Source organism: Artemia franciscana, unplaced genomic scaffold (assembly GCF_032884065.1).
Source record: "Artemia franciscana unplaced genomic scaffold, ASM3288406v1 Scaffold_898, whole genome shotgun sequence".
Lineage (NCBI taxonomy): Eukaryota > Metazoa > Arthropoda > Branchiopoda > Anostraca > Artemiidae > Artemia > Artemia franciscana.
The window spans coordinates 323,900-449,202 of record NW_027068936.1 but is presented as its reverse complement, the minus strand read 5'-3'; the positions used below and the strand labels follow the sequence as shown (position 1 = coordinate 449,202).

General features: G+C 34.9%; 4 protein-coding genes across 14 annotated transcripts in view; 2 read left to right on the top strand and 2 right to left on the bottom strand.

The window, feature by feature from the left end:
- Window positions 1-5,549: 5,549 nt before the first annotated feature.
- On the bottom strand, window positions 5,550-78,286 carry LOC136043739 (nuclear receptor subfamily 2 group C member 1-A-like; the record flags this gene model as incomplete). Its single annotated transcript, XM_065728661.1, is given in 7 exon segments — window positions 5,550-5,744; window positions 8,648-8,842; window positions 11,748-11,942; window positions 24,749-24,955; window positions 30,239-30,420; window positions 57,311-57,527; window positions 78,165-78,286. Coding segments are annotated over 5 exon segments (958 nt in total), but the record flags the coding sequence as incomplete, so codon positions are not given.
- A 4,815-nt stretch (window positions 78,287-83,101) lies between these two features.
- LOC136043740 (uncharacterized) lies at window positions 83,102-103,420 on the top strand. Of its 4 annotated transcripts, none has more exons than XR_010621698.1 (3): window positions 83,102-83,547; window positions 90,911-91,925; window positions 102,735-103,420. XR_010621698.1 is itself a non-coding variant. In XM_065728662.1 (2 exons), the coding sequence occupies exon 1, from the start codon at window positions 93,696-93,698 to the stop codon at window positions 94,698-94,700; it is 1,005 nt and encodes a 334-aa protein (XP_065584734.1). In that variant the 5' UTR covers window positions 93,637-93,695; the 3' UTR covers window positions 94,701-95,570; window positions 102,735-103,420. The 4 variants fall into 4 exon arrangements, 1 of the variants encoding a protein (XP_065584734.1); XR_010621700.1 differs by lacking the exon at window positions 83,102-83,547 and adding an exon at window positions 83,665-83,747; XR_010621699.1 differs by lacking the exon at window positions 83,102-83,547 and adding an exon at window positions 86,838-86,917.
- A 2,628-nt stretch (window positions 103,421-106,048) lies between these two features.
- LOC136043738 (orphan steroid hormone receptor 2-like) overlaps window positions 106,049-125,303 on the bottom strand; it is a 302,790-nt gene continuing 283,535 nt past the window's right edge. For all 8 annotated transcript variants that reach the window (XM_065728658.1, XM_065728656.1, XM_065728659.1 and 5 more), the window contains one exon: window positions 106,049-110,187. In XM_065728658.1, the coding sequence (XP_065584730.1) occupies window positions 110,099-110,187 (89 nt within the window). In that variant the 3' untranslated portion in view covers window positions 106,049-110,098. The remainder of the gene's footprint in view (window positions 110,188-125,303) is intronic.
- LOC136043737 (orphan steroid hormone receptor 2-like) overlaps window positions 122,695-125,303 on the top strand; it is a 97,265-nt gene continuing 94,656 nt past the window's right edge. The window contains exon 1 of the mRNA XM_065728647.1: window positions 122,695-122,819. The gene's annotated coding sequence lies outside the window, so the exon portion shown is untranslated. The remainder of the gene's footprint in view (window positions 122,820-125,303) is intronic.

Here is a 125,303-nt window from a genome sequence, read left to right as displayed (position 1 = left end):
AAAAAATATGATGAGAACAAATTTACAGGAACTTCGAAAGAGCTTGGAATCCTTAGAAACGGCTGCGGATCAAAATAAAAGCAAACTCTTACAATCTTAACCGGAAACCCTTGAGCAAAAGTTTTCAGCCCTCCATCTCAAAAATAGAAGAAAGACCCATCTTTGTGTACTTAGCACTAAAATGCAGATACATCCCTTGAATTTTTGGCAACCATTTTTTTATAAAGATGCATCCTTATTTAGCTTTTTAGAGGTTTGTACTTCATACTAGTGTCTAGTTTCAATCAGTCCTGTGCAAACATGCACAGAAGGTAAAGGAGGCAGGGTGAATCTATCGAAAACAAGGTTCGTCCAGAGAACTTGAATATTCTGCGCGAGGTTTTTGCAGAGAAATCGACAAACCAAAAAATTATTTTCGATATTTCAGGCACCCTAGCCTCTTTCGATGGACATTTTACAGGTTACACTTTTTCATAGATGGTTATTTTTCTCGAGGTGTCGACAAGAAAAAAAAAAATTGAACGTAAACAGCCCCAATTGAAGGGTTGGTAGCTTCGTTCACATTTGATTCAAATTTGGAGTAAATAATTTATGGTAACGAACTGAAAGTAAAGAGTGACAGCTCTTAACAAAAAGCGAAATTCATAAACGCGAAATACTACTACTACTAACAATTCACCGCTGCACCAAGCCGCTTGAGGCCAACACATCCAACGCACGCTCCTTCTCCATCCTAATTTCTTTAAAGCCTCCCTCTTTATACCCTCCCAGAAAGTTTTATTTTCCATTAAATCTTTCTCTACGTCATCCTCCCACCGTAACCGCGGACGACCTGCTTTCCGTTTAGCCCTAGACGGTTGGCCTAAAAGTACAATCTTCGGCAATCAAGGCAATTCGGCTGCGAAATCCTTCATTCGCAGAGCGTGCCCTAGCCATCTCAATTTTTCTCTCGTTATTGCCCCAGAAAGCGGGATTAAACCGCACTTTTCGCAATGCCTACTGTTTGAAATACGGTCAGTCGGACGGGTAGGCCTACCCAAAACAATCCATAGGCAATTTCTGAAATAGTGACTGCAATAGATACAACAACAGAGGCTTCTTTTTACGTTGATGAACATTCATCAATTGTACACTTATTCATCAAAAAATATTTCTACAATTTTAGAAAAAGAAATTGAACACGGCCAAAAGAGGCATGACCTTAGAAAAACTGATCAATAAGCTGCAACATATATGAGAACAATAAAGTTACTATTTACAAAAATGAAACTTTTGTACGAAATTTTTTTCATTGATGCGTGTACTTTTTCCCCAGAAAATACCGTATCGAACCACTTGTTAGTTATTAGGAGAGGGTTTTTGAAGGGAAATCTACAGTTCTAGTGTTTATCTCAGTTTTACTGAGCTAATACTTAAGGTTATAATTTTTTTTTTTGGGGGGGGGGCTCACCCCCCCCCCCCCAATCCTAATTTCTTTTGAATTTCTGGCCACTTCTTATCAACACTATCAAATAAAATCAATTTGTTTTCAATTATTGAAACCATCCAGGATTTTTTCTTATTACCCTCTCCCACCCCAGCCCCTTCGGTAAAAAGCGTCTGTGGTATATGCCTCTTCCAGTCTTCCATAGATTGTTGATCTATACGAAAAAATTACATCTACAAGCATTCAATTGACATTGGCTTCTTTTTTTTTTATAAAATTAGTTTTAACTTCAAATAACTAGTCGAAAGAACTAAATTAAAAACAGAATTTAGTTTGAATTTTAACAACTAAATACCTTTGATATTTTTATGAAATCTTTCTAGTAACTAAAAATTTATGTTATGAGATTTTAGTAAAAAATAAACAAAAAAAGATTACTAATTCAGTTTCTCAGAACTGTCACTGAAAACTCATCAGGGAAAAAGGTTTGCAATCCCAATATCTACTCTACTAGCTAATAAATAATCATTTCAATAAAATAAGCTCAGTAATTTACTATATTCTTTTAATACTGATTTTGGAAAAAAATTGAAAAGAGAAGTTTCTCAAAGAAAAGTAAATACCCACATTAAAGCCCAGACCGAGCAGAAATAAGGTCGTATAATAATTCAAACTTAAGACAAACAGAAATTACTGTCAAATGACAAATGAAGCCAAAAAAGAACAGAAACTAAGATAAATAATCACAGCAAACACAGAGATAACAGATACTGCTGTAGATGAATAAATGAATTTAAAACGAACAAATATGGAAATGAATAATAAAGCAAACTTAAAATGAATAGATATTGCCACAAACAAGAGTGAGGTGACCGTTTCGTAAACCTTCAAAAACTCAACGTCATTTTCTCTTTGCTGAAAATAAGTTGTAATTCGAGCAGCGTGTTTCTTTATATCATACCAACAATAGCCCAACGGAAAAATCACAAAGCTAATAAAAGTTCGAAAGAGTTATGCTATTCCCCCCTTAAACCCTCTAAACAGCCTGAGTGTGATCTGTGTTTTATTGAAAATTATATGTATTTTTAGTAGTTCAGTTATGTTTGTCAAAACATCAATAACACTACAATAACAAAAAAAAAAGCGAATCACCGCAAGGAATATGGAAAACACTAATGAAAGCAGAATATAGCCTCTAGGAGGTTTTGGGGGAAGTGGAACCACTCCTGTTTGTGGTAATAGCTGCTCATTTTGTATGACTTCCCAATAAACTGTTATATTTTTTATATAGCTCATCTGTTTTTTTTTTTTTTTTTTTTTTTTTTACTATTTTCAGATTTAAACCACTACCAGAAATAGAAAAATGAGTATATATGTAATATTACTAAAACTGACAGCTCACTGCAGCATCATACTACCCAAGGCTAAAATAACTGCACGCTCCCCCCCCCCCCCTGGGTAAAAACGCTTACCCCCAAAGGGTAAAAATTATCAAAAATTTAATTATCAAAGGGGACTAGGTATCATCGAGGTGTCGAGAATTTTTGATTTGACTGTGATCAAAGAGAATTTGAAATTTGACTAAACGGACGGTGAAATTTGGTTCCCTTTTGTCGGTGAGTTTGTAAATCGAAGGGGATGACGGGACAGGGAACTCCCAAAGTGGCCAAATTACAAAAATGTTCATACCAATTAACTGATTTTTAGAGTTTTCGAGCAGGTATACTGGAAAATTTTGAGGAACTGCCCTTTCCTGATCTCAAATAGAATATTCTGCTCTGTTTAACCGAATCAAAACAAAATTCACAGTTTCTGATGATCTAAGTTTCATTAAAGATAAACATTTCTATTTCTGGCACAAACTGGAAGAAGCTAAATAGTTTTTCTGAGGTTTCCAGGAAAGTAGGTATCAGCTTTCACTTTTTTGACGTTTATTCGGATCTTTTATCCAAGCTCTATAATCTATGGCAAGATCACCATATCAACTCAAACTAGAAAATCAAACTAGTTTGGTCATACAGACTAAGAAGTTTATAGAGGACGAAATACAGCCATTCTTTAAGGTACTGCATCACGTAAAAAAAAAAAAAAAAAAAAAAAAAAAAAAAAAAAAAAAAAAAAAAAAAAAAAAAAAAAAAAATCCGAGTGAAAGTTCTCTGTCCTTGGGTAGCGCCATTTTAAGGCAGCCAATTCACCGATGTAATATGACAATTTCAAAACAGCAAAAATATGCCGAATATCATTCAGGTGATAAATACAATATCAGAATACCTAATAAATACTTTTTTACAATCATTTTATGGTTTCAATACGTTTTTACCCTCCAATAATTCCTAAGCGTCTAAAATGGTGATGCCAATAACAGCACTGTAATGAGAATTTTTACGGAACCATTGCGTAAAACTTCAACTATATGTCGAGAAAAAAGTTATTACAATTATGGTTTTCTATTATTTAGACACAAAACGCCTTCAGCGGTCATGACACCCTTATCCCGCAATATTTACCCTCGACAGTCACGACTTTAAAGTTATAAATAGGGTCACTCACAGAACCATTCCTAGGGTTGGCAGTGCCTGAAAAAAAAATAATCATAGCGCCCCCGTTCCCACTCAAATATAAGCAAAAAAATCGAATTAGTGTAAAAATTTAATCAAAGTGAGAATTCTCAAGGCCAAGCAACCCCCCCCCCCATGGCAGCCAAGTCAGCTGCCCCAGTTGTCCCTCCCTTCTTAAAAACTTAAAATACACTGCTCTGTGACAAAACTCACGTTGAGACCCATTAAACATTAAAATAATGGGTATGATTAAACATTAAGTTTAATCATACCCATCAAAGAAAATTTGCCTCATTATCGAAATAAGGAGAAAACCCCCCTAAAAGCTTAAAAATCTTCATTCAAATCGCACCATCAGATTCAGCGTATCAGAAAACCCAACTGTAGACGTTTCAAGTTTTTATCTGAAATGCGTAATTTTATATTATTTTTTTTTGCCAGAAGAAAAATCACTGATGCGTTTTTTTTTTTTTTTTTTTTTTTTTTAGGGGTGACCGCATCGACCCAGTAGTCCTGGAAGACCAAGAGATGGCTCGTTAGAACGGAAATAAAAGGTCCGAGGGCCTTTTTTAAGTGACCAAAAAATTGGAGGGCAACTAAGCCCCCTCCTACGCCCCTTTTTTTCAAAATCACCCGATAAAGACTTTAAGATAGCCACTTGGTTTAGCATAGTTGAAAGGCCGAATAACTGTGATTCCAGAAATATTATGACCTCCCCCCCCCACAGCCCCTAGGGAAAGGTCTTTAAATTAAAAAAATTGTCCATAATTTGCGTACAGTAATCGTTTTTGGGAAGTATGCACACATTTTTTGGGTGGGGAGGGGGATAATTTTATGCTAATGGGATTTTTGGCGGGGATAATTTTTCATGGAGAGGGAAGTTCCCAGGGTATGAATTTTTCAGAGGGAATTTCTCAGAATTCCTATACGAAATTCATCTTATGTATTGCTTTCTCTTTGCCGATTTAATTTTAAGCATGGAGATGTTAAGGGTAATTATCTGGGGTAGATTTTCATCAGGATTGAATTGTCTAAAACAATCAAAAATTAAATAAAAAAAAAACAATTTTTTTTTCAACTGAAATTAAGGAACAACATTAAACTTAAAACGAACAGAAATCATTACGTTTATGAGGGGGATTGCTATTCCTCAACACCTCGCTCTTTACGCTAAAGTTCAAATCCTGTCCCAATTCTTAAATAGCGACTCCTGAAACACTATGTTCGTTTATTTAGAACAATAAGAAGCTTTTTTAAAAGTACTAAAAAACATTAGCATTAAGAGGGAGGTGTTGAGGAAGAGGAACCCCTCTCATAAACGGGACAATTTCTGTTCTTTTTAAGCGATGTTGCTCCTAACTTTCAGTTGGGAAAAAAAAATTATTTATTTATTTTTGTTTATAAATGGATTAAAGTGCGAACATATTAATTAAAAAAATAACAAATTTTTTTTTATTACTTGTTGCACTAAGTTTGAATAGTTATTCCGTTACTGTTTTACAGATCGAAAGGATCTTTTATCAGTGTTTGAACTTACCATTAGCCTATATGGTATGTGTACGAACCTGTGATCTGGTGAGTGTCATTCATCAAAGCACCCCCACCTGTCAAATCAGTTCTTACGAAAAGACTAGTGCCATTGGCGTTCAACGCTGACACGAATCGACTCATTTCTGTTGGGTTCTCCATTGCATTAATATTTTTCACATCTTTAGGGAGAATACTGTTATTGTTATGAGGCTTGCGCTCGGATTGTACAGCTGAAAAAAAGGTAATGATCAAGGTTGTGTTAACCAAATGGTTTTTATATGTTGCAGCCAAGGGGACCCAAGTTTGAGGTGTCTACCCATACTTTTCAAACACAATGCAACTTTCCAATACTTATACTTGCTTGCAACCCATTTTACCCAACTTTCCAATACAATACTTGCAACCCATATTTTTCAAACATAATACAACTTTCTTCAATATGGATCAAAATATTTTCAAGCTGTTGCTGCCCAATAACTGAAGTTCCATTCACAATGAGATTTTACTGTGGTTTTGTCGTGATTTTATTTTTGTTATTTCCTAGCATCCCGATTTCATCTTATTCCTAGAAAGTGTTAGGGGCACTTTGGTTTTGTCGTGATTTTATTTTTGTTATTTCCTAGCATCCCGATTTCATCTTATTCCTAGAAAGTGGTAGGGGTCTAACCTCTGCGGTTTTTCCCGAAAATGCGGACCTTAAGCCAGATTGATGAATATGACTGCACTTTAGAAAGTTTCGTAAAACTCTTGCCTGGGGCCAAAAAGCATGGTTTTTGCTTGTCCTTGAGCCAGAGCCTAAAGTGTTTGAAGTGAATTGGAGTTTTATAGGGTATGTCAGAGAGACCTATCTGAAGTTATGCAGTCAAGCTTTCGCTTCGTCAAACTATGTTTCTGCTTTCGAGTGGAAAGCTCCGTTCTAGCAGGCAAGCAGGCAGGCACCAGTTTCAAATTGAAGATGGACTCAAATCTATAAGTGTTAAATATATGCAGCAGTTACCCGGCCCCACAGCCAATATATCTTCTTTGAGCGATAAATAGAAAAATTTACAGAAAAAAGAGGCATTTTTCCACGGGTCCGAAAGTGCTGCCATCTATTGTTTCTACCCATTTCTATTCGTGATTTCACCTGAGTTTATCATCCGGTTTTTCGCACCTGAGATTGCGGTAGAGAAATGGTATTAGATGTGCCTCTTAAAATATAGAAGTTCTCTTTATTTCTAAAGAAATTAGAGTTTATCCTTTGCTGCTTTCTAAGTGATGACGTTAGAAACTTGGCCTACGGCAAAAAAGTCAACTTTTGAAAAAAGATAGATAGATTTTCTTTCGACGGCAGTCGAAAGCTCTTGATGAGCTGATCAAAATATATGTCATTCATTTTTTGGTAGAAAATTCTTTATGAGATATGCCAGTTTGAAAGTTTAAAGGGGTTGACAACTTCAGTAGTAAGGTACACACTGTAACCAAAAATAGGCCAATACCAATTGTGAGACATGAATTGGAATTTTAAGGAACAGTCGGCAATTAGCTCATTGTCATCTTCGGTAATGAGGGGCTCGCTACTTTTGCTAGTTGGTGTACCTATTATTTGTTTACGGTGTATTTGATGGTAAGACCAATTTGGTTCCAGATGTAAAACATACAGGGGACTTGTAAGTAATAATTGGCTGTTAGGCTACAACCATCTTCAGCGGTTAGGGGTTTACAACTTTTGCTAGTTGCATTGAGGGGTTTGCAACTTTTGCGAGTTGGTGTACCTAGTATTTATTTTAACAAAACTCAAAACTCAAGTTGAGACCCATTAGACATTAAAATAATGGGTATGATTAAACATTAAGTTTAATCATACCCATCAAAGAAAATTTGCCTCATTATCGAAATAAGGAGAAAACCCCCCTAAAAGCTTAAAAATCTTCATTCAAATCGAACCATCAGATTCAGCGTATCAGAAAACCCAACTGTAGACGTTTCAAGTTTTTATCTGAAATGCGTAATTTTATATTTTTTTTTTTGCCAGAAGAAAAATCACTGGTGCGTTTTTTGTTTTTTTTTTAGGGGTGACCGCATCGACCCAGTGGTCCTGGAAGACCAAGAGATGGCTCGTTAGAACGGAAATAAAAGGTCCTAGTGCCTTTTTTAAGTGACCAAAAAATTGGAGGGCAACTAAGCCCCCTCCTACGCCCCTTTTTTTCAAAATCAGCCGATAAAAACTTTAAGATAGCCACTTTGTTTAGCATAGTTGAAAGGCCGAATAACTGTGATTCCAGAAATATTATGACCTCCCCCCCCCCCCACAGCCCCTAGGGAAAGATCTTTAAATTAAAAAATTGTCCATAATTTGCGTACAGTATTTGTTTTTGGGAAGTATGCTCACATTTTTTGGGTGGGGAGGGGGATAATTTTATGCTAATGGGATTTTTGGCGGGGATAATTTTTCATGGAGAGGGAAGTTCCCAGGGTGTGAATTTTTCAGAGGGAATTTCTCAGAATTCCTATACGAAATTCATCTTATGTGTTGCTTTCTCTTTGCCGATTTAATTTTAAGCATGGAGATGTTAAGGGTAATTATCCGGGGTAGATTTTCATCAGAATTGAATTGTCTAAAACAATCAAAAATTAAATAAAAAAAAAAAAAATTTCAACTGAAATTAAGGAACAACATTAAACTTATAACGAACAGAAATCATTACGTTTATGAGGGGGATTGCTATTCCTCAACACCTCGCTCTTTACGCTAAAGTTCAAATCCTGTCCCAATTCTTAATGAGCGGCTCCTGAAACACTATGTTCGTTTATTTAGAAGAATAAGAATAAGAAGCTTTTTTAAAAGTACTAAAAAACATTAGCACTAAGAGGGAGGTGTTGAGGAAGAGGAACCCCTCTCATAAACGGGACAATTTCTGTTCTTTTTAAGCGATGTTGCTCCTAACTTTCAGTTGGGAAAAAAATTTTTATTTATTTATTTTTGTTTATAAATGGATTAAAGTGCGAACATATTAATTAAAAAAATAACAACATTTTTTTTATTACTTGTTGCACTAAGTTTGAATAGTTATTCCGTTACTGTTTTACAGATCGAAAGGATCTTTTATCAGTGTTTGAACTTACCATTAGCCTATATGGTATGTGTACGCACCTGTGATCTGGTGAGTGTCATTCATCAAAGCACCCCCACCTGTCAAATCAGTTCTTACGAAAAGACTAGTGCCATTGGCGTTCAACGCTGACACGAATCGACTCATTTCTGTTGGGTTCTCCATTGCATTAATATTTTTCACATCTTTAGGGAGAATACTGTTATTGTTATGAGGCTTACGCTCGGATTGTACAGCTGAAAAAAAAGGTAATGATCAAGGTTGTGTTAACCAATTGGTTTTTATATGTTGCAGCCAATAGGACCCAAGTTTGAGGTGTCTACCCATGCTTTTCAAACATAATGCAACTTTTCAATACTTATACTTGTTTGCAACCCATTTTCCCCAACTTTCCAATACAATACTTGCAACCCATATTTTTCAAACATAATACAACTTTCTTCAATATGGATCAAAATATTTTCAAGCTGTTGCTGCCCAATAACTAAAGTTCCATTCACAATGAGATTTTACTGTGGTTTTGTCGTGATTTTATTTTTGTTATTTCCTAGCATCCCGATTTCATCTTATTCCTAGAAAGTGGTAGGGGCACTTTGGTTTTGTCGTGATTTTATTTTTGTTATTTCCTAGCATCCCGATTTCATCTTATTCCTAGAAAGTGGTAGGGGTCTAACCTCTGCGGTTTTTCCAGAAAACGTGGATCTTAAGCCGGATTGATGAATATGACTGCATTTTAGAAAGTTTCGTAAAACTCTTGCCTGGGGCCAAAAAGCATGGTTTTTGTTTGTCCTTGAGCCAGAGCCTAAAGTGTTTGAAGTGAATTTGAGTTTTATAGCGTATGTCAGAGAGAGCTATCTGAAGTTATGCAGTCAAGCTTTCGCTTCGTCAAACTATGTTTCTGCTTTCGAGTGGAAAGCTCCGTTCTAGCAGGCAAGCAGGCAGGCACCAGTTTCAAATTGAAGATGGACTCAAATCTATATGTGTTAAATATATGCAGCAGTTACCCGGCCCCACAGCCAATATATCTTCTTTGAGCGATAAATAGAAAAATTTACAGAAAAAAGAGGCATTTTTCCACGGGTCCGAAAGTGCTGCCATCTATTGTTTCTACCCATTTCTATTCGTGATTTCACCTGAGTTTATCATCCGGTTTTTCGCACCTGAGATTGCGGTAGAGAAATGGTATTAGATGTGCCTCTTAAAATATAGAAGTTCTCTTTATTTCTAAAGAAATTAGAGTTTATCCTTTGCTGCTTTCTAAGTGATGACGTTAGAAACTTGGCCTACGGCAAAAAAGTCAACTTTTGAAAAAAGATAGATAGATTTTCTTTCGACGGCAGTCGAAAGCTCTTGATGAGCTGATCAAAATATATGTCATTCATTTTTTGGTAGAAAATTCTTTATGAGATATGCCAGTTTGAAAGTTTAAAGGGGTTGACAACTTCAGTAGTAAGGTACACACTGTAACCAAAAATAGGCCGATACCAATTGTGAGACATGTATTGGAATTTTAAGGAACAGTCGGCAATTAGCTCATTGTCATCTTCAGTAATGAGGGGCTCGCTACTTTTGCTAGTTGGTGTACCTATTATTTGTTTACGGTGTATTTGATGGTAAGACCAATTTGGTTCCAGATGTAAAACATACAGGGGACTTGTAAGTAATAATTGGCTGTTAGGCTACAACCATCTTCAGCGGTTAGGGGTTTACAACTTTTGCTAGTTGCATTGAGGGGTTTGCAACTTTTGCGAGTCGGTGTACCTAGTATTTATTTTAACAAAACTCAAAACTCAAGTTGAGACCCATTAGACATTAAAATAATGGGTATGATTAAACATTAAGTTTAATCATACCCATCAAAGAAAATTTGCCTCATTATCGAAATAAGGAGAAAACCCCCCTAAAAGCTTAAAAATCTTCATTCAAATCGCACCATCAGATTCAGCGTATCAGAAAACCCAACTGTAGACGTTTCAAGTTTTTATCTGAAATGCGTAATTTTATATTTTTTTTTTTGCCAGAAGAAAAATCACTGGTGCGTTTTTTTTTGTTTTTTTTTTAGGGGTGACCGCATCGACCCAGTGGTCCTGGAAGACCAAGAGATGGCTCGTTAGAACGGAAATAAAAGGTCCTAGTGCCTTTTTTAAGTGACCAAAAAATTGGAGGGCAACTAAGCCCCCTCCTACGCCCCTTTTTTTCAAAATCACCCGATAAAAACTTTAAGATAGCCACTTTGTTTAGCATAGTTGAAAGGCCGAATAACTGTGATTCCAGAAATATTATGACCTCCCCCCCCACAGCCCCTAGGGAAAGGTCTTTAAATTAAAAAATTTGTCCATAATTTGCGTACAGTATTCGTTTTTGGGAAGTATGCTCACATTTTTTGGGTGGGGAGGGGGATAATTTTATGCTAATGGGATTTTTGGCGGGGATAATTTTTCATGGAGAGGGAAGTACCCAGGGTGTGAATTTTTCAGAGGGAATTTCTCAGAATTCCTATACGAAATTCATCTTATGTGTTGCTTTCTCTTTGGCAATTTAATTTTAAGCATGGAGATGTTAAGGGTAATTATCCGGGGTAGATTTTCATCAGGATTGAATTGTCTAAAACAATCAAAAATTAAATAAAAAAAAAAAAAAATTTCAACTGAAATTAAGGAACAACATTAAACTTATAACAAACAGAAATCATTACGTTTATGAGGGGGATTGCTATTCCTCAACACCTCGCTCTTTACGCTAAAGTTCAAATCCTGTCCCAATTCTTAATGAGCGGCTCCTGAAACACTATGTTCGTTTATTTAGAAGAATAAGAATAAGAAGCTTTTTTAAAAGTACTAAAAAACATTAGCACTAAGAGGGAGGTGTTGAGGAAGAGGAACCCCTCTCATAAACGGGACAATTTCTGTTCTTTTTAAGCGATGTTGCTCCTAACTTTCAGTTGGGAAAAAATTTTTTATTTATTTATTTTTGTTTATAAATGGATTAAAGTGCGAACATATTAATTAAAAAAATAACAACATTTTTTTTATTACTTGTTGCACTAAGTTTGAATAGTTATTCCGTTACTGTTTTACAGATCGAAAGGATCTTTTATCAGTGTTTGAACTTACCATTAGCCTATATGGTATGTGTACGCACCTGTGATCTGGTGAGTGTCATTCATCAAAGCACCCCCACCTGTCAAATCAGTTCTTACGAAAAGACTAGTGCCATTGGCGTTCAACGCTGACACGAATCGACTCATTTCTGTTGGGTTCTCCATTGCATTAATATTTTTCACATCTTTAGGGAGAATACTGTTATTGTTATGAGGCTTACGCTCGGATTGTACAGCTGAAAAAAAAAGGTAATGATCAAGGTTGTGTTAACCAATTGGTTTTTATATGTTGCAGCCAATAGGACCCAAGCTTGAGGTGTCTACCCATGCTTTTCAAACATAATGCAACTTTTCAATACTTATACTTGTTTGCAACCCATTTTCCCCAACTTTCCAATACAATACTTGCAACCCATATTTTTCAAACATAATACAACTTTCTTCAATATGGATCAAAATATTTTCAAGCTGTTGCTGCCCAATAACTAAAGTTCCATTCACAATGAGATTTTACTGAGGTTTTGTCGTGATTTTATTTTTGTTATTTCCTAGCATCCCGATTTCATCTTATTCCTAGAAAGTGGTAGGGGCACTTTGGTTTTGTCGTGATTTTATTTTTGTTATTTCCTAGCATCCCGATTTCATCTTATTCCTAGAAAGTGGTAGGGGTCTAACCTCTGCGGTTTTTCCCGAAAACGCGGATCTTAAGCCGGATTGATGAATATGACTGCATTTTAGAAAGTTTCGTAAAACTCTTGCCTGGGGCCAAAAAGCATGGTTTTTGTTTGTCCTTGAGCCAGAGCCTAAAGTGTTTGAAGTGAATTGGAGTTTTATAGCGTATGTCAGAGAGAACTATCTGAAGTTATGCAGTCAAGCTTTCGCTTCGTCAAACTATGTTTCTGCTTTCGAGTAGAAAGCTCCGTTCTAGCAGGCAAGCAGGCAGGCACCAGTTTCAAATTGAAGATGGACTCAAATCTATATGTGTTAAATATATGCAGCAGTTACCCGGCCCCACAGCCAATATATCTTCTTTGAGCGATAAATAGAAAAATTTACAGAAAAAAGAGGCATTTTTCCACGGGTCCAAAAGTGCTGCCATCTATTGTTTCTACCCATTTCTATTCGTGATTTCACCTGAGTTTATCATCCGGTTTTTCGCACCTGAGATTGCGGTAGAGAAATGGTATTAGATGTGCCTCTTAAAATATAGAAGTTCTCTTTATTTCTAAAGAAATTAGAGTTTATCCTTTGCTGCTTTCTAAGTGATGACGTTAGAAACTTGGCCTACGGCAAAAAAGTCAACTTTTGAAAAAAAATAGATAGATTTTTTTTTCGACGGCAGTCGAAAGCTCTTGATGAGCTGATCAAAATATATGTCATTTATTTTTTGGTAGAAAATTCTTTATGAGATATGCCAGTTTGAAAGTTTAAAGGGGTTGACAACTTCAGTAGTAAGGTACACACTGAAACCAAAAATAGGCCGATACCAATTGTGAGACATGTATTGGAATTTTAAGGAACAGTCGGCAATTAGCTCATTGTCATCTTCAGTAATGAGGGGATCGCTACTTTTGCTAGTTGGTGTACCTATTATTTGTTTACGGTGTATTTGATGGTAAGACCAATTTGGTTCCAGATGTAAAACATACAGGGAACTTGTAAGTAATAATTGGCTGTCAGGCTACAACCATCTTCAGCGGTTAGGGGTTTACAACTTTTGCTAGTTGCATTGAGGGGTTTGCAACTTTTGCGAGTTGGTGTACCTAGTATTTATTTTAAGATCCTTACAGATTAACAACCATTTTATACAAAGGGCTTGAATCTGAGATCCCTAAAAATTGTGCTATCATTTTGAGAACATTTTTCTTCAAACATTTCATCTCTATTTACAGGGATAAGGGACCTGAAGCGGGGGGTTCCTTACATCGGGTCCTGAATACGGGGTTTATTATATTTTTACTTTATCATTTAAAAAAAGAGATCCTCAAAATAAGAAGAACCCAAATTTCCGTGTTCCGTGTGAGGATTTCCGGCACATTTTTAGAACAATGGAGGCACAACATACCCCCAATACTCGAGGGTTTCCAACTCTTTTTTTTAGAAGGTGGGGGTACGGGCCTTTTTTTGTGAACACCCTGTAATTAGAAAGGATTCAGAAATATGAAACTTATTTACTTTGAATGAAATTTGCCTAATAATGATCTTAAAACTTTCGATATCGTAGGCTGCTCATTCTCGGCATTTTGTGCCAAGCTATAACTATTTTTAATTGCCGCTTCTGTGCAAGAACAACAGAGTAAAAAGAATGATTTCACATTGATGTCAAATCATTCAATGACATTCAATCACTCATGATGTCAATGACATTGGTGCCATTATTCTTAATTTATGAAAAATAAATAGAACTTGAAGAACTTGAACTTGAATATAATAAATTTTTTGCTTTAATTCAATATACTTATATTCATTAATAGTTATTACCTATTAGTGTAAATAAAAATCATTAAGTGAGACACTTTATTTACAATGTGATGATATCCTCATTAATGCTAATAAAATTTTAATTAGAAAATAGTTAACAAAATCTTCTTTAAAATATATAAGCTTTTAGATTCTTTTATAACGGTAAAATTTATACCTGGGAGGTATACGGGCCCTTTTTATATAGTGCAAAACATAATATAGAACAGTAAGCGGTTTAAGAACTTTGATAAGATTATCACCAAGTTCTCTCTTAAATGTTTTATTTGGCAGGAATATTTGATTTACAGCAAACATCACTGAATTATAAGATCTTAGTAGCGTGGTAATACGGGACCCAGAGATCGAATCACGCTGCAGGAATGCACTGCAGGGCCGACGCAGGGACCTTAGTAGTCAAGAAGCGTCGTTAATTCTAAAATAATAATAATAATTATAAGATCTTAGCACGTTAATGAAGCAAAAACGATAATATGAGCAGAAAAGAGTTCGATCTTAGAAATTAGACGAAGCAAAAACAAAGTTATTGTACATCTGTGTTAAATTGATTTTTATTTGGAATTCTGACATATTAATAGTAATGCGCATATTTAGAAGATTTGAACTTATTTAAGCTAGGGAAACACAAAAATTAGCAAATTATACACATATTTTAAAGAAAAACATTGTGATTTAGAGGAGTGAGGAAAAACCTGATGCCCCTTCCTCCAACCATCAGAATATGTAACTGGTATATATAAAACTGTTCTCATATGCAGCCATTTAGTTGCAAAGCTTTCACTAAATAAAAATACAAGGAAAAAGAAGCATGCAATAGTAACATAGATACAAATATGCTTAAAATATAAAAATATGTTAAATATATCTAAATCCATATCTTTTTGCATAAGTTATTAGCAAATGGCCTCTTGATGATAATCAGGCATTAACATGCGCGTAGAACGAAGTCGTGTTTAAGGGTTGAGATCCAGATCAGAAGGTTACTTTTTTTCTTGGCATTAAACTTTACCCAAAATTATCATAGTATGGATAGGATAGCCCGAGGAATAGAGGCAGAATATAACCTCTGTGTCCTCCCTGAATACTACAGTGGACATCATCAACTAAATAATAAAAAAAGAATTGAAATTACTTATTTTATCCCCTTTTTTTGGCCGAAAACACGTTGAAGATATTAAATTTATAATATAAGGACATACTACTACAAAAAAAAACTAAAACTTATGTTAAGACACACTGTTTTAAAGGTTTACGGGGGGTATTCCAGGAGTCAGTATGTTGACAGACTATAAGTAGTGGAAGTTGTTCTCCGGCAAATAGCTTGGGTTTTTGTTTATTGATTCCTTAGCAATTTCCACCAGAACATTTTCTAATTTCTCACTAGCGGCTCCTTAATGTATGCTATGGTGTCGTAAATAGTGTACGAAGTGTATGTATTTACGCGCGCTCTATGTATTTACGTCCACTGGACTATTGGAGTGTAAAACTAGACCTCCGTTGCCTGTGCAATGGGAAGTGTTGCAGCAACTGTGCCCTGTTCCTTAGGGCACAGTTGCGGAGCAACAGTCTCCATTATGTCCTTCAAAGGACAGTTTTCTAATGCGGCTTCAATTGTTATCTTGAATCATCTTTGATATGGTTTTATTTCGAGCTCCTACTAAGCTGAGTTTGGTAAAATGTTTTTCTGGTCCAGAAATAAACGAGAATAACACAGTTGACAATTCTGAATATTTATAGGATGGATAATTACAATTTCAAGATAAACCAGAATTTCTTTAAATAATTGAAACTAGAAATCAAATTTAACTTTTAGAATTTGTCCTGTACAGCAGAATAATACGATATAAATTAAACCACAGTTTGCACTACATATCATCTTTTTTCTTTATATGATCCCGGCGTACGCGCCCCATCTTTTCTATGATGATAGGTTTTCACAGTTTTTGCAAAAGATAATCTAAACGTTTCTAGTTGTCTAGCTGTCTCACAATCAACTAAGATTGCTTCGTTTCAAACTTGTTTGAACCAATTTTGTGATTTGAAAATCCCTGCGAAAGGAAGAAGCTGATTGGTTCCTATGACTCAGAATGACGCAGTACATGAGTCACCGTATTTCGAATTCTAAAATAACAAGGCACCTTGCGTGTTGCCAAGCGCCAATTTATCTGTCGGTATAACTATCTACGCATAGCATAATTGCAAACTACTTGGCAACAAACATCAGAAGATATTTTTCTGTGAAAAATTCATAATGAAGGAGTATGTAGTAAAAAGGACTCCTAATATTTCAGTAACAGCTTACTATTCTTGAGTCTTTCCAATAAGAAGTTTATTCTGCCGTTTTCACCGAACCTCGATTTACTGGCTAAAAGCTTCATATATGGCCATGACATCAAAAATCACACTTAATTCAATTCATTAGAGTTATAACGGTAACTACTAAAATACCGCGGTTCAACTAATGTCGATATCATATAACTGGACCCCCCTCCGCCCACAGAGATAAGGTCAAGTTTGGACTCCAAAAGGATAACTAGGCCCGTCAGACTTACTTTCTATGAAGTTTGATTGAGATCCGACAACTCGTACTGGTACTTCTGGAGTGTATTGGAAATGATACGCGATAAAAAAACGGTTTTTATTTTTTATCTGGAAAACTATTAGGAATTTTTACTCACTTTCTGAGGAACTTTTAAATCCATTTCACGTTTCCCGTCTCTCAGAAAAATTTCAAATTTTTAAATTGCTCCGAGGACATGACAACACTTCTAAATAGAAAACCTACAGAAGGAATTTTATATCCGGAAAACTATTGCAAGTTCCAGTCTTATGGGATCGAGATCTGTCGAACCGCGTTGGAAAAAAAAGAAGGAATTTTATTTCGGAGAAACTATTGTAAGCTCCAGTTGTTGGGAGATCGAGACCTGTCGAACCGCGTTGGAAAAAAATTCTAGCTGGTCAAGAACAAAAGTTACCTCTAGAACGTCGAAACTTCGGAAATTATTTCTTAGAGAACGAAGCAACTTGGTATATAGAACACTTCACTTCTTCTTGCATACTTTTCATAGCACTACTCGATAAAAATATAAGAAACATCAAAATCGAAAATTTGAGAAAATTCCAAAAAAATCGGAACGAGATGGACTTTTCCGGAATTATTTCTGGGAAATCTGTAAGAGCTACGGAATTTTGTGCTCCGGTTCTCGAAGAGACAAATGAAAGTTCTACATGAGTTCAGCATAACTGTATTTCTAACAAGTTTATTTCCGAAGCTAACGTCGTCTTAATTTGACGCCAAACATCGAACGCAGAGTTTCTAAGAAAAAAACGGTTTTATTTTTTTTATGGAAAACTGTTAGAAATTTTAGGAACTTCTCTGGAACTTTTTTACTCTGTTTCACGTTTCCCTTCCCTCTGAAAAATCTCAAATTTTTAACTCTTACCACTTCGGAGCTACAGGTCGCTGATCACGGTGAAAAAAAAAAACTACGAAAGCAGTAGTGTTGCTCCGCAACACAATTATATTCAGAGCTTGCAATTGTAATTTAAGTTTGCCAATAGAGTTTTTAATATTATTTTTTATTACCTCGAACTGTTTATGGTTTAAACAGTGGGTAACCGCAAGTGTTTTATGTACCAATCGCCCTTCAAGCATTTAAACAGAGTAAATAAAACGAAACGAACATACAATTCCATGCAAATATAACTCAAATGAGCACTACAACATCAATTGGGGGATGGATACATCTACCCCCTAGATTTCCAACCCTTAGCATTGAAAAATACTTTTGGTATTTCCACTGAAAAATTAGAAAATTGCAGATTTTTCATTGAAAAATTACGCTTCTCGCGTAAATTGCAAGAAGCTTAAGTCAGCCCCCATCATATATGAGATCATTTTACTTACTTTAAAGTACTAAAGTTGCTCTTCAATTAAAAAAAAAAAATAATTTCACATTTGTTTCAAATATCATACTAAGAGTAACCCTGAACATTTGAAGGGCTACCACCTCCCTCATCCCTTACCCTTTTTAAACTAAAGTTGTGCTTCCGTAGAAAGGTACAGATATAAGTAGAAATAAAGGTTTATTTTGGGCGTATTTGCTTTAAACAATACAAAAAGATTTTTCTAAACACAAGCGGGCCTGTCAAGGATGGAAGGGATATTGGTGTATCTGTCTCCTAGATTTTTCTTCCCCGTCCCCCCAGGTTTTGAAAATTACCTATTTTTTAATATTCATTGAAAATGGTCCTTTATTGGCATTTTCAAGGGAAATTGAAAAAGAACAAAATTACCCCCTAAATTTTCACAAACTTATTTAGCCCCCCCCCCCCCCCACACACACACACATTTTTCCGAATTGACATCATTTAATTGTCATGAAAGAAGTTTTTTTTTACCACATTGTTCTTGTACCAGAGTATTCACTCTTGAAGCATTTAGGTAAAAAAAAAAAAAAAAAAAAAAAAAAAAAAAAAAATTAGCGTAAAGACGAGGAAGACGAAGTCAATCCCATATAGTATATTAGATAATTTTGGTTAGTTTCAAAAACTAACATGGCTCTTTACTTTTATTCGACAATACTTTTTTCCAGTTTATTTTTCGATTTTAGAATCATATTCAAAGAAACCCTGAAGAGGAGTTCTAGCTTTTTAAACTAGCGTTAATTTTTTTGCAAAAAAAATGTGCTTTAGAAGTAACAACTCATTTAGACGTATTTGTTTTACATAAACCAAGATGAGTAAGTCTGCCAACCCCATCAAAACATGTTTACGCTGAAGTTCAGCGTTTTATCAAAATGGTTCGATATTTAAAAGCTATTGTTTCCGTTAAAAAAAACTCCACAAAATGAGGGGGGTATATCACCCCCGTTAGCATCTATAACTTGTGCTTAGTCGAGATATTTTCTTTATAGGAAGACTTGTTCTTCCCTCCTCCATATTTATCTATTGGTCCTCTCAGGTAAAAATTTGTGCTTATATGCATTCTTATGGGCTTTACGTCTCCTCAGCCAGAAGAGCTCCCGTTAGTAGTTCGTATGTAGTTCTCCATTACTTTAAAGAGCTGTTAGGGCAGTAGACTCCCAGCTCACGTACTGATCTAAAGGACCTATAAGGGAAATTAGAAGAATTTGGCCAAACAACCACTCTGTGGGGCATAGGGCGTCACAAGTTTATCATAACTGTTCATTTTGCAAGCGATGGATATATTTACGAACAAATTTACCACAGCACGGCAATGTGACCTTTGAAGTGGGGAGGTTATATAAATATTTTTACGACCGTTCCGAGCCAATTGGTTTGACCAAAATTTTTCCTAGTTGGTATTTGAGTTCTATTCAGAACAAAAGTGTTGTTTTGTGGAATGAAATGACACTCATTGGTTGTGGCACAATTTCAGTGTTTAAAAAGACCCTAGAACTTTAAATTTTGTCCGAATGAGCCCTCTCCGGATATTCTAGGAACCATTGAGCAAAACAGATTAGGTATATGAACAATATAGAATATTATTAGAATTATTAAATAAATCTTGACATTTCACTAGGACAGGCGCAAGCCCAAAGCAGTGGCGTCAATTTGGGAGCCATTTGCTCTTCTGGACATTTTCTCCCTCTAAATTTTGAAGAAGTCCAATGCATTCTGTCACCCGTCTCTTGATTTTGTGGTTATGAAACTGGCTTTTACAGATCTATTGATCAAAATTCTGGCGTGTCTTCTGAATAATTAACAAGTATCGCGACTCTTCCCTTCTTTTACACTGGGTATAATTTTTGAAAAAAAAAACTTCCATGCGTTTTTTAAACATAAGTTATTTGTTTTCGTTTTAAAATACCCCATTAAGGTATATGTTCCCTCTGCGAGTGTTTGATATTCTATTTTTCTGCAGTCTAAGCAGTCGAATTAACGTTAAGTTACAACTAAAATTTGGTTATTACTTGTTAAGACCTTTTCCAGGGGGGGGGGATTTGAGCCCCACCCCGAAATGTTTGAACAACTTGTAAAAACGTAACAAAATGAATTTAGATAACGCAAGTTTTGATTATTCTCTTAGAAATAGAAAGCTAATTCTGGCTCCGTGAATGAATCTGTAACTAATAAATCCAGGATAGTATCTTGTCCTTTCGGTACAAATTACAGTTGTAGGCTTGATGTAAAATCGTGTGTCTCACCTCACAGGGAACCTTAAATTATAATTTCAGCAATGAATTATAAATACTTCCTTTTTTGTCATATCTAATAGTTTCAGGAGAATTCAGGGTCATATCCAAGTCTCTTAATTTAAGAGACTTGAATAATTAATAAAATTAATTGAATAATTGAATAATTAATTGAATAATTAATTGAATAATTAATTAAATTTGATTATTGAATAATTAATTAAATTTGCTTATCATATTCGAGAAAGCAAAGTCTATTTGCAAGTCGGCTTGGGTGTTAGTCTGGGCATCATCTGCAAATTCAACAAACTTGACAAGTCCTGACAAAATTGCATGTCCTCCAATTTGACACTCCTGTTAATATTTGCCCTGTCAAATATTGCGCAAAAGTTAGTGTACCGTTAATTCGATACCGCTTGCTAAATTCTATAAAGTCATATTATGCAAAACTTATATGTGTCCCAGCAGATATAAACAGCAAAGGATTAGATAACGTAAAATATGCAAATATACGAGTGTTTTAAACTGTTTATATTCTAAAATACTTATGTTTATAGCCTTGGTAAACAAATAATCTATCATTTCGGCAGTGGGAATGCAAAAGGCGTTATGTAATATATCAGACAAAAACGAGTTATATATCGATTCGGCACTTGTCGGTTATTGGAAACATTCAAGAATTACGCTTAGGTTACATCTCAGAAAACCGGTTTCATAGCTACAAAAGCAAGTAATGGATGACACAATACATTGCACTTGTACAATTTCGGCTATATATTTGCACATTAGGGCTTGGGATGGGGGGGGGGGGTTAGGTTACGCTAGGTTTGGTTTCCATAACTTGTTTCTAAAGTATTATGTTATCATCAAGTTATGTTATCAAACCGTTCGTGGTAACGAACTGTAAGGGGTGACCCGGCTCAATAGTAAACGAAACTCTAATTTTGCTCTTTACGCTATTTTTCTCCTCAACGCCCCGCTCTTTACGCTAAGGTTTCTTACCGTTTTAAAAAGTAGAGTTAAGAGAAAGAGCCAAACTTTAGCGTAAAGAGCGGGTTGTTGAGGAGGAAAAGCCCCTTTCATATACGGAGTAATTTCTGTTCGTTTTAAGTTTTAATGTTACTCCTTACTTTCATTAAAAAAAAAAAACTTGTTTTTTTATTTAATACATAAAAAGAACAAGATTTTTATACTGATTTTAAATATTAATCTTACCCATTAAAAATTACGAGTCTGAGAAAATTTTCCCTTATTTTCGAAAAAAGAAGGAAACACCCCCTAAAAGTCATATAATCTTAATGAAAATCTCACCATCAGATTCAGCGCATCCAAGAACCCTATTATACAGGTTTCAAGTTCTTATACGCAAAGATGTGGAATTTTGTATTTTTTTCTTGCCAGAAAAAGATCACGGATGTGTGTTTATTTGCTGTTTTTTGTTGTTTTTTTTCTCCTAGGGTGATCGTAACGACCCACTGGTCCTGGACTGTTGCAAGAGGGCTCATTCGAACGGAAATTAAAAGTTCTAGTGTCCTTTTTAAGTGACAAAAATAACTGGAGGGTAACTAGGGCCCCTTCCACGCCCATTTTTTCCCAAAGTCACCGGATTAAAGTTTTGAGATATCAATTTTGTCCAGCATAGTCAAAAATCTAATAACTATGCCTTTGAGGGCGACTTATTCCAACACAGCCAATGGGGGATGGGCTTGGAGTTATGAATTTTGCCCATCGTTTACATATAGTACTGGTTATTGGGAAGTATACATACGTTTTTCACGGGGGATTTTTCTAGTGGGGTCGGGTGGAGGGGGTTGTGCAGGAAGATCTTTCCACGGAGGAATTTCTCATAGAGGAAGATAATTTCCCATGAAGGGGGGGGGGAGATCTTAAAAGATCTCCCCCTTTAAAGAATCGGAACAAAATTCGAACTACAAAAACAAGCTACAAAAACGAGTAGTGGATGATACAACGAATTGGACTTGTATAATTTCGGCTGTATATTTGCACATTGGTACTGGGGTAAGGGGTTAGGTTACGTTAGGTTTGGTTAGGTTTCCATAATTTTGTTTCTAAAGTACTATATTATCATCAAGTTCTGTTATCAAACCGTTCGTGGTAACGAACTGTAAGGGATGACCCGGATCAATAGTAACCGAAACCTCTAAAAAACAGAATTTTTATACCAATACATACATCAAAAGAATAAAAAAATTTATGCTGACTTTATACATTAGTCTTACCCAACAAAAGTTAAAAGTCTGAGAAAATTTGTCTTATTTTCGAAAAAAGAAAGAAACATCCCCTAAAAAACATATAATCTTAATGAAAACCTCACCATTAAATTCAGCGTATCAGAGAACCATATGTAAAAGTTTCCAGCTCTTATATGCAAAGATGTGGATTTTTTTTTTGCCAGAAAAAAGATCACGGATGCGTGTTTATTTTATTTTTATTTTTTCTCCAAGGATGATCGCATCGACCAACTAGTCCTAGACTGTTGCAAGAGGCTCATTCGAACAGAAATTAAAAGTTCTATTGTCCTTTTTAAGTGATAAAAAAAATTGAGGACAACTAGGCCCCCTTCCACGCTCATTTTTTCCCAAAGTCACCGGATCAAAGTTTTGAGATATCCATTTTGTTCAGCATAGCCAACAAATCTAATAACTATGCCTTTGAGGACGACTTATTCCCCCACAGCCCCCCCGGGGAAGGACACTCGAGTTATGAACTTTGCCTATTGCTTACACAAAGTAATGGTTATCGGAAAGTATACATACGCTTTCACCGGGAACTTTTCTGGGGGGGAGGGGGGAGGGGTTTACGTGGGAGGACCTTTCCACGGAGGAATTTTTCATAGGGGAAGATAATTTTCCATGAAGGGGGGAGGGGAGATTTCCCAGCATTATTTAAAAAACAGTCAGAAATTAAAGAAAAACAAGTTTTTTTCAACTGAAAGTAATGAGTAACATTAAAACATAAAACGACCGAAAATTATTACGTATGTGAGAGGGTTCATCTTTTCGTCAATACCTCACTCTTTACACTAAAGTATTTTTAGTACTTTTAAAAGAGCTATTTACTCTCATCGAACGGCCTTTGTGATTCAGGGGTCATTCTTAAAGAATTGGAACAAATTTCAAACTTTAGCGTAAAGAGCGAGGTATTGACAAGAGGGCTAACCCATATACGTAATAATTTCTGTTCATTTTAAGTTTTAATGTTGCTCCTTACTTTCAGTTAAACGAACTTATTTTTTTTCACTAGGATTTAACTAACTTTACTTTTTGGGTTTCTTTCCAATAACCGATGAGTACCATCGATGCTACTACAATCAGGTTCACTCGATAGATTGGTTTACTCAGTGCATGTATCCCACTTCGATCTCGATATACTCCCAATTTTATTGTCCGCTCAAAACGTGTTATAACCTAACTTCGACTAGTTTTGCAGACTAAAAGCGTTGAGACTAAAAAAAAAAATAGCTGCAACCTAGTAAAGAGCAAGCCACAGCCCATTGTAACCAAAAGTTGAAAAAGGCATTTTGAGAAAAACCGCCTAATGAGAAAAAATTGTCATTGGCACTGGTTCAGGAATGGTATTTATCTTAGTTACGTCTTAAAAGTTTATTACGAAAAATTCTATGACGTGGTCGAAAAAGCCTGATATCCACAAGCAATAGCACCAGATCGAAATGGAAAGTGTACCATTGGAACCAATACGGTAAATATCTTGGATAGGAGAATTGCAGTCCTTTATCTTAACCAACAAGGAAAATCCCTTTTTTGCACTGGCAGGGGTGATGTGTCTCCTTTTTTCTACCAGGGCTAGCGGGCTACCAGAATAACATGGACAGATTCTTAATGGCTCGTTTAAAAGCTATTGTTCATATCCACGCCCTTTTTATAAATTATACTATCTGTAAGAGGCACATGGCACTAACAATGGCAATATTGGTGCCATTTCTCAAGTGGTGGGGCTAGTGGGCTATCAGAACACAGTAGAGAGATATTAAACATCTCATATAAAAGCCATTGCTCGTATCTACATGATTTCTATAAATTCCAACATCTGTAAGTGTCACATGGCTCTAAAAATGGCACTTATGGTGTCATGGCTAAGTTTGAAAAACTGGGGCTAGTGGGTAACCAAAACACCGTAGAGAGATGTTTCATGGCTATTGCTAAAAGCCATGGCTTACATACAGGTGCTTTTATCAACTATACCATCTGTAAGTGCCATTTGGGACTAAAACGGTACTTTTGGTGTCATTTCTCCAGTAAAAAGGTGAAAAGGCTAAGTAATTCTAATTAAGTAATTTGGTCATAACTTAAACTAAAATAAAGCAGAAAAACGTTAGTGAAAGCAACTGCAACTTAAAAATGGTGCAAAAAACGTTCACAAACCACCGAGCAGAAGGGTGAGGTCCTTACAGCCGCTTCTCATCCCCATCGCTAAACATTTTTGAAGACGGCAGTATTGACATCTATTTCTATGGTGTTTGTTTATTTCACACTTTCTTTTTCCCCAGCAAACGTAGGCAAGACTTTTCCTGATGCTTCGCTTGAAAAACCCTTTACAACCTTCGCAACTTATTGCTCCGTAGTGACGACCTAAAAACACAGAATAGCAAATTTTAGAATTTATCATAAATCAACTTTAAAAAACAGTAAAATTATTTGTCATAAATAGTCTATTAATCTCAATAAGCAATAATTTACTAATTTGAAAGGCTTATAGTTTCAAAATAAAGATTTACAACAGTCCTGAGGTGGCCCTGTGGGTTTGACCTTAGCTTGGTAATGAGGGACCCAGAGATCAAATCATGCTGCAGTAATGTACTGCAGGGCCAACGCAGGGACCTTAGTACTCAAGAAGCGCCGTTAATCTGATTACTACTTACTTAAAGATATGTAACAATAACCAAAGAAAAGACTGCCAGACCACAGATATAAAGAGAGAAAAAAACGCACAGAAGGTATGAACAAGAAACATAACTTTACTACAAACAACGTGGTTGACAATGACACTGCAGAGGATAAGATAAACAAACTTGGCAGAGGACGTCCATGTGATTTGCTGTATTCGACTGAAAACTAATTACAATGTAACATATACTCTATGTGTAACTACATATGTTTTATCGAATTTCTAGGAAATAGAAGGATTTTTAAAGGAAAATTTAAAAATGCGCTGTTTTTACTCAGCAATCCCTTGAACTCAATGGGATTTGAGGGGGACAAAATACCCCTCCTATTAGGGGTAATTTTACTCTTTTGAGTTTCAACGCCGTGGTTTACTTGTTGTTGTAAAAACTTGATTGTCTTAAATATGTACATAAAGGAGCATAAGCTACGATGATTTACTTGCTCTTATTTTTTTTTAATGGGACATTTCTGTTGACGATACTTTATAAGCGTTAAAATGCATTTAAACGCTTTTCTGAAACGTTTTAGGGTTTTTTGCAACCCCTCCCCCCAAAAAAACAAAAAAAAGTCCCTGGGGATTAACACGAATTTGTTTCTACCTCCACCTTCTCATTGTCTCTTTCTTCGAACTAAATATGTATCAAACAGTTCAAGGTAACGAACTGTAAGTAAGGAGCGACCCGGTAACCGAAACTCTAAAAAACAGAATCGTGATACAGATAGACATATCAAGAGAATCGCATTTTTATGCTGATCTTAAATATATTCAATAAAAAAAACTAGTTCTTTTAACTGAAAGTAAGGAGCAATATTAAAACCTAAAACGAACAGAAATTACTCCGTATATGAAATGGGTTGTCCTCTCCGCAATCCCTCGCTCTTTACGCTAAAGTTTTTAATTGTTTTAAAAAGTAGAATTGTGGCAAAGAGTCAAACTTTAGCGTAAAGAGCGAGGGATTGCGGAGGGGACAACCCATTTCATATACGGAGTGATTTCTGTTCGTTTTAAGTTTTAATATCGCTCCTTACTTTCAGTTAGAAGAAACTAGTTTTTTAATTTAATTTTTGAATGTTTTTGAATTAATGCATTTTTGATTTTGGCTCTCAGCACATAAATTATTAAAATGAAATTTGCATATTAATTCTTTTTTTGGCTAAATGGATTTCTCTTAGTTTTGATCAGACGATTTTGAGAAATAAAGGGTGGGGAAGGAGGCCTAGTTGCCCTCTAATTTTTCGGTTACTTAAAAAGGCAACTAGATCTTTTTATTTTTAACAAACGTTTTTATTATTAAAAAATAAACGTAACTTAAGAATTAAGTTACGTAGCAAACTTCTATATTCTTATATTTTTTATTATGTGTATGAGGGGGTTTGTCCGCTCGTTAATACCTCGCTCTTTGCACTAAATCTTAAGTTTTGTCCCAATTCTTTAAGAATGACCCCTGAATCAGAAAGGCCGTAGAATAAATAGTTGAAATTACGAAAAATACTTTAGCATAAAGAGCAAGGTATTTATCTCCTCCTAAATACCTCGCTCTTTATGCTAAAGTATTTTTAGAATCCCTCATATGCGTAATAATCTCTGTTTGTTTTAAAGTTTTAATGCTACTTCTAACTTTCAGTTGAAAAAACTTTTTGATGTTTATTTTATAGTAGTGCTAGATAATACTGCGCTCCCTTCATTGAAATTCTCTTCCCCCATGACATATTCCTCCAAGAAAATATCCTCCCACATAGCCCTCTCCCCAAAATCCCACCCCCAAACCAAAAAAATCCCCCTGAAAACGTACGTACACTTCCAAATAACCATTACTGTATGTAAACACTGGTCGAAGTTTGTAACTTGCAGCCCCACGCTATGGGGGAGTGAGTAATCTTAAAGACATAGTCATAATGGTTTTCGACTATGAGGAACAAAATGGCTGTCTCAAAATTTTGATCCGTTGACTTTGGGAAAAAATGAACGTGGGAGGGGGCCTAGGTGCCCTCCAATTTTTTTGGTCACTTAAAAAGGGCACTAGAACTTTTCATTTCCGTTGGAATGAGCCCTCTTCGAACACTCTAGAACCGTCTATATTCGTCTATATTATTCGTTCTTCATTTTAGGTATGCTAATTCATCTATTCGATTACGTTAAGGAGATACACGTTTCAGTATGTCCGGAATTCAGCAATGGGGGAGGGGGTCTACCACCATATCTTTTTAACCCTTACCTTTTTTCGTTGCTGTCACGTATTATTCCGTCGTGTTTTTTTTTTTTTTTTTTTTTTTTCACTAATTTATCTCACAATGCAAATGCTGATAATTTGCTGTCAATTCGATGTTCCAAAGTTAGCCTAATTCGATCGTGTCAGCTACCATAAATTTATATACTAAAAAACTTAAACATTTGGCTTCAATACAATTTACCAATCTCAGTTGGGGTTTCTACTTAGCTAAGTTGGTTCCGGTCGCACTGGCTCTGCACAATTCTACGAACAAAGTAAGAGCAGGTTATGCTAAAATTGCCCCGAATTGCGGCCAATATTGCCGTCAGGCCTCAACTAAACTTCGGTCAATGACTTGGGACCATTTGATTATTTTTCTATCAGATTTGCATCCCATTGTTAATATTTTACCAGTGCCGTGTTCATGATTCTGTTCGGGGGGGGGGGGCTACACAAGAAACTTTAAAAACACATCATTTGTTTTAGTTATTTTTGTCAAGTTTTTACGAGTCGGAAAAATTTTAGGGGGAGGGTGTATAAACCCTTCCCTGAATACGGCCGTAAATTTTTACTATTCAATCTTTCTTTTTAGGTACAATAAATTAGTGAATTTATGGAGGATTTGTGGAGATGTAGAAACCAAATAATCGTTCCTGAGTTTGGTGCTGCTGACAATTTTTATGTCTTATAAAAAACTGGATTCAAGTCTAATAAGAGACTCCTTTACGGCTCGATTCTTGTCTTGCTCGATTCTATTGATGTTATTTTTTCTACAATGTTCTATCTTTGTATTCTTCAGTATATATATATATATATATATATATATATATATATATATATATATATATATATATTTATATATATATATATATATATATATATATATATATATATATATATATATATATATATATATATATATATATATATTGTTGTTATGAATAATTATTACTCTCATAAAAATGTGACTAGCAAAAGAAAAAACACCTTGCTATATCCATTACCTCCAGGACTTTAATGTATTAAATAAAAAAAAAACGGTTTTTTTTTAACTGGAAGTAAGGAGCGACATTAAAACTTAAAACGAACAGAAATTACTCCGTATATGAAAGGGGCTGTCCCCTCCTCAACGTCCCGCTCTTTATGCTAAAATTCAACTCTTTCTCTCAACTCTACTTTTTAAAACAGTAAAAAACTTTAGCGTAAAGAGCGGGGCATTGAGGAGGGAACAGCCCCTTTCATATACAGAGTAATTTCTGCTCGTTTTAAGTTTTAATGTTAACTTGATGGAACTTATATATTTAGAATCAGCATTAAAATACATTCTTTTGATGCAACTATTGTTATAAAAATCCAGTTTTTTAGAGTTTCGGTTACTATTGAGCCGGATCACTCCTTACGACAGTTCGTTACCACGAACTGTTTGTAAGTAGTATTGTAGACAGGGTAAACGAGCCCTCTAGAAACAGGAAAAAAACACTTTCATAACGATCGGCTTGAAACTTTAAAAACTATGGCGTGAACATCCTAACTTGGACGCACTAATAGTTACACCAAAAACAGAATATGGGGAGGTGCTTTTCTTTGAATGGTAGATGTGTCTGTACTGAAAGATCGAAGTCAGGATGGCTTTAACCCCTTAAAAGACAGAAAATTATACAGATTTGTAATCCATAAATTTTTTATATCTCTAGACACTCAATCCCGAATTCTAATGTAAAAATATTACTATAAAATTACTTAAAAAAAACTATGGCTTTGACAATTTAACCTAATTATTCAAATTTTACCTAAATTAAAAAAAAATATCCATAATAATTAAACAACAAGGACAATAATATATTTGCACAAAAGCCATCGATAACCGTGGCAAAACGAACAAAACAACAGCCAACAGCACTTAATATCGAATACTGATCGAAGTTCGATCCATCATCAGACTCATTTCCAAAGCTCTTATCCAATTACTTTTATCAATGGAACATGCCCCCAAAAAATATTTCCTTAATTCAACCCATTCTTTACAATTTCCAAAAAATGTCTTTTTGTCAAATGCTCCTCCACATTAGGCAAAATTAAGGATAACTTCGCAGCCTAGCCTAACCCATATAGTTCCTTCTTTCCCTAAGTTGAAATTCATCAAATCTCATACTTGGCAAATACCCCTTAGACCTGCCTTGAAATTAATCCCAACAACTCTTACAACAAAGGTTTTGTCAGTTTCATAAAAGAATAATAAAAATATGTCAATTAAAAAATGAAAAAAAAATAATTTTGAAGACGTTCCTAAGAAATTATTTTTTCCAAGAAAACAAAGAGCGATACTGAAAACTAAAATTAGCAGAAAAAAGAAACATAATAAGTCTAACTTCAAATGAACTAAAATAATTATGAATGAATGAATAACAGCTAAGTCGAATAGAAATTAAGACAGATAATTAAGCCAAACTCAAAACGAACAGAAATTACAACAAATAAGAAGCGGCATACTATTTATCGCTCTTTAATTTTCTTATAAAAAAATAACTTCCATGAAAAATTATTTTTCAAATTAGTCTTTTTAAAAGAGGTAGTGACAGCATTAATATCATTAACGCCTATAAGATTTCATAACACAAATCGCTCCAAAAGATTTCATAAAATCAACTCTTGCCGGATCATAAAAAGCTTGAAATCTGATCAAAGAATTTGGCTATATTCAGACATTTTTTACATATCTTAACACATAAAAAACTGAATTAATGGTAAAAGTACTGACCTGAGGCTCTGTCACCACAGACAACACATTTCTCTGGACTCGTTGTTATAGTTAGCCCCGACCCCACCCTCTGAGGTCCAAAAACAGCGCCAATCGGCGCTGTTTTTCGGCACAGCGAAAATCGGTTTGCATTATATCCATTATTATAATTTCGTAGATCCATCATATGTGCAGATTACAGGCTAAAAGAACAATGTTTGTAAAAAAAAATACTGCATTAAACAAACCATGAAATGTAGACAAATCTAAGGAAAATATAAGACAGTATGAGCAATATTTTGAAAATTCTTAAATTTTTGTGCTTTGAACATTTCACTATAAAAACTGATATAACATTGCAAAAACGACAATTAACAGCAAATAAAGAGCGAGCTTTGCTATAAAAGAAAGAAGTTGGACACCAAATTTATATTAAAAGAAATTTCAATTGAAGCAGACCTGAAATACGAAAAATATTTTTTGCTTAACTCCCAACCCAGATTTTTGCACTAAATTCGAAAATACCATCAGGTGATTTTTGCATAGCTCTATACTTTCTTTTTTCCTACAACAGGATTAAAAGAAAACTAAATTTTATTTTTAGTTTAGTTCTACCTATATTTTCAATAGAAGTAGAAGCCTACTGAAGCACTCTATTGCGGAAAAAATTGGTTACTGCTGAGTATGTGCACCTTCAAGATTGATTGAATGAGCTTTTTTTTAAATTTAGCAATAATCTTATATTTTGTTTAATCTATTTAACTGATTATTAAGAAAATCGGTTTGTTATTCGGGGTCACGGTTTAAAATATTATGCTTATGTTTGGTAGTAAATAAGTTTAACTCGGTTAAATTTTAGAGCCAGATGAAATAAGAGAAGATAACAAGGGTCAATCATATTAAACAGCCACCATCGGCGTAATATAAAAACAGGGGGGGGGGACAACTTACCCAAAACCAAATTGATAGAAAATTCAAGCTAAAATCATATTTAAAATAAAATTTGAAAGTCGGAGAGGCATCCTTACCTCGCAAAAGGTTCAGAAAACAATGATAAAAAAGGTTATTGATTCGAACTATTTTAATTGGTTTAATTGATATTTGTTTTTTTATTGGATTAATTTGATATTTGCTCCTTTAGCAGCCAGTCTTTTGACCAAAAAAAAGAAATTATTTTTAAGCTTATGTTATTATGATGTCTTCTCATGCAATTTTTTGTAGTTTGATCTAGTACGCCGCAAGTGACCTTTGGACCGTCTATTGTACATACATGATCTAGCAAATATCAACAATTAACCAGATTCAAGGTAAGTGCCATACAGGTTGTTATATTTAAATTTCCATTTCTTCTCTTGTTAACTAACTTACATGATTATTTTATTTGACCTCATATAATATTATTTTTTATAATAATTTACAATATTTGACCTGGGATCTTTCCTCTATCATCGGATGAAGACAGAAGTATGACATATTCAAATTGGGTGACAGGGGCCGTGAGTAGGGATTTAAAGAAAACCTAATTGGAAAGTAAAGAGTGTAGCTTCAATCAGATGGAGGCAAGAGGCATGCACAGCTGCCAGCATCAGGCGGCTTGGAGCTGCGACGAGTTGTTGGTAGTAGTATTAGTAGACCTGTGATACAATTATGTATACTGGTTTCTTTCAAATTTCATGTCATATTGAACCATAGATTTTAACACATATTAATTCACTATCATTTGTATATCATAACTTAACTCATTTGATCAGAGACGAATTACATATGTCTAAATTGAATATATGCTTTGACCTGAAATAGACCGTGTCAATTTTATATATGTCAAATTCCATTTCTGTCAAATTTTATTTGACAGATTTTTATTAGTAGATCTGCGATAGAGTTATGTTTATTGGTTTGTTTTCAATTTTATGCCATAGTAAACCATAAATTTTAACACATTAATTGACTATCATATTTATGTCATAAATTAATTCATTTGATTAGAGATGAATTACATATGCCTAAATTAAATACATGCTTGTACCTGAAATAGCCTGTATCATTTCAAATGCATCAATTTCATATATGTAAAATTTCATTTCTGTCAAATTTCAACTTTCGTTTTAGAAATAGTGCAATAATCACACACGATGGGTTTTTAGTAGCAGCGTTAATACATCTGTGATAGAATTACGTTTATTAGTTTGTTTTAAATTTCATGTCATATTATACCATACATTTTAACAAACATCATGTCAATAATTAAATATCATTTTTGTGTCGTAAAGTAATTCATTTGATCAGAGATAAATTACATATGCCTTAATTAAATATACATCCAATTTGTCAATTTTATATATGTCAAATTCCATTTCTGCAAAGTTTCATTTTTTATTATAGAAATACTAGAATAATCAGAAATGATGGGTTTTTATTAGCAGTATTAGTACATCTGCGATGGAATTATGTTTATTGGTTTGTTTTAAACTTTATGCCGTATCGATTTTAACAAACATGATGTCATTAATCGGATATAATTTTTACGACGTAACTTAATCCATTTGAATAGATTCATTTGATCAGAGATAAATTACATATGCCTAATTTAAATATATACTTTGACCTAAAATACACCTATCATTTAAGATACATCTAATTTATCAATTTTGCATATGTCAAATATCATTTTTGTCAAATTTTGAATTTTAGAAATACTGCAATAATCACAACATAAATATTAATAGTAGCAACCATTCTTATGCTCTCCATTAAAGATTTTTGGGACATATCAGCCACACACCTTCCTTCATGAACTCCGCCTTTGCTATGATCTGAATACATGCCAACAATGCTAAGCAGCAACAGAAGTTTTGGTAACTTACCAAACTGTGGACTGTGATGTGTCCCATTTCTGAACTAAATTTTCGATACTGTTTAATATTTATGCTGTGGCAATAATTGACAAGGATAGGAGGAGATAGGAGGCAATTCAAATCGTCATCATCTTTGAACAGATTACCATATGAAGTGTTTAATTTTTAAAATGTAGAATATGGGCATAATATTTTAGTTTAGAAGGCCAGATATAGACATTGATGTCAAAGTGCTGCTACTACACTGCAGCACAAAGCCACCTGAGGCCAAAATAGCTACGTACGCTCCTTCTCCATCCCAATATAATCAAATTCTTCACCTTTACACCCTCCCAAGGAGTTTCAATTTCTCTTAAATCTTCCCTTACAACAGTGATATCTTGATACGCTAATTAATACACTGTATTGTTAGAAAAGGTTAAAATCGCCAAAAACTGGATAGTAGGATACTTTTCAGTGTTGACATATATTTTTCAGGTTAAAATAACTGAGACGGCTTTAAAACAGCCCACAAAAACCAAAAACAACTCCCCCTTTCTGCAGTTACGCCCTTTTTTATACCATAACAAAAATGTTCCCAATCGTCTACCTATGTGAGGTTAAACATTTGATAATAAACAAAACAAAGCGGTAAGAATAGTACTTACTGTTTGGTAAAGTATCTGCCATAACATCACTTAAATTTCAAACTTTCCTCATCAAAAGTCTTGGCCATATTAGTATCTATTAGAAATAACCAATCACCATCATAGGTCAAACACAACTGATTTGAAAAAGGGAAAAGGTTAGCGAATACAAATCAGCCATATAATCCTTAACTTTATTGAAAATGAATTCCCGTGTGGTTTCCCAAATTTCCTACAATAAGCCGGATCGAGGTAGCATTATATTAACCTTCTCCATTGAGATCAACAGTTATTGCAAAAACAATGTCAACATTGGGGTCAAATAATTTAAAAATAAAATTCTTGAAATAGCAGCCCAGGCAAATGCATAGGTGCAGAGGGTTCAGGCCGTAAAATTTCGACATTTTAAAGATTATTAGAATAAGTCCTTTTTAGTTCTTTGCTTTTTTGTGAACAGGTTTTACTATAGTGTGAATCGGGCAATAGGCTCACAAATCGTAAAATATTACTTGTGTCGTTTTATCAAACAGTTTCTGGCAACGAGCTTGAATCTAACCTTTTGCTGCTTCTCAAGAAGAATCCAGTCCCAGTCTATGCAAATGAAATAAAACAACGCAGGATAGCAAATACAGACACGCAAAAAGAATAATATTAAAAAAATGAAAACCAGTCTTAAAAATTCCCCCTTTCGTGGACTTAATGCCCGAGTCTTACTATAATTAAATAAAAAAAGTTGTTCCAACTTGAAAATAAGGAGCAACATTAAAACTTAAAATGAACAGAAATTATTACGTATATAAGGGGGTTACTCCTCCACACTACATCGCTCTTTACGCTAAAGTTTTTTAGTACTTAAAAAAAATTGTTCTAATTAAACGAGCATAGTGTGTTCCAAGAGTCGTTCTCAAAGGACTGGGACAAAATTCAAACTTTAGCCTAAAGAGCGAGGTGCTGTGGAGGAGTAACCCCCTCAAATATGTAATGGTTTCTGTTCGTTTTAAGTTTTAATGTTGCTCCTTACTTTCAGTTGCAAAAACTTGTTTTTATTTTATTTCTGATCGTTTTTTTTATAATGCCAGGAAATATTGCCACTCCTTCACAAAGAAATCCATCCTCCCCTAGGCTCTATTCTCTAAACAATTCAATCCTGGTGAAAATTTACCCTGGACAATTACCCTTAATATCTCCACGCTAAGAATTGAGATGCAAAAGAGAAAGCAAGACATGAGAAGAATTCCGTATATGAGTTCTGAGAAATTGCCCCACTGCAAAATTTTCACTGAAAAATTTACCCCTGGAAACTGCCCTCCCTATGGAAAATTATCCCCGAGGAACGTCTCAAAGGCAACTCCCCCGGAAATTTTATGCATACTTCCCAACAACAAATACAATACGTAAACAAAAGGCAAATTTTGTAACTTAAAGACATATCCTCAGTGGTTGTTGGAGGGTCATGATATTCCCAAAGGCATAGTTATTCGGCCTTTTAACTATAACGGAGAAAATAGCTATCTCAAAATGTTGATCGGATGATTTTGGGGAAAAAAGGGCTTGGAGGGGGCCTAGTTGCCTTCCAATTTTTTTGGCAACTTAAAATGGACACTAGAACTTTTAATTCACGTTCGAATGAGCCTTCTCACTATGGTAGGACCACTTGGTCGATACGATCACCCCTGGGGGAAAAACAACAAATAAACACGCATCCGTGATGTTTCTTCTGGCAGAAAATACAAAATTTCACAGTTTTTCAGATAGGCACTTGGAATTTCTACAGAAGGGTTATCTGATACGCTGAATCTGATGGTGTGATTTTCATTAAGATTACAACTTTTATGGGGTGTTTCCCCCTTTTTTCTAAAATCAGGCAAATTTTCTCAGGAAAAAACCCCAATTCTTCTGATATATCTATTGGTATCAAAATTCCGTTTTTAAGTTTCAGTTACTATTGAGCTGGTTCGCTCCTTACTTACAGTTCTTTACCACGAACTGTTTGATACATATTTAGTTCGAAGAAAGAGACAAGGAGAAGGTGGTGGTAGAAGCAAATTTATAGTAATCCCCAGGGACTTTTCTAATATCAGGCAAATTTTCTCAGGCTCGTTACCTTTGATGAGTAAGATTAATATATATATGAAACCAGCAAAACCCCAATTCTTCTGATATATCTATTGGTATCAAAATTCCGTTTTTTTAGAGTTTCACTTAGTATTGAGCTGGTTCACTCCTTACATACAGTTCTTTACTTTTTAATGTTTCAAACATTTAAAATGTTTAAATGTTTCAAAAACGCTATAAAGCAGAAAATTTAACTGCTGAGAATTTCGTTTGAAAAGTCGGTATCAAAACTGGTTTGCTCTCTAGTTTTCCATTGATACCTTCGAATATTTTCCCTTGTCAGATTCCTCGTACAAGTAGGAAAACTCATATTCCAAGGTCAGGTATAGAGTAGGACCTTAGCCTATGGCTTCCTGGCCTTCCCTCATTCTCACTGCATTCTTACCATAAATTTGCAGAAAAATCGAAGCGAAATCGTTCGAAGCTGACCTTTTGTTGTCTCTCACGTAAAGTACAGAGTCGTTTCAAGAGTAGTTCTAAAGAAAAATTGAGACAAGAAGTCCAAAGTCGAAGTCCAGAGTCGTTTCAAGAGTTTCAAGAGCAAGAGGGCTCACTATAACGGAAATTAAAAGTTCTAGTACCCCTTTTAAGCGAGTTTTAAGTAGTTCTAAAGAAAAATTGAGACAAGAAGTCAAAACTTTCAAAATCACATCAAAATCACCATCTAAATCACACCATCACATTCAGCGTTTCAAAGAACCCTATAGTAGAAGTTTCAAGCTCCAATCTACAAAAATGTGGAATTTCGTGTTTTTTGCCATAAGACCGATCACGGGTGTGTGTTTACTTGTTTGTTTGTTTTTTCCATGGGTGATAATATCGACCCAGTGGCGCTAGAATGTTGCAAGAGGGCTCATTATAACGGAAATTAAAAGTTCTAGTACCCTTTTTAAGCGACCAAAAAAATGGAGGGCACCTAGGCCCCCTCCCACGCTCATTTTCTTCCCAAAGTTAACAGATCAAAATTTTGAGATATAAATTTTGTTCAGCATAGTCAAATAACTTAGTAACAATGTCTTTGGGGACAACTTACTCCATCACAGTCCAAGGAGGAGGGGCTGCAAGTTACAAAATTTGACCAGTGTTTACGCATAGTAATGGTTATTGGGAAGTGTACAGACGTTTTCAGGGGAATTTTTTTGATTGGAAAGGAGGGTTGAGAGGAGGGGTTACGTGGGAGGATAATTCCATGGAGGAATTTGTCATGGGAGAAGATAACTTCTATGAAGGGGGTGCAGGATATTCTAGCACTATTTCAAACAAAACAAAAATGAAAAAAAAATATGGAAAAGTTTTTTCAACCGAAAGTAGGGAGGGGTATTAAAACTTAAAAACAAACAGAAATTATTACGCATATGTGGGGTTCATCTCCTCCTAAATACCTCACTCTTTACGCTAAAGTATTTTTAGTAATTTTAACTATTAGTTCTACGATCTTTATGATTCAGGGGTCATTCTTAAAGAATTGGGACACAATTTAAGCTTCAATGTAAAGAGCGAGGTATTAAAGAGGGGGAAAACCCCCTCATATACGCAATAAAAATATGCAAATATAGAAGTTTGTTACGTAAGTTATTAATATATCGTTTAATATATAGTTATTAGTAATATCGTTACGTAAGCTAATTTAAAGTTATGTATATCATTTACTAATAAAAACATTCGCAACAAATTAAAAGTTCTAGTTGCCTTCTTAAGCAACCAAAAGATCAGAGGACAACTAGGCCTCCTCCCACACCCTTTATTTCTCAAAATCTTCCTACCAAAACTAAGAGAAAGCCATTTAGCTAAAAAAAATTAATATGCAAATTTGGCTTTAATTATTTATGTGTGGACAGCTAAAATAAAAAATGTATAAATTCAAAATGTTCAGAAATTAAATGAAAAAAAAAACAAGTTTTTTAACTGAAAGTAAGGAGCGACTTTAAAACTTAAAACGTAAAGCGTAAAGAGTGGGCCGTTGAGGAGGGAAAACCCCTTTTTCCCTACGGAGTAATTTCTGTTCGTTTTAAGTTTTAGTGTCACTCCTTACTTTCAGTTAAAAAACTTGTTTTTTTTTTCATTTAACAGCATAAAGAGCGAGGGATTCAAACGGGGGCTTGTTTTAATTTTTCAATGCTGCTCCTTGCTTTCAGTAGAAAAAAGCAATTATTTTCATTTTTTGTCGCTTTTCAAATAATACAGTGAAATCCCCTCCCGTTAAGGAACTCCCCATAAACCTCTTCAGAAAAAGATCCCCATAGCAAATTCTTCCTGTGTAAAAATCCTCCCTCGGACAGCTTCCTCCGAAAAAGTTCCTCCAGACATCTCCCCCTTAAAAATTATCCTTTCATTTGAAAAATAACTTGTTTTCTATCTAATTTCTGATTGTCTTTCAAATTATGCCGGGTCCCCCCCTCCCGCCAGGCGAAATTTTCGCCAGAAATCTCCTCCAGTGGAAAGTTTCGCCTGCAAAAATTCCCCCATAAAATATCTCTGCTTCGGAAAAATATCACCGCTCACGAAAAATACCCCAGACTATTCCCTTTCCGCTGAAATTCCCCCCCCCCCCGACGATCCCGTCGGAAGGTTCTCTCCACATGCAAAATTGAGTAGGCAAAGAGAAATCAAAACAAATAAAGATAATTTTGTATACAAATTCTGAAAAAATCCCCCGTGTAGAGCTACACCTGGAAGATTCCACTCCCCCCCCCTCAAAACTTCTTTCCATGGAAAATTTTCCCCTTGGAAAATCCCCCTGGAGATAAATCAGTTTATTTCCAAAAACCAAATATTATGTATATACATGAAGGCAAACTGCACAGCTTATATCCCTTTCCGCAGGGGCTGTGGAGAGGGTGCATTGCAAATCACCCCCCTAGGTATAGTTAGTGGGCCTTTTAACTATGTCGACAAAAATGGCTATCTCAGGATTTTGATCATAAGTATCTGGAGGAAAAGGGACATGAGAGGGGGGGGGTAGATGCCTCAGAATCTTTCTGACCACTTGAAAAGAACATTGGAATACATTACAGAAAAAGAACACTAGAATACATTCATTCAAGCGTTCAAAAGAACGCTTGAATGAATCTTCTCCTGATCTTCAAGGACTATTGGTTCGTTGCGATAACACTTGTAAAAAAAACACGCATCTCTTTCTTCTAGCAAAGAACACAAAATTCTGTTTTTTTTTTTTTTTTTTTTTTTTTTTTTTTTTGTAGGTTGGAGCTTGAAACCTCTACAGTGGGATTCTTTGATATGCTGAATCTGATGGTAGGATTTTCATCAGAATTCCTCGACCTTTTAGACATTTTGCCCTCTTTTTGAAAATTCGGCAAATTTCCTCGGACTCGTATAGGTAGCATTAAACTTAATGAATTTAATAAACATGGAATAAAAAAACAAAAAAAACAATTCTTTTGGTGTATTAATTTTCATCGAATTTCTTTTTTTTTAGGATTTCCGTTAAAATTGGGCTTAATCGTTCCAAGCTTAGAGTTCGTTGCTACGAACTGTTTGATAAAACGACACAAGATAACTTGATAAACGGGTCTTGAAAAATTTCCCTTTTGGAGCAAATAATATTTTACGATTTATGAGCCTTTTGCCCGACCCACATTATAGTAAAACCTGTACAAAAAAAAAGCAAAGATTCATTAATAATCCCTGGTCTTTGTCAATGTTGTAACGTTATGCTATAGAAGTTTGAAAAGGACAACGAAGAATTTCGTTTGAAAAGCACATATTAATACTGGTTTCCTCTCAAGTCTTTCTATTGACACTTTCACGTCTTTTTCTTTGTCAGATTAATCGTACAAGTAGGAAAAATTATTTTCCAAGCACAAAGTAGGACCTCCTTTAAGGGGGCCCTACTACTCAGGCTCCCAAGGCTCGAGATACCGCATTACTTATTATCTCATATCCTCAAGTTACTCTTTCTTTTCTTTTCTGGTAATTTTTCAATTTTAAGCAACCTTAAAAAAAAATTCGGAGTGAGAAGGAGTGTGATTCCAGTGTGATTCGGAGTGTGATTCCAAAATTTTCTGAAGCTTTTCACGCTTACGAACATAACTGGAAGTTCAAGTGTTCTATGGCCACTACCTACCATTTAGGAGAAATTTCTTCACTTGTTTATTTACTTCTCTAAGGGTAGTATTTTACTGTTTAGTACCGTGGAGTTCAACCCGTTAATAAATTACATTACAGAGTTTAAATACATGACTCAAGGTTGCTACCGTATGATTTCGACCAACTCTTAATCAACAGAACAGGAGTTACGGTTGATTAACAGACCACGCGGAATTTCAGCTTGAAAAAATGATGAATGATTTAAAGAAATGATGTAAACGAAAACGTGAGTAACCGTAAAAATTTGCCTAACCAGTTTTTTTCCATTTTATTGTTTTTTCCAAATACATGCACAGTAATAACAAGTTATAGACAAAAAAAAAATCTTCGTTCTGTTTAATTTTTGTCACTATTGTACACCTATTTAAAGTCCCATCTCTGAGGTGGGTAATCGATCGAACCCAATAGATCAATAGATGTGGCAAGCGGTTGAGATAGAAAGAGGCAAGAGACTAGCGGCTTATCATGAATTTTTGTGTGTTTGGTGTCATTTATTAAGTTTTAAAACCTAACAAGCCGTCGCTGTGACGCCAAAAGGTTGCCCCTGATATTTTCAAACTACTGAGACACAGAGGCAGCTTTTAGGGGGGGGGGCATAGAAAGTAGTAGCCCTGAGCGCAGACATTTTACGGGCACAAAATTTCAAATAGGTAATCTAACGGTTAAAAGTTTTTATTTTAAAAATTGTATTTTCATTAAAATAAAGTAGAAGGCACAGTTGACAGTAAGTATAAGCAAACTGAATCCAAAATTTTCACTCTCCCATAATCACCATTTCTTGAAAATAAAAGGAAGTAGACCGAACTTAATTAATTTTAAATATTTTTCGTGATATTTTTTGCTTAAATTTTGTTAATAAATAAAAATTTCGTTAATAGATAAAAAAATTTTTTGTATTGAGCGTACAAACTTTTGGGAGACGGGAAGGGGACGCTAATCAAGATTTTACACGGGCGCAGGAGAAGCAAGAACTGTCACTGCTGAGAACCGCTTGTTATTTTAGAAATTTTATCTTTATTAAAACAAAGTAGAGGGCGCAGTTGACAGTAAGTATAAGCAAACTGAATCCAAAATTCCCACTCTTCCATATCCTCATTACCATTCCTTGAAAATAAAAGGAAGTAGACCGAACTTAATTAATTTTAAATGTTTTTCGAGATATTTTTGCTTAAACTTTGATAATAAGAAAATTTTTTTAATAGATAAAAAATTTGTTGAGATTGTGAGCCAATAAATTTTTGGGAAACGGGGAGAGGATACTAATCAAGATTTTACCCCGGGCGCAAGAGAGGCAAGAACCGTCACTGCTGAGATAATTGCCAAAAGCTGCTTGCTAAGCTATTCTGCTAAGCACATCCTTTGGCCTTTACAGTAGAAAAACAGAGTTTAGTATTTTATCCTTTGGCCAATGAATTAATGACTGACTTTACATTTTGCAAATTAATAAAAAAAAGAAGGTCGAAGCTATTAAAACATACAAGTACGCATGATGGGGGAAGGGGGCATTTTGGATTCGCGCCTCCCAGATACCTCATGAATTTACGATTTCTTTCCTCAAATCTAAAATCTTCAAAATAATTTGCCTGTTTTGAGGATAAATTATAAAACCCTGTATAACATGGCTAATGTGGCATCGACAAGGTAATATAATCGTAGCTTTTTCGACATCGTATTTGGAGCTCATAGGATAAAAAAAATACAATTTGTATTAGAAAAAAAAAACTGTTCATCACAATATTGAGAACAAATTGGGGATTATTTCGCTGAACATAGGACATATTCGCACTTAACTAGTCCCTTCTTAAATGCACGTCGACACATAACGAAGCTGCCAAAACGGCTTAAAAATTAACATTTATAAATCATACAGGTTTGTTAGTGCGCGCTGTATCTTTTTAATTATTGACCTGCAAAAGGTTTCCTTATTAAATTTATCACTATAGGGTGTGGGAACTGCTTTAAAGGGTATTGCGCAACATATGTTACGTAGTGCTTGTTTTTTCCTGCAGTATTTGTAGTTGCATGCACTGTTCTTTGAAGTTTGAATATATATATATATATATATATATATATATATATATATATATATATATATATATATATATATATATATATATATATATATATATATATAAGTTTTCTATGTATGGTTTCCGGCTAGGTTGATTCAAATTGTGTTTTTTTTTTTTTTTTTATTAATCCGTCACTATTTTCGAGGGGTGTCAGGCAAGAGCGTATCCAGGACTTTTTTAGGGGGGGGGGTCATTTTTACAAATCGCATCGACAATTTTCTTATATGCATTGCAGTTACTTTTTTAGGAGTCGCACAAAATTTCGGGGAGACCCAGTAGCCCTCCTCCCCCAAATACGGCCTTGGCGTTAAGCAATTTTTCAGAAATTTGTTTTTTGTCATAAAATTTCACCATTGTTGTTAATCGAAATAATAATTATCATCAATAATAATTATCATAACAATTTTTTAAACATTTTTTAAATTATCGGTTACTATGGGCTAGAGCGTGTTTCTTACTAGGTTACGCAGGGGGGGGACAACCATGATACACGGATGGTAGAATACCCCGCGTCCTTTGTCATTCACTTCGGTCTCTGAGCTTGACTATTCTTAATGAATGTTCTTAGTAACATAGTATACAAGTGCATAAGCGCATACATTTTAATAAATTGGAGAATATTCTTATGCGCATTTAAAAATGGACTGTCAAATTTCACTACTTAAGATTTCCCATGGTTCGCTCTTAACTAAGCTGCAGCTATTGCTAGGACCATGGTATCTGGAATTTTTTTTAGCAATCTTTATTCTTAGAGAATAGGCTAGCCTTACCTTACATAATTGGTAAGCGTGTGTAACTCAAAGTCAACCTCTAATATAAAAACAATTACATGATGTTATACGAAGGGTACCTGAAGGGTATGTTTATAGATAGTGCTTTTACACAGTCAGTGGTTGCAACTCTTCACTGAAAAATACACGTTTTTTGTTTTGTCTTTTTAGCCCATGATGCCTGATTCCGCCACGCTCCGCCACGCGTGGTAGCCTACAGTTCGTTCAAGCTTTGCACAATTCCACCAATAGGGAAATCCTTGGAACCGTCTTATGAAGCTCGAGGGGATGTTCACTTTTCAACACCTGGTGTCCATCTCAAGGCACCACATGTATCACGCTGCTCCACCACGCGTGGCACAGTTCGCCCGAGATTTGCACAAATCCAATAATAATGAAATCCTTGGAACAATCTTCTGAAGCTCAAGGGAATATCCTCTTTTTACCACCTGGTGTTCATCTCAGGGCACTCCATGTGTCACGCTTTACACCAAGCGTGGCAGAGTTCAGCCTAGCTTTGCAAAATTCCACCAATAGTGAAATCCTTGGAACCATCCCGTGCAGATCCATGGGATGTTCGATTTTTCCCCCCGGTGTCCATCTCAGGGCACCACATGTGTCATGCTTTTCCTCTAAGCGTGGTACAGTTCAGCGAAACTTTGCACAATTCCTCAGATAGTGAAATCCTTGGAACCATCTTGTGAAGCTCGAGAGGATGTTCACTTTTTACCATATGGTGTCCATCTCAGGGTACCCCACTTGTCACACTTTTCCCCCAAGCGTGGCACAATTCAGCCTAGCTTTGCACAATTCCACCAATAGTGAAATCCTTGGAACCATCCCGTGAAGATCCAGGGGATATTCGATTTTCACCCCCGGTGTCCATCTCAGGGCACCACATGTGTCATGCTGTTCCTCTAAGCGTGGTACAGTTCAGCAAAGCTTTGCACAATTGCCTATTTGCCTCAAATAGTGAAATCCTTGGAATCATCTTGCGAGTCTCGAGGGAATGTTCACTCTTCACCATCTGATGTCCATTTCAGGTCAACACATGCGTCATGCTATTCCCCCAAGCAAGCCACAATTCGGCAAAACTTCGCACAATTCCACCAATAGTGAAATACTTGGAATCATCTTGTAAAGCTTAAAAGGCATAATCGCTTATTTTCAGCTCTCTGTAAAACTTAAAAGTGGATTTAAAAAAAGAAGGAGAATAAAAACTAAATCAGAGAGGTAAAGAACTTCATGGGAGCAGAAATTCTCAAGGACTTTTCATATTGAAAAAGAAAGTCTTTATGTTACGTTTAATGTTAAGGTTATTACATTTTATTTTACAGTTCTTACGTTCAACTCCCTTTATTTCGAAACTATTCCCTTGACATTGGAACGTTATTCTGTCATACATTTTTTACAAGGGAAAAATTTTCTCCATTTAATTTTTGAAAATTTATTTAGTTCTGCTAAGTTTTTCTTTGAAAGCAGGGTCCTTTTAGCTATACAAATATCCATTTTTGTCGGCATATTCAATTATTTTTTTCAGCGAAAAGATTATTTTTTTTCTTGTAAACGTAAGAAGTTGAAATTTATCCAAGTTCCTCCGGTAAGGCTCTTGTATTTCGTTCTGTCTCACGCTTACATTTACGTAAGGTTTTACGCACGCAGGGTCATTAAGCCTTGCAGAACTTAGTGTGAAGAAGAGGGAGTAAGGACAAAACGGAATGTGAAGTGATCTTTATATCGACTGGGGTAGTTTGGTGGCAAGCTCTATACGTTTCAAACCGACATAACTAAGCCATAAACAAATATGAGGATACAATTTCTACCCATAGATACAGATACAACGCAAACCGGAAATAATATCATCGGGCAGCGCACCTACCTTTTTGCACGTAGTTAGAAAAAATGTAACACAGACAAAACTTTTGCGAAAACCGCAGTGAGTCTGTTGGAAACAAGCAGCTTAGCACAATAACAATAAGAAATAATATATATGAACAATCGGCAGACTACAGAATTTACAAGCCTTTTCACAGAGGCTGCGAGGGCCATGTCATCCCTAGAGGCATAGTTATTGAACCCTTCAACTACGCTGAACCGTGAACCAAACGGTTATCTCAAAACTTCAAATGGAGAAGAGCGTGGGGGGCCAGTCACCCTCTAGTCTTTTTGATCGCATAAAAATGGCACTAGAACTTTTAACTTCCGTTCGGACGAGCCCCTTCCCGATTTTTTAGGACCCTTGTTCGATAAGATCCCCCTGTAGCATAAAGCCAATTCTTTTGTTGGGTTAATTGTTGCCAAAATTTCTTCTTTTTTTTTGTTAGGGTTCCAATTACAATCGGGTCGAGTTGCTCCCGACTTTCGGCTCATTAGCAAGCACTGTTTGATTAATTAGGATTCGTTGGTCCCTGATTTTGCTCAACGCAAGAATGTACGCAGAAACGGGTTGCTGGATTCATCACGATAAGCGTCTAGTTTTCCCAGTTTTCCATATCTTTTATATGATTTACCTTTTTTCCATTCCCACCTTCTGTCTGAACCCTGCTTATATACCATGCCCAGCTTTGAATAAAGTTTCACAGTCCAATAATAGAGATAAGGATTCAGAGCTACGTATACAGGGTACTATTTTTTCATAACATAACTTCTTGGGTGGGGGGTTGAATGAAACAAAAACCTGCAACTTACAAGAGAAATACAATAGACTAAATCTAAAAAAAATCTAGATAATCAGGAGAGCAATCCTCCCACTAGTCTTCTTAAAATTCCTACTCCCCACTCCTTGCAGTTTGGGCAAAGGATTACAAGTGTAGCCACATTAGCAACACAGCGTCATGAGAACTTGAAGCCAAACTCGTAAAAGAGCGAAATATTTTCAACGGGTACGGGACACAAACACTGTTATATGATAAGCAAACATTTTTTTTTGTAGAAGTCATACATAAGTTTAAACTGGACCCATAAAAGGTACAATACTTTTAACATTAGGAGGTACAGTTAAAGCCAACTCTTTTATTATTTATTGCTTGAGTTAATGATGTATTGGATTGCAGTCCACAGGGTATTCATAGATCTGTGCTGATGCGAGTAATTTTTTTTACCAAGGTCCCTAATCTACAACCAGGGGCAGGCATATATCAAGAAGAGCTTTCAAGGATCTGCATATAGTGTACTAGAAATGGTATGGTTATTGACAGCAATAATTTATAGGATGCTTTCTAATGTCATTGAACTTTCCCGACACTTTCCTTAATAGAGATGAAAAATTATCACTGTTTACTGTATTCTCTAAAACTGAAGGTTCTTTCATGCACACAGCAAAAATTATTTTGGCAGCGTCCTAGTATAAAATAACAGTATTTAAGATTTTTTTAAATTAAGTTGCGAAACATTGTAAAAAAGATTGGGAAAGGTCTAGCTACAAATAAAATTCGCATCAAGAAAAGCCGTTCAATAAAATGCTAAAAGAAATTGAATTTAACAAAGTGAGCCAACTTGAAAATTACAAGAATCGCTGTGCTAGATTTTACAAGAAGTATTTTTAAAGTGTCCGACAAAATTTCCCAGTTCCACACCGCATCTTCCTCTGAATTGCTAGGTTAACTTTGTTGCATGCAAACAATTTGTAATTGATTCATAGGTGACAATTGTCATTCATTCTTCTAGGCCCAAACTATTTTAGTATTTCAGTTGACACTAAGGCTGCTAGTTCTAAACTGCACTTGCAGCTGAAGGGGCCTTAGTGAAATTAGAATCAGCTGATAGTTTAAGTGCAAAATGTCAAATATCTAAATAATGGTACCCCATCTGAGTCAGTTAAACAAGAGCTAAGTGCTCATACGGCACTTGTGACGAGGTTGGAAGAGCCAAAAGCTCATGTGGCATGACCTCAAGCAGAATTCTAAGAATCAATAGACTGATTTGTTAGGAGAAATGGTGAGCGAGGAAGGGGGACTTAGTTGCCCTCCAATAATTTTCGACTATTAAAAATGACACTCGCCCTTTCAATTTCCAATTGAATGGGCTGTTTTCGAAGTTTCTACGACATTAAATGACCATCTCAAGATACATATCAGATGCATTTCGGGAAAACATGAGGCGTGTTTGGGGTATAACCATCCTCTGATCACTTTGAATTTTAAAAAGGGCACTAGAACTTTTGATTACCAATCCTATGAGCTCCATCCGCAATACGATAAGTTTATAAGATCACCCTTTCTATATATATATATATATATATATATATATATATATATATATATATATATATATATATATATATATATATATATATATATATATATATATATATATATATATATATATATATATATATATATATATACTAGCTGTTGGGGTGGCGCTTCGCGCCACCCCAACACCTAGTTGGTGGGGGCGCTTCGCGCCCCCCCCAAGCCCCCCCGCGCGCGTAAGTCGTTACGCGCCATAATAGTTACGCGCCATTGTAGTTGTGTCCCTATGTCCCACCTGTGAATATAGATAGATATATATATATGGTTTTAACTACGTAAAACTTGCGAATATACAACATTCTTTGCTGTCCCATTGTCTTTGCATATAAATAGATTGTCAGGTTTACCGACTCTTGAACATGCAACATATAATGGTCCATGGGAAAACAATCTGTATTCAGATCTATACCTCATGATTCTAATGATTGCCCTTGAGCTTTGTTGATGGTGATTGCTAATCGACCATTCCCTGTCCCGGTGTCCCGGTCGTCATTTACATCCCCCTGTTTCCCCCGGTGTCCCCGTTGTAGTTGTGTCCCTGTGTCCCGGTCGTCATTTATATTCCCTGTGTCCCGGGTCCCGGTCGTCATTTGTATCCCGGTGTCCCGGTCTGTATATACATTCGTTTTTTAGTTTTGTTTTTCTCCTTTATTTTTTTCCTTTTTTTTTCTTTTTTAGCTTATTTAGATTTTTAGATTTTTTAGTTTTTTTATTAGTTTTTAGTTTTTTTTTCTTTTTAGTTTTTTTGTCCCGGTCGTCATTTATATCCCCCTGTTTCCCCCGGTGTCCCCGTTGTAGTTGTGTCCCTGTGTCCCGGTCGTCATTTATATTCCCTGTGTCCCGGTCGTCATTTGTATCCCGGTGTACCGGAGTTGTGTCCCTGTGTCCCGGTCGTCATTTATATTCCCTGTGTCCCGGGTCCCGGTCGTCATTTGTTTAGTTTTTTACCTTTTTTTAGTTTTTTTAGTTTTTTAGCTTTTTTACTTTTTTTATTAGTTTTTAGTTTTTTTTGTAGTTTTTGCCTTTTTTTAGTTTTTTCAGTTTTTTTTTTAGTTTTTTATTGGTTTTTACCTTTATAGTTTTTTTAGTTTTTTAGCTTTTTTATTTTTTTTATTAGTTTTTAGTTTTTTTTGTAGTTTTTGCCTTTTTTTAGTTTTTTCAGTTTTGACGTCACCTGATCCAGTTTTTTCAGGTGACGTCACCTGACACATCCATCCACACATCCATCCACACATCCACAGACAGACAACTTATTTTTATATATATAGATATATATATAAATATATATATATATATATATATATATATATATATATATATATATATATATATATATATATATATATATATATATATATATATATATATATATATATATATATATATATATATATATATATATATATATATATATATATATATATATATATATATATATATATATATATATATATATATATATATATATATATATATATATGAATTATATGTTCCTAGGACATAACTTACAACCCTTGCCAACTCTGGGGAGGTTGTCATCCTAAGACATAATTTCCGGACCTTTCAATTACGGTGAATAAAAAGGTCATCGAAAAATTTTGATTGGATGGGTTTAGGGAAATGGTGGTTGTGGGAGGGGGATTAGTTGCCCTCCAATCACTTTCGACTATTGAAAAGGGGCTCTTGCCCTTTGAATTTCCAATCGAATGAGCTCTTTTCGAAGTTTCTAAACAATAAATGACTATCTCAAATTTTTTATTAGATGTATTTCGGGAAAATATGAGGCGTGGGGGAGGGGGTATCTACCCTCCGATCACTCTGAATCTTAAAAAGAGGACTAGAACTTCTGATTACCAATCCAATGAGCCCCCTCCGAAGTTTCTACGATCACCATGTCTATGCATACCTTATATGCCGCAAGGGCATAACTAACAACCCTTGCCCTGAGGGATGTAGGAGGGTTGTCATCCTCAAAGATATAACTTCCGGACCTTCAACTACGTTGAACGAAATGGCTTTCTCAAAATTTTGATTGGATGTAATTGAGGAAACGGTGTTCGTGGGAGGGGGTTTAGTTGCCCTCCAATCACTTTCGACTATTAAAAAGAGCACTAGCCCTTTCAATTTCCAATTGAATGAGCTCTTTACGAAGTTTCTACGAGAACAAATGGCCATTTCAAAATTTCTATCAGATTCATTTCCGGAAAATACGAGGTGTGGGGAGTATCCACCCTCTGATCACACTGAATCTTAAAAAGGACACTAGAAAATCTGATTTCCAATCCAATGAACCCATTCCAGATTTTTTACGATCACCCTTTTTATATAAACCTTAAATGACCCCAGGGCATAACTTAAAACACTTGCCATGAGGACTGTGAGGGGGGGGTGTCATCTTCAAATACATATTTCTGGACCTTTCAACTACGTTGAACAAAATGGCTATCTTAAAATTTTGATTGAATGTGTTGGGTGAAATGGTGAGGGTGGGAGGGGGATTAACTGCCCTCCAATCATTTTCGACTATTTTTCGACTAATTTCCAATCGAATGAGCCCTTTTCAAAGTCCCTCGATACAAAGTGCCCTGACCTAAGAACAAAAAAAAAGAGAAATATTACATTGTGCCCACATCGCTCTTTACTTAGGCAGCACTATTGCGCTGCCTATGATTTCAAAAATGTAAAAGTTTATTAAAAGCTAAGATCCTTACAAAAGAGAGGTTTCAAGCTCATCTGAACAAAAATGTCAAATTGTATAATTGTTTTTTTTTTTGCCAGAATAAAAGATCACGGATTTTTGTTGTTTTTTTTTTTTTCAGGGGTGATTGCGTTGAATCAATGATTTTATTAGATTGGGATAGAACTCATTAGAACGGAAATTAAAAGTTTTTGTGAAACTAAGGAAAATTTTCTACGGAACTCTAAATTTTCCTACACCCATCTACCTATGCCACTGAATATGGTAACTAAGGTTGTATTAATATATTTGTCACTAGTTTATTTAGCATAATTTTAGGGGAGGATGGATAATTGTCCTCTAAGATCAGTAACAATGACCCCTACAAACTGCTAAAAGTTGTTAAAAGCTTTCTAGAAACTGTCAAAAACTTTCTACAACAACAAAAAAGAAACAAACATAATTAAGGTGGCTTGAAACCAAGAGGTGGCTGCTAACTAATTAAGGTGGCTCGAAACCAAGAGGTGGCTGTTACCTAATTGAGGTGGCTGTTTGTACAACAAAAAACAGAAACAGACCCAATTAAGGTGGCTCTAAACCAGGAGTTGGTTGTTACTTTATTAAGGTGGCTGTTTCTAAAACAAGAAAAAAGAAACAAACCTAATTAAGTGGCTCTTAATGACTAGTTGCAATTCTGGGCATCAAAATATCTTTTAGAATTGCTTTCTGGGCAGGAAATTTGAAACAGATAAAAATTTTAGTTAAAAATTTGTTGGAAAAAAACAGAAAATATTTTATTAATTAAGTAACAGAATATCTGTTATAAAAAAAAACAAATAAAAATAGATGAAAATTTTCAATTAGCCACATGTTAAATAATATCTTCCAAATTTAAAAAAGAAAAGAAAATACGATCAAATGTCAGTTTACTAGTATGTCCTAGAAAATTGGCTACTATTATCATAAAAGCACATTGTCCTATCTTACTGATTTTGCAGGAGACCGACAAAAAAAAAAAAAAAAAAAAAAAAAAAAAAAAAAAAAAAAAAAAAAAAAAAAAAAAAAGAAAAAAAAAAGTGCGTTCCAAACGTCAATTATCATTAATTATTTACTTGTTATTACCATCATCCTAAAATGGCTTGAACCTGCAAACATTTTTGGTGCGTTGACGCGCACCCAAAGGTTCCTTATCATTATCAAGACTTAGATTGTTATAATCACTTAGAACTTTTTATTCATTCACTGGTGGCAAAAAAAGCGTGCATTCCGACTGCACCAATTGATTATAGACGAAGCTTGATGAAACTCAACATAATAACGTCCAGCAAAAATGACGTATTTCCTTTTTATTACACCCTGATGCTTCGACCTATTAAGAAATTAAATAAAAAAACAAGTTTTTTTTAACTGCAAGTAGGCATAAGGAGCAACATTAAAACTTAAAACGAACAAAAATTATTCCGTATATAAAAGGGGTTATCCCCTTTTCGACACCTCGCTCTTTACGCTAAAGTGTGACTCTTTCTCACAACTTTACTTTTTAAAACAATAAAAAACTTTAGCGTAAAGAGCGAGGTGTTGTGGAGGGGGACAACCCCTTTCATATACAGAATTAATTCTGTTCGTTATAAAGTTTTAATGTCACTCCTTACTTTCAGTTAAAAAATACTTTTTTCGGTTAATTTCTGAATGTTTTTGAATTAATGCATGTTTTGACTTTGGCTCACCGCACATGAATCATTAAAACGAAATTGGCACGTTAATTTTTTTGTTTGCTAAATGCTGTAAATACTGTAAATGCTGCTGTAAATACTACGGTTTTGATAAAAAGAAAGGGGTGGGGGCGGATACCTAGTTGCCCTCCAATTTTTGGTTACCTAAAAAGGCAACTACAACTGTTATTCTTTTTTTCACGAACGTTTTTATTAGTAGTAAATATGCGTAACTTACGAATCAGCTTACGTAACGAACTTCTATATTTTTATTACGTATATGAGGGGGTTAGCCCCCTCGTCAATACCTCTCTCTTTACGCTAAAGCTTGAATTTTGTCCCATTTCAAAAAGAACGACCCCTGAATCACAAAGGCCGTAGAATGAACAGTTGAAATTACTAAAAATACTTTAGTGTAAAGAGCAAGGTATTGTGGAGGAGACAGACCCCCCCATGTACGTAATTATTTCTGTTCGTTTTAGGTTTTAATGCTGCTCCTTACTTCTAGCTAAAAATCTTTTTTTAATCTTTTTTCTCATTGCTTTTTATAAATAGTTCTAGAATAATCATGGAAATTCTCTTCCCTCGTGATACATTCCTCCATAGAATGATGCTCCCACGTAAATTTAGGAAAAATGAGCGTGAGTGAGAGGAGACCTAGGTGCCCTCCAATTTTTTTGTCACTCAAAGAGGACTTTTAATTTCCGTTGTAATGAGCCCTCTCGCGACATTCTAGGATTACTGGTTCGATACAATCACCCCTCGAAAAAACGAATAAACACAGCTTGAAACTTCTATAGTAGGGTTATCTGGTATACTGAGTCTGATGGTGTGGTTTTCGTTAAGACTCTATGAATTTTGCGGGGTGTTTTCCCCCTATTTTCTAAATAAGGCAAATTTTCTGAGGCTCTTAACTTTTGATGGGTAAGACTAAACTTGATGAAACCTATATATTTAAAATCAGCACAGAAATACCATCCTTTTGATGTAACTCTTGGTATAAAATTCAATTTTTTAGAGTTTCGGTTACAATTGAGCCGGGTCGCTCCTTACTACAGTTTGTTACCACGAACTGTTTGATGCTATAATTACAGTCAAGTGAACTGAGGAACATGTCGTAGGAGACGTGAATACCGTTTATAACGAGAAATTGTCACTTACGTCACGGAGAAGCTCAATCTCACGACCCATTACGGCTCTAGCTTCCTTAGCTTGCGACATTTTTAATAACTCTGAAGGAGATGAAAAATGAGTTTTAGAAACATCTTTAGCGCTTTGAGGACGGACGAGGAGAATAATATTTACAAATGCAAAATGTTAAATTCAGGACCGTATCCTGGGAGGAGGGTTTCAGAGTTTGACCCCCCACACAAAATTGTTGTCCCATTTTATAGACATAACAAAAATGCATACACACAAGTTTTTGATGCATTTGTAAGTTTTATTTTGTAAACTCCTCCTCCACTGAACAAAAATACTTGATACCCTTTTGGACAAGAATAGAAATCCCTAAATATTATAAAAGGAAAGAAAACAAAATAGTTCCTTTTCTTTTACAGCACATAAAATTATGTGAGGTAGTCTTTGAACTATGGATATTAGGACATTTTGCTCCTATTTAGGTTGATCTTCTCTACTTTTTGAGAAATAAATTCACCTAGCCAGTCCTATTACTACTGTTCATATTTTGCAAATCTTTTGAAGCGATAACCAAATCTCAACATGTGAAATTCCCCGAATAGATAAAAAATTTCGTCAACGAAACTCAAGTAGAAGCTCAGCTAATGAGGCAACAAATGGAACAAATAAGAAGTTTTGCAGTTCTTGGGAGCGGGACCGTATCTAAGATCTTTGTCAGGAGGGGGGAGGGTTGTTACAAAAGGATTTTTTCGGGGAGAGGGGGGTACCTAAAAGAATCATAAGAATTTGTTTAAATTCATTTTTGTTGCGTTTTTACGATTCGGACAAACATGTCGGGAGGGGGGATAAAACCCCCCTACCCCTCTAGATACGACCTTGAACGTGTTCCATAGGTTAAGGTTCAATTAGCATATGAACGAGGCCTATTACGGATTTTAGCCATTATATAACAAAAATTAGGGGGTACTTGCGCAGGGGTTTCTAGCATCATATTCTATATTTCTGATAACTTATCTCTTCCCTCAATACGTCAGTATGGTATTGCTCTTAAATAGGGGAAATAGAGGATTTAAAAATTTTATAGATGATACTAGGCAAAAATTTACGAATAAAATTTTAAATATAAAAAAGTTAAAATCACAAGCTTTCAAAATAATAAACTTGAAAACTAAAAAGAACTTTCCTTCAAAAAACTTTATAATATTCCCCGCATAAAATCTTGATTGTACTCCTATGCTTAAAGAAAATATTGAAACGATAGGTCTTTATATTTGTTCTACCTTTTTTCAGACTCTTTTTTGAATTTGGTTCCCACTACTACCAAAAACTGCAGACGGAGGTATCCTTCATTAGAAAATGAATTCAGGATTTTTCCACCTAACACTTCATATTATTCTGTTTGAACCTTGAGTAACATAATCCCTGATGTCTTCTTCCCCTTCCCCCTCGTCTTAACTGGCTATAATAGCAAACTATTCTATGAATTAGATCTCTCATGATATATTTTCAAGCCATATAAACTGCTCTTTAAAGGTACAAAAGAAACTTAAACAACGCACCAAATTCTTAGTAAAAACGCATCAAAATTGTTACAGAGGTCACTATTTTTGAAAAATGCTTTTCCTCTCCCAGATCCCTTAATATCTTTCATAAATCATCAGCTGACTGAAATTAGAGGTTATCTTCAAAGGAAAGCTACCCATCCCTAACCTGTTTGGGGCCGTAGGTTTTAGATCCCCTTTTGCTGACTTTTCAGCAAGAATCCTAGCAAAAAATAAATTCTCAGCAAAAAAAAGCAATTTTCTTTTTTTGAATTTGGTGCCCACTACTACCAAAAACTGCAGACGGAGGTATTCTTCATTAGAAAATGATTTCAGGGTTTTTTCCCCTAAGAATTCATATTATTCTGTTTTAATCTTGACTAACATAATCCATGATATCGTCTTCCCCTTCCCCTCGTCCTTACTTGTCATGATAGCAAACTATTCTATGAGTTAGATCTCTCAGAGTATATTTTCAAGCCATGTAAACTGCTCTTTCAAGGTACATATATAGAGTTGGGTTGAATACCTTGGTGCCTTGTTCTCAAATAATCAAACGCTAATTATTCAAGAACTCACGCAGATATATTTGGTGGCATACGTATAAGATGACCCAACCAGAGTAGAGTACCCATATGTTTACAATATTATACCCTTGATTATAACGAAAATTCATTACCTTTTTTACTTGGCAAATTAGTAAGGGATGGAGACCTACCAAACTCGTAAACTGGTAAGGGATGGCTAACTGGTAAACTGGTAAGGAATGGCTAACTGGCAAACTGGTAAGGAATGGCTAACAGGCAAACTGGTAAGGGATGGATAACTGGCAAACTAATAAGAGATGGAAGCAATAAGTTTATAGACTGAACTAAAGATTAAACAACGGGAGAACCAAAAACTTCAGAGAAGCTAAGGAAAAGAACATGGGTCTCTGTCAGAACTCAGATGCTCCTAACCTCTCCACTAGAGGACGAAAAATTTAGTAAAGTACGACATTTATAATATTCTGGTGAAATATTATATATCTGGCAAAAACTTGCTTCTTTCATAAATGTACCCCCCCCAGGAAAAATTTTGGAGACTTACTGGCTCCTTAAAAAAACCTCAAACAACTGGCTGTGAAGAATTTGATGGTGAGCAGCTATAGCTCAGTCGCCAGATGTGCCAGCTAAGTTCGCAGGAGGCTGATGGTTCAACTTCCACCAATGACAGATATTAAAAAGTTACATTATTACTTTAATTACTAGCAGTAGAATTATGATGAGGATGGCAGTTGTGATATGGAGATGGAGACAGTAGAATTAACAGATATCGTGTATGACTACCTTATTCTTGGCTACACAAAAGAATGAAGAATCAAACTCAAACCAAAAATATCAATCAAGAATTAGATTTCTAATTTATACGAGTGCTCACCTAATATTCTACAACCATTTGTAGATGTTGTTGGAGATGTTTTGTCATCTCCAACACTTGCGATAGCACAGTAGAAGGTTTTAATTATTCTAATTTTTTTATCATGAGGGTTCGTTCGCCACATTACTAATAAAATATAAATCCGCTCAACTGCCAGTGGTACCAGTTTGGGAGGGGGGCATTCACCCCTCTTTGATCTTGCCTTCCCCCCCCCCCCCTCACGTGTTGAAAAATAATGTTATTTTTTATATTTCAATTAAAAATACACTTTTTTGTATTCTCATAGAAAAGAAATGACCAAAAAAAAATCCCCCTTTAGATTTTAAAACATATATTTTGCCTAGATAACTTTGAAGACCACACTGCCTTTCCATGACGAAAGTAAAACAGTTCAAAATAGGGATGATACCTTTTTATTGACAGTGAAATATAAAATTATTTAACTGGATATTTCGAACACATATACAGTGTTCATCATCAGCAGTAAAACTAAAAGACATGAATAAAAATAAACAGAATTTATACCTAATAAACCAATTACATATAGTTTATTGCTCTTATTTTTTTCAATGCAACAGCCGAGGCAAATCTCCTTGACCTTTTCGGTTCCGGTTCATTAGATTTAACTGACGTATTACGTGGACAGAGGTCATAGCTCTTAGGTGAAGTGATATTTACTTTATTTGACCTCAGTAAATTATCATAAATTGAGTTCAATCCAAATTCACCTGTATCTCTGTTTATGGAATTATTCTTGAATAGAATTTTTTTAATTTCGATTGTTTCCCTGAAAGTATGCTTTAAACCTTGGTCCCTAGAAATCAAAGAAATATTTTCAAACAAAATAAAATGATTTGGAAAATTAAAGATATGCTCCGCGAGGGCCGACGTGAAATCTTCAGGTTTGGTATTTTGCTTTAAAGACGATGAAATGGAATTATGATGTTGTAGCAATCTCGTTCTTAAATTCTGGTTAGTACGTCCCACATAAGAGCTTCCACAAGTACATGGAATTTTATAAACCCCACTTTGTTGCTCTACGAAAGTCCGATCCTTTCCAGAATTTAAAAAACTTACCAAAGTATTACTACCTCTTAAAGCTACCTTTAAACCATTAATTGTAAAAATCTTTTAAGTTTTTCAGTCAAACCTGGAACATATGGTAGAGAACAAAAGATATCTTTCTTTTCTGTTGTTTCCAGAATATCGTCAGAACATTCTAGAAATTTTTTCCTTCTTTCCGAAAAAGTCTGGTCAACTAACCAACCCGGATAATGGTTACTTATTAAAATGTCTTTTAGCAATAATAATTCCTCCTCAATGAATTTTGGAGAACAAATTCTAAAAATGCGGTCAGTTAAAGATATGATTAAACCAATTTTTACTTGGCGGGCATGACCGGAGAAAAATGACAAAAATCTGTTATTGTTAAACTTTTCCTGGAAAATATTATATCAAAAAAGGTGAGTGCAAGTGATTTTTGTTTTATTCAACAAACAGCAAGAAATCATTTCAATAATGACTTTCACCTTTCCAGAGAAAGATTACTTAAAAAGTTTTCAAAATTATATGAAAATAAAGCCGTAATACCTTCGTCAACTCTTGGACCAGGTGTAATTAATTTTTCATCAAGGACCTTAACGTCCTTTAGAAGGGGGATTTTAAAAAAAATCCCCCTTAAGATTTTAAAACATATATTTTGCCCTACCTACTCCATCCCCAACATTGACATCAATTGACACCACTGTCTCATTTCACTTGTAATATACGAATTACTTACTAATTTACGAATTTTATTAATTTTACCTTGTAGGCATACCAGAGAAAAAATAGGCATAGTCAGATTTCCATATCTGGTGTTTCAATGTGTGATACTCATCACTTAGATAACGATTTGTTCTTCGCAATGTATCGAAGTGCATTCTTTGACGATAATCAAGGTTAAACCAAGTTTCTTCTTCATGGAGTCGTCCAAACAAAATAGCAGACTGGTCCGTAGTGTCTACCACATCTGCACCCAAAACTGAAAGAAGAGAATACCTAAAAATTTGTATATATGATAAGGATCTATAACTAATAGCAACACCTCACTGCAGCACTAAGGCACCTGAGACCAACACAGTTGGATACACTCTTCCTCCATCCCTCACTCTATTAATTCTTCCCTTCGAATCAGCTTAGGCATACAGAAAGGATCTGAAAAAAGGAGTCTTACTTTCTGTATCCCTAGTAGAAGCAAAAACCCAAATGTGATAATAAACCTCTGATAAATTTCTTCAGTGGCATCCATCAGGATTAAGGAGGAATGTTCGTCCCTCCTCCAGGATTAAGGAGGAATGTCCAGGGGGAGGAATGGGGCAACTAATTTCACTATCTGGCTGGTCATTTTAGCAACTTTTTGAGCTGACCAAATTGAGCAATCTCAGTCATTATAGCTGAGCAGTATATATATAAAAATATATCCTAAGATATGGGGAGCTTCAAGTCGACTGAGGATATGCAGGTTACCCCCTTTCCTCCTCCTCAATATCATCAATAAAAGCTAAAGTTTTTAATTGTTTTAAAAATTAGAATTGTGGCAAAGAGTCAAACTTTAGCGTAAAGAGCGTGGGATTGCGGAGGGGAAAACCCGTTTCATATACGGAGTAATTTCTGTTCGTTTTAAGTTTTAATGTCGCTCCTTACTTTCAGTTAAAAAAAACTATTTTTTTTTAATTTAATTTCTGAACGTTTTTGAATTAATGCATGTTAGATTTTGGCTCTCCGCACATAAATTATTAAAATGAAATTCGCATACTAATTCTCTTTTTGGCTAAATGGCTTTTGAGAAATAAGCAGTGGGGAAGGAGGCGTAGTTGCCCTCCAATTTTTCGGTTACTTAAAAAGGCAACTAGAACTTTTAATTTTTAACGAACGTTTTTATTAATAAAAAATATACGTAACTTAAGAATTAACTTACGTAAAAAACTTTTATATTCTTATATTTTTATTATGTATATGAGGGGGTTTTTCCCCTTGTTAATACCTCGCTCTTTATACTAAATCTTAAGTTTTGTCCCAATTCTTTAAGAATGACCCCTGAATCAGAAAGGCCGTAGAATTAATAGTTGAAATTACTAGAAATACTTTAGCATAAAGAGCGATGTATTTATCTCCTCCTAAATACCTCGCTCTTTATGCTAAAATATTTTTAGAACCCCTCATATGCTTAATAGTCTCTGTTCGTTTTAAGTTTTAATGCTACTCCTTACTTCCAATTGAAAAAACTTTTTCATGTTTATTAATAAAAAATTGTTGTTTTTTATAGTAATGCTAGAAAATCATGCGCCCTTTTCATTGAGTTTCTCTTCCCCCATGACATATTCCTCCAAGGAAAGATACTCCCACAGAGCTCCCTCCCCTCAACCTAACCCCTCAAACCATAAGAATCCCCCTGAAAACATCTGTACACTTACCAATAACCATTATTATATGTAAACACTGGTCAAAGTTTGTAACTTGCATCCCCTCCCCCAGGGACTGTGGGGGAGTAAGTCATCACCAAAGACATAGTTATTATGGTTTTCGACTATGTGGAACAAAATGGCTATCTCAAAATTTTGATTTGTTGATTTTTGGAAAAAAATGAGCGTGGGAGGGGGCGTAGGTGCTCTCCAGTTTTTTTGGTCACTTAAAAAGGGCACTAGAACTTTTCATTTCCATTAGAATGAGCCCTCTTCCGACATACTAGGACCATTTGGTCGATACGATGACCCCTGTGAAAAAGAAAGAAAGAAAAAAAAAAAATAAACACGCACCCGTGATCTGTCTTCTGGCAAAAAATACGAAATTCCACATTTTTGTAGATAGGAGCTTGGAATTTTTGCTATGGGGTTCTCTTATACGCTGAATGCGATGGTGTGATTTTCGTTAAGATTCTATGACTTTTAGGGGGTTTTCCCCCCTATTTTCCAAAATAAGGTAAATTTTCTCAGGCTCGTAACTTTTTGATGACAAAGATTAAATTTAATGAAACTTATATATTTAAAATCAGCATGAAAATCCGATTCTTTTGATGTATCTTTTAGCATCAAAATTCCGATTTTTAGAGTTTCGTTTACTATTGAGCCGGGTCGCTCCTTACTACAATTTGTTACCACGAACTGTTTGACACCTTGATCCAAGTTTCTGCCAATAAAAAATGGTTACCTTCAAACAGTCATAAATACTTATTTTTATCGACAATAAAAATGCATTAATCCACTTTGCCAAACTGATGGATGATTAGACAGCCCACTACAAATATCTATATATATAAAAATAAGTTGACTGTGCGTGTGTGTGTGTCGAGTGACGTCATGTTTGTGTGTCGACTGACGTCATGTTTGTCAACTGACGTCATTATAAGGATTGAGCTGTATGCGTCATGAAGTTGTTTGTCGACTGACGTCATGTTTGTCAACTGATGAAATTACATACCGGGACACCAGGACACAAATGACGACCGGGACACAGGGAATATAAATGACAACCGGGAACTCAAAGAGAAATTAGACTGGGACACCCGGACACAAATCACGACCGGGACACAGGGAATATAAATGACGACCGGGACACAGGGACACAACTACAACGGGGACGCCGGGGGCACAGGCGGGATATATAAATGACGACCGGGACACAGGGATTGTTCGAATAGAAATTACAGACCGGCACACAAATGACGACCGGGACACAGGGAATATAAATGACGACCGGGACACTCAAAGAGAAATTACAAACTGGGACACCGGGACACCGGGATTATAAATGACGACCGGGACACAGGGACACATCATTAGAATAATGAGGTATAGATCTGAATACGGATTGTTTTTCCCAAGGACAATTATATGTTGCATGTTCAAGAGGCAGTAAACCTGACAATCTATTTATATGCACAGACAATGGGACAGCGAAGAATGTTGTAGATTCGCATGTTTTACGTAGTTAAAAACATATATATATATATATATATATATATATATATATATATATATATATATATATATATATATATATATATATATATATATATATATATATATATATATATATATATATATATATATATATATACATATATATATATATATATATATATATATATATATATATATATATATATATATATATATCTATATATATATATATATATATATATATATATATATATATATATATATATATATATATATATATATATATATGTATATATATATATATATATATATATATATATATATCTATATATATATATATATATATATATATATATATATATATATATATATATATATATATATATATATATATATATATATATATATATGTATATATATATATATATATATATATATATATATATATATATATATATCTATTCACAGGTGGGACACAACTACAATGGCGCGCTTCGCGCCACCCCAACAGCTAGTTGGGAATATAAATGACGACCGGGACACTCAAAGAGAAAGCGACCGGGACACAAGGAATGTTCGATTAGCAATCACCATCAACAAAGCACTGGGACACAAATGAAGACCGGGACACTGGGAATATAAATGACGACTAGGACACTCAAAGAGAAATTACAGATCGGGACACCGGGACACAAATGACGACCGGGACAAAAATGACGACTGGGACACCGGGAATATAAATGACGACCGCGATACTCAAAGAGAAATTACAGACTAGGACACCGGGACACAAATGACGACCGGGAAACAGGGAAACAACTACAACGGGGACGCCGGGGGCACAAGGGGATATATAAATGATGACGGGGACACAGAGAATGTTCGGTTAGCAATCACCATCAATAGAGCTCAAGGGCAATCATTAGAATAATGAGGTATAGATCTGAATACAGATTGTTTTTCCCATGGACAATTATATCTTGCATGTTCAAGAGTCGGTAAACCTGACAATCTATTTATTTGCACAGACAATGGGACAGCCATATATATATATATATATATATATATATATATATATATATATATATATATATATATATATATATATATATATATATATATATAATATATATATATATATATATATATATATATATATATATATATATATCTATATATATATATATATATATATATATATATATATATATATATATATATATATATATATATATATATATTCACAGGTGGGACACAGGGACACAACACAATGGCGCGTAACGACTTACGCGCGTGGGGGGGCTTGGGGGGCGCAGCGCCCCCATCAACACGCCACCCCAACACCAAACGGTCCCACCAAACGGTCCAAGCGGGGTGGCCAAGTGCAAGAAAAGACTGCCCAACCAACATCCTAGCATACTGGAACTTGCAGCATGAACTCTCCTTCGAAAAAGGCATCCTACTCAAAGGAGAAAGGCTGATCATCCCCAAGAATATGCAGGCAGCTACACTGCAGCAGTTACACGCAGCCCATCTCGGAATCGAGAAAACAAAACAACGAGCCAGAATGCTGGTATATTGGCCAGGACTCAACGCCGATGTCGAGCGGCACATAACGATGTGCCAAACATGTGCCAACAACATGTCAGGCAATTCAAAGGAACCGATGATTAACCACAACATCGAGACGCTGCCGTGGCAAAAGGTTGCGACCGATCTCTTCAAATGGAAAAGCGCCAGTTTCTTGGTAACCGTCGACTATCACAGCCATTTTTTCGAAATCGACAAGCTTCCGACGACCTCATCCAGTGCAGTCATCACGAAACTCAAGGCCCATTTCGCCCGACACGGTATACCGTCTAAGCTAATGTCAGACAACGGACCTCAGTTCACATCGAGAGAATTCGCCGATTTTGCTAAGACGTGGGGAATCTCACTAACCACGTCCAGCCCAGGATACCCGAAATCCAACGGACTGGTCGAGAAGGCGGTACAAATCTCAAAAAACATCATGACGAAAGCGACAGAAAACGGAGAAGACCCCTTCCTGGGTATACTAGAGTATAGGAATACACCAGTCGACGGGTTCGCGTCACCAGCCCAGCTCCTAGTGTCACGTCAGCTAAGATCCATTCTGCCGTGCACCTCACAACACCTCAAGAAGAAAGTCATTCCGACCACACAGTTCACCCAACAAAGAACTGAAATGCAGAAACGCCAAAAGCTGTATCATGACAAATCAGCTAGATCACTGAAACAACTCACCCCTGGAGACGCGGTTTACGTACAGAAGACACCCGACGGACCATGGAGTCAGGCTGTTGTGCTATCCCATGCAGGAAAGCCACAATCCTACCGGGTGCGTACCAACAAAGGTTCCGTGCTAAGGAGAAACCGTAAACATCTCACAGCCCGTCCACATCAAAGCCAGCAAGGTTTGAGCCGAGTCAGTGAGACAAGCAATGAAGCAGCACCACCAACAACAGAAACGGCTATTGAGTCACCACCCTCAGCTTCACAGCCAGACCTGTTCATGTCCCCATTACCACTGCAGGACGGTCAGCAGGCCAGCCCAAGCCCCAACCAGACGGCCACCATATCTCAGCCCCAGGGTACCAGAAAAACACCATTGCAGCTACGCACGCGCTATGGTCAAACAGTAAGAAGACCCCTGAAGCTAAACCTGTAAAAGGAGTGAAGTGAAAAGAAGTATGAAAAGCTGCAGCCTTAACGCGGCCAAAGACTCAGTGAAGTGGACCAAGCCAAGACTTTAGTGGACCACCCTTGAAGTTAAAGTGTTTTGGAAGTTTAGTATGTTGTTTTTTATTATGAGAAGGAAGATGTAGTATTTTTATATTACATAAAAGTATGAAAAGCTACAGCCTTAACGCGGCCAAAGACTCAGTGAAGTGGACCAAGCCAAGACTTTAGTGGACCACCCTTGAAGTTAAATTTTTATGAAAGTTTAGTGTGTTGTTTTTTATTATGAGAAGGAAGATGTAGTATTTTTATATTATGTTGTATGGAAATTTCATGTTATGTTTTTTGTAGGTAGCCTGGGTCAATAAACCTATTCAATAGACGACATTACATAAGGTATGTCTATTTCTTAGATCTCATATGTGAGTTAATTCAAAAAATTACTAGACTTTCTATAGAAAATCCAACTCCACTTTATTTTGCTAGAAATGTAATTAAATCTAATGCCATTGGAGAAAATAACTTTAAAGTAAAAGATTTAAGAATTGAATTGTGAATTTCCAACTTTTTTTTTTTTAGCCTGAGATCCATCTAAAAAAGATAGAAAAGGTAAAAAAAAAAAAACAGGGCACCTTTAGAGATTCAAAAAGAATGCCCCTGATTATTCTATTTGGAAAGAGCATTAAAGAGGCAGCAGGTAGGGCCTAATATTTATATTAACAGACTATTCATGTAGTTATGAAATAAACTTACCTCTATAGTCAGAATTAAATCCTGAATACAAATTAAACATGCATTTGCATTAGAAATGAACTTTACTACTACTCCTATATATATATATATATATATATATATATATATATATATATATATATATATATATATATATATATATATATATATATATATATATATATATATATATTCCAATCCAGGTTATATATTTGCATAGGCCTCTTAGGGGGGAGGGGGGATTTCAAACTTACTATTATAGCCAAAATTGTATCTTGAATCCAGTTTTGGTCAATGTTGATATTACCTTAACAATTATTTAGGGTCACAAAACTATTGTTAATAGATGCATTCTGACTTTTGGAACATCTTTTCTCTCTTGCAAAACTACCACAAACTCACCATTATGGAGTTATTCCAGCCCAAATATTCTTGTATTTACACATATAGAATTGCTATCATTTGCATTTTTGTTGATTGGATATTTGAAATCGCAAATCTGTAATAGTTTAGAAACAAATTTGGGCTATATATTTGCACATTAGGGGGGTGGGGGTAAAGCATAGCATATATTAAATATGTAAACTAACCATTGCTGTATATAATATATGCTATGCTTTACCCCCCCCCCCCCCTAATGTGCAAATATATGATAACTCTACAATGAGTTTGCAGTAGTTTTGTAAGAGAGCAAAGATGTTCAAAAAGTCAAAATGCATCTATTAATAATAGTTTCATGACCCAAAACAATTGTTCAGGTAATATCAACATTAACCCCAGTTTTTTGGCCCCCTGAAGTTTGTTTCTTAGCCACCTAAATATTCCATTAGTATAGACATTCCTCTTATGTACACTAGTAAGGTTCTGATTTGTTCACTCTTTTCCTGGAAAAATTACACAAAACAAGGAATTATTTACCATAAGAACTTTATTACTATAATGTTGTCTTTAGAGGAGCCTGTAAACAAGAATAGCCAAGGCCATTATTTCTGACCTGTTGTAGCCTATATACAATACCCTAGACTGATAAAAGGCCTAGCCAAACTACAAGCCAATTATGCTGGCCTAAGTTTAACAATGTTAGTGGTCAACTATTAATCAAAAATATAATTACCAGTTCCTCCTGAAGCTGACTGCTTTATACATGGATCAAAAGTTTTTGGGAAAAAATCAAGACATTTTAAAAAAGTTTTTAGTTCTGTCTTCTGAATTATCTGCATTATCCATACTAAAATAATTTAAATTTTTCCGCTCGAAGGCACAGCGTTGTCTCTAATATTGATTTTAAAAAATTTCAACAAAACAAATTTTTGAAAGACAAGTAAAGATTTCCATTAAACCAAAAACCAATAAATAATTAGAATCTAAAACGAACAGAAATTAAAATAAATAATCTATACAAAATCAAACCTAGCCGAAATTAATATGAGTAGGGCTCACAATAAACTTCTATGCCCGAAGATAATTGGCACTTTACTGAAAAAATAATATGCATTGTCAGTTTAGCTTACACATGACGAAATTTAATCCTTAAAATCTTAGTAATCTTTTATTTATTAAAGTTATAAAAGTGAAAACATTATAAATTTTTTTAGTATAGCGCAAATTCGATTCCATACCTTTAGGTACAATTGTTAAGGTAATTAAAGCAGTGGTATTCGTACTAAACTTATTAGTTTTTAGTTTTTTTTGTAGTTTTTGCCTTTTTTAGTTTTTTCAGTTTTTTTTAGTTTTTAGATTTTCACCTTTTTTAGCCTAACCAGGTTTTGAACCTGGGACCTTCATTCTCCGTTCTGACACCCTCTCTCACCGAGTGACTACTCCAGCATGTTCATTTTGGTGTTTTAAATGGTATATTATTAACCAAATTAATGTGTTTTACAATATACTAAGCATCGTCATAACAAAAATGACGACAACTAATTTCATGACGTCAGCCGACACAGAAACATGACGTCACCTGACAACTAATTTCATGACGTCAGCCGACACAGAAACATGACGTCACCTGATCCACAGATCCACAGACAGACAACTTATTTTTATATATATAGATATATATATATCTATATATATAAAAATAAGTTGTCTGTGTGTGGATCTGTGGATGGATCAGGTGACGTCATGGAAAAAATTAAAAAAAGGCAAAAACTACAAAAAAACTAAAAACTAATAAAAAAAATAAAAAGGCTAAAAAACTAAAAAAACTAAAAAAAACTAAAAAAAGGTAAAAAACTAAAAAAAACTAAAAAAAACTAAAAAAAAGGAAAAAACTGAAAAATGGAAGAGAAAAAGAAAACTAATAACTAATAAAATTAAGAATAAAAATTAAAAAAAAAATAAAAAAGATAAAAACTAAAAAAAAAGTAAAAAGAAAAAACGAAAAAAAACTAAAAAAGCTAAAAAAAAAAGGTAAAAACCAAAAAAAAACTAAAAAGAAAAAAAAAGAAAAAAACTAAAAAAAATTTTCATCTAAAAAACTAAAAAAAACTAAAAAAGGTAAGAACTAAAAAAGAAAAAATAAATGACGACACTCAAAGAGAAAGCGACCGGGACAAAAGGAATGTTCGATTAGCAATCAACAAAGCACCGGGACACGGAGTATAAATGACGACCAGGACATAAGTAAAAAAAAAAACTAAAAAAACTAAAAAGAAGGTAAAAACTACAAAAAAACTAAAAAGAAAAAAAAACCTAAAAACTAATAAAAAACTAAAAAATCTAAAAATCTAAATAAACTAAAAAAGAAAAAAAAGAAAAAAGGAAAAAAATAAAGGAGAAAAACAAAACTAAAAAACGAATGTATATACAGACCGGGACACCGGGATACAAATGACGACCGGGACACAGGGAATATAAATGACCATACATAAGCCATAATGATCAGGACATAAGTAAAAAATATAAATGACGACCGGGACACAGGGACACAACTACAACGGGGACGCCGGGGGGCACAGGGGGATATAAATGACGACCGGGACACCGGGACAGGGAATGGTCGATTAGCAATCACCATCAACAAAGCTCAAGGGCAATCATTAGAATCATGAGGTATAGATCTGAATACGGATTGTTTTCCCATGGACCATTATATGTTGCATGTTCAAGAGTCGGTAAACCTGACAATCTATTTATATGCACAGACAATGGGACAGCAAAGAATGTTGTATATTCGCAAGTTTTACGTAGTTAAAAACATATATATAATATATCTATCTATATTCACAGGTGGGACATAGGGACACAAGTACAATGGCGCGTAACTAATATGGCGCGTAACGACTTACGCGCGCGGGGGGGCTTGGGGGGGGGGGGCGCGAAGCGCCCCCACCAACCAGGTATGACGACACTCAAAGAGAAAGCGACCGGGACAAAAGGAATGTTCGATTAGCAATCAACAAAGCACCGGGACACAGGGAGTATAAATGACGACCAGGACATAAGTAAAAAAAAAACTAAAAAAACTAAAAAGAAGGTAAAAACTATAAAAAAACTAAAAAGAAAAAAAAAACTAAAACTAATAAAAAAACTAAAAATCTAAAAATCTAAATAAACTAAAAAAGAAAAAAAAGAAAAAAGGAAAAAAATAAGGAAAAAGGAAAAATAGTACAATGGCGCGTAACTAATATGGCGCGTAACGACTTACGCGCGCGGGGGGGCTTGGGGGGGGGCGCGAAGCGCCACCCCAACAGCTAGTATATATATATATATATATATATATATATATATATATATATATATATATATGTGCAATTGATCATCTTCTTTATCATTTCCTAAAGTTCCAAATCAATATACTAAGTCATTCCTGAATTACGTCCTTTTTACAAACCATATACAAAAAACTTGTTTTTGTTTAGTTAAACACTATCCTCAACATCAAACAGTTCGTGGTAAAAAAAAAAAAAAAAACTGTAGTAAGGAGCAAACCGGCTCAATAGTAACCAAAACTCTGAAAAAGGAATTTTGATGCTAATAGTTTCACCAAAAGAATTGCATTTTAATGCTGATTTTAAATATATAAGTTTAATAAAGTTTAGTCTTACCCATGAAAAGTTACGAGCCCGAGAAAATTTGCCTTATTTAAAAAAATAGGGGAAAACAACCCCTAAAAGTCATAGAATCTTAACGAAAATCACACCATTGTGATTTTCTTGACTACTTTCTTGACTACACATCATTGCTTGACTACTTGATCCTCTTTATATGCTTTATATAGGATATACTTTTACTGAATTTACCAACTTAATTCTATTTCAATCTAACTAAAGGTGTTTTACATTACGTAAAGAATTTAAAGCATTAAAAAGTTTACATGTAATTGTCTTAGTTTATAGCTTACAGTCTTTCTTGCCTCCATAGACACATAGGACATTGAAAATGATTACCATATCTAGTCTTATCACCGTCTTGTTACCATATCCCCAATGGGGTAGCCGGAATGTTGTAGGAATGGAGTGGTTTGACTCTCATACACAAAAGCAAGATGTTTCCAGGACGAACATTCCTCCTTAATCCTGATGGATGCCACTGAAGAAATTTATCAGGGGTTTATTAAAATAATGTCTGTAAGGCATGGCCTCAGTTTTGACATCAACATTGTCAGATAAAATTTATGAGAGACTAGCTTACCTGTCGTGCGTTACTGCGATTTTTTCACGATGGGATGTTACCAGTCAAATGCTGCAATCTTAAAAGAAAAGAAATTAAGCGAAAACCCCCACAAGGAAAATTCTTCCCTACGAGAACTCCCCCTTTGCAGAGAGTCCCCTGCATAAATAACGATAATATTTTTAATTTAAAGGTTTTGGAAATTCCTCCTGCAGACAATTCTTTCACCAAAAATTCCTCCCAACAGAAAACTCCTCCTTCATGGAAAATCCCCCCTGGAAATCTTTTCCCACACATAAGACATCAACTTTTAAATCTGAAACAATTTGAAAAATTATGTTAAGATTACTAGTTTACATATTAGGCATTGTAAAATAGATCGACAAAAAATGTATGAAATACTTACAAGCACATGGTGTGGCAACTGTGAAATCAACATTCAACTCGACTTTTTCAAAAATTTCTGAATCAGAAATAAATTTGAACTTTGTCCTAGGATTAAGATAATCTTTCATTTCTGACACCAAAAGGTATACAATTACAAACCAGCATAAAATGGATACTAGAAAGAAAAAAGAGCCTTAGATCAAAATTTATGTTTTCAGCAATATGGAACTATTTTAGATATGTTTTTTTACCCAAACTTTCAGATTATCCTTCATTTTAAAACTGTGAAATATTTGCATACAGAGATAGGTGTGAACTATTCTCCATCACAGATTGCTTTCAAGGGCTCCCCTCCCAGAAAAAATGGTGCCCTAAAAAAGCACATTTTCTGTGTTTCGACACTATTTCTGTAGGGTAGTAGTACCAAGGACACCCTGCTCCAAGACCCAGACTTTATTACAAATACACTATTCGTTGAATTTTGGAGAAAAAGAGCAAAAGTCTTAAAATACCTTTTAACTTGCTAGATCGATGTAATAAAAAAAAATCAACAGTAGAAAATACAATAGCCTCTATTTGTGAAAACTAATTACCATAATTGGAATTTACAATTGGCTTACAATATTATAAAGCATTTAAAATTTCTGGCTTAAAGCTATACACTCTAAGAACAGAGCCAGAATGAAAGCAAGCATTACAAGAGTACAGATAAAGGATGCCAGAGAACTTGAGCTGGTCTTCAGGACAACTAATAACACCATCTAGCATATCCTAGTAAAGTCTTAAGATGCCTATAATGGTATTTTTTCTTTACTCTGACTATAGGCTTAACTAGGGGAGCGAGGCCAGTAGTGCTCTACCTCCCCCCCCCAAAAAAAGCTCATTGCCTATCCCCTCTAGACAATGGGACAGCGAAGAATGTTGTATATTCGCATGTTTTACGTAGTTAAAAATATATATATATATATATATATATATATATATATATATATATATATATATATATATATATATATATATATATATATATATATATATATATATATATATATATATATATATATATATATATATATATATCTATATCTATTCACATGTGGGACACAACTACAATGGCGCGTAACTAATATGGCACGTAACGACTTACGTGCGCGGGGGGGGGGGGGCTTAGGGAAGCGCGAAGCGCCCCACCAACTAGGTGTTGGGGGTGCTGACGGACGAGTGTCCCGGACGACCGGGACACTCAAAGAGAAAGCGACCGGGACATAAGGAATGTTCGATTAGCAATCACCATCAACAAAGCACCGGGACACAAATGAAGACCGGGACACAGAGAATATAAATGATGACTAGGACACTCAAAGAGAAAATACAGATCGGGACGCCGGGACACAAATGACGACCGGGACAAAAATGACGACCGGGACACCGGGAATATAAATGACGACCGCGACACTCAAAGAGAAATTTACAGACTAGGACACCGGGACACAAATGACGACCGGGACACAGGGAAACAACTACAACAGGGACGCCGGGGGCACAGGGGGATATATAAATGATGACGGGGACACAGGGAATGTTCGATTAGCAATCACCATCAACAAAGCTCAAGGGCAATCATTAGAATAATGAGGTATAGATCTGAATACAGATTGTTTTTCCTATGGACAATTATATGTTGCATGTTCAATAGTCGGTAAACCTGACAATCTATTTATTTGCATAGACAATGGGACAGCCAAGAATGTTGTATATTCGCAAGTTTTACGTAGTTAAATATATATATATATATATATATATATATATATATATATATATATATATATATATATATATATATATATATATATATATATATATATACTAGCTGTTGGGGTGGCGCTTCGCGCCCCCCCAAGCCCCCCCGCGCGCGTAAGTCGTTACGCGCCATATTAGTTACGCGCCATTGTAGTTGTGTCCCTGTGTCCCACCTGTGAATATAGATAGATTTATATATGTGTTTCAAACTACGTAAAAATTGCGAATATACAACATTCTTGGCTTTCCCATTGTCTGTCCATATACAAAGCCGTATGTACTAATAATGACGTCATATGCAAACGCTCTTTTTACAAACAAACAAACATGCATTCACACAACTCGTTTTTATATAGATAGATAGATAGATAGATACAATACAAATTAACTATGTAAAACTTGTGAATATACAACAGTCTTCGCTGTCCCATTGTCTGTGCGTATAAATAGATTGTCAGGTTTACCGACCCTCAAAGATGCAACATACAATTGTACATTGGTAAAGCAATCTGTATTAAGATCTATACCGCATTTTTCTAGTGATTGCCCTTGAGCTTTGTTGATGGTGGTTGCAAATGCTAATCGAATTGGGAATTGCAATCTTTTAAATTGAAAAAGCAGATCCGTTGGAATCATGGGAATGCGAGGAATAAGAACAGCCTCACCCTCATAAGGCCCTGTCAAGATTGTGGCCTCTATTAGGTTTTCCATTGTTTTTTTTACGGCAAGTCGCGTGCCATTGCAAAGCTTTGGTGGGTTGATATTTCTTAAAAGTATTATTGGTACGCCTATTTTTAGTTGTAGCACGTGTGGTGGAAACCCTGAAGGATCTATGGAATTTAAAAATTCAGATGGATAATTAACCGCTTCATTTGGTTCCAAAATACAAATTAACTGCGTAAAACTTGCGAATATACAACATTCTTCGCTGTCCAATTGTCGCTGAATATAAATAGATTGTCAGGTTTACCGACCCTCGAACATGCAACGTACAATTGTCCATGGGAAAAACAATCAGTATTAAGATCAATACCACATTTTTCTAATGATTGACCTTGAGCTTTGTTAATGGTGATTGCAAATGCTAATCGAATTGGGAATTGGAATCTTTTAAATTGAAAAGGCAGATCCGTTGGAATCATGGGAATGCGAGGAATAAGAACAGCCTCACCCTCAAAAGGCCCTGTCAAGATTGTGGCCTCTATTAGGTTTTCCATTGTTTTTTTTACGGCAAGTCGAGTGCCATTGCAAAGCTTTGGTGGGTTTATATTTCTTAAAAGTATTATTGGTATGCCTATTTTTAGTTGTAGCACGTGTGGTGGAAACCCTGAAAGATTTATGGAATTTAAAAATTCAGATGGATAATTAACCGCTTCATTTGGTTCCAAAACTGTGTCGACTGACTTGTAAAGGACTGCCTGGTCTTGAATCTTGGTCAAAACAATATTGTTGATTTCGTGGACGTCTATATTTTTGGGTGCGAGAATCGCTCTGTCACTTAGCCATTTATTATGTTTATAATTTTTTAGAATATTCGGAAATACTTTTTCAATCAATTCATTTTTGGACGTCACTAAATTACAGAAATCAGCAGGTAGTTGTATACGTCCTGAAATTGAGTCTACTGGGAGCTTTCCGTTTCCCATTGCCAGCAATTGATCTGAAAATGTTTGACCAGAGTCATCGTTTTGCAATCGGACACGCATATTTGTAGTTAATTTTAATGTTTTTACGTGTGCCCATAAATTAGAATTTTTCAGGCAAGCATTCATTTCGTCTGCAGGAGTTGATCTAGGTATTATAGGTAATGTTTGCCTGAAATCTCCCGCAAGCAATATTAAGGTGCTGCCAAAGGGTTTCGACTTCCCTCGCAAATCTTTCAAGCATTGATCCAGAGCCTCGAGCGATTTTTTGTGTGCCATTGTGCACTCATCCCAAATAATAAGTTTGCATTGCTGCAATACTTTACCCATCCCAGATGATTTGGAAATATTGCACGTGGGAGTTTCTGTAGAATGCAAGTTCAGAGGCAATTTCAAAGCGGAATGAGCAGTTCTTCCACCAGGCAGCAATGTTGCGGCTATTCCGGACGACGCAATTGCCAACGCTATATCATTTTTTGATCGAATTGATGCCAGAATCAGTTTTATCACAAACGTTTTACCAGTACCTCCTGGCGCATCCAAAAAGAAAATTTCTCCAACGTTGTTATCAACACAATGCATTATCGTATCATAAATGTCTTTTTGTTCTGACGTTAACTTGGAAATGTTATTTTGTACATACGACAATAGATCACTCGTACTGTAACTTTGTTCACGATCCAATTCTACACATGTCGAAACAGCAGCGATACGGTTAGGTGAATGCGCGTAACTAATATGGCACGTAAGGACTTACGCGCGTGGGGGGGGGGGGGGGGGCTTGGGGGGGCAGCGCCCCCACCACTTAGGTGTTGGAGTGGCGGAAAGCGCCACCCCAACAGCTAGTTCACAATGTTTTTTTAGAATAGGGTAAATATGATCTTCCTGTCAATTGATTAGTGTTTGCCATAGAATATTAAAGAAGAACAGAGTTGCACTGTTGAAAATATAGAGTTTACTGTTTTGATACCATGTGTTCCACAGATGGCCCAGGAAAAACTAAGTTCTAAGTAAACAAGTTCTCATTGGTTGTTACAACAGCCAGTCAAATGGTTCTTTGATTGGAAATTGGTTCCAATTCTTTAAGAATGACCCCTGAATCACAGAGGTTATTTAATTAGAATAAATACCTGTTTTGAAATTACTAAAAATACTTTAGCATAAAGAGTGAGGGGATTGAGGAGGGGACAAGCCCCCTCATATACATAATAATTTGTGTTTGTTTTCAATTCTAACGTTTTTTTCCTTATTTTCAGTTCAAAAAACTTTTTTTTTAATTTATCGTTTGTTTTATTAAATAATGCTGGAAAATCCAGTGTCCCCTTCATGGAAATTCTCTTCCCCCAAAATATATTCCTCCATGGAAAGTTCCTCTCGAAAGTAAAACAGTTTAAAATAGGGATGAAACATTTTAATTGACAGTGAACAGATATAAAATTATTTAACTGGAAATTTTGAACACATACACAGTGTTCATCATCAGCAGTAAAACAGATCCTCTCACATAACTGCTAACAACTAACTGCTTTGAAGAGACCTAGAACAGAACTTACCAACACTCTTAAAGGCAGAATAGTGTACTTACCTATTGATGTGTAAGACCATGCAGACATTAAACCCAAAAAACTACTAAACATTGACAGTTTTGTAATTCTTGTTAATGGTCAACCAACTTACAATAAGAATGTATGGACAGCATTAATTGATTTGAGAAAAGTGCATGAAGCACTACTATGGCTAAAAGAGAACAACAGTCTTTATAGGACAATAGGTGCATACCTATTATATTCCTTAGATGATCTAAATGAGATCCTTGAAACTTGTTTGGCTGAAAGAGCAGTCAGTATTGATATGTCACCTGAAATATCAGATGGTGCTATTCTTGAGAAACTGACAAATAGTACAAAATTTGAATTGGTTGTTCATTTTTCTCTACACCCACTTAATATAGCAGTTCCTAAGGACTTTACAGACGATTTTAAGAATAAAAAAGATCTTGATATTAATCAATTTCAACTTAGGAAGCTAAGAGGTGAAAGCAAGGACCTATTTCAGGAAAATATTGATCTTAAAGTCTTTCCTAACCTTTTCCAAATAGTAAAATGGCATACATGACATAGCAAGAACTTTTCAAATGAGGAATGCCGAATATATAAAGTGCAGGGTTCTTAACAGACACTCGAAGTTTTGGATTGATAATCGATACCTATTTCATAACTTTCAAGTGCAAGGGCTTTCCTTGATGTGCAATAGTGTCAGTTCATAACTTGCAGCCCTCCCCCCAGGGACTGTGAGGGATAAAGGTGTCCTCAAAGACATAGTTATTAGGTTTTTTGACTATGCTGAACAGAATCGTTACATCAAAATTTTGATCTGGTAACTTTAGGAAAAAAATGAGCGTGGGAGGGGGCCTAGTTGCCCTAAAATTTTATTGGTCACTTAAAAAGGGAATTACAGCTTTTAATTTCCATTAAAATGAGCCCTCTTGCGATATTCTAGGATTACTGGGTTGATATGATCACACCTGGAAAAAGAAAAAACACACACACACATTTGGGATCTTTCTTCTAGCAAATAATACAAAATTCCACATTTTTGCAGATAGAAGCTTGAAACACCTACAGTTGGGTTCTCTGATATGCTGAATCTGATGGTGTAATCTTCCTTAATATTCTATGACTTTTGGGGGGTGTTTCTCCCTTTTTTTGAAAATAAGGCCAATTTTTGCAGGCTTGTAACTTTTGATGGGCAAGATTACACTTGATCTAAATAAAACTTATAAATAAAGCTTATTTAGTTTCTAGGGAGTGAATCCTTACTCAATCTAATCTGTAAAAAATTGTTCATTTATATAGGCTTGGTTTTTTGTTTGTTTGATTCAGTGTTTCTTCTCCTTTATTAATGTTTACTTCAAAAAGTTAGTTGTTTTTAGCACTGAGAATGGCTTCATGGAGTTCATTGCCAAAACTTATATTTTTGCCTTTTTGCTTTTTCTACAGGCTGAAAATCACCCTTTTTTCTATTTCTATTTTTTTTATTTTATTGTTTGTTTGTTTTTGTAAAAAAAAATACACATTAGTTTCCTTCTACAAAAATGATGGGAAAGAAACAAAAAGAGCCATGTTTATATATATATATATATCTATATATATAAAAATAAGTTGTCTGTCTGTGGATGTGTGGATGGATGTGTGGATGGATGTGTCAGGTGACGTCACCTGAAAAAACTGGATTAGGTGACGTCAAAACTGAAAAAACTAAAAAAAGGCAAAAACTACAAAAAAAACTAAAAACTAATAAAAAAAATAAAAAAGCTAAAAAACTAAAAAAACTATAAAGGTAAAAACCAATAAAAAACTAAAAAAAAAACTGAAAAAACTAAAAAAAGGCAAAAACTACAAAAAAAAACTAAAAACTAATAAAAAAAGTAAAAAAGCTAAAAAACTAAAAAAACTAAAAAAACTAAAAAAAGGTAAAAAACTAAAAAAAATAAAAAATAAAAAAAAACTAAAAAAAAGGAAAAAACTGAAAAATAAGCTAAAATAAAGGTAAAAACCAATAAAAAACTAAAAAAAAAAGGAAAAAACTAATAAATGACGACACTCAAAGAGAAAGCGACCAGGACAAAAAACTAAAAAAAAAGGCAAAAACTACAAAAAAACTAAAAACTAATAAAAAAAATAAAAAAGCTAAAAAACTAAAAAAACTAAAAAAAGGTAAAAAACTAAAAAAACTAAAAACTAAAAAAAAACTAAAAAAGGTAAAAACTAAAAGAACTAAAAAAGAAAAAAATAAATGACGACACTCAAAGAGAAAGCGACCAGGACAAAAGGAATGTTCGATTAGCAATCAACAAAGCACCGGGACACAGGGAGTATAAATGACGACCAGGACACAAGTAAAAAAAAAATTAACAAAACTAAAAAGAAGGTAAAAACTACAAAAAAACTAAAAAGAAAAAAAAACTAAAAACTAATAAAAAAACTAAAAAATCTAAAAATCTAAATAAACTAAAAAAGAAAAAAAAAGGAAAAAAATAAAGGAGAAAAACAAAACTAAAAAACGAATGTATATACAGACCGGTACACCGGGATACAAATGACGACCGGGACACAGGGAATATAAATAACGACCGGGACACAGGGACACAACTACAACGGGGACACCGGGGGAAACAGGGGGATATAAATGACGACCGGGACAAAAAAACTAAAAAGAAATAAAAACTAAAAACTAATAAAAAAAACTAAAAAATCTAAAAATCTAAATAAGCTAAAAAAGAAAAAAAAAGGAAAAAAATAAAGGAGAAAAACAAAACTAAAAAACGAATGTATATACAGACCGGGACACCGGGATACAAATGATGACCGGGACCCGGGACACAGGGAATATAAATGACGACCGGGACACAGGGACACAACTACAACGGGGACACCGGGGGAAACAGGGGGATAACCTGACAATCTATTTATATGCAAAGACAATGGGACAGCAAAGAATGTTGTATATTCGCAAGTTTTACGTAGTTAAAACCATATATATATATATATATCTATATTCACAGGTGGGACATAGGGACACAACTACAATGGCGCGTAACTATTATGGCGCGTAACGACTTACGCGCGCGGGGGGGCTTGGGGGGGGCGCGAAGCGCCCCCACCAACTAGGTGTTGGGGTGGCGCGAAGCGCCACCCCAACAGCTAGTATATATATATATATATATATATATATATATATATATATATATATATATATATATATATATATATATATATATATATATATATATATATATATATATATATATATATATATATATATCCATTTTATATATTTGCTTAGGCCTATTAGGGGGGGGGGGATTTCAAACTTACTACTATAGCCAAAATTGTATCTTGAATCCAGTTTTGGTCAATGTTGATATTACCTGAACAATTGTTTTGGGTCATGAAACTATTGTTAATAGATGTATTTTGACTTTTTGAACATCTTTTCTCTCTTGCAAAACTACTGCAAACTCACCATTATGGAGTTATTAATTGTTAATAATAATGTTATTAATTGAGTTATTATTCTTGTATTTACACATATAGAATTGCAATCATTTCCATTTTTGTAGATTGGATATTTGAAATTGCAAATCTGTAATAGTTTAGAAACAAATTTGGGCTATATATTTGCACATTAGGGGGGTGGGGGTAAAGCATAGCATATATTAAATATGTAAACTAACCATTGCTGTATATAATATATGCTATGCTTTACCCCCCCCCCCCCTAATGTGCAAATATATGATAACTCTACAATGAGTTTGCAGTAGTTTTGTAAGAGAGCAAAGATGTTCAAAAAGTCAAAATGCATCTATTAATAATAGTTTCATGACCCAAAACAGTTGTTCAGGTAATATCAACATTAACCCCAGTTTTTTGGCCCCCTGAAGTTTGTTTCTTAGCCACCTAAATAGTCCATTAATATAAACATTACTCTAATGTACACTAGTAAGGTTCTGATTTGTTCACTCTCTTCCTGGATAAATCATAAAAAAACAAGGAATTATTTACCATAAGAACTTTATTACTATAATGTTGTCTTTAGAGGAGCCTGTAGACAAGAATAGGCCATTACCTCTGACCTGTTGTAGCCTATATATAATCCCTTAAACTATAAAAAATACTGAGAATAGAAGAAGCCGAGTTTAATAGCAACTAACATTGAATACAACATCACGCCAAGAAGTACAATACCCTAGACTGATAATAGGCCTAGCCAAACTACAAGCCAATTATGCTGGCCTAAGTTTAACAATGTTAGTGGTCAACTATTAATCAAAAATATAATTACCAGTTCCTCCTGAAGCTGACTGCTTTTTACATGGATCAAAAGTTTTTGGGAAAAAATCAAGACATTTAAAAAAGTTTTTAGTTCTGTCTTCTTCATTATCCATACTAAAATAATTTAAATTTTTTCGCTCGAAGTCACAGCGTTGTCTCTCATATTAATTTAAAAAAAAAATTTCAATAAAATAAATTTTTCAAAGACAAGTAAAGATTTCCATTAAACCAAAAACCAGAAAATAATTGGAATCTAAAACGAACAGAAATTAAAATAAATAACCTAGCTAAACTCAAAACGAGCTGAAATTAATATGAGTAGGGCTCACAATAAACATCTATGCCCGAAGATAATTGGCACTTTACTGAAAAAATAATATGCATTGTCAGTTTAGCTTACACATGTTGATATTGAATCCTTAAAATCTTAGTAATATTTTATTTATTAAAGTTATAAAAGTGAAAACATTATAATGTTTTTCAGTATAGCGTAAATTCACTTCCATACCTATAGGTACAATTGTTAAAGTAATTACAGCAGTGGTATTCGTACTAAACTTATTACAATTAGCCATTGATATGATATCGTCGGTGTGTCGTTTTGATATCCTGTATATTCGTAAACTTCTTGAAATTTTCATCTTAATACTCTCAGCTTTATAAGTATTTGCAATAGAAGTAGTAGTTGGAGCAATATTAATAGTAGTAGACGAGTAGTAGAACTAGCAAATAAAGCAGTAATAGTAGTATTAGTAGTAGCTTGCACATAATATATCTTGGTCAATTGATATTCCCTTTTAAGACTTCTCTGAAAGTTTTCAACTTAATGCACAAATACAATTATTGAGATACGCTCTTGTGACAATCTAAATGCACATAGTGTCTTTTGTTAGTTTGACTTTGCTATCAATATTATCTCAGGTTTTACTTTATCAGGCTTAGCCTTAATATTACTAGTATCACTGTAGTAGTGGTGGTAGTAGGAGAAGTAGTTGCAGCGTTAATGTTGCGTTAGTTGTAGCAGTAACAGTAGTAACAACAATATTATTAGCAGGAGTAGCATGTACATCTTGCCTTTTCGTCAGTTGAACATGGCTTTGATGATACCCCGGAAGTTTTACCTTGACACGGTAAGCCATTCCAAAAACATTGTTGATGTATGCTTTTTTGACCCCCTTTTGACGCCCTTTTCATCTTAATACTTTAAGTCTTAAAACGCTGTAGCCATTGAAGTAGAAATTGTTTAGTAGCAGTAGTAGTAATAATAAAAGTAGCAGTGGTTTTGTTGTTAGTTGTGGCATGCATGTATTACTTTTTTGTCAATTGATCTTTCCCATTAAGTATTCTCTGAAAGTTCCAAGTTAATCCCTGAAATCCATTCTTGATAAATACCCTTTTGACAATATGCATGCAGTTAGTGCGTTTTGATTTAGTTCCAATTCCCTCTCAATAGTCTATCAAGTTTTCACCTGCATATGCATAGCCTCCATTGTACTAATATCAAACTAGTAGTGGTAGTACTAGTAGCAGTAGTAGCAGTATTAGTGCATTATAATTAATGGTAGTAACAGCAGTAGCCCCTGTATTAATAGCAGTACTAGTATATACATTTGCCATTTGATCAACTGAACATCCCACTCATGATGCCCCTGAAGTTTCTTCTTGGTACGAGAAGCCGTTCCAAAAATATTGCTGATTCTCCCATATCAGCAATCTGTATGCACATAACATATTTTTATTTAGTTCAGCTTACCCTTCAACGTTTCCTTAGATTTTTATTTCTTATCCTCCGCCCTAGTAGTACTTGCTACAGAAGTAGTAGTTTATATTATATATATATATATATATATATATATATATATATACAATTGATCATCTTCTTTATCATTTCCTAAAGTTCCAAATCAATATACTAAGTCATTCCTGAGTTACGCCCTGTTTACAACCCATATACACAAAACATGTTTTGGTTTAGTTAAACACTCTCCTCAACATTAAACAGTTCGTAGTAAAAAAAACTGTAGTAAGGAGCAAACCGGCTCAATAGTAACCAAAACTCTGAAAAAGGAATTTTGATTCTAATAGTTTCACCAAAAGAATTGTATTTAATGCTGATTTTAAATATAAAAGTTTCACGAAGTTTAGTCTTACCCATCAAAAGTTACAAGTCTGAGAAAATTTGAATTATTTTAGAAAATAGGGGGAAACACCCCCTAATAGTCAAAGAATCTGAACAAAAATAACACCATCAGATTCAGCGTGTCAGAAAACCCTTTTTTAGAAATATTAGACAGATCACGGATGCGTGTTTATTTGCTTTTTTTGTTTGTTTTTTCCCCCAGGGGTGATCATATCGACCCAGTGGTCCTAGAATGTCACGAGAGGGTTCATTCTAACTGAAATTTTAAAGTTCTAGTGCCCTTTTTAAGTGACCAAAAATTGGAGGGCACCTAGACCCTCTTCCAGGCTCATTGTTTCCCAAAATCACCAGATCAAAGTTTCGAGATTGCCATTTTGTTCAGCATAGTCGAAAAACTTAATAACTATGTCTTTGGGGACGACTCCATCCCCCACAGTCCTTGGAGGAGGGGCTGCAAGCTATAAACTTTGACTATTGTTTACATATAGTAATGGTTATTGGGAAGTATACAGACATTTTCAGGGGGACTTTTCCGCGGGGGGGGGTGGGGTGGGAGGATCTTTCTATGGAGGAATTCATCATGAGGGAAGAAAATTTCCCTGAAGGGGGCGCAGGATTTTCTAGCATTATTTAAACAAAAAAATGATGATTTTTTTCAACTGGAAGTAATGAGCAGCATTAAAACTTAAAAAGAACAGAAATTATTGCTTATATAAGAGTGTTCGTCTTCTCCTCAATACCTCGCTCTTTGCGCTAAAGTATTTTTGGTAATTTCAACTACATATATAACGGCCTTTGTGATTCAGGGGTCATTCTTAAAGAATTGGGACCAAATTCAAGCTTTAATGTAAAGAGCGAGGTATTGACGAGGGGGCGGACACCATTCTATATGTAACAAAAATATACAAGTATAGAAGTTCGCTACGTAAGTTAATTCGTATGTTACACTCTTTTCACCTTAATACTGTAGGCTTTACAAGTTATTGTAATTGAAGTAGTGGTTTGATTAGTTTAGTACAGAGGCGCCATTTGGAGGGGGGTCAGGGGTTGGCAAATGCCCACCCCAGATTTTCCCGGGGGCCCAAGCTTCCACCACAAAGGTCCCTTTGCCGGCCATAATAATCCATTATGTCCAACATAATCCATTCTGTCCAATTGATTTGAAATTACTGCACGCCTATTAACCAAAGAGCGTAATTACCTGACGACTCTTGGGGTAATTACGCTATTTGCTATCAATTATTGTAAACTTTGAAAGTAGGTAAGATACATAATAAAATTCTCGATTTCTGTCAAATGCCCATTTCCTAGATGATTACGTGACACGAAGTGAGTCGGGGGGGGGGGGCAAGATTGAGCTTATGCCCACCCCAAGATTTGGTCCAAATGGCTTCTCTGGTTTAGTAGCAGCAGTGGCAAAAGGGAAAGAAGCAGTTGTATTAGTGTTGTATAACTACTAGTATTACTGCTAGTATAACTTGTCCCCATACGGCTTGTAAGCCGTATTCAAAAGTTCTTTCCGAGGTTTTGAAAGTTCCGATTGTAGGTCATTACTGATGCTCTTTCATGTGCCTTGTAGGCTACCAATACAAGTCATGATACTATCTTTATGCCTGAGATTCAGAAGAGAAACAAAAATAGGGCCCGAAGCGGGGCGAGAGTTCGAGCGGGTAGGGCGCTTAGTCTTGCTTCTAATTCTGTTCATAGCCATGAATTTAATATCCTTCGAGTTGTCTGTTCAGTATTTTCACTATCTTTATTAGGAATTCTGTGAATCAGCAGATTATGTCGGTATAATTACATTTTTCAAATCGGCATTTTCTTGTTTGAGAATTATTCAAGCCAGAAAGACTGGAAGTTTCTTGTATAGGGTTTATTGCTATGGCAGTTCCAACGGTGTAAATTTTTGTTTCGATCCATAGCCAGTTTTTAGGGGGTTTCTGGCTATTTTCCAAAATTCCCATAAATTTGTTTTCAAAATAACAATTTACTGCTGGGACTAATCAAGATAATAGTTACCATTCTGAAATCAGCTACAAACTGCATTTCTTTTCTCTCTAGTCAGTTTTTTTTCAAACATGTTTGTTAATTTTGTTGACTATGGGCCAGGGTTCTTCCTTTACTAGGTTTTAGCTGCCGCTGCAACCATGACTTTTTATTTTGTCTATTATAACCAAGCGAAATCATAGGGCTATGTGAAGCCTATACACCTAAGCACAAATATTTCTAACATTTTTTTAACAGTATTTTCGATATTTGGAAAAAATTTCACGAATTATTAAATTATCTATTAAGTTTCTTTTACGACACGAATGATTGAACCTAAGTATCTCCTGTTTCTGCATGTGGCCTTACCCATTCCGCTACCACAAGATATGCGGATATGCTAAATATCCGCTACCGGATATTTAGATAGTGCATAAAATGGATGCAGAAGATTAGCAGGTGAACTCTGAGAAAAAAATAATAGATGTTAAACGGGAAAAGTTGTTTGGCTTTTTCTTAGCCAAAACCTAAAAGCAACATTCAAACCTGAAACTAACTGAAAATCATCCTGTATATTAGGATTGAGGAGAGGCGGAAGGCTATTCCTACTATGTATATATTACTTCAACAATTTGAGCCCGGTTTGACCCCCCCCCCACCCAAAAAAATAAATATAACTGGCTAATAAAAGGTTAAAAATACATGTGAACTGATTTTCGATGCAAATATGGCCAGTGGCTATTTTTTGTAATACAATACAAAAAGGATATTCTTCAACAAAAATGCTCCCTAAAAGGTATTTTCAAAATCTATCGAGGAAGGGCAAATGCCCTAAACCCTAATTGACACCACTAACTAAGATACAATGAAAGAAAAAATAAGCTTTATCAAGTCAAATCATCTTTGTCCCCTTAGGGGGCAAAGAACAAATCCTCAGCCATAGAAACTGAAAATTTAAAAATATGTTCCGAAAAAGACTGTCTAATAGGGACAAATCGTCACTTGAACTAATCTACTTGAATTTTCTAATATTAATCTAATTTTTACGATTCGAGTTCTACTTGAAAGCAATAATGTGTATAATTCCAAGTTTGCAGGTGGAAATATCCTTCAGTGGAAGTCTAACTGAGGCTTATATAATGAAATAATAAGAGGTTTATAATGAAATAATTGCCTTTATTTTGATTTTAGATCTTTTTCCCGAATGGTCGTTTACAAAATATGTCCGCGTATCTCGATTCAATGAGTGATGATGGTGGTGTTAAAGGTAGGTTTTATTTTATCTCTATTGCAGTCCTTGTCAAACTATTTTAATAATTTGCCAAGAGAACCGATTTCCTATTGGGTTTGTTCAATACAGACAACTAATCCTGGTTTATTTTCAGGGAAATCTCAATTCCTCGAATTGATCACTTTAAACACGTCATAGAAACTCATGTCTCTGAAGCTTGATTTTCTGCGATTAAGGTATACTTTCGAGAGTGTCTCACCACCCACCAAAAACCAGGAATTAAAAATCACCAGAATTAAAAAAAAATAAAGGAATAATTTTCCCTGGAAGGGTATTGCCCTGGGATGAATAATGGACAAAGTTTTTATGAAGGGATTCCCCCAATCCAAGGCTAAGAAAAAACATAATTCAAAAGTCTTTTCATTGATTTTAAATAAGAATTAAGAAAATACACACTATAAGATTGCACACTATATTACACACTAACACACGTAGAAAATACTACGCAGAAAATGCGTAGGCTAAAGTGTCGGATAGTTGCAGAAAATCCCATTTTCAATCCCACTTTCAAGGGGTATAATGAGAGAAAGGTAGAGATGGCTAGGGCACGTTTTGCAAATGAAGGATGATTGATTAACGAAGATTGTACTTCTCAGACAACCGTCTAGGGCTAAACGAAATTCAGGTCGTTTGTGTTTTGGGTGAGAGGATGTCATAAAAAAAATATTTAAAGGGAATGGAAACATCCTGGGAGGGCGTAAAGAGGGGTGCTTTGATTAGATTGGGATGGAGGAGGGGTGTGCGTAGCTTTTGGCATCAGACGGCTTTTTGCTGCGGTGAGTGGTTAGTAATAGTATTTTCACTAACTACCTACGACGTATAATTGTTGAGGTTCTATTCAAATCGTTATTTATTTTTTCGCAAGTTTACCGTAGCAGCCTATTATGCGCCCCCCACTAAAGGAAATCGTGGATCCGCCCCTGGTTGGTGTCATCCCCCGAATATAAAATCTTATATACGTGCCTTGGGGAATTGTTTTGATTAAATGTGTCTTTTATTTTAAAAATACACTCAGGATATTGCCTATTAAGTTTAATAGTGAAACGACCTTTAATTGTTTTCCGTTTTTTCTTTAGTTTAATTGTTTTCCTGAATAAAACGTTAGTTAACAGTAATACGAGTAAAAGCTATAACATACCTATACAAGTAATAGTTATTACTCGTAAGTAATATCTTTTTATTTATTTTTAACTGAGAACGATTGTTTTATGTTGATCCTCATATATGCTTACTCATACACACCGAGTATTATGAGCTGCCATCTGTGTGCTTCCTAAGTAATTTTATGCATTCTCTACATCCTTGGTAAGGAGGGAAAAAGTTTGGCACAGGGCTAGAATACAACCTTGTTGGGACTATAGACTAATGAAATTTCGGGGCTTAATAAGACCATCTGCTCTAAATCACTCCCACAATCGTGTGTGTTTGTTGCTAAATACTTTATCGAAATATCCAGTAAGCCTAAAAGAAAACCTAAATTGAAGTCGCTTAGCTTTGAAATTGGGCCTTAAATAAGGGACCTGTTTTTTTTTTTTTATTTAGTTTTCAGATCTTTATTTTTTTTTGTAGCAAAAACACATAACAGAAACAGCATGTTTCTTCCCCCTCTTGGTTCTTTATCCCCCCTCTTTTTACTGTATCCTCCCTCGTTTATCCTGGTTGCTGTAATCCCTTCATTCTTTTTCCCCGAAAAAACAGCCTCGATGCTGAGTAGCAGTTAAGTGCATCACTTGACTGAGGCAGCATATTTTCCTTTGGTGCCTCCTAAAATGTACAAATAGTATTTGTTATATTTTCAAACATTTCGTGGTACCGAACTGTAAGTAAGGAGCAACCCGGCTCAATAGTAACCGAATCTCTAATAAACGAAATTTTGACACCAATCAAACGTCCAAGAATGGGATTTTTATGCTGATTTCAAATATAACAGTTTCATCAACTTTAGTCTAGCTTATTAAAAGTTACAAGCCTGAGAAAATTTTCCTTATTTTTGGAAAAGGAGGGAAACCTCCCTAAAGTCAAAGAATCTTAATAAAAATCATACCATCAGATTTAAGATATCAGAGAACCCTACTGTAGGTGTTTCAAGCTCCTATCTACAAAAATGTGGAATTTTGTATTTTTGCCAGAAGGAAGATCACGGATGTGTGTTTATTTGTTTTGTTTTTTTCCCAGGGGTAATCTTATCAACCCAGTGGTCCTATTATATCACAAAAGGACTCATTTGACCGCCAATTAAAAGTTACAGTGCCCTTTTTTAAGTCATCAAGAAAATTGGAAGGCAACTAGGCCCCCTCCCTCGCTCATTTTCTTCCAAAGTGCCCTGATCAAAAATTTGAGATGGTCATTTTGTTCAGCATAGTCGAAAAATCAAATAACCATGTTTTGAGGATAAATTAATCCCCCAAAGTCCCTGGCGAAGGGCTGCAAGTTATGAACTTATACCATTGTTTACATATAGTATTGGTAATTGCGTAGTATACAGACGTTTTCTGGGGTACTTTTCCGGTGGGGGGTCGGGGGAGGAGTTAGGCTGGAGGATCTTTCCATGGAAGAATTCTTCATCGGAGAAGGGAATTTTCCATGAAGGGGCACCGGATTTCCCAGTATTATTTAAAAAACGATCAGAAATTAAATTAAAAAAGAAGTTTTTTCAACTTAAAGTAATTAGCAATATTAAAACTTAAAACGAATAGAAATTATTACGTATATGAGGGGGTTCTCCCCCTTGTCACTACTTCGCTCTTTGCACTAAAGTTTTCAGAGCTTTTGTGATTCAAAGGTCATCGTCACTACTTCGCTCTTTGCACTAAAGTTTTTCAGAGCTTTTGTGATTCAGAGGTCATTTTTATAGAATTGGAACAAAATTCAAACTTGAGCGTACAGAGTTGACGTACAGTGTTGACGATAGGGCAAACCCCCTCATATACGTAATAATTTCTATTCGTTTTAAATTTTACTATTGCTTCTTACTTTTAGATGAAAAATCGTGTTTCTTCATTTAATTAAAGGCAAAGGAACCTAGCGAAACACATATTAGTTGCATAATTAAATATGCTAACAGAAGTTGCTAACCTGGATTGGGTATTTTTCGGGAAATAGGTCATTTATGGGAAATTTGAATAATAAATTTATGGGGTATCAAAAATATTAATGATATTATAATATTATTTGACTTTGTGATGGAAATTATGTCCCATTGTTTTGACTAATTAAAAACTGAGGATTTTAAAACTAGGATAAATGGGAAAAAAATGTATTGGCATTGATTCAGTAAAGTTTTAATAGTGATACATTCAACATATCTAAAAAACTGCAAACATAAAAAATGGAAAACTGTATAGCAGTAAGTGGTTTATGCTAAGTTAAGAGGGTAAATGTATAACATACATTTTAAGGAAATCATCTGGTTTTGGCAAAACCTAAACATTTCAAAACATTCTTCGATGATCTATATTATTGAAAAAATGGTTAAGACCCTTAGGGGTGTAGGCCCCTAGATCAAACCCTATACTAGCCGGTAGGGCTATTACGCCCGTAATTGACTCATGCGATTCAAAACCTTTCTCTTGTATTTATTTATCTGCTATGACAGTTTTGAAAGGATTCTGCATTGATATGAGGAGGAGGGGTGGCTCCTCCCCAACACTTCACCCATTACGCTGAAGTATCTGGTGCTTTAAAAAACCTTCTTATTCCAATTTAATGGTTGTGCCTCGGCAGTTGTTCTTAATGAATTTGGACAGAAAGTAAAACCTTAGCGTAAAGACCGACGGGTTAAGGAAGAGGTATATGCGGATAATACGGAATAATTCCTATTCGTTTTAAACTTTAATGTAGCTTCTTACTTTCAGTTGAAAATCAACCTATTTTGTTTTATTTAATTTCTGTTCGTTTTTTTAAACCATGTATAGGCCTAACTAAGATATGATTTGGCCTAACTAACCATAACCATGTATAGGCCTAACTAAGATATGATAAAAAGTGTCAAGAATTTGCACTTGTAGAAAATAGCGACTTACGCTAAAGTTTTTGCTGTTTTAAAAAGTAGATTTGAGAGAAAAAGTCAAACTTTAGCGCAAAGAGCAAGGCATTAAGGAAGAATTTCATATACAAAGTAACTTTTCTTCGTTTTAGGTTTTAATGTCGCTCCTTGCTTTCAGTTAAAAAAAATTGTTTTTCTTATTTAATTAAAGTAAAAGCTAAGTACCAGCACTTATATCTATTGAATAAAAACAAGTCTTTCCAGCTGAAAGTAAGGAGCGACATTAAAACTTAAAACGAACAGAAATTATTCTGTATATGAAATGGGTTGTCTCCTCCTCAACGCCCCGCTCTGTGCGCTATATTTTGATTCTTTCTCACAACTCTACTTGTTAAAACAGTAAAAAAAAACTACCGTAAAGAGTTGGGTATTGAGGAGGGGACAGCCCCTTTCATATACGGAATAATTTCTGTTCGTGTTAAGTTTTAATATTGCTCCTTACTCTAGGTTAAAAAACTTGTTTATTTATTATATTTCTGAACTTTTTCGAATTAATGCAGGTTTTTAAACTGGCTCACCGTATATGAATAATAAAAACAGAATTTGCATATTAATTTTAAGTAACAATAATCTTGTAATAACCTAAGTTTGATTTGTGTTCCAGTTGTTTAAGAATGACTCCTGAATCAAAAGCACTGTTTAATTAAAATAATGACCTCTTTTAACAGTTAAAAAAGAAACTTTAGTATAAGAGCGAGCTATTGAATAAAAGCAATCCCCCTCATATATGTAATATTTTCTGTTCATTGTGTTGCAAGAGCAACACTTTTTTTTTTTTCCTATGCCGCCGATGTTGGCTTATTCCTGGAAACTGGTAAGGGTCTAACCTGTGCGGATTTTAATGAAAGTGTGGACCTCAGGCTGGATTCATGAATATGGCATTACGTTTTGGAAAGCTCCGCAGAACTCTTGCCTGGGGCCAAAAAGGACGGTTTTTGCTTGTCCACGAGCCAGAGCTTATGGTGTAAGAAGTGAAGTGGAGTTTTGTAGCTTATGTCAGAGAGGAGTATCTGAAGTTGTGGAGCCAAGCTTTCGTTTCATCAAAGTGTGTTTCTGCTTTCGAGTGGAAAGCTCTGTACTAGCAGGAAAGCAGGCAGGCACCACTTTCAAATTGAAGATGGACTAAAATCTATAAGTGTTAAATATATGCGGCAGTTACCCGGCCCCACAGCCAATATATCTTCTTTGAGTGATAAATAGAAAATTTTACAGAAGCAAAAAAGCGGCATTTTCCCACGGGTCCGAAAGTGCTGCCATGATTTTCGCTGGGTTTATCGTTCGTTTTCTCGGACTTGGGATTGAGATAGAGAAATGTTATCAGATGTACATCTAAAACTTTAAAAGTTCTGTCATTGCTAAAGAAATTGGAGCTTATCCTTTGCTCCTTTCTAAGTGGTGACGTTAAAATTTGGCCTACGGCAAAAAAATCAACTTTTGAACTAAGACAGATGGAATCTTTTTTTCGACGGCAATTGATAGCTCTTGATGAGCTGATCAAAGTATATAGAATCAATTTTTTGATACAAAAATTCCTTCATGAGATATACTAGTACGAAAGTTTCAAGGGGTTGACAACTTCAGTAATAGGGTACACACTGAAACCAAAAATAAGCCAATACCAATTAGCAGACATGTAGGGGACTTGTAAGGAAAGGTCAGCTGTTAGCTCATAATAATCTTCGGCAGTGAGGGGTTTGCAAATGTTGCTATTTGGTGTACCTATTATCTGTTTCTAATGTATTTGATGATAAGACCGAGTTGGTTAAAGTGGTAAGACACGTAGGGGACTTGTAAGTAATAATCGTTTGTTAGGCTACAATCATCTTTAGTGAAGAGCGGTTTTAACTTTTGCCAGTTGGTGTAGCCTAACCATACTCACTGTAACCTAGAATTAAGTGTTAATTGTTTTAGAACTAAAACAACGAGGTAGCTGCGTAATAATTAATAGTGTCATCTATGGTATTTTGATCCTGAAAAGTTACGAATAGCTTTATTATACCAACTAGAATATAATATATTGTTCCAAGTCTTGATCCGTCACGATGTCTACGAATGAAAAGGATAAAGTTCAACTGGCTGCAAAGTCAATTTAGTCCCTTCTTTCGATATTCTTTTGCTATTATTGTTTTTTCAACGCTGAGGAATAGCCTTTGATCATGTGATTACTGATCACGTTCTTCTTTGAACATAACGTTTTAAAAGCTTTGATAAACTGACAACTGCAGCGTTTAACCGATAGCAAAAAAACAAAACGAAAGTGTTGCTCTCGCAACACTTTATTCGGCTAAGCAAAGGTTGCCGCAATAGCCAACGTTGCTCAGGCAATGTAAGTCTAGTTTTAAGTTCATATTGCTTCTTACTTTCAGTTGAAAAAGCTTGTTTTTTATTTAATCGCTGATCGTTTTTTAAGTAATGTCGGGAAATCAAGCCCCCCCTCCATGGAAAATTCCCTTCCCCAACGAGAAATTTCTCCATGGAAAGATTTTCGCACGTAGCTTAAATTAGCGATATTTGCGGAATTAATTTTGTAAGGCATAGTAATAAAACAGCCACAGAGATCAAAACTATTTTTATGAAAATGAAAGTGACAAGTTGAGCAAATCTCAAATGACTGAGATAAATGAAAGAAAATATCTTTAAAAGATATACGTAATAATTTATGTTCATTTTAAGTTTTAATGCTATTCCTTACTTTCAGTTGGAAAAATAATTTCTTTTTTCTTATTTAATAACATCTACAAGCTAAGGATTTGCAATATAAACTATGATAAACTATTAAAAATAATAGTTATGAAGCTGCTTAAGATAAAATTAAATGCTAAGATTGGCCAGAAAACAACACAAACAAATTATTGCTTATATCGGCCATTATTTAGCAAAATTCAAACTTTAGCGTAAAGAGTGAGGTATTGACGAGGGGGTGAGCTTCCTCATATACGTAATATGAGGATGTTCGCCCCTTCGTCAATACCTCTCTCTTTACGCTAAAGTTCAGATTATGTTCCAATTCTTTAAGAACGACCCCTGAACCACAAAAGTCGTTTAGTTAGAATAATCACCTGTTTTGAAATTACAAAAAAAAAACTTTAGCGTAAAGAGATAGGTATTGACGAGGGGACGAACACTCTCATATACGTAATAATTTCTGTTCGTTTTAAGTTTTAATGTTAATCCTTGCTTTCCTCAATGGAAAGATTATCCCACGTAAGCAAATCCCCCAGACCCCAACCAGAAAAAATCCATGCAGGTATTTTATCATTTGGTATAATTTGATGGAATTTTTATTCATTATAGGTGAATTAGACCTTAGTTCGAAGCAAAATATTTCAAAACTGCAAGTCAAGGCTGCCAAGAAGCTTCGGGAGCATTCAACAAATCGCTACGCTGTTAACCCAGTTAACCCAGCTGATGCTACTTTTACCAAAATTGATGTCGCTACTTCCACCTGTTGCTGAAGAAATATTTATCAGAAAATAACAAAAAAAGGAATAAGAGAAAATCAAAAACAGAAATCACAAATGTCAGAAAAAAGGAATAAGAGAAACACACACAAAAATATCACAACTATCATATCAATTATTAAAGAACATCTATAAACACTGAACAAATTTTTAACCCAAATAATTAACCCAAATAACCCACAAAATTAACCCAAATAAGCATACACAGCTGATGCTACTTTTACCAAGATTGATGTCGCTACCTCCACCTATTGTTGAAGAAATATTTCTCAGAAAATAATAAAAAAGGAATAAGAGAAAATCAAAAACAGAAATCACAACTGTCAGAAAAAAGGAATAAGAGAAACACACAAAAAAAATATCACAACTATCATATCAATTAGTAAAGAACATCTATAAACACTGAACAAATTTTACATGCATACAACTTTCAAACATCACTGTATAAGAAGGGGATACCATGGATGAAAACTGATGTTGCAATTGTGTTTCGAAATACGCTTTGATAAAGGAATTACTGAGTCAGCTTTTTTTAAAGTTACGGATCAATGCTGAATTTCGGGTCCATGGGGGTATGCGAAGTAAAACATTTTGAACTTAGTTTGAAACAAAAATTGCAAAACTGCAAGACCGAGCTGCCGAGAAGCTGCGAGAGAATTCAACAAATCGCTATACTGTTAACCCAGATAGGGATACACAGGTGATGATGCTTTTGCCAAGACTAAGGCTGCTACGTTCAGCTATTGTTGAAGACATATTTTTCTCTGGTCTCACTGGAAGTGTAAGAATTTGGAATGTCATCCTCATTGTTCTACGAATGGATACTTTGAAAACAACGGCCGCAGCAGGTAAATGTTGAATTTTATCTTTTATAGGTCTTCAAGGGTGTCCTTGGGGGATAGTTTGAATAGCTAATTCTACTGGAAAAACTAGACACTGGCATGAACCAAAAAATTCTTAGAATGTAAATAAGCATGCGTCTTTTTGAAATCAAGGGTTATGTCTTTGCATTTTAGCGCTAAGTAAACTAAAATGGGGCTTTCTTCCTTCTGAGATGGAAGGCTGAAAACTTCCGCCGAAGGGTTGAAGCAAGAATTGAAGCGTTTACGTTTATTTTCATCCGCCACCATTTCTAAGGATTCCAAACCAAAAACTTGGTCACATCACTGTCTTTTGCACTGCAATCGTGCTAGTATTTTAATTTTTAGGATTGACGTGGCAACGTGGGCCATTGGGTCAACTCCCCACCATAACCCGGCCCATTTTTCCTTCTGTGACTTTTTGCCAGAATTTTGCTTCCTGTTTGAATCAGAAGCATGTAAGAAGTTTTAATCTGCATGACTTTAGATCCAAAGTGGGCTTTTTATCTCTCTGAGGGTCCCCCTAACTTACCGCTAATGTTGAGTAAAAAACTAGACATTAGCTTTCTTTGAATCGAATTCATACACGAATTTTTTACCACTTTGTCTCTTCACAATCATGATTTGAATAAAGATAGACAAGTTGCAACTGGTTCGAACCAGGATCGTATAATTATTTTTAGTCTCAACGATTGTAAGACCAAAATGGGGCCATCCCCCCACTGTAACACACAACCCATCCCTCAATTAGTTTTTAGTTGAAAGGTTTGTATTCGGCACCTTGTTTAAACCAGAACCATATAAGAATCTTAGAACAGTTATGATGGGAGGAAATCGACACCTCTATTTATAATAAGCAGACAGTACTTGACAAAAAAGTTTAAAGAAAACTGCGAATATTTTCTTTAATAATAAAACTTATTTATTATTAAATATTATATAAAGATAATTACATTTAGACCAAATAAATAGACTAGATAAGAAAAACAACAAAAGAAATAGAACAAAAATATGAAATTATACGAGTATGCTATGTCTAAAGAAATTACGTTCTTTCCTTCCCTTACTGTTACTAGTTCTTAAAGGCATGAATTTCACCCATTGTAGTCAAATTCAGGCCTTTTAGGCCCGTTAAGGTAGCCTAAGACTCTTTAAAGACTAAATCAGGAGCTATATTTACATGGTGTATTGTGATTATCAGGAGGCCTTATCTTATCTTAATGCCATATTCATGAATCCAGCCTGAGGTCCACACTTTCATTAAAATCCGCACAGGTTAGACCCTTACCAGTTTCCAGGAATAAGCCAACATCTAGCATTCATTCAATGCAGTCGCATTTACCAGTTTTCAAGGTTACAACATATAAACTAATCGGATTATCTTTTCACATTGTTCATGATCTGAGCTAGCTACTGCCTTGAATTAAATGTGTTGTTACGAAGTAACTTGCAATTACTGAAATAAGTTTTGCAAATTGGGACTGAAATTTTTTGGAGGATTATTTATTGTGGAATTGGCAAATTGTGGGCCCTCTTTGGAAAGTGCACTGCTCACTGATACGAAGGAAAGTCTTTTAGGCCGACTTTATACAGGTTGGATTTGAATCCACTTGGATGCAATAGGGAGGCTCGGCCCTCACATAAAGATAAGTCTTTTTGCTCTGTTTATCGATTTCTAAAAATAAGATACTGTTAAAGATACAGCGTTTCAAGCAGTTTGATGTTGCGCTAGCTAAATTCTAGCTAAATTTATAAACTATGGCCTGTGAGAAAATAGGAAAGGATTTGCAAATAGGAAAGGATTCGTACGGAAAGCCCACTTATCTGTTCTTTTGTTACGGTAGTCATGATGAATTTAGGCTAATAGAAGCGAATCTTCAAGAATATAACCCTAAAACGATAGATTCATCCACACCTGCTGTCAAAAAAGCAATTGTGGAACTTGATAATACCCCCGAAGTTTATAAAACTCTTTCTAAGACTTTTTTAGCCCTGAAAGCAAGTGATAAATTAGGGTCTAACTCAGTTTCTTCAAGTATTGCCCCAATTTATGACAAATTAGTTGCAACTGAAGCCCAACTAGAGAAGACCAGAAGTGATCTGCTGGATAATATAACAAAGAAAGTGACTGAAAAGTTTAAAGACCCAAGGTCACTGAAAGAGGCTACTGAACTGATAGTCAGCCAGGTTTTTGACTCAGTAACACTCGAGTTTAGTCCAAAGTTTGGAAAAATTGAGCAGACTCTAAGTAGTCTGAGAAATCAAATTGAAAATTTGGAGGAGAGGATTAGTAGAATAGAAAAAAAGCTTGATGATTATGATCAGGAATCCTTACTCGATAGTCTTGTTTTTCATAGGGTAAAACAGTTACCTGGTGAGGACACTCGTGCGACAATATCTCGCATTATAAATAGCAAAATGTCTGTGACAGACGTCTCTTCTTCTGATTTGATTAATGTATACCGTCTGCGATTGAATAATCCGACTACACAGCATGAAGAAAGGTCTATTAGAGTTGCTCCGATCGTTGTTAAATTTTCTCGCAAAGATGTGGCCCGTAGAGTGTTTAAAGCAAAAGCTAAACTTGCTTCAACTGGTGTTTTTGTATCGGAGTCTCTAACTAAACGTCGCCGGGACATTTTGAACGCAACGAAAGACAAGTATGGTCAACGAAATGTTTGGTCAGATCAGGGTCAAATTTTGGCAAAGCCTAGTATAGGGTCAACAGTCATGAAAATCCGTTCTATCACCGACTGTATTTAGTTACTTAGTTTCATATGTTATGATTAGTGTTTTTTTACATTTGTTTATTTTGTTGTAAGGTTTTTGTTTATATTTTCTTCTTTTCTTTTTTTCCGTTTTATATGTATTTTTTCTTTCTTGCTTTTTTTCCATTTAGAGAGATTTGTTTTGGTAGGAGATTTCATTTACTCTCGCTGGTTAATATTTTCTTGATGCGTATCCTTTCCTAAGTCAGTCTTTTTTACAGTTTCTATTTATTTCCTTTCATTTATTTATTTTATTTTTTTTTTTTTCATGCTCATGGTTCATCCCGATAGTACCTTCTGTGCTATAAATTATTTATGTATCTATAATCCTTTGACAGGTTTTTCTTTCGTAATAGATTTAGGTAAAGATTTCTTTTTTGTTCATCTGGTGATTTAAATGGACTCCAAGTAAAACCTGCTTTTGTCAATATTTTAAGTCGTGAGAGACGCCTTTGCGAGCTTGAAAATAATCCTTTTGATCTAATTAGTATTGTGAATAATTCTGTGGGTCAGGTTAACCAAAACCTGACTAATATAAACCCTGTTTGTAATAGTAAATATGTTTCGGAATTGGGGGGAGAGGAGGTTACCAATGGAAATTATTCTCTGACTGCACTTCAACTTAACATTCAGGGTCTTTCCTCGTCAATAGATAATTTAAGACAAATATTTTCGGATGGACAGCCTGATGTTGTTGGTTTGTGCGAGACATTTTTGGATTATCGCAATGAAATGCTATTGGATATCCATGGCTACAAAATGGAACATATAAACCGCTGCAAGATGGCTAAAGGAGGTCTTGCCATGTATATATCTAGTAATTTGCATTATTGCTTACGGGATGACTTATCAAGGAATTTTGAAGGTATCTTTGAGTCACAATTTATAGAAATTAAAGTTAATGGTATTGATCTAATCATAGGCAATATTTATCGTTTTCCTAGTGGCGCGGTTTCGTTGTTTCTTCGGAATCTTGAGGAAATACTTGACATAATATTGAAACGTCCGTGTCAGTTAATCATAATGGGTGACTTTAATATAAATTTGATGGATTCAAATTCTTCGGCTTCAGTTGATTTTCTTTCAACCATGCTTGCCGCACGAACTCTACCAACTACATCCATCCCCACACGAGTAACTAATGTTACAGCTTCTTTGATTGACAATATCTTCTCTACGCTTTGCTTGAAGAAAAACTCAATTTTAGTTACTGATATCTCCGATCATTTTCCCATATATTCTCGGTTCAGTTTTAATCGGGGAAGGAATAACCGGGCTCAAGTGTTTGATTCCTATTCTATTAGGTTTGGTGAGAATGAGTTATCTCTTTTTGGTTCTAAATTAGCGAAAAATTCGTGGAGCTTATTTGATAATGACAAGGATTTTTCTGGTTTATTTGAGTCGTTTTATGGAACCATAAAAGAGGCTATTCTTAGCCTTTGCAAAGTACCACCTTCTAATCGCAGGTCTAAAAGGATTATTCCTCTAAACCCATGGATGACATCCGGACTTCTCAAAAGCTGGAGAAGGAAAAATAATCTCTGGAGGTATTATAAATGCGCTACACTTTCAACGAGTGCTATTCGTCTTTGTCAATTCAAGATCTACCGGAATATATATAATTCCTTGTGTAGGAAAGCCAAATCTCTCTATTATCTAAATAATTTTGCTGCGTGTAATAAGGATATTCGTAAAACTTGGAAGGTAATAAATTCTGTGCTTAAACCTGGTTCTCAATATAGCTCTTTACCTATGAGTCTGGTCATTGGTGATGAGATTGTAGAGGGTGAGCTTAATGTCCAAGAAGCATTTACTTCATTTTTCGCTAGTATTGGTAATAATATCGCTTCCACAGCTACTTTTTCTCGGTCTAAGTCGGACTATAGATCTTACCTCGGGCCGTCTTGTGTTAAGTCTATGTTTCTAGAGCCAGTAACAGAAATTGAAATTACTAAAATTGTTAATGGCTTGAAAGACTCATCTTCATCTGGGCCAGATTCTATTCCTGCTAAGGTAGTTAAATCTATTCTTCCTTCAATAGTTGTGCCTCTTACAAAACTTGTTAATCTTTCATTTAAATATGGGGTTTTTCCAGATCCTCTCAAGCGTGCTCGGATTATTGTTCTGTATAAAGGTGGACCAAGAAATGATCCAGCAAATTATCGACCAATTTCAATTTTATCAGGCTTTAGTAAAATCTTTGAAAAGGCTATGCTTTCTCGTCTGCTTAAATTTCTAAAATCTAAAGAGTTTCTTCATGATTTTCAATTTGGTTTCCGAATGAAGCACTCCACTGAGCATGCCTGTATGACCCTTTTTAATTTTATACATTCTGAATTGGATTCGGGATTAATTCCGGCTGCTCTATTCCTGGATATTCGTAAGGCATTCGATTCCTTAACCCATGAAATTCTTCTATCGAAGATGTCTCATTTTGGCATTAGGGGTAATGTATTTTCTTGGTTTCAATCTTATTTGAATGATAGGTTAATTTCTGTCAATCCACAATTTAATTTCTGTCAATCACAAGTGAATTTTGGCGTCCCTCAGGGATCAGTTTTAGGGCCAGTGCTATTTTTGATTTATATAAATGATTTTTTTTACGCAGTAAAAAAGCAGAAACCTATTCATTGCTGTAGACTCTGTCATCCTAAACCTTCCCTTGCCCATAGTCGCAGCTATAGTTCGCCATCTTCTGATGTCCTTGTTTGTTTTGCTGATGATAGCACACTCGGGACTTCGGGGAAATGTGAATCCGAGCTTCGATTAAACTTGGAATACTTGTTTGAGATAGTAATTTCATGGCTTGATGCTAATTTTCTTACCCTAAATTATTCAAAATCAAATTTTTTGATATTTTTGCATGTTTCTCAGATTTATCCCAAGTTATCAGAAATTCATCAGCCAAATGGGATAATTCACAGATCTAAAGATCGATATGTTCGTTTTTTGGTCATTCTTGTTGATGAAAACTTGTCTTTCAAGCGTCACATTGATTTGATTAAAATGAAGATATGCAGGAGTCTCGGTATTTTAAGGAAACTCAAACATATTTTCCCTGGATCAATTTTGGAAATCCTTTTTCACTCCTTGATCCGATCTTACGTTTCCTACTGTCCAATAGTATGAATGTCAACCTTTCCTTCACCGTTAAAACCACTTTCTAAGGTTTATAATAAAGCTAGAAACCTCATTAAGGAAACTAACCGTTCAAGAGTTATCCCATTGCTTGATCTCGAGTCACTGTATATTCTTTCGTGTGCATATTTTACTTTTTCTCAGCTTCAAGGTGACCTCCCCCGTCCCCTAAGTGTTCAGCCATCTTTCATCTCTGATCAGAATAATTATAATCTTCGCAATACCGAAAATCATTTTCAAGTTCCTTTTACTCCTTGTGTAAGGTCAGACTTCAATCCTTTAATTGCGAGTTATATTGTATGGAATAAGTTGCCCGAATCAGCTTGAAGGTGCCACTCATTCGGTTTGTTCAAAAAAATTATTAAAAATTCATTTGCTTCTTAGAAATTATTTTATCTCTTTTTATATGTGTATATGCGTGTATGTATGCATATATATTTCCTTATTATTTCATTGGAGTCTATTTTTATCTACAGATCTACATAATTAATTTAGTCTGTTCAATCTATTAGTCAATTTAGTTTTGTTTTCTATAGTTTTTCATTTTATTTATATTTTCCTCTCTTCTCCTTTTTGCTCTTCTCTCTTTGAGTAAGTGATTTTTTTTTCCTTTTTGCTCTTCTCTCTTTGAGTAAGTGATTATTTTTTTTTTCTGAGTAAGTGGCTCGTTCATTTTCCCCTTTTTTACAGGCCAAAGAGCCTTTGGGGAAATAGTAAAATGTAATATTGTATGTGTGTTTTCGTGATGAATAAATCTTATCTTATCTTATAAGCAGACAGTACCTGGCAAAGGTTTAAAGAAAACTGCGAATATTATCTTTAATATTAAAACTTATTTATTATTAAAGATAAAATAAAGATAAATTATATTTAGACCAAGTAAATAGACTACGTAAAAAAAACAAGCAAAAGAAATAGAACAGAAATATGCAAATGTGTGAGTATTTGCTATGTCTACAGAAATTACGTTCTTTCCTTCCCTTACTGTAAAGGTTACGCTTGGTTTAAAGAATTAATATTAATTTAAAAAATAAATTTCAGACCCCCCCCTCAAAAAAAAATATCCCTCCGCTGAAATGTCTACTCTGGAAAATTCTTTCGATATGTAAAATTAAGAAGACAAAGGGAAATTAAGAAAAATAAAAATTGTGAAGAAAAGACAAGGACTCTGGAATACTCCACCTATAATTGAGCATATATTCGGGATTTTGTGCATATATTTTAAATATATAATGTGGAATTTTGTAGTTTTGCCAGAAGAAAGACAACGGATCCGTGTTCATTTGTTGTTGTTTTTTCCCAGGGGTGATCGTATCGACCCAGTGGTCCTAGAATGTAATGAGTGGGCTGATTCGAACAGAAATGAAAAGCTCTAGCGCTCTTTTTAAGTGACCAAAAAGTAGGAGGGCAACGAGGTCTCCTCTCACGCTCTTTTTCCCCAAAGTCACCGGATCAAAATTTAAAGATGGCTATTTTGTTCAACATAGTTAAAGATTTCGTAACTGTGTCTTTGACAACGACTTAATCCCCCAAAGTTCCTAGGGGGAAGGGATGCAAGTTTTGAACTTTGGCAGTTGTATACATATAATGTTTGTTATTGGGAAGTATATAGACATTTTCAGGGGGATTTTTTTCTGGTGGGGTGGGGGTCAGGGGGAGAGGGTTACGCGAGAGTATCTTCCATGGAATAATTTTTCATGGGGGGAAAGAGTTTCCATAAAGGGGCTGCTGGATTTTCCAGTATTATTTTAAAAAATCAGAAATTAAATTAGAAAAACAAGTTTATTTCAAATGAAATTAAGGAGCAGCATTAAAACTTAAAACGAACATAAATTATTATGTATATGAGGGGGTTTTCCCCCTTGACAATATCTGACTCTTCATGCTATAGTATTCTTAGTAATTTCAAAAGAGCTATTTATTCTAATTAAACAGCTTTTCGGATTCAGGGTGTATTCTTGAAGAATTGGAACAAAATTCGAACTTTAGCGTAAAGAGCGAGCTATTGACGAGAAAATAAACCCTTAATATTAGGTATATGAGGGATTTTATTCCTCTTGTTAGTACCTCACTATTTACGCTAAAGTTAGAATCAAGAAGTTTGTGTTAACGAACTGTAGTAAGGAGCTCAATATCTCAATAGTAGCCGAAACTCTAAAAAACGGAATTTTCTAAAAGTTTCATCACATGACCTTTGCTCATCCGAAAGCTTGTTTATGCTATACTACTGTCGTCTACAGCAGCTCATTACTGACAATCAAAGAGTTCGTGGTAACGAACTGTAGGAAGGAGCGACCCGGCTCAATAGTAAACAAAACTCTAAAAAACGGAATTTTGATACCAACAGTTACATCAAAAGAATCGCATTTTAATGCTGATTTTAAATATATAAGTTTCATCAAGTAGTCTTACTCATCAAAAGTTACGAGCCTGAGAAAATTTGCTTTATTTTAGAAAACAGGGAGAAACACTTCCTAAAAGTCATAGAACCTAAACGAAAATCCCACCATCAGATTGAGTGCATCAGAGAACTTTACAAAGAATTCAACAAAAGTTTCAAGCACCTATCTACAAAAATGTGCAATTCAGTATTTTTTGCCACAAGATAGACCACGGATTCGTGTTTTTTTCCCCTGGGGTGATCGTATCAACCCAGTGGTCCTAGAATTCAAGAGAGGGCTCATTCTAACGGATATTAAAAGTTCTAGTGTCCTTTTTATTTAACCTAAAAACTATAGGGCACCTAGGCCCCCTCCCACGCTCATTGTTTCCCAAATTTACCGGATCAAAATTCTGAGATAGCCATTTTATTCAGCATAGTCGAAAAACCTAGTAATTATATCTTTGGGGACGACTTCCCCCACAGTCCCCGTGGTAGGAGCTACAAATTACAAACTTTTACCAGTGTTTACATATTGTAATGGTTGTTCGGAAGTGTAAAGACGCTTCCAGGGGGATTTTTTGGTAAGGGAGAGTGGTTAAGGGTAAGGGGTTATGCAGGGATAACTTTTCATAGAAGCATTTTTCATGGTGGAAGAAAATTTCAATGGAGGGAGCACAGTATTTTTAGTATTTTTTTAAAGAACAATGAAAAAATAAATATGAAAAAGTTTTTTCCAACTGAAAGTAAGGAGCAGCATTAAAACTTAAAACAAACAGAAATTATTATGCATATGAAGGGTTCACCTCCTCCTAATACCTCGCTCTTTACGTTAAAGTATTTTTAGTAGTTTCAACTATTTATTCTACGACCTTTGTGATTCAGGGGTAATTCTTAAGGAATTGGGACAAATTTAAGCTTTAGTATAAAGAGTGAGGTACTGACGAGTGGGTGAACCCCCTCATATATGTAATAAAACTATACAAATATAGATGCTCGTTACGTAAGTTAATTCGTAAGTTATGTATATTTTTTACTAATAAAAATTTTCGTAAAAAATTAAAAGCTGCCTTTTTAAATATATAAAAAATTTAAAGGTAGCTAGGCCCTCTCCCCTGCTCCTTTTTCTCAAAATCGTCCGATCAAAACTTTGAGAAAGCCAAATAGCGAAAAATATACAAATTTTTCTTTTAAATATTCATGGGCAGAGAGCCAAAATCAGAACATGTATTAAATAAAAAAACGATTTAAACAATAATTTGTTTATGTTATTTTTTGTCCAATCTCAACATTTGTGTGATAATAAACCAAAGACATTGTATGCTTTCGGCTTGTGGTTGTTGTATATACATATAAAAAAATGTTTTTCCAACTGAAAGTAAGGAACAACACTAAAACTCAAAACGAACAGAAATTATTACATACATGAGGAGGTTGCCCCCTTCTCAGTACCTTACTCTTTACGCTAATGTTTGATTCCAATTACTTAGGAATGACTCCCAACAGACAAGGATCGTTTAATTAGAATAATATGCTTTTTACACATTCACAAACATTTTAATGTAAAGAGCGAGGTACTGAAGAGGGGCAACTCCCTCATATACGTAGTAAAAACCAAAAGAAAAATCTGAGCAAATTGCGGCTCAAATAGTTCGTGGTAATGGTAGTAACAGTTCTAGTATTATTAAAAAAAGCAATGAGAAAAAAATCACCTGGAAGTAATGAGTAGCATTAAAATTTAAATTTATTATACAAAATTTTTAATATATGTCTCAATTTCTTTTTTCCGTTTCAATTTCACGCGCGGAGTGGTTAAGAGCAATTGTCCAGGGTAAATATTCACCGGGACTGAATTGTTTAGAGTATATTTCAAAGGTGAGGTAGTTTCTCTGTGGATATGGGGTCATATTTCCAGGAATTATCTAAAAAAATATGAGAAATTAAATTAAAAAACTAGTTTTTTCTACTGACTGTAAGGAGCGACTTAAAAAGTTAAAACAAACAGAAATTATTCCGTATATGAAAGGGACTGTATCTTCCTAAACGGCTAGATCTTTACGCTAAAGTTTGATTCTTTCTCAAAGCTCCATTTTTATAACAATAATAAATATTAGCGTAAAGAACGAAGCGTTGAGGAGGGGACAGTCCCCTTCATATTCGGAATAATTTCTGTTCGTTTAAAGTTTTAATGTCACTTACTTTCAGTAGAAACATTTTTTTTTCTAATTTAATACAGAATAAAATCAAACAGTTTCCGAGAACGAATTTTTGGCAAGTGTACAAATTGTAGGTTGATTTTTCAAGCTATGACTTAAAACTAAAGAAAAAAACGATGATTATGCCAATGCATAATTTAGATATTTTAGAGGTCATAGACATCTGAGCATTCTTGGTTGAATGGGACGGGAGAGAGAGAGAGAGAGAGAAAGAAAAAGAGAGAGAGAAATATATGCAGAAATTCACTTATATTATTACCATACCGGGATGTTAACATGATATTTCATTTTTCAGGATTGTCCTCTAGTGCTTCGTCGGCTACACTTCCACCTGTAAAAGTTGATCGATACTGTGAAGATCCTGTGTCAACGAACACAATGTAAAATCTGCAGCATGAAAGGAATATTTAATGCAGAAGGAACTTGGCGGATTAAAATACAAGATTTTTAAAACCATTTAAAAAAATTGCTAGTGTCTAGTTTTTCCAGTAGAATCAGCCATTTAAACTATCCCCCAAGAATGCCCTAGAAGACATATAAGAGATAAAATCAAATATTTACCAGCAGTGGCCATTGTTTCCAAAGTATCCATCCGTAAAACAATGGGAATGACATTCCAAATTTGAACACTTCCAGTAAGACTAGAGAAAAATATCTCTTCAACGATGGCTGAACGCAGCGACCTCAGTCTTGGCAAAAGTAGCATCACCTGGGTATGCCTATCTGGGTTAACAGCGTAGAGATTTATTGAATGCTCTCGTAGCTCCTTAGCAGCTTGGTCTAGCAGTTTTGAAATTTTTGCTTCAAACCAAGGTCAAAATGTTAACTTCATTTACACCCATGGACCCAAATTTCAGTATTAATCCGTAACTGTAAAAAAAAGCCGACCCTGTAATAACTCTATCAAAAAGGATTTCGAAACACAATCCTAACATCAGTTTTCATCCGTGGTATCTCCTTCTTATACGGTGATGTTTTAAAGTTATAAAAAAAGTAAAATAAAAAAACGACACAAAAAACATATTAAAATCATTTAATATTCGAACTGTGGGCTAGAATTTTTCTGTGTCCCCTTGCCAGTAATTTTTTTATATGTCTTTACACAAGCCAGGTCATCTTGTTTTCAATTCTTTCACAAATTCAGATAAGACTCTAAAGACTAAATTAGGAGCTATATTTACATGGTGTAGGGTGATAGGTCTTTTGATAAGCTGACATTACCTGACATAAAGGTTTAAAGAAAACTGCGAATATTATCTTTAATAAAAAAAACTGATTGTTTATTAAGATAATGTAAAAATAAATTACATTTAGACCCAAAAAAAAGACAAAGTAAAAAGAACAAAAGAAATAGAAAAAAAAATATGAAAAACGTGCTAGTATTTACTATGTCTAAAAAAATTACGTTCTTTCCCTCCCTTGCTGTAAAGATTGCATTTGGCTTAAAGAAACAAAATCAATTTCAAAGATAAATTTGAGATCCCCCCCACAAATATCCCTCTGCTGAAATATCTACCATGAAAAATTCTTCCAATATGTCAAATTGAGAAGACAATGGGAAATTAAGAAAAATAAAAATAATGAAGAAAATAAAGGATTTTGGAAAATTCCACCTATAATCGAATATATATGAAGAATATATGGTATAAAATGAAAGATTTTCTGAGAACAAATTTTAGATAAGGAGCATCTCGGGCCAATAGTAAACAAAACTCTCAAAAAAGAGTTTTAATAACAATTAATACATCGAACGATTTAGGTCTTTGTGGTAATTCTAAATATAAAAGGTTCGTTAAGTTTAGTGGTACACATCAAACGCTACAAGCCTGAGAATTTTGCCTGATTTTTGAAAACTGGGTAAAACAGCCGCAAGCTGTTTTATCATTATCAAACAGTTCATGGTAGCGAACTGTAGTAAGGACCGACCCAGCTCAATAGTAACCGAAACTCTAAAAAATGAGATTTTGATACCAATAGTTACATCAAAATAATCGTATTTTAATGCTGATATTAAATCTATAAATTTCATCAAGTTTAGTATTACCTATCAAAAGTTAGGAGCCTGAGAAAATTTGCCTTATTTTAGAAAATAGGGAGAACACCCCCTAAAAGTCATAGAATCTTAACAAAATCACATTCACCGTATCAGAGAACCCCACTGTATAAGTTTCAAGCTCCTATCTTGAAACTTATACAGGCAGCTAGGCCCCCTCCCACGCTCAATTTTCCCCAATGTCACCAGATCAAAATTCTGAGATAACCATTTTATTCACCATAGTCGAAAAACCCAATAGCTATATCTTTGGGGACACCTTACTCCCCCACAGTCCCTGTGGGTGGGGCTACAAGTTACAAACTTTGACCAGTGTTTACATATAGTACTGGTTATTGGGAAGTGTACATATGTTTTCAGGGGATTTTTTTGGTTGGGGGGGGAATTTGAGGGGGGTTATGTGGAAGGATCTTTCTATGGAGGAATTTGCCATGGGAGAAGAGAATTTCAATGAAAGGAGCGCAGGATTTTCTAGCAATATTTTAAAAAACAATGAAAAAATAAATAAGAAAAGTTTTTTCAACTGAAAGTAAGAAGCAGCATTAAAACATAAAATGAACAGAAATTATTACGCATATGAGGGGTTCACCTCCTCGTAATACCTCGCTCTTTACGCTAAAGTATTTTTAGTAATTTCAACTATTTATTCTACGGCCTTTGTGATTCAGGGGTCATTCTTAAGGAATTGGGACAAAATTTAAGCTTTAGTGTAAAGAGCGAGGCATTGACGAGGGGGTGAACCCCCTCATATACGTAATAAAAACATACGAATATAGAAGTTCGTTACGTAAGTTAATTCGTAAGTTACGTATATTTTTTACTAAGTAAAACGTTCGTAAACAATTAAAATTTCTAGTTGCCTTTTTAAGTAATGAAAAAACTGGAGTGCAGCTAGGCCTCCTCCCCCGCTCCTTTTTTCTCGAAATCTTCCGATTAAAACCATGAGAAAGCCATTTAGCCAAAAAAAATATGTAAATTTCGTTTTAATTATTTATGTGCGGAGAGCCAAAATCAAAACATGCATTAATTCAAAAACGTTCAGAAATTAAATAAAAAACAAGTTTTGAAACGTGTTTTAAACTTTCAGAAGTTCTTGGAATATTCGATTAATTAACTCCTAGACAATGAGTGAACTGGTCTGAAGGCTCCAGATTCACCCTAATTTGTTGCTACTTTTTGGTTTATGTCATAAAAAAAGTAAATAAAAATAATTTTTAAGAGGTTTTGGTGCCCTGGGGTTATTCATTGTTCTGAATTCAGTGTACATGTTGCTCCCCGTTCTATTTTTGGTATTTTGTGTATGGCAAAGAAGCATCGAAATTCCATTATTAATGCAAACTACTTATTGCCTTTGAAACAGTTGTTAAAACACTTTAAACATTTAGGAAATTTATATTTAGAAAATGTAAAATATAAAATTTAGACTATTTAGGGAACGCTGTGTTTTACCCTGTTTTTTTTTTTTGCAGTTCTCCAATTTGTTAATTCAGTTTCTATTAGAATGGTTTCCCAGAGTACCCAGATTACCCCCTATTAACTCAATTATCTATGAAAAATAATGAAATGTTCATATTTATTGCACATATCATCTTATAACATCAATAAACACAACTTTTACAAAAATAAATTACTGCACAACAACTTAATAATATCTAAAACCCTGTAGTAAAATAAAATAACAACCAACATTTCGTATAGCATATAATTTCGCTGTAATTATATAAACCTACAATAAAAAAATAAAACAAAATCCCTCTTTCTCGTGATTGTTCAGTGACCCAATTAGAAATTATTAGGATAAACGCGTGCATTTGCAGAAGAAGTAATTTTAAACGCTCCCATTGAAATATTTCTATATTTCAACAATTATTAAAAAATTATTAAAAATTAAATTATTAATTAAAAACTATTAAATAATTAAACAAAATTATTAGGATAAACGCGTGCATTTGTAGAAGAAGTATTTTCAAACGTTCCCATTGAAATATTTCTATCCATAGCGCATGAACTAAGATTTAATCTTCTTCTTAAGTTGTAGGTTAATTTTATCAGACAAAATCAGTTTGTAATTTGGCTTATAAAGTTAGGTTCTGCCAGGAGTCACTCTGTCACTTTGGTATTTCACGACACCCGATTAAAAAATCTTTTATTGGCGCATATTCCTCTCGCTTCTGTTTTGGACTATAGTTGAAAAAATTTCTTACAGCAGAAAAAATATGTTTAAAATTAAATAAAGTTTAAGGAAGCTTAAGGTGAGTTTGTACTTAAATTCAGTTTTAAATCAACTTTTTATTAATTCAATTATATGTTAAATTTAATCTTAAATCAAAAATTAAGCTTAGGGACGGATGTTTAAGTTTAATTGAGTTTGAATTAAGTTTCTTTTTTATTTGAATTTAATTTTGAATATGGACTTTTTGATTAATTTAATTTTAAATATGAATTGATTTTTAAATTAGTTTGATTATAAATTAACTTTTAAATCCAGATTCAATTTCTTTTAAACGAAAAATCATATTTAAAAGCGAACGCTTCCTGTTCATACACTGTTAAAACAGGAATTTGGCTATCTTTGGGGCGACCAAAGAGAAAGAGAAATAACGCAATACATCACAAAAATGCAATTCAAGTAAAAATTTTAAATACAGAATTATAGGATAAATATCTTCTTTTCCTTTATTTTCCGTTCCTTTTTTCTCTTTTTTTGTTTTCTTCAAGACGGGCAATAGAAAAACCTGTCGTTACAAAAACAGATACTTATGAATGATTTTTTTTTCGATACGTGATTTAACGTCACAATTGCACTGCAGAAACGGCAAAAATGAAATGGCAAGACATTGTTTTGAAAAGCTTGTACCAAATCTAATTTGTTTCTTACTGTTTCCTACTAATGTTATCTCTTAGTACGATTTTTCAGATTCATTTTACAAATGGAAAAAATACTGTTCCAAGCTTCCATCTTAGCAAATTCCAAATTTTTTTCAATCTTCCAAAAATTATGCCTTAAACCGTAGCTCTGATTGCTTAATCAAAATTTTACAATTGAAAGCTGATTTCAATTCGATGGGATACAAATTGTTCACTGGAAAATGTACAAAGTACTTATGAACGGGACACATAATTAGCGCTGGAGTCACACCTAATTTAGAATCTAACATCAAGTTTAACTATATCAATGCCCAGGCTCGACGCTCGAGGCTAAAAGGGGGATTAAAACTAGCTTAGACAGTGTATACATTACAAATTCCAAACAAAATCCTAGAAATGAAGCAGAAATTTTACAAGTCATTGTTAGAGTTATCACTAACTTAAAATTTTGTTTACTCGTAGAACTGATAAATATTATTTTGAACACAAGAAAAATCCTTTAAAAACCAAACAATACAACAAATTATTTAGTAAAATTGCAAATAGTCAGTGAACAATATTATCTCAGTGTGTTTTCCTAAGACTAACGGATTTTCCATGAGATAGAGGGGGGGGGACGTCTTTTTACCTAATATTCAGGCGATTTCCTTTTTTGGGGGGAGGGGTACTACCCATCTTGTGTGTATCTCGAATGAAGTACCTATGTAATACCCCTTTATTTGACACAGGCATTTGCAAAAATAATAAGAATAAAAAAGGCGTTTTTTTTAAGAGGATTCGATGCTTTAAACATTGCTTTGTTTACGAGTTTTGTCAACCTCGGCTGACTGTCTCAAATGCGAAGGGCCCCTTAGCAAATTCACCCAGGGGACTACTAGTCATTGGAACCTGTTGATATTTTGTGATTTGATTATGGAATTTGATAGAAAAGACAATGGAATTATGTCGTCAAACTTTTCACTCAAACTGGGTTGCACCACAGAAAATTTGAAAAGCTCTCAAATTGATCAAATGACATTGCTTTTGAGGTGCTTTTGGGTATTTTCCTAGCGGGTATAAAAGAACGTTAAAACTAAATTTATATTTTCTAATAATATAAGTTATTCTAAAACTGAATATATCTATCTTCAGCACAAAACAAAAGAAGTTACATGGTTTTTCTAAGATTTCAGGGAAAGTAGATGGTAACTTTCAGTTTTATACTGTTTATTCGGATAGCTTATCCAAGTTCTACAAGTTATGGTAAGACAGCCCATTTAATTCTAAATAGTTTGACTACACAAATTAAAAAAGTTTATAATGGACGAGATAGGCTGGTTCTTTATGGTATCGCTGGACACATTTTTATTGTTTCTGTTGGCAAATTTGAACATTTTCTGTTGAGTCACCAGTAGTTCATTAATGTGGACTATGACATATAATGCATATTATATGTATGTTTGTACCTACAATGAAACTTTTAAGCGTGAATTAAGGGAAATAAAATCATATTAATAGATCAGAAAAATAATTCAAGTTTGTTTATAAAGTGTTAAACTTCCTATTTTATAGCCTTAAATTGAACAGACATGTATTTTTGCTACTATGGTATATTCATGTTACATTATTGAAGACGACAATTCTTGGAATAAGACTGCCTATTCACCAGCTTTAATTGTGGGGGAAGGGAGAGGAGAATTGATCCCCTAGGTGTTATTCACCCTCCGTAGAGATTTTGAGGAATAATGTTTTGGAATTTCCATTAAAAAAAAAACGAACAAAATACCATCCCCCTTAGATTTTAATAATTATTCCCCTCCCCTTGACAAAAAAATATACAAATTACAAATTGGCACCATTTTGCCCATGAAAAGACAGTTCACCCAAAAGCTAGGCCACAAACAACTGGATCAAACCATGTCTCGTTCTTTTAGTGTAACCTTTCATTGCAGATTAGCTACAAAATCCTCAACAGATTGTACAGATACAAGCTGTTAAAGCACTTGTTAAGTTACAGACTTGTACCTTAACAGTTTATTCTATATTCCCTTTTGCTGCCACAAAAGATTTATTCATAAAAACGAAGTAATCCAACACACAAAACAATAAATGGCGAAAATTTTGATATCTTTAGAATGGCTGACCGTTCCATCAAAACCTTCAGCCCTTTTTTTCACTTTCCTTAAGACAAGCACAATACTTCGTCAGCGTTTACGCCAGCAATATTACGTCACGTGATTTGAGTTACCCTCCCTTTCACCCTACCCTACCTTTCACCTTACCCTACCTTTGAGCAATGCTTAATGCTTTTTAACCGTCTCTTTTTAACGATAGAAGAAACAGAATATGCAGTGAAATCAGGTTCAAACACTATTCTATTATTTTTTTTATCCATTAAGTCCAATTAGTTTATAGTGACGCACGAAAAGACTGCAAGATTTTTCTTTCCTTTTGAGTTTAACTCTTCGTTTCACTTCAAACTGTGCTATTGATCAAAATTCTCAGAAAAACATCTTTGAAGACTTTCTGCAAAGTGCATTTGATATTCAGTTTCTATCCAGTTTCATTCCTGCAGACACAGTTTTTCTTCCATCAAATTTCTTTTTTTCTATTGCATAAGTTTTACTAAAGATATTGACAAATTCACTTCAAATCATACTGCGCCACTAATCACAACTATTTCCACTATTTCTACAAACTATGATCACAATTATTCCCAAGTTCCTTCTGCATCAAATATTCCTTTCCTTGTGCAGATTTTATATTGTGTTTGGTGATATAGGATCTTCACAATATAGTTCAACTTTTACAGGTGGAGGTGTTGCAGACGAAGCACTAGAGGACAATCCTGAAAAATGAATGATCATGTCAACATCACGGTAGGGTATAATATAAGTAAGTTCTTAGACAACACTGAATAGTATAAAACGTTGTCCTTCACAGCTTTTGCTTTCTACCTATATCCAAATAAGTCTTAAGATTCTCTAACTATCAGTATCAACACCTGTGTCTTCTTTTATCTCTGTCTATATCATTGTCTTTATCCTTATTTCCATCCATCTCTATTTATACCCCCATATCTATGCGCATTTACATCTATGCATCCCTCTATCTCTCTGTATATACCTTTTTATCTTTATCTCTCTCTCTCTCTCTCTCTCTCTCTTTCAACCAACAATGTTCCGATGCCTATGACCTTTGAAATATCTAAACTATGCATAGGCATAATCATCGTTTTATTCTTTAGTTTTGAGTCATAGGGTGACAAATCAGCTATTTCAGTTGAATTAAGAAGTTATGTCGTGAATTCAATTCCTCCTTCCTGTTCATCCTTTAGAGACGCTAAAATAACAAGCTCCTTTTCACATTGTAATTTCTGAAACATCGAAGTTACACTATAAAATAATTATCGTGTTATTCCTAGTTTTATGTCACATTTTCGTTAGCAATTAGCAATAGCACAATGAATTTGGCTGTTTTTTGTTCAGTGCCTTTTTCTTTCATTATTTAGAGTCACTCCCCATCTTGTGTAGCTTTACACACGTCATAAGATGATAAAAACCAATTCCTCCTTCCTGTTTATCCTTCATATAAATAAAAAAATAAAAAATCCAAAGTATGCAGATTTTTTATGGGGGGGGGGGAGATTACGTGAGAGGATATTTCATTGAGAAAAGGGAGCTTTTCACGAAAGGAGAGTCTAATTTCTAGGCAATATTTAAAAACAACTTAGCTACTTTTTTAGCTACTTTGGCAATATTTAAAAACCACTGCTACTTTTATTATTCCTACTACTGCTACTAAACAATTTCTACTTCAATGGCAACAGCGTTTTAAGACTTAAAGTATTAAGATGAAAAGGGCGTCAAAAGGGGGTCAAAAAAGCATACATCAGCAATGCTTTTGGAATGGCCTACGGTGTCAAGGTGAAACTTCCGGGGTATCATGAAAGCGATGATCAACTGACGAGAAGGCAAGATGGACATGCTACTCCTGCTAATAATATTGTTGTTACTACTGTTACTGCTACAACTAATGCAACATTAACGCTGCAACTACTTCTCCTACTACCACCACTACTACAGTGATACTAGTAATATTAAGGCTAAAGGCCTTTTTTCGCGTCAACCAAAGAGACTGTTTGAGCTCAACCACTCGGTGTGGTTGAGCTCAACCGCTGTTTTTGCGTGAAACAGTGACAAACCAGGTTGTCATGAAAAGTGATTTTGCGTGAAACAATTGACTGGTTGAACTCTAATTTAACCAGAACTGTCATTGTTTTTAACCGTAGGGTTCTACCATTCATAATTGTTGGTTGACCTTTTCAGGCGTAGATTTCGAAAAGAAGAATTCGTAGGCTATAAATAAGTCTATAAAATAAGAATTATAAGCTGACAAATAGAATTCTAGCCACGTAAAAGTAAGGTTTAATTTTGTTTTTTTTTCGTATTAGGGCTATTTGGATAAATGTTGGGTTATATCCTGCAATTTTATTCACATAGGCCTTAAGACAGGAAGTCAAGAGTTTGAATATGCTTTTGAAAACTTATGTAGATACTTGGAAATCTTTGTTTCATCCTTTTGATGCCCTAGGCTTGACCTTAGCTTGGTAATTTGGCTTCAGAGATAAAACCTTGATGAAGCAAGACCCTAGTGGTTATAAAGCATTGTTAATCCAATTACTATTCTTACTAGATGCTTCAAGACGTGTTGCATCTTCGTCAGAACTCTTTACATTTCAGCCTTACCCTATAGGGCCATGGATAAATTTTCAGGTCAAACTCTAGTTTGGCTACTGTTTGCTATCTTAGAAATGGGTTAAGTCAGGAAAATAGAACTTCCAGTAATGAATCCAAAGCAAAAAATACGTAAAATTCTAGTTTAGCTAATTTTCATTATCTTGGAAAGGGAATAGGTTACAAGAATGAAACTCAGTAATTAATCCAGGGTCAAAAACACTCTGGGAAGGTACTGCCAGGCTTCTATGTCAACCCTTTTCTGATTTCTAAGTCTTAGATAATTGCTTACTCAAAAGGTCTATACCTATACTATTGAAATTTTGACAAATCAAGATTTACGTTAATTTTTAATTATCAGTTTCTTTTACTCTGGCTTTAGCTCTTAAAATGCAATTCCTTTTATTTGAGTAGCATTTTAAGCCATATCAATATTTTTTTTTCAAAATTTAGGAAATGTCTGCATATCTTTAAAACCTTATAAAGTGGATTGAGGAAAGCTGTGAAACAGTTTCTTTGTACTCCATGTAAGCAGACCTTCCCTGAACATACTTTAGCCTTTAGACCCATCCCTGAAAGTTTTTTTTCAATCTCACCCCCTGGTGCTCTTTTACACATTGTATAAATTGTGAAGAAATGCCTGCCCCCTTGCTAAAAGTCTTAGAAGTATCTTATATCAAAATACACCTGATACAGTTTAATTTTTTAGAGATGACACAGAATAGCATTAAAGCTGAGTATTTGCTTTGCAAGAAATGTGTCCCTTCTGTTGTAAAGCATTTTGGATAGACACTAATCTAACCATAGGCGTATTGCTGTTGCAAATGGTTTTGCTTAAAATGGTTTGGAAAACAAATAGCAAATGTAAATTTGCTTTTTTATCATTATTTAAGACTAGAATATCACAAAGCTATGCAATCACATTGCTTGTTGTATCTTAAGTAAATACAATCCCTGATGGAGTTTTGTTGATACCTGTCTTAAAATTAATTTGTCTAAATAAAATATATTGTTTATGGGACATGCAATATCTTCGGTTTAGTTTAATGGTTTAATGGAAACCCAAGCAAGCACCATCTGCATTCCAACAAAATACTGTATCATGTTGCATATACAAGAAAACCTTGGATGTCGCCATGTGCAAGCAATAATATAAGCAAGCAAATAATTATAAGCACGGGCATGCACGTTAATAAGCAGAGCTTCAAGCACAGCAAGTCAATATTCTGCATCCTCCTTCTTTTGTTGATAACATCAAAGGTTGAGCCTGGTGGGTGGCTTCGTAATTCGCCCAGAACGCGTGGTGCCACGTAGCGGCTGTCTTGGTCGTTGGGTTAGGTGCGAAGGGGATCGTGAAGGAGACTCTGCAGTGGCAGTATCTGCTAGTGGTGTAGCAAATCTTTCGGCGGGTGTAGTTGTAGCACGAGGTGGCGTTGGGAAATTTGTGGGACTTGAGGGGACGCTATGTGGATGTTCAATTCCTATTTGGGCTCGAGGAGATACGTGGGATTGATCTCCAGGTATACTGGGTTCCGGGGACGTTGCTTCAAATTGCGGCTCGGTGGACATACTTTGGTTTCTCTCTCTGATCTGTCGCCTGTTCCGTCTGTAGACCTTTCCATTCTCTGTTTGAAGAATGTAGGATCGTGGCGTATTTTCGTATTTTTCCAGTATCAGTGCTTTCTGCCACTTAGCATTGTGGTCAAGCTTCACCCACACAGTCTGATCCTTGACCAGTGGTTTTAGGTCCCTTGAGTGTCTATTATACGACTCCGTTTGTAATTTCTGTTGTCTTTCTCTGGCTTGTTGGAAAGATGAGGGTGGGATGACCTTGGAATTTAAGTGTCTGGGAAGAACGGGTAAGACGGATCTGAGTTGTCGGCTCATCAGCAACTGTGCTGGTGAGGCTAGCCCATCGACTGGTGTGTTACGGTACTCCAGCATGGCTAAGTACGGATCGGACTGGTGTTCTACGGCTTTGGACATGATCCTTTTTGCCGTCTGTACCGTATTTTCGCTAAATCCATTTGACTGTGGGTAGTTTGGGCTTGACGTTTTGTGGTCAATGCTCCATTTGTCAATAAAATCTCTGAATTCCTTCGACGAAAACTGAGTCCCGTTGTCTGACGTCAGTGTTTTCGGGATTCCGTGTCTGGCGAAGTGGGCTTTCAGTTTGGTGATCACTTGCTGTGACGTGCTTGTTGTTAGCTTATCGACTTCTATGAACCTGCTGTAATAGTCAGCAGTGACTAAATACTGAACTCCCATGAATTCGAAAATATCCGTTCCAACATGTTCATATGGATGTGTGGGGATTTCAGATGTCATCATACTCTCTTTGGCTTGGTTTTGTGCCATAGTACAACAAGTACTGCAGCTGCCAATCATGTTCTCAATATCTTTTGTAATGTTTGGCCAGAACATTACCATCCTGGCTCGTTCTTTGGTTTTGACCATTCCTAGATGGGAAGCATGTAGTTGGTTTAAAATGTCATTCTGCAGTGTTTCTGGGATTATGATTCTGTCGCCCTTCAGAATCACGCCATCCATGTATGTTAGTTCATCTCTGTGATTCCAAAACTTGAGTATTGCAGTGTTGCATTCATGGCGATGATCGGGCCATCCCTCAGCAATGGTCTTGACCAGCACTTGTAGGTTCTGGTCAATCCTTGTTTGCTCTATGATTTGTTGGATTTTGTTGTCGCGAATTGGGACAGATCTGAGAAAGCTGAGTACTGCAAATTCGGAGTCATGCTGTGTGTCTGGATCTGTTTCGGGCAAGTGTAATCTAGAAAGGGCATCTGCAACCGGAATCTCGGAGCCTGGGCGATATATGACTTGTATGTCATAGTTCTGAACTGCTATCATCATTCTTTGAAGTCGTGGTGGAGCCTTGGATATGGGCTTCTTAAGTATTGACTCAAGAGGCTTGTGGTCGGTGGTTACAGTGGTTGTTCTACCGTATATGTATTGGCGGAAGTGTTTGCAAGCGTATGTTACGGCTAGCATTTCTTTCTCAATTTGCGAATACCGTTTTTCTGCTCCGCTGAGGGACCGGGATCCAAAGGCAACTGTTTTGTTGTCGACGACTAGTTGGGCCCCTAGCCCATGTTGAGAGGCGTCCACTATGACTTCTACGTTTCTGCTCTTATGGTAAAAGTATGAGAGGTTTTTACAGATTGATGCTTGGATTTGCTTCCTCGCATTCTCATGCTGGGTTGTCCAGTCGTAAGTTTTGGATTTAGACAGTTCACGGAGAGGGTGGTTTAGAGTGGAGAGGTTTGGGATGTATCTTGCTAAATAATTGTACATGCCTAGGAGCACCTGTAGCTGTTCGTGTGATTCTGGTGCTGGCATGTTCGCAATTGCCTTTGTCTTCTCTGGATCTGCTTTGATCCCTTCAGTGGTCAGCAAGTGCCCAGAGTATGGAATGCTTAGAGCATCAAAAATACATTTATCTCGGTTGAACCTTACTCCCTTTTCTCTGGCTCGCTGTAATACCAGCCTCAACTTAGCATCATGATCTTCTGTATTTGCTGCTGTTCCAGCAATGTCATCTATTATGAGTCCAATGTCGAGTCCTTCAAAGACTCCCTCCATCTTCCGTTGGAACTCGTCCTGTGCTGATTTGACTCCAAATGGGTATCGCTTCCAGCGATATCTACCAAATGTAGTGCTAAAGGTGGTTAGGAGGGATGACTCCTCATCTAGTTCCATGGACCAGTATCCTTGTCTTGCGTCCAGTTTAAAAAATGTATAAGATCCTGAACATTTTGCTGCTATATCATCAAACGATGGTACTGGGTGGTAAGGACGCTGCACCCATTTGTTTAGGTCGACAGGATCTAAACAAATCCTAAGGGATCCATTTGGTTTTTGGACGACTAATATTGAGTTTACCCATTCAGTTGGTGTAGTTGTCTTCTCAATGATGCCCATGACTTCAAGGCGATCAAGTTCTTCTTTGAGTTTTTCTTGTAGGGCGAATGGAACTCTTTTTGGTGGTTGTACTGTTGGTACAGCTCCTTCTTTCAACTGGATTTTACACTTCCCTGGGAGTTTTCCTACACCTTCAAAAACATCATCATATTCCTCCAGTATTCTGGCCGTTTCGGGTTTCATTGAGGTTGCAGGTTCGTTCTGTACATTCAGAATGAATTTGATCAATTTCATATTCTGACTTGTCTTTCTGCTAAGGATTGGCTTGTGGTCAGTGTTGACCACATGAAACTGGTGAACCTGTTTCTCACCTTCCTTGTAGCAGATGCATAGATCTACAAACCCCAAAACCTGTAATCTTTCTCCGGAGTAGCTTGTTAGAATGTCTTTTGTTGGTTGCAAACGAGGTTTAGGTACCATGCTATTATAGTCGCTGACCGGAAGAACATTTGCTTCAGCTCCTGTGTCTATTTTGAAGACTAAGTCTAGTTTCTGGTCAACAATTCTTATTACAGCATCTGGCCCATCTGTATGTTTCACTGGCATGCTGTTGACAGTATCAATCATGAACTCACTTGCACTTGTTCCTGCTTCTTGTTGGCTTATTTCATTCACACCTTTGCTTTTACATACTTTGGCAAAGTGATTCAGTTTGTTGCATTTTGAGCATGTTTTGCCCCTGGCTGGGCAGTTATGATTCTTGGTATAAGGTGCACCACAGAAATAGCATTCCTTGTTGTTGTACTGTTTCTTCAGGGCATCTATCTCTTGTTTCACTGAAGTCTTATTAGCAGCTGTCATTTGCGCTTGGGTTTCCTGTACTGATTTGATGGCACGGCAAATCTCTATTGCTCTGGCAAGGGTTAATGTCCCTCCTTACTTAGCAATTTCTCTCTAATCCTGTCACTCTTAACTCCAAAGACAAGACGATCTCTTATCAGGTAATCTCTGCTGGTACCAAAGTCACAGTCATTAGCAATTAACTTGAGGTCGGTCACATATTGTTCAATGTTTTCGTTACCTTGGTCTCGCTTGTGGAAAGTAAATCTTGTCACTATGGGGTTTGATATGGGTTCAACATGGGCTCCAAATTTATTAAGGTACGTTTGAACCCTGTTTGTTTCGGCATCTGTTAGAGTCCATGTGCTGAAAATGTCTCTTCCTTTATCACCAACCCATATCAATAGATACGAACACTGGACAGCCTGGGATTTGCCTTCCAGTGGTCCGGAGAACATTAATTCACAGTGTTGTCTGAACCTTTTCCAGGCTGATTTTAGGTTCGTCGATGACCAGTCCAAGGACGGATGTGGTGTGCTGTCCATGTTTACTGTTTTACTTCTGACACCATGCAATATCTTCGGTTTAGTTTAATGGTTTAATGGAAACCCAAGCAAGCACCATCTGCATTCCAACAAAATACTGTATCATGTTGCATATACAAGAAAACCTTGGATGTCGCCATGTGCAAGCAATAATATAAGCAAGCAAATAATTATAAGCACGGGCATGCACGTTAATAAGCAGAGCTTCAAGCACAGCAAGTCAATATTCTGCAGGACAGTAGAGAAAAGCAACAACCATGAATTGAGTTTTTTTCAATATTTCTTTTTTCAAATAATAGTTCTCTGGTCACATTTGTGTTCCTTGCTAAGTTGTTGGCACTCTGGTTTGGGAATCCTTTGTCCAAGGGGTACAGGTTTAATTCCTGGCATTGCTAGTGTATTGGGTTTTTACCAGCTAAGTATTCACCATGCTAGTTTGCATCTTAAGTAAAGCAATCCCTGCTGGAGCTTTGTTGACACCTGCCTTACAATAACTTGTCTAAGTAAAATACAATGTGTATTGAAGATTAGTGAAAATGGCTGTAAATCCATCTTGTTTTTTTTTCAATATTTTTTTTTTAATAGTTGTTCTACTCTGGTTGTAATAATGTTCTTGGCTAAGTGGAAAGCACTCTTAGTAAGAAATCCTTTGTCCATGGGGTACAGGTTTGATTCCTAGTATTGCCTGTTTATTTGTTTTAAATGGGGGTCAGTGATGTTAGACAGATCTAAACCAGCTTTAAATAGGCAAATGAAGAAATATGCAAAAGGTAAGCAGGGAGGGTGTACAAAAGCACAAGATTTCTGGCCCCCAGTCCTTAATTGCAATTCTTGGCCAAAGGGTCACAAAGTGGAAATTAGCACTGCCAGTTTAGACCTTGATGTGTCAGTGCTGCCATACTTACTTACTTGCATATTGGTGTTGAGTTTGCCCACATTTTATCTTCATTACTATCTAAAATCATTTAGACATTCAGCAAACTGTCTCAAAGCACAATTAGTATTGAATAGTTTTTGGGCCTTACTGACTTTCCCTTTATAGCAAAGGTTTATTGTTGTGTATAATGTAGATATTTTAAAGTAATCAATCATTAACAAGTCCCTTTTAATTTTATCAAGTTTTTGAGTAATAAACCTTTTTAATTACCTTAAAATATTTATTCAGGTCCTTTACTATTGGCTGCCCTTTATATTACAATAATGATTGAAATATATTGTGGTAACTAAAAATTTGGATAATCCAACCTATTTTACCATCTTAAGGTTGTTTACAAAGGTGTATGAAATATTTAAGTACTGACTTAGCTACAGAAAACTTCTAGATATAATAAAATGTAAGCAAGATGGCTCTTACTTTGACCATATCTATGGAAGCACTAATGAGAGAGTGGGTCATTTGATGCATTTGTAGGATTGAGTGAGATGAGAAATGAAGTGTAGGTTTGATGAGAGATGGCTGGTGAATGTGATGAGGGATGAATGTTTTGCAAGATTTTAAAATTTTGGACAATTTCTCATGTTGACAGTAGAGTGCAGAAGTAAAATTTTGTAATTTTTGTTTCTTTGTTTCTGTTATGTTAGACAATGTTGAATATTCTAAAGTGAAGTTTCTTTTTTGTTTGGAATTGTGATGGCCCTAGGGCTTTAGTGCAATACAAATTACTAATGTTTATTCACTTTCTTTAAACAAACACAGGGTCTATGTCTCCTAGCTTTAACAAAGTCAAATGTAATTTTAAGACCAGGGATTTCAAAGTAGGTCAAATGAACTTCTGGTAAAAATGAGCAATTTATGAAACATCTAGATTAAAAAAAAGTCTTTTAGACAACAAAGAAGACAATTGAATAAAGAAAAGTACCTTATATCATAATTGTTGTGCACCCTTAAGATAGAGATGAACAAAGCTTCAATTAAGATTCTGTTTTGTTTAAACAGACAGAAGGGACAAACCTCCAAGCTTTGACAATTACAATCTCACTTTGTGGCTCCTATCTTTTCACAGGGGACTTTCTTTGGATTTTTTCTATCCAACTAAAACTGAAAAGGACAGCATGATATACAAGTGACCTTCCAATTACCCTACATAGCAAGAGAAAATCATTAAGTTAGGCTATGCTTTTTCTCAATCCCCCTCCCAGTGTGCAGAAATATGGCTCAAATTTCATATTTTACATGCATTTAACCTCCTGTCACCTGTTTTCTAGTTATTGTTTGTCACATTTGTTTAATTTACAGCTACATGGGATGAAGTTAGAGAGACAGATTGACAAAACAAATGGAAAATAGGAAATTTCAGCAATACATTTTTATATTGGGAGGATTGAGGGGTAAAGTAGAGCAAAGTTGAATATAAAATGTGTTACCAGCTATTATTCTAAAAATTATGAAGCATGAATTTTTTTTTTATTATGTTTCTTTCTCTTCAGGTCCTTCTCTAGGGCTTTACCAAATCAAACATTCTATGCCCAGAAAAATTAGCAACAAGGTATAGTCTATATACAAAGGCTTATGTTATTTAACTATGAATATGGAATTTATATGGCAATCAGGAACTGGATACAGGCTAAAGCAAGTAAAAAAGAAAGAAAAAAACTTCCCTAGTTAGCTCAGGAGACTTTTAATAGATTACTCTTCAGATAATTGCCTATGATACATAATTTAAATATTTACCCCTGTACAGTAGGGCGTTAAAACAATCTATCACAATGTAAGATACAGCACATTTAGATATGATGCTGATTTACAAATTCCAGAATTCTTTGTTGTAGTTTTCATAATTTTGTTGATAAAGTTTTATATATTCATCATATTTTATTTTATGTCATTAACATTAGCCAAACTAAACTTCTCAATAGAACTTGAATGTGGTGGCTATAATGCACAAGTACTGCAAAAATCTTACAACACATTATGTGTTATGGTAACTGTTCAGTGAGAAAAAAAACTATTTTCCTAGTTTAGCTTAATTTGTTATATTTTTGTGCTTATCAGATATATTTTGTTAATTTTAGGCAGCTGCCCCCCCTCAAAAAATTCTTAAACATTTGCTGGTTTATACTTAACTAGTATTCTACTGAAAACAAAAATTAATATATATTTTGTATTGAAGAAATGTAAAGTCCTACAGATTTTTTTTTTATTAAGATTAAGCAGTTTGCTATTTTCTTTGGTTAGGCTAAGCCTGTAATAGTGCTTTATTGTCAAGAGTCAAAATTTGTAGGGATTGCAAAGGCTAGCCTGAAAAATATGTTATTACAAATTATTAGGTTAAACTTCTGTTTGGTAGAATTCTAGTTTAGATAAATTTGTATTATCTTGAAAAAGGTTTAGGTTAGGAAAATGAAACTTTTAGGGATGGGTCTAGAGACTAAACTATATCATGGGAAAGTATTTTGGAGCATCTAACTCTACTCTTTCTCTCTCTTAAAAATGTTTGCCTTAAATTACCTTAAATCACATTGTCTAATGGAATAAGGATTAAATCCTGTAGAATTGCTGGTTAGTGATGATGACAGTTGGAAATCTCAATATTTGGTCTGCACCCTTAAAAATGCTTGTGTTATGAAAGTGAAACCCTTGCAAAATAAATCTTCTACTTAAATGACAAGAAAAAAGCGTTTTTATTGTCATAACTTTGCTCAATTTCAATTTATGAAGTTTCCAAGATTTGGAAACTTTCAGGATATACATTTCCCTATATTTAAATATGAAACACTGATATGGCTTAAAATTCTACTCAAATAACAAGAATTGCATTTTCAGAGCTAAAACCAGAGAAACAGAAACTGCTTGCTGAAAATTAAGGTAAGATGTTGTTTTACCAAAATTTTAATAGTTACAGACCAGTCCAGAATGCAAAATTCCCAGATTTAAAAACAGAAGAGGGTTATCACATAAGCTTAGCAATAGCTTCTCAGAGTATGTTTTTAGCTATGGATTAATCACTGAAAGTTTCATTCACCTAACATAACCCCAATCAACGATAGCAAAAAGTAGCTAAACTGGAATTTGACTGGAAATTTAATCTATAGCCTGGTAGGCTAGTAGAATTCCAAATCAAAACAAAAAGAAGTCAAACTAGAATTTTATCCTCTGTTTAGGGTAGCTCAACAAAGCTAAAGTCTTATCATTTAGGACTTTTTTATAGATAATTTCGCTTTTACAGTATAAATACAACATTTTCCAATATATTACCTGAACAATTTAACCAAAGATTCCACTAATTCAGACCCTTCCTATCTCTTCAAATATACCAGAGAGTATGCTAGATCATTTTTCAATTCTCTCTGACCTCAAACTAATGTGAAATATGTCAAATCCGGAGGAAATTAAGCCAGTGCTAAATCATTTAATTATAATAGAATGACACTCTTAACACTATACGGATGTTTTATGTTTGAAATTTTTTGCCCAAACCGACAAGTAAAAAGAGTGTTTTCGCGAACCAGTTTTGTTTGAGCTTAACCATATGTAATTTTTTCCGTTTTTGCGTTAAACATACAAGCTGGTTAATCCAAAGCTGTCATTGGTTAAACCAGCTGGTTGACGCGAAAAAAGGCCTTAAGCCTGATAAAGTAAAACCTGAGATAATATTGATAGCAAAGTCAAACTAACAAAAGACACTATGTGCATTTAGATTGTCACAAGAGCGTATCTCAATAATTGTATTTGTGCATTAAGTTGAAAACTTTCAGAGAAGTCTTAAAAGGGAATATCAATTGACCAAGATATATTATGTGCAAACTACTACTAATACTACTATTACTGCTTTATTTGCTAGTTCTACTACTATTAATATTGCTCCAACTACTACTTCTTTTACAAATACATATAAAGCTGAGAGTATTAAGATTAAAATTTCAAGAAGTTTACGAATATACAGGATATCAAAACGACACACCGACGATATCATATCAATGGCTAATTGTAATAAGTTTAGTACGAATACCACTGCTGTAATTACTTTAACAATTATATCTATAGGTATGGAAGCGAATTTACGCTATACTGAAAAAAATTATAATGTTTTCACTTTTATAACTTTAATAAATAAAATATTACTAAGATTTTAAGGATTCAATATCAACATCTGTAAGCTAAACTGACAATGCATATTATTTTTTCAGTAAAGTGCCAATTATCTTCGGGCATAGAGGTTTATTGTGAGCCCTACTCATATTAATTTCAGCTCGTTTTGAGTTTAGCTAGGTTATTTATTTTAATTTCTGTTCGTTTTAGATTCCAATTATTTTCTGGTTTTTGGTTTAATGGAAATCTTTACTTGTCTTCGAAAAATTTATTTTGTTGAAATTTTTTTTTAATTAATATGAGAGATAACGCTGTGACTTCGAGCGGAAAAATTTAAATTATTTTAGTCTGGATAATGAAGAAGACAAAACTAAAAACTTTTTTAAATGTCTTGATTTTTTCCCAAAAACTTTTGATCCATGTAAAAAGCAGTCAGCTTCAGGAGGAACTGGTAATTATATTTTTGATTAATAGTTGACCACTAACATTGTTAAACTTAGGCCAGCATAATTGGCTTGTAGTTTGGCTAGGCCTATTATCAGTCTAGGGTATTGTACTTCATGGCGTGATGTTGTATTCAATGTTAGTTGCTATTAAACTCAGCTTCTTCTATCCTCAGTATTTTTTATGGTTTAAGGGATTATATATAGGCTACAACAGGTCAGAGGTAATGGCCTAGGCTATTCTTGTCTACAAGCTCCTCTAAAGACAACATTATAGTAATAAAGTTCTTATTGTAAATAATTCCTTGTTTTGCAGGATTTATCCAGAAAGAGAGTGAACTAATCAGAACCTTACTAGTGTACATTAGAGTAATGTTTATATTAATGGACTATTTAGGTGGCTAAGAAACAAACTTCAGGGGGCCAAAAAACTAAGGTCAATGTTGATATTACCTGAACAACTGTTTTGGGTCATGAAACTATTATTAGTAAATGCATTTTGACTTTTTGAACATCTTTGCTCTCTTACAAAACTACCGCAAACTCATTGTAAAGTTATCATATATTTGCACATTAAGGGGGGAGGGGGTAAAGCATAGCATATATTATATACAGCAATGGTTAGTTTACATATTTAATATATGCTATGCTTTACCCCCACCCCCCTAATGTGCAAATATATAGCCCAAATTTGTTTCTAAACTATTACATATTTGCAATTTCAAATATCCAATCAACAAAAATGGAAATGATTGCAATTCTATATGTGTAAATACAGGAATAATAACTAAATTAATAACATTATTATTAACAATTAATAACTCCATAATGGTGAGTTTGCAGCAGTTTTGCAAGAGAGAAAAGATATTCAGAAATTCAAAATACATCTATTAACAATAGTTTCATGACCCAAAACAATTATTCAGGTAATATCAACAATGAACAAAACTGGATTCAAGATACAATTTTGGCTATAGTAGTAAGTTTGAAATCCCCCCCCCCCCTAATAGGCCTATGCAAATATATAACATGGATTGGTATTTATACATACATATATATATATATATATATATATATATATATATATATATATATATATATATATATATATATATACTAGCTGTTGGGGTGGCGCTTCGTGCCACCCCAACACCTAGTTGGTGGGGCGCTTCACGCCCCCCCAAGCCCCCCCGCGCACGTAAGTTGTTACACGCCATATTAGTTACGCGCCATTGTAGTTGTGTCCCTGTGTCCCACCTGTGAATATAGATAGATTTATATATGTGTTTCAAACTATGTAAAAATTGCAAATATACAACATTCTTGGCTTTCCCATTGTCTGTCCATATACAAAGCCGTATGTACTAATAATGACGTCATATGCAAACGCTCATTTTACAAACAAACAAACATGCATACACACAACTCGTTTTTATATAGATAGATAGATACAATACAAATTAACTACGTAAAACTTGTGAATATACAACAGTCTTTGCTGTCCCATTGTCTGTGCGTATAAATAGATTGTCAGGTTTACCGACCCTCAAAGATGCAACATACAATTGTACATTGGTAAAGCAATCTGTATTAAGATCTATACCACATTTTTCTAGTGATTGCCCTTGAGCTTTGTTGATGGTGGTTGCAAATGCTAATCGAATTGGGAATTGCAATCTTTTAAATTGAAAAAGCAGATCCGTTGGAATCATGGGAATGCAAGGAATAAGAACAGCCTCACCCTCATAAGGCCCTGTCAAGATTGTGGCCTCTATTAGGTTTTCCATTGTTTTTTTTTTACGGCAAGTCGCGTGCCATTGCAAAGCTTTGGCGGGTTGATATTTCTTAAAAGTATTATTGGTATGCCTATTTTTAGTTGTAGCACGTGTGGTGGAAACCCTGAAGGATCTATGGAATTTAAAAATTCAAATGGATAATTAACCGCTTCATTTGGTTCCAAAATACAAATTAACTGCATAAAACTTGTGAATATACAACATTCTTCGCTGTCCAATTGTCGCTGCATATAAATAGATTGTCAGGTTTACCAACCCTTGAACATGCAACGTACAATTGTCCATGGGAAAAACAATCAGTATTAAGATCAATACCACATTTTTCTAATGATTGACCTTGAGCTTTGTTAATGGTGATTGCAAATGCTAATCGAATTGGGAATTGCAATCTTTTAAATTGAAAAGGCAGATCTGTTGGAATCATGGGAATGCGAGGAATAAGAACAGCCTCACCCTCAAAAGGCCCTGTCAAGATTGTGGCCTCTATTAGGTTTTCCATTGTTTTTTTTTACGGCAAGTTGAGTGCCATTGCAAAGCTTTGGTGGGTTTATATTTCTTAAAAGTATTATTGGTACGCCTATTTTTAGTTGTAGCACACGTAGTGGAAACCCTGAAAGATCTATGGAATTTAAAAATTCAGATGGATAATTAACTGCTTCATTTGGTTCCAAAACTGTGTTAACTGACTTGTAAAGG

Bases quoted from the DNA above. Each gene is read 5' to 3' on its own strand.
- LOC136043740 (XM_065728662.1), top strand. From the start codon at position 93,696: ATGGCCTGTGAGAAAATAGGAAAGGATTTGCAAATAGGAAAGGATTCG.